The sequence below is a fragment of the Mauremys mutica genome, chromosome 17 (assembly GCF_020497125.1).
Source record: "Mauremys mutica isolate MM-2020 ecotype Southern chromosome 17, ASM2049712v1, whole genome shotgun sequence".
In the NCBI taxonomy this organism is placed as follows: domain Eukaryota; kingdom Metazoa; phylum Chordata; order Testudines; family Geoemydidae; genus Mauremys; species Mauremys mutica.
In genome coordinates this window covers 13,609,536-13,748,997 of record NC_059088.1, presented here as the reverse complement: position 1 = coordinate 13,748,997, position 139,462 = coordinate 13,609,536, and the positions used below count along the sequence as shown (strand labels likewise).

General features: G+C 57.9%; 3 protein-coding genes across 3 annotated transcripts; all 3 read right to left on the bottom strand.

Moving 5' to 3' along the window:
* Positions 1-52,617: 52,617 nt before the first annotated feature.
* Positions 52,618-59,826, bottom strand: LOC123351757 (B-cell receptor CD22-like). The gene is made up of 9 exons (XM_044991360.1): positions 59,094-59,826; positions 58,628-58,909; positions 57,676-57,939; positions 57,213-57,476; positions 55,631-55,727; positions 55,211-55,250; positions 54,687-54,793; positions 53,832-53,922; positions 52,618-53,438 (listed from the first exon to the last, which is right to left on the bottom strand). Exons 1-9 carry the CDS (start codon positions 59,323-59,325, stop codon positions 53,331-53,333), a joined length of 1,485 nt encoding a protein of 494 aa, XP_044847295.1. The 5' UTR covers positions 59,326-59,826; the 3' UTR covers positions 52,618-53,330.
* A 471-nt stretch (positions 59,827-60,297) lies between these two features.
* Positions 60,298-81,555, bottom strand: LOC123351758 (sialoadhesin-like). Its single transcript, XM_044991361.1, has 6 exons — positions 81,459-81,555; positions 66,926-66,994; positions 65,620-65,973; positions 63,915-64,178; positions 63,245-63,526; positions 60,298-61,505 (listed from the first exon to the last, which is right to left on the bottom strand). The coding sequence occupies exons 2-6, from the start codon at positions 66,963-66,965 to the stop codon at positions 61,099-61,101; spliced, it is 1,347 nt and encodes a 448-aa protein (XP_044847296.1). The 5' UTR covers positions 66,966-66,994; positions 81,459-81,555; the 3' UTR covers positions 60,298-61,098.
* Positions 81,556-87,204: 5,649 nt separating this feature from the next.
* Positions 87,205-138,301, bottom strand: LOC123352002. The gene is made up of 9 exons (XM_044991686.1): positions 138,274-138,301; positions 135,950-136,018; positions 132,973-133,236; positions 132,268-132,549; positions 123,851-123,959; positions 123,454-123,493; positions 90,271-90,301; positions 88,812-88,855; positions 87,205-88,534 (listed from the first exon to the last, which is right to left on the bottom strand). Exons 1-9 carry the CDS (start codon positions 138,299-138,301, stop codon positions 88,469-88,471), a joined length of 933 nt encoding a protein of 310 aa, XP_044847621.1. The 3' UTR covers positions 87,205-88,468.
* Between the last annotated feature and the right edge of the window lie 1,161 nt (positions 138,302-139,462).

The following is a 139,462-nucleotide window of genomic DNA, read 5'->3' as shown; positions in this document are numbered from 1 at the left end:
GCTTCCACCGCCCCGGCCCTGTAAATAGCCAAGGGAGCCCTGGGGAAGTGATGGGGCTTCGGTAGCTAGTTAAAGGACCGGGATGGCAGAGGCAGCTGGAGCCCCAGCCCTTTAAATAGCCCCCAGAGCCCCACAGCCCTACCCCAGGGCTCCAGCAGTGGGGCTCTGGTGGCAATTTGAAGAGCCTGGGGCTCCAGCCGCTGCTGGGAGACCCAGGCCCTTTAAATTGCCCCATGGGGAAGCCGGGCCACCCAGGTGCAGCGCACCGGCTCTTGCCCGTACGCCGTACCGGGGCTTGGGCGCGGGGCCCTCTTAGGGGCGCGGCCTGATTCAGGGGAATTAGTTGAATTGGCCTAAAGCCGGCCCTGGGGGTGGGGTGGGGAGGCAGCAGCTGTCCATGCGGGAACTCTGAGGTGGAGGCAGCGAGACCCAAGTGGGACGGGGCGGAGGGGAGGGGCTGGGGCCTGCTGCCTCCACTCCGGGGCAGCCCGCGGGATTGCACCAGCTGGGCACCTTCACCTACGGGGGGAGGTGGAGACGAGGCGAGCTGGTGTGGGGAGGGCACCCCCCCGCATCCTGATATTTCAGTTTTGTCATCTAGTCACCCTAGTTCATTTGGATGCAGATTCCTAGCAGAGATGCTGAGCTTTGTAGTTGCGAGGATTCTTTCAGAAACAGTTCATGGTTTAGAGTCCAACGTCCAAATCTCACATTCAGGCCGGTACCAGCAGAACTGGGATCTCAATCTTGTGACGCAAACTTCCCCTGAAGAGCTCTAAGCAGCTCTGAGATGACGGAATCAGGACCCAAGGATCTTTTATACAATCTCACGTCCTCTTGGACAAGGTGTCCAGCCCTGGTTGGGGCCGTATCCCCAGGGCTTCCTCCCTGGAGACACCATCTTCCTGGAGCCTCCCCAGGCTCAGTCCTTACTCAGCATCACAGTGTGAGAGGGAGCCCAGGCTGGTTAGCCAGAGGGCTCAGTGGTGCCCCAGTTCCAGGTTGTACCCCAGGGAACCCGTCACAGTGGCTGGGAGTCAGGACTCCTGGGTTCTATCCCCAGCTGGGGGAAGGGAGTGGGGTCTAGTGGGTTGGAGCAGTGGGGCTGGGAGTCAGGACTCCTGGGTTCTATTCTTGGTTCTGCCCCTTTGCCCTTGGGGGATGGGGACCCTCCTCTCGCTCTGAGGTCTGAGCGGCTCCTCAGATGCTTTGAGATCCCAGCTGGCCAGTGCTAGAACAGGACCAAGCCTCATCCCTTCACCAGGGTCTCTCAGAGCACGGGGGTCGTGGGCCTTCAAACTCTGACCCAGCAGCTGGTTTGGCCTGTGGCTGGGGAGTCTCTGGGGCTGGACGGGGTTAAAAGGAACTGGCACCACCACACACACACCCCATGTAACCAGCGCTGGGGCTGAGCTTTCTCAAATTCCAGAGAAAGGGGAAGTTTCTCTACCGCAGCCAGACAATAAAGTGAAGCGCATGGAGCCAGAACCCCCGAGTCCTGACTCTCAGCCCCCTGCTCTAACCACTAGACCCTGCACCCCAATCCCAGCTGGGGATAAAAACCAGACGTCCTGATTCTCAGTCACTGTAACCACTAGATCTTATTGCTACCAAAACAGCAAGCACGTTGCCTTTAAAGGCCAGGAACACACTATCAGGTTCCCTTTCCTCCCCTGAGCCACCAGCCACTCACAGCGCCTGGGGCTCTTGCCACAGATGTAGATAAATATGATTCCTCAATACCTGCCCCCAACCTCCCTGCTCTCCCGTTAGTGTTAGCGTTGGGATCAGACCGGAGTCCCAGCCATTAACCCAGGGCCCAGGTAAGAGCCGCTTCTCCTTGTTTTGGGGCAAAAAGCCAGATTTGGGGAGAATGATTCTTCTCATCTCTAAATCACTGAAAGGAGATTAAACGGTGAGAGTTTCTTATGGGAGGGGCCCCAGCTGAGATCAAGGACCCACTGTGTGAGTCGCTGCCCAGACACAGCCAGAAACAGTCCCTGCTCCAAAAAAATTACAATTAAAATAGACACTAGGTGGGAGAGGAAACTGAGGCAGACAGAAGAGCAGTGACTGACCTGCTATTGTATGCTGGGTCCATGACAGATCTAGGAGTAGAACCCAGGGCTCTGAGTCCCACTGCTCTGCTCTAGCCACTGGGCCACACTGTCACACCGTAACTAGGGGTAGCATTGAAAATACACTGGGGGCTTCCCAAACCTGGCGTGAGAGCCAGTCTCCGCCCAACGAGCTCACGGTGTAAGATATGGGGACTGAACACGGCAGGGCAACATTACCCTGCACTGTTAAACAGCTGCTGTGCCCCACCCCAGAGCAGGCTGCATTTCACTGCTGATTGAAAAGACAACAACTGGGCAGGCTGTGAAGGTGTGTGAGATCATATGCGGGAGACCACGCTAGACTGATCAACTGTTCAGAGTGGTTTCAGAGTAGCAGCCGTGTTAGTCTGTATCAGCAAAAAGAACAGGAATACTTGTGGCACCTTAGAGACTAACAAATTTATTTGGGCATAAGCTTTCGTGGGCTAAAACCCACTTCATTGGATGCGTGCAGTGGAAAATACAGTAGGAAGATAGATATACACAGAGAACATGAAACAATGGGTGTTGCCATTCCAACTCTAAGGAGAGTGATCAATTAAGGTGGGCTATTATCAACAGGAGACAAAAAACTTTTGTAGTAATAATCAGGATGGGGCATTTCCAACAGTTGACAAGAAGGTGTGAGTAACAGTAGGGGAACAATTAGCACAGGGAAATAGTTTTTACTTTGTGTAATGACCCATCCACTCCCAGTCTTTATTCAAGCCTAATTTAATGGTGTCCAGAGAGGGAGCCTGGTGTTTGGGGTAGAAGTGGGGGCTGGGAGCCAGGACTCCTGGGTTCAGTGTCAGCTCTGGGAGCAGGGTGGGGGCTAGTGGGTTAAAGGAGGGGAAGCTGGGAGCCAGGACTCCTGGGTTCTATCTCAGCTCTGCAAAGGGGAATTTATTTTCAGACACCCCCAGGCCCTCAGACCCTCGCTGGCCAGTTGCCCCATTACCCAGAGAGACGTTCTCAGAGCGGTCGGGTAACATCAGACACTGGCTCTGCCCAGGCTGTGGTCACAGATACGCACAGAGACGGGACCAGATAAACAATCCAGCTATCGGAGAGGAAGCAGCAGAGGAAGCGCTAGGGGGTGCAGAGCTGCAGGATGGCTGGGGGGCTCTGTAGGGGGCTCTCCCCTCGCAGTCAGGGCTGATCTCTGCTTCTGGGGCTTTGCTGTTTCCAGCTGAGACACTGAACCCCGACCCTGCCCCTTGGGCCTGTGATACCCTTCCCCCACTTGGCTCTATCCCAAGGGGTCAGGATGTCCCCCTGGGGTCCCTGCCACACCCCAAAGTGGTTTGTTCTGTTTCAGCTCCCTGACTCTCCCTGCACATCAGCTCCACCTAGGAACCCAAAACTGCCCTCTGCTTTGCTGTGAGCTGCCAAACAGCCATGGACCCCTCCCCAGAGGTGGGTGCATTTCACCCCTGAGGCCTTGAGCCCTGCACACATGGCCCGCATAGCACACGCAGATAGAAATGCAACCAGTCCTTGGTCTGTTGGGCCAATCTCTGGGCTTTACTCCCTTCTGGTTAGGAAATGCTTTTACGAAGGGCTCTAGGAGTAAAATCCCTGGTGACGCAGCCGATCTCACGGCCGGACACCATCGCCCGGCGCAGACGAGCTGTCCCCCAGAAATGCTGCAGGTGACTCATTCCCGGCCCCTGTCCCCCCCAGGCCGGCTGAGCGCTCTGTGCTGGACGGAGATGGCCTGGGTGCTGGTCGCTGCCTTTTGCCTTCTGAGCGGTGAGTAATTCACACAGACGCGCCGCGCTGCCGCCCAGGGGGCCAGTGGAGACCGTTTCCCAGCCCTGGGAGTGCGTCTACACTGCCAGGAGGGGGCTTGGAACCGGGTTCCAGAGCAGGGACGTCCCAGCCACACGCGCCAGCGGCTCCAGTTCAAGCCCAGGGGGCGTCTGGCCTTGACCCTGACCCCGAGCGGCCAGGTCCTCACTGCTGGTTTCACCCCGGTGTAGAACATGCCTGGTTCTCAGGGCAGAGTCAGCCTGGTCTAGCCCCGGCCACCCTGGTCTGAGCAGCGAGGGCCTCAGCCACTCTCGGCCCCCGGGCTGCCGTTTGCCCTGTGCCACGTCCTGCCTCCGGGCTTCTCGCTGCCCCGGCGAGTCGGGGCATCTCCTGGGCCGGCCTGGAGAGCTCTGCTCCCTGCCCTGCCTGTCCGCCCAGCTCCGGCCTGGCTGGCCCATGCCCGCGTCCGCACCTGGCTCCTTGTGCATGGGAAGCACCTGACCAAGGGTTGCCAACCCTCCAGGATTGTCCTGGAATGTCCAGGAATTAAAGATTCATCTGTAATTAAAGATTGTTGTGTGATGAAACCTCCAGGAATTTGTCCAACCAAAGTTGGTAACCATAACCTGACCCCTTGCCAGCTGGGCTTCTCCTGCAGTGAGGAGGGATATGTGGGGCTGAATTGAGGGGGGATGGGGAGGTGAACTGAGGGGGGCTGGACTGAAGGGGGAGGCCGGGGAGGGGAAATGAGTGGCGATTTAAGGGGACTGAATTGAGGGAGGGTGAACTAATGGGATGCAGAGGACAGACTAGATGGAAGGGGGGCTGGGCAGATGTGAGGGAGGGGGTCGGCCTGGACAGATGGGAGAACTTGTGGGGACAGGAGTGATTCGGGGACTGGGGTGATTAATTACTCGGCAGGGGATCAGCTGATGTTGCAGGGGAGCATCTCCAAACTCCCCTTCCCCAATTCCCAGGGGAGCGCTGCCCGGGCTCGCTGTCACCAACCCCCAGACAACCCCAGAACACAACATCCCTGATTGTGTTTCAAAGCCCCTGCTTTGAGGGGCTGAGCTGATGGTGGCCTATCCCGGCAGGATCTGTGCGGCAGCCCAGCCTGTGGGGCGGGTTCCCCAACTCGCTGGGGCCGGGCACCGGTCTGATCCCCGATTCCTGTCCCCAGCAGGTGCCTACGCTCAGAAGTGGGACGTGATACTCGAACCAGAGCCCCTGGCTGGATGGGTCGGCTCCTGCGTGACCATCCCCTGCTCCTTCATCTACCCTGCAGGGTGGACGGTCAATGTCGTGAGCTGGATACGGGACAAGGATCAAACCGTGTATCACTCGGACGAGGCTCGTGTCCACGCTGCCTTCAAGGGGCGCGTCCGCTATCTGGGGGACCTGCAGCACAACTGCTCCCTGCGGGTGGCGGGGCTGCGCCCCGAGGATCAGGGCTCCTACCGCTTCCGGTTCGAAGTAGTGGGTGATGGCAGTAGCCATAACGCATGGACGGGTCAGCCAGGACAGCAGCTCAGTGTCTCCGGTAACTTCATCCAGCAACCCCGGCAGGGCCGGCTTTAGGAAGTGTGGGTCCCGATTTGAATAGTTTTGACACGGCCCCGGCAGGGATGACTCACCCGGCGGCGCTCCGGGTCTTTGGCGGCACTTCGGCGGTGGGTCCTTCACTCACTCCGGGTGTTCAGCGGCACGGAAGGACCCGCCGCTGAAGTGCCGCCGAAGACCCAGAGAGCCACCAGGTGAGAAAAAATTAGAAAGGTGCCTAAGTTAGGCTCTCTTCCTTAGGGCGCGGGGTCTTAGGCGCGGGCGAGGGGCCCTCTTAGGTGCGGGGCCCGATCCGGGGGAATTGGCCTAAAGCCGACCCTGAACCCTGAGTCTCTTTCTCTCTCTCTCAAACACACACTCGCTGCCGTACTTGGCAGGAAAACACTAAATCTCATAAATGTACCAAGAGTCGCCTATTGGGGAAATTGCTAAATAGTTTGTTTGAACTTCTCTTTCCTCTCCATGTTTCTCTCCCTCACTCCAAATCTGGGGAAATGCACCGGCCCAAGGCAGGTCAGAGACACGTTCTGTGTGTTTGTACCTGGCTCAAGCAAGATTTGTTTTATTCTTTTAGTGGTAAAAATTGTGTCTGAATTCCGTTGGTATCGATTGTAACCCCTCTGCCAGGCTGAATTGATAGCAGCAAGGGCCGGGTTCAATACACAGGGGTCCCTTCCCCACAACGTAATGCAAACCAGCTCGAGCCCCCATCCAGTGACCTGGGAAAATCTTACACACACCGCTGGGCGCATCAAGGAGGCAATACTTCCCCTCTCACAAGCACAGAGTCTTGGTGTAACAGAAAAGGTTTAATTACATGAGATAAACAACAAGCATTAAATTGGGAAAATACCTCAACTAGAGTTCACAGGTCAAACTGTGAGCAAAGACCCACCCCAGCAAATTGGGCCGTGTCCTTCTCTCTGGGCCCTTGAGTCCAGCAACCCCCCAAATCACCCAAAGTCCCACAATCCAAAAGTCTCTGTCCCGGGTCAGTGCAGCCCCGGAGTTCAAGAGTCTCTCTGCAGAGGTCCCCCTCCCCAGCCTGGGTAGAAAGGGGCACCTTACGTGGTTCGGGGCCAACTGCCCTGCCTCTTTGTGGGGTTCTGCTTCCACTAGTCGTCCCCGCAAACAGCTCAGCTGGCTCTGTGGGCTGCTCCGCTCTGCCAGCTGCTCTGGTCCACCAGCTGTCCTGTGAGCCACTCCAGCCGTCCTCGCGAGCTGCTTGGCTCCACTCACCCAGGGCTGCACAAACTGCTCCACTCCACTCTGCCAGCTGCTCTGCTCCACGGTATTGCTTCAGGCTCCCCCACTCATTAGCACAGTGCTCTCAGCTCAGCAAGTCCAGCTCTTCAGTGATTTCAGCTCTTAGTGATTCCAGCTCATAGTAGGGGAGCCCCAGTGCCAGTGAATTCAGCTCAGTAACCTGTATCTAGATTCTTAAGGGAATCAAAAATTAAGTCTGACATTTCACAGTGGAGAGAGACATAGGTAGAACTGATACTTCTGGCTCACAAGGAGCTTATAGCACCAAGTACAAATATCTGTCCCCAGCCTGTCTCCCTTCAATGGGTTTTGGAACCCATGTCCCTTGTCTAGCAAGTGCTATTTAGTTGATAATGAAACCCTCTATCATAAGACAGTTTTGTAGTTCCTCATTTACTTAATCAGGGTGACAACATTTCATTCCTCCTGCCCCAATAACAACGAAATTGGGGGTCCCACAGCTGTGAAAATAACCATCCCATGCTGCTTTGCGGTATGCTAAGTGGGGTGGAGTGCGAATGCAAATAACCAAAATACCAATGGAAACACTGGAAACTTCTTTCCGCACTCCCCATAATTTACCACCAGATGTCAGGGTGGGATTCATCCTGACTCTGCTTACACGATCATATCTTCACCCACTGGTTTCTGTCTATTGGACGGTTGGTTTTTAGCAGCGTGGGGGAATCTGTCTCTCTTGTGGGATTTACAGGATTTAAGGTTTTTGTGGCTGGGAGGGGGATGAAAATGCCAAAACCAAAGCCGGGCACTTGAACAACAGGAACGGGACAGAATTCAAAACAGTCCCGCTCAGGGCTCTGGTCTGAGGCCCGATGTGTGGTGCCCCCCACTGGCGGCTGCCCCCCTCCGGGCAGACCCAGCGCTCCCCGTGTCTCAGGCCAACTTTTGCTGCTCTTCCCCCATTGCTACGAGCAATGTTGCCTCTAATTTTTGACAGGCCGCGTGCGCAAAAAACATCTGTGCAAATTGTTGTGCTTCTGTGCAAATGTTTCTGCGCACAGTGTTTCGCCGCGTGCGCGGGGTTTAGGATCTGTGCGCGCGCGCACACACACACACAGCTTAGAGGGAACAGTGGCCATGAGCCTTCATTACCCCGGGCAGCCGAGCTGCCAGGCTGGGCCGCGCCCACCCACTGGGGGCTGCTCCCTCCTCTGCAACCAGGCCGCGGCCCCTGCAAGCGCTACCAGCCCCAGGGCCCAGCAGGGTTCAATGGCTCCTCACCCCTCCTCTCCTCGCAGATCCGTGCCAACCCTCCCTGGGGCGCCGACTGGAACCGGGACCCTCCCTCACCTGCTCCGTGGGGGCCGCCTGCCCCCATCGCCCCTCCTGGTACGACCGAGATGGCGTGCGGCAGAGCCCAGAGCAAACCCCAGGCGGGGCTGGGGTGACCGAGCTGCGAATATCCCCGTCCCAGCTGGACCCCGGCGCGGCGCTGAGATGCCAGGTGGATGGATACTGGGATGCGTGTGACTCTGCCCAATCCCAGCCCCTGGGGACAGGTGAGCTCTGCTGCTAGACATGGCATGGGTAGAGCAGCGGGGGCTGGGAGCCAGGATGCCTGGGTTCTATCTCTGACACCGGGAGGGGCGACTATTAGTTAGAGCGGGGGAGCAGGGATTCAGCATTCCTGGCTTCTATCCCCAGTTCTGGGAGGGGTTGGTCTAGTGGGTTAAAATGAGGGAGGCTCCTGGGTTCTTTCCCCAGCTCTGGGAGGGGAGTGGGTCTGTGGGTGAGAGCAAGGAGGGGCTGGGAATCAGGACTCCTGGGTTCTGTTCCCTTAAAAACTGTCATCTGGCTCTAGCAAATATTCTTGCCCCATGGGATTGGACGGGGAGGGACCTGCCCCTTCGCTCAGTCTCAGGGCCCCACTGACTCTCACCCAACTTTCACCCTCAGTCGCCCCCAACGTGCCCAGGGTCGAGGTTCCGTGGCCGGCAGGGAAGGCAGCACTGAGGGAAGGCGACGGTTTTTTCCTGCGCTGCCAGGCTGCTGCCCTGCGGCCCATCGCCGGGTACGTCTGGTCCCGCGGGGACGTGTGGCTGCCAGAAACCGGGCAGGGTTTACGTGTTGACAAGGCAGCCGTCTCTGACGGAGGGAGCTACACGTGCGGGGTCTGGGTCTCCGGCCCCGGCTGGGGGTATCTGAGCCTCTCTGCGAGGGAATCGGTCGAAGTTCAGCGTAAGCAGCGAGGGCTGGCGAGAGCCTCCTCCCTCGCAGCCCCGATACACCCCACACGGCCTCCTGGAGCAGCCCCACATGCCCCCCATCTTGTCCCCCCTGCTTCGCCCCACCCACCTCATAAGCCCCAGCCTCATATTCCACCCCCACCCCGTAATCACCACGTTTGGTTAACCCCGGTGCTGCTGGCTCTGGGCCGGGCCCCCTGCTCCTCTGCATCGCTCCTGTGGCTGGGCCCAGCAGCAACAAATGTAATTTATGTCCCCCCTGCACCTGCCCTGAGCCCAAAGCCTCCTCCCAGCCAGGCCCTGCCCATCGAATCACCTGACCTGGGGCCTCATCCCCCAGTGGGCCAGGCCCTGCCCCTCCAGCTACCTTGTGCCCCCAGACCCTTGTGGGGCAGCCTCTGCCCCTCCCCTGCCCCAGACTCCCAGTCCCGTATGGGCCAGGTCCTTTCATCTCCTCACCTGTCCCAGGCCCCCAGCTCTCTCTGGGCCAGGCCTTGTCCCCCCCAACCAGCCTTGAGCCCCCATGGTCCTTCAGGGGGACCCCTGCCTGTTCTGGGCCCTGGGAGCCACATGGGCCAGGCCCTGCCCCTCACCCGCTGCCCTGGATCCCTTCCCCCCCTGGGCCAGGTGCCCCCCACTCTCTCTCTCTCCGTTCACGCCCCGTGTCTCCGTCTCGCTCTCCAGACGCCCCCACAGGTGTCCATGTTACGGCAGCACCAGGCACCAGCCCGCGGGAAGGGGAATCGGTGACACTAACGTGCAGTTACAACAGCAGCCTCCCCGCCCCCACCTCCTACGCCTGGTACCGGGGCGGCCGGCAACTGCGGGGATCCCAGCAGGAAATGGTGTTAAAGAACATCGCGGCGGAGCAGGCTGGGGAGTATCACTGCCAGGCCGACAATGGGATCGGCCAGTCCCCGTCCCCCCCCATCAACATCACTGTGGGGTGTAAGTGCCGGGGACGTGTGAAAAGAGACCTCCGGGGTGGGGGCGGGGTTGGGGTTGTGCCTTTGTGCCGCAGGCCCAGCGCGGGAGGGTCGTCGTGGCGATCACGGTGGATCACGAGCTCACCAGGAGCTCCCAGCACCGCGGTGGCCAGCAGGGCTAGCGCGATCCCGGGGTGCATGAACAGGGCAATCTGGAATCAAACAGAGGGGGGATTTTCCCTCTGGATCTGGCCCTGGTGCGACCACAGCCAGGGTCCTGTGCCCAGTTCTGGGGCCCGCACTCCCAGGAGGTGCTGATCAGCTGGGGAGGGGTCAGAGACGAGCCAGGAGACGGAGTCAGGGGCTGGAAAACCTGCCCTGGGGGGAGAGACTCCAGGACTCTGTGTGTTTAGCTGAACAAGGGGAAGGGGGGATGTGAGCCCCGTCTGGCAGATCCTACGCGGAGAAGAGAACGTTGATAATGGGCCCGGCGGCCGAGCAGACAGAGACCCAGGGGCTGGAAGCTGAAACTAGACAAATTCAGCCTGGCAATAAGGTGCAAATGTTGATCAGAGAGGAGAATTTGCCATGAAACAACGATCTCGGGACGTGGTGGATTCTCCATCCCAGGGGATGTTTAAATCACGCTGGGATGTTTTGCTAAAGGATCTGCTCTCGTTCCAACGGGAATGAATTCAGGGGAGTCCTGGGGCCTGTGTCACCCAGCTGGTCCTTCTGCCTTAGATTCTATGGCTCATCCTTCCCTGTGCCCATCACTGCCTTTGCCTGAGGTGTCGAGGAGCCTAGCTGTGATTCCTCCAGCCCTTTAATCAAACAGGCAGGGGCTGGACTACATCTCCCATGATGCACCACAGCCAAGGATTCCAATGAAGCGCCCCTCCTGCATGAAGAGCAGAGCAGGCGGTGGATTATAGGCGATGTAGTTCAGCCAGACAGCCCAGCCAAGAGAGGAGACTGATAACGTGAGGCACAGGAACTACAAGTCCCATGATGCACCACACCGAAGGACTCATGACACACCTGTAACCATGGGATTTTGTGAGATCTTGTTTTCATTTAAAAAACCCAAAGTTTCTAGTAGAGCTGGGCAGGAATTGGGGTAGGTTTTTTTTCCCAGTGTGAAAACTACACCTTTCATAGAAATGTCAAAATCCGAAATATTTCAATTGAAAAATGGCCTGATGGGAGTTGTAGTTTGGGTGCCTCATGCTCCCATTCTCTTCTGTGGGCCAGGATCTCTAGCCAGACTATATCTCCTATGATGCACTGTGGCCTAGCATTCCTATGATGCATGCCCTTTGCTCACCAAGCGGGGTGCTGGTGGTGAATCATGGGAGAGGCATCAGAGGGGTAGCCGTGTTAGTCTGGATCTGTAAAAGCAGCAAAGAGTCTTGTGGCACCTTATAGACTAACAGACGTTTTGGAGCATGAGCTTTTGTGCATGAATACCCACTTCGTCGGATGCATATGGGAGAGGTAGTCCAGACAGACATCTTGGCCTATAGTGGATAATGAGGATACTGGGTTATGGAACTACATCTCCCATGATGCACCCTCGCTATGGATTCCTATGAGGCACCTTTCCATCACCAAGAGAGGAGATAGTGGTGCATCATGGGAGATGTAATCCAGCCAGGCAGTACAGCCTATAGAGCAGGTTGAAAGTCCTGGGATGGGAGAGTTTTGCATCTGAGCAGCAGGTTTGCTGTCTCAAAAGGCAGGGATTCAAATCTTGCCAGATTAGCTTTGCTCTTGCAGCAGATCAGTCGTCTTTAAGGTGCCACGGACTCCTCATTGTCACTTTGTGGTTGTTACCCAGCTGCCATCCATCAGCAAAAGCGGTTCAAAAGTCTGCTGCAGGGTAGATCCAATAACCCTCCTTTCTCCTTTCCAGTCACCCCTGCTGTTTGGGCTTCCCCGTACATCATAGGACCCACAGTTGTGCTTGTTCTATTGCTGCTGGTGGGGCTGGTCGGCGTCACAGCTTGGAGGTATTTGCGCTTTGCAAACCAGTTATGTCCACGTCTCTGATCTTTGGCAATCCCAGCTCCTCCTGCCTGGCCTTTGCTGGAGAACCCCGCGCAATCCAGGACTGAGAATTGCAGAGCCAGTGCAGATGTGCGGAAACCCAGTTGTGGGGAGGTGATTGAATGGGGGTGGTTGGGTCCCACACAGATACCTGACACCCGCAAGGGGCCTGGGAAGGGCTGGGTGGCCTCCTGGTTAAACGGCTGGGCTGGTCGTCAGGAGAGCAGGGGTCGAGCCCTGGCAGGAGGTTCTATTTTGTGGGAGCCTTTGTCCTGTTCCTTCCCCCCTGAACCAAAGCAGATGATGTTTTGCCTCTGAGCTGTTGGTCTCCTTTCTTTGCAGTAAGATGCGGAGCAAACGCCAGAGAATGAGCAGCAATGCGGTAAGTGTGTCTATGGGGCTGGGAGCCAGGACACTTAGGTTCAATGCCTGGCTCAGGGAGGGGAGTGGGGTCTGGTGGGTTAGAGAAGGGGGGGCTGGAAGCCAGGACTCCTGAGTTCTGTTCCCAGCTCTGCTGCTGACTCACTGAGTGACTTTGGATGAGCTCTGTCCCTCAGTTTACCCCTCCCGCCATAGAACAGGATTACAAAATTCCCCTCCCCTGAAGCAGGGCAAAAGGTCTTTCCGATCCCCTGGGTACTTTATCGGGGGAGAGGGGGGGCTCTGTGCATTTCCCTTTGTTATTACACATCACCGAGCAGTCCCAGAGCAGTGGCTCGTGGCCTCACTTCTCCCTGTCTTGCAGCACCAGCCGGGCCCGGGGGAGACCCCGATGTCTGAACGCATCTACGAGAACGCCCAGCACTACGGCATGGGGCAGCCAGCCCGCCTGGCCCCACCCGGGCCCCCCAGGTAACAGCAGGGCCTGGCTGGGAGCCACTGTGCAGGGGCTGGGTGTGGGGCGGTGCCCACGCGTTAGGAGAATGTCGCCAAGGGTGAGCTTGCCTGGGGGGGGAGGTCAGCATGTGTGTGTGTATATGTATGTATGTATCCCTGGCGCCCCCTGCTAGAGGGATGAGCCTTGTTCAGGGCAGAGGCTGGATCAGAGCCAGCTCTCCAGAGACAGGGGTCCACAAACGTCAGTCGCCCCCTCCCTTACCCATAATGGAATCTGTCCATGCCCCACCCCCCTCCCCTGCTGGGGTCAAGATCGGGTCTGAGACTGGGGCTGGAGCTGTGGCTGGGGCAGAGCAGGGCTGGATGGGTCTCCCTCCCTGCACCCCATGGGAGCTGGCTCTGCCATGCTGCTCCAAAATTTCCTAAATGCCCTCCTAAGATGGTGTGCCCCACAGTTTGGGGAACACTTCCCCCCCACCCCTGAGCAACCCAGTGCCCCGCTCTGGGGCTGGATTGGAGCCAGTGCCCCCTAGAGAGGAAAGGCCCCATTCCCCAAATCCATGACTCATGTCTGGTCTGGGGAGCTTTAAACCAGGGGTTCCCCCGAGCCACTGACTCACAGGGGTTCTGCGCTGTTGATCGACGCAGCCTGTCCAATCCCCAGCTGACCCAGCGCTAGCAACCAAATGCCTCGCGCCATCCCCACCCCCCTAACGTTCTCTCTTTCCGTGGCAGCGCGACCACCGAGCTGTGCCCGGGGTCTCCGGCCGGCACTGGGCAATCCCACATCTACAGCCAGCCGATGGACATGGGCAAAGTACCGCAGGTGAGTGACTCATTCCTCTGTGTACACAGGGCCCAGGACTCCTGGGTTCTATCCCTGGCTCGAGAAGGGGAGTGGGATCTAGTGGGTTAGAACCGGGGGAGGGGGACAGAGGCTTGGAGCCAGGACTCCTGGGCTCTGTCCCAGCTCTGCCCCCTGTGAGATCAGCTCCCAGGGGCAGCGAGATCAGGCTGGGCTGGGTGCTCTGGGTCAGGGGGAGCACAGCTGCTGGGCAGGGGAGGGGCATCGCCCAGCATCTGGAGGGCACAGAGGTGGGCGGGAGGCTGAGTTACAGGGCTGGGGGGTGACCAGGGGCGGCTCTACGTTTTTGGCCGCCCCAAGCAGTCATGCGCGGGAGGCGCCCCGGAGCCGCGGGAGCAGCGGACCTCCTGCGGGCATGACTGCAGAGGGACCGCTGGTCCCGCGTGGCTCGGCTGGACCTCCCGCGGCTGCGGACGGTTCACGGGTCCAGCGGCTCCGCTTGAGCTGCCGCAGTCATGCCTGCGGGAGGTCCAGCCAAGCCGCGGGATGAGCGCCCCCTCTGCAGTCATGCCTGCGGCAGGTCCAGTCGTCCCGGGGCTCCGGTGGACCTCCCGCAGGCATGACTGCGGCAGGTCCGCCGGCCCAGCCTGCCGCCCCCCCCGGCCGCAGGGGACGCCCCCTAGATTTTGCCGCCCTAGGCACCAGCTTGTTTTGCTGGTGCCTAGAGCCGCCCCTGGGGGTGACATGCAGAGGAGAGCATCCTGGAGGGAGGGCTCTGTATCGCCTGGGGCAGCGGGACAAGCTGTGGGCAGCTGGCGTTTGCAGAAATATTTCATCCACTGGCTGGGACAGGGAATGGGGCCTGAGGCCTTTCCCCTGTAGGGGGCGCCAGCTCTGATCCAACTGCTGGTGACTCAGTAGCAGCATTGCCTTGAGCTGATGGAGCTGCTCCATTAGACGGCAGGAGTAGCAGAGCTGTTATCCCCAAGGGGGAGCTAAAGAAGTTGCTCCATTAGCCAGCAGCAGTGGTAGGGCTGTTATCCTCCATGTGCATCTCCCACTATGGAGGTGATGCCCTTAGCCAGGGTGTTTTGTGTCAGTATAAGGGGTTTCCAGAATGCCAGGCACTGTGTGATCATCGAGGCTAAAATTGTGGGGGGAGAAGTTGTTTTTAGGAGACAGTGTTGTCCAGTGGACACCTGGGTTCTCTTCCTGGGTCTTCCACCTGCCTGCTGGGTGACCCTGGCCAAGTCACTTCCCCATTTGGTGCCTCAGTTTCCCCAGCCGTGCCTTGAGCTCTGCTGACGTAAAGCTCCCGGTCAGAGCCAGGCATTGTCATTATTATTCTTCACTCTAGGGTGACCTGGACGAGGTCCAGTACTCGGCCATCCAGCTGCAGCCTCCCACCCAGAGAGCAGAGCCTGCCACCGACCTCACCTGCGAATACGCTGCTATTAAGCACTAGCATCCAGCTGCGGCTCACCTGGCGCCTCCCCCCATGGCCACCAGCCAGCTGCACACGCTTGCTGCTAGCGCCGGCTTCTCGGCCAGGGATCCCGCGAGGCAGCGGAGGGGCAAGGAGGAGACACGAGACAAACAGATTTCCACGGCCAGAAGGGGCCAGTTTGATCGGCTGGTCTGACCTGGGCCAGAGCCGACCCCCCACATTCAGGGGCGACCTCCGGTGGAATCCTGCGTCCGGCTGCGCGGCCCCCCAGTTCCAGACGCACAGAGATCACTTGGGAGGGGCCAGAGAAGAGCCAGGAGAACGACTCCAGGATGGAAAGCCAGGCCTGAGTCAGACGCCAGGCGCTCAGTCTATCCAGCGTCACACGGAGAAGGCTGAGGGGTGACTCAGTCCCCTCTAGAAATACCCCCGGGGACAGAGATCTGATGAGAGCGGCCGCTCCGTCTAGCAGGCCAAGATCCAGCGGGCGGGAAGGTGAAGCTCGACAAATTCAGACTGGAAACAAGGTGGGAATTTATACCAGGGAGGGGAATTAACCCTGGGAACGATTTACCCAGGGCTGGGGCAGGTTCTCTGTCAGGGAGGCCCCTCATCCGGTTTTCACCCGGACAGGCTGGGTTTCGGCTTGTGTGGCCGGGGGCCATGTGACAACCATGGGGTCCATCTTTTTTATCTGGGGGGGAAGAGGCAGAGCAGGGATGACACCTGGGGGCAGAGGCTGAGAAGGGGGTGGGGCTCTGAGGGAAGAGGCGGAGCAGGGGGTGGGGCTTTGGGGGTCAGTTACCAGCCATTACAAAGGTGGAAACCCTGTTCTCCACTGGTGGCAATTCTGCCGTCGAGATGGGATGTTTTGCTTAAGGGGCGACTCCAGTTCAGCCCGTGATGAATTCAGGGCAGCCCCACGGCCTGGGCGACACACGAGGCCGGGCTGGGTGATCTCCCCGCCCCCGGCTGAGCTGAGAATCTGGGAATTAGGCTCCAAATTCAGAGGTTTGCTGGATCTGGATTTTTAGCAGTGGCCCCGTAAATGGGGCATTCAAGGGGGTGGCGCAGGGATCGGAGGGTGGAGGGAGGCGCTAAGGCCCAGCTCCTGGAAGGGATTTCGGTGCCTAACTCCCCTGGGGTTCAGCCCCGCAGAAGGGCTGTTTCTGTCACTTCCCATTGACTCAATAGACATTCCAGGCTTCAGCGCGACGCAGACGCAGCGCAGCTCGGCTGGACTCACACTATAAAGCTTTAGAAATGAAACACAAAGTGTCGACTGTCCTGTTGTGGCCGCGTGGCCCCGGGCTGTGAGAGAGACAAGGTGGGTGACAGAATCTATTTGATCGGACCAGCTAGTGCTGGTGGAGGGACCCAGCTTTGGAGCGTCTCCGTCGGTCTGGAGAAGGGAACCAGGAGACTCCAGGCCCAGGTGGGACAGATTCTCACGGCTTGTTTCTCACATCGCTCAGGAAGTCGATGTGGCTGTTCTGTTCGCCTCCTTCCTTTGCCGCGTTGGGACGTTTCCATTTTCAATGGGAAAGTTCTGAGGCCAGGGTGAAGCGCGACACCTCGTGCCCTCCACCGACAGACGTGGGGCCAGGAAAAGATCTGACCTCCCCTGCCTCCTCTCGCTTAAACCCAACCGGCAACATCACGTGTTGAAATATACAAAGTAAATAGCCTTCAATCGAGCTGTAGCTGGAATTTTCCATGATTATTGATGGAAATGTTTTGTTCGGGGGGTGGGATACAGTGAAATCGACGTTTACCACCATTGACCGATGAAAAAAATCGAATTCTTCCAAGCCTACATGTATTTATGCCAGACCTAGTGTCAGTGAGAGACCAGCCTTCTAGCCAATAACCAATAACCGCCCTTATCCTAAGCGAATGCACCTATTTCTTTGTGACGGATTCTAAACCCAGTTGCCAAACCTCTTACTGAACAGTCGTTCGCTTCGTACGTCCACAGGCCTGGAGGATTTGGTTTTTAGTGGTAAACGTCAATTTCACCAACTCACACCGACTGCCAAAACATATTTCCCTTGGTAATAATTGACATTGGCAGATGGACCAAGTAAGAAAACTGAGGCTTGAGAACTTAGTGTTTGATTTAAGGATATTGAGCTGGTTATTCTGACGGGGGGAGTACACGTATGATTTTGTCCCAGTGGTTTTGCTCACTGGTTTTCATACACGATTGATTCTTATCGATGGAGTGCACTGGATATCTATAAAATCTGTGTAGGCTGCACCTATATATCCATGTAGCCACATAGGTGTTGCTCTGCAGTGGTGTTCGAGAAGGCAGGGCCCAGAAATGACCCGGCTCTAGGAGCAGGAGGTGGTGGGTAGAAACAGGTAAACATGTTCACATGAAACTTTTTGTGATCAGGAAACACAGGTCTGGCGCCACCAAAACATTGCGCGATTTCAGGTGGGTTTTGCCAGATGGTTTCAGTAGAAGATAATATTAGGATTAAGCCCGCGCTGAGCCTTGATGTTAGACCAGGGGTCTCAAACTCAAATGACCCCGAGGGCCGCATGAGGACTAGTGCATTGGCCCGAGGGCCGCATCACTGACACGCCCCCTTGCTGCCCCTGGCCCCACCCCCAATCCACCCCTTCCATGAGGCCCCGCCCCTGCCCTGTCTCTTCTCCACCTCCTCCCCTAAGCGCGCGCAGTTTTAATAAATATATACACTCAGTAATGCACCTCACTCAAAGGACAAAACACGCACTTAGATTTACTGCCTAAGGCTCTGGGAGGGAGTTTGGGTGGGGGAGGGGGTCTGGATGCAGGCTCTGTGCTCGATGCAGGCTCCAGGCTGCGGCAGGGGGTGGGGGTGCAGGCTTTGGGACAGAGTTTGGGGATAGGAGGGAGTGCAGGGGTGAGGGCTGTGGGGCTGAGGGCGAGGGGTACATGATGCAGGAGGGGGCTCAGGGCTAGGGAAGAGGGTTGGGCTGTGGGGTGAGGGCTGTGGATGAGGGGTTCATGATGCGAGGGGGCTCAGGGCTAGGGAAGAGGGTTGGGCTGTGGGGTGAGGGCTGTGGATGAGGGGTTCATGATGCGAGGGGGCTCAGGGCTAGGGAAGAGGGTTGGGCTGTGGGGTGAGGGCTGTGCATGAGGGGTTCATGATGCGAGGGGGCTCAGGGCTAGGGAAGAGGTTTGGAGTGTGGGGTGAGGGCTGTGGATGAGGGGTTCATGATGTGGGGGCGCTCAGGGCTGGGGCAGAGGATTAGGGTGCGGGGGATGAGGGGTTCATGATGTGGGGGCGCTCAGGGCTGGGACAGAGGATTAGGGTGTGGGGGGATGAGGGCTCTGGCTGGGGCTGAGGATTAGGGTGCAGGGGGATGAGGGGTTCATGATGTGGGGGTGCTCAGGGCTGGGGCTGAGGATTAGGGTGCGGGGGGAATGAGGGCTCTGGCTGGGGCTGAGGGTTTGGGGTTGGAGAGGCTCAGGGTAAGGGAAGCCTGCCTTGCCAGTACTGGCGGAGGGCAGGCACTAGGACCCTGCACCCTAATCCTCAGCCCCAGCCAGAGCCCTCATCCCCCCGCCCCCTCATCCTCTGCCCCAGCCCTGAGCGCCCCCACATCATGAACCCCTCATCCCCCCGCACCCTAATCCTCTGCCCCAGCCCTGAGCGCTTCCCTTCCCCCCCCCCCAGCCCGGCCCCGGCGGGTCCCGCTTCCCTCCCCCACGGCCCGGCCCCGGCGGGTCCCGCTTTCCCCCCCCCCTTACCCGAGCGCGTCTCCGGCGGTCCCGCTCAGAGCCGCGTGGTGAGGGGGCGGGGCTGGGAGCTCCACGCCGAGCGCAGCGCTCAGCCCAGAGCTCCCAGCCCCGCCCCCTCCCCACGCGGCTCGGAGCGGGGCGGGGCTCAGGCGCTCGGACGGAGACTCGGCGCTCTATGCGCCGAGGCTCCAGGAGAGGGGCGGAGGCGGGAGCCTCCGCTTTTCTCTTGGGGGCCCCTGCGGAGCTCCCCTGGGGAGCTCCGCGGGCCGCAGGGAAGAGCTCCGCGGGCCGCATGCGGCCCGCGGGCCGCATGTTTGAGACCCCTGTGTTAGACTGAGGCCTGGCTCCTGTATCAGGTCCTGCCACTGGGCGGTAACAGGGGCCCGATGGCAGGATCGGGGCCAAAGTGTCTCCTCCTGTCTCAGAGTTAAAGCGCTGAGCTGTGGAGCCTGAAGGCGGGTGAGGGATGACAATGCTGAGAGCCCTGGGGTGGGTAATACTGGGCAGCGTGTACTCGCCGGGCCGTGCAGTTTGCAGGGCTAGAGGGTTTGGTGAATCAATCCACACATCTCAAGGGACTGTTCTGCACGGCCAGTTTGTCCTCGTGCCTAGACCGGGCCGGAGAACCTCCCCCAGGGGTCCCTGCACCCAGCCCAGAGCTGGACAGGGGAGGGTAAAGCTAGAGAACCATTAACCCCGCCCCCTTGCATGTGTGCCCTTAACTCTGCCCCCTTCATAGATTTCAAGCCCACATCTGGGAGTCGAGCTAGAGCACCGTTAACTCCACCTCCTTGCATGTGTGCCCCTAACTCTGCCCCCTTTTCAGATTTCAAGCCCAGATCTGGGGGTCGAGCTAGAGCTGGGCTTTTAGTGAGACACCCGCTCGCCATGGAAGGACTCAAAGGTTTGGAGAATCTGCCCCCTCCCTGGGGTAGTTGTTGGGAGGGTTAAGTCCTCTCCTTGGGGAGAACCTGCCCCTTATTTCCAGTCTGGATTTGTTTGGCTTCATCCCCCAGCCAGGGGCGCTCGCTTTGCCTTTGTGGGGTGGGTTAAACAGCCTCTGCTCCCGAAATCCCCTCCCCAGAGAAGTGCTGAGAGCCCTCCCCAAGGCATCTCTCTGCCGCCTTCGAGGGAAACTGAACAGCTCCGGCGCCTTCTGTCTCTCACTGCCCTACAGGAGTGTAGCAACCGCAGGCGAATTATTCCTCAGTTCAGGGCGTGTCACTTTCGCTGGCTCCTAGAACGGGCAGAGCCGGGTTCTGCTGGCTCAGTGGGGCCATTGTCCGGGGGTAAGATTTCCACGCTAAGCAGTGTCCGGCTCACCCCGTCCTGCAGGAGGCTGGATCCCCCCAGGCCGTCATTCTTCTCGCTTCCGAACAAAGCAACACCCCTGTTCTCGGGGAGACACGGAGCCCGGCCCGAGTGTATTTCCTACCCCCGAGTGTTGTGTATTTGGTGTCTGGGGTAACACGTAGGCGCATTGCTCACGGGACAGCGTGCCAGGTGCTGTACAAACAGAGCAAAACCCCACTCCCCTGCCCGCCGAGCAGCCAAGCGAGCCGTGGGTGTCTGGGCAGGAGAAATTGCTCCAGGATTTTCTGCAATCCTGGGGGTGGTTTAATTTGTCGGGTGCTGAACTTCAGCTGCTGCCCAGGGGCTCGGTTTCAGCAGTTGGGGCGTTTGCTCCAAATCAGGCCTGGAGGTGGCATCTCGCGGGGCAGCACAAAAATAAGCAGTTCCCAGATCCCTGGGGGGAGGTGAGAATCCGGGGCTGGCAGCAGCTCAATGGCGCCCTCTGCTGGGGGTCCGAGGAGCGAAGGATCTCAGGGTGCGCACGGTGCGGGATGGGGAGGAAGCTGGGGAATGGGGTTGTGCTGAGATCTAGAGATCCATGGGGCAGCCTCATGTGGATCCCCTGTGCAGGGCTGGGGAAGGAGGGGGTGAGGGGTTCGGTGTTTGGTTTTGTTTTGTGACGGGGTGAAACCGAGACCAGAGGGACACAAACCCAAAGCAGCCAGTGCTGTGGGAGACCCAGATTCAAGCCCTTGCTCTGTTTGATTCACATTGGGGCAGCGGGGGCAGCCCTGACTGTTGGGGGAGAGCCCCCAGCCCACCCCCCCACATCACAGCGCCCCCTACTGCCCCCACCCCACCCCCTGCAGCACAGCACCCCAAAGTGAAATTGATGTTAGATCTGAGAACCAGCTGGGGATACCATTGATGCCTTCCAACCCACCCCCCAGCTCATCTCTGCTCAGTGTCCCAGAGACTGAACCCCTGGAATGGGGGGAACTGGTATGGGGGAGATGGGAATGGGGGTGCCCAGAGGATCCCTGGCCTAGGGGTTAGATGGAGGACCCTGGTGCAGAGGGGAAATGGGGGGCCACAGAGAGCCCCTGCTAAGGGGAAAGAGGTTTCAGGGAGTCCTAGAGTTCTCTGCCCCCGTGCACCCCAAGGGGCTGGGTTAGCCTGGGAGCACAGGAGCAGAGGAACCGTCTCTCACTGTGTCCAGGTGGCAATCTGCACAGTAGGGTTGCACGGAAGTGAGAAAAGAACCCAGGAGTCCTGGCTCCCAGCCTCCCCCCCGCCCAAACCACTATCCCCCACTCCCGCCGTCAGGAGAAGGTGCAATTACCTTATAGCGCGTCCTGCAGCCGCGGCTCAGGCAGCCAGTCTGGCCGGGGGGGAGCTGAGCAATCAGTCCGGCGGCTTTGGACGGCGAAAGGGGAAGTGGCACCGGGCGGGCTGGGGGTGAGATTTCTGTGGGTCCCCCTGGGGTGAGCTGGGGGGGGGGCCAGGACCCGGAGCACCTTGAAGGGCAGCTCCAAACTTCCCCCTTTCGCTGCAGGTGCAGGGGGCTGTTTAGCTGCATCTGAGTCCTTTCAACTTCCTCCCTCTGGCTCAGCAGGGCCGGGCACGATCCGGGCATGGAGGGGAGATGGGCAGGGAGCGGGGTGGGGGAGGGGCTCTCCCCTGGCAGGCAGGACCGGCCCCAATGCCCCAGCCCGGCACTAGGGGGCGCTGGGCCACAGGGGAAAAGGAAGGTCACTAATTGCTCAGGAGATCTCAGCCCAGACCTGCGCTCAGCCTGGGGCACAGACACTAGGGGGCGATGGTGCCCTGGGCACGGGGGTGGGTGGAACAGACAATCCTACCTGGAACCTCAGCCCCGTTCCATGCAGAGGGGCCTTCCCTGGCCCCGCGTCCACGTCCCCCCCGTGGGCCCAGACAGAATTACAGCGAGGGGCGGCCTGGCCTGGGCTGCGGGTTCCTTAGCACTGCGGGGCTGCGGGCTGGGCCCAGGCCAGCGCTGACCCCTAGGGGTTGGGTTTCACCCTGGCGGGGCCTGTGCCCCTTTCCCGCCCCTGGGGAATCGCTCGCTGCAAAGTGGCCAGAAAGAAAAACCCTTTGTTGTGAATGGAGCCCATGTGCTCAGGGGAGCGAGGGGTTGGAGCCAGAAATTGGGGGTGTGTGTGACAAAGTGGGGGGGTTTATTGGGTTTTCTGTGTTTTTCCAGGGGGTTGCATGCAGAGGGAGGGGGACTCAGTGTCCCCGGGTGTTACTGGTTTAACAAGGTGAGGGGAGAGGGAGTTTGTTGGTACAAAGGACCAGAGAGGGAACTTGGGACCCCGGCCGATGGCCTGGAGGATGGAGACTCCAGCGACTGGTGACCTGACAACCCGGAGACCCAGCTCAGGCGTCACAGCCAGTTCTGGCCAGTGGAAGGACAATGGGCTGTGGGGAGAGGACCCCGGTGACCTGACCAGCCGGTTCCAGCCAGAGGGGGGCTGAGAGGAGAGGAGGCCCAGGCCACCCTGTTTACGACCCTGTTTCCCTGGAGAGAAGACAATGGATAGAGGCGGGGTTGGGGCTGGGGATATCGGAGGCCCAGCTGGGAAGCAGGGGGGCTCAGGGCTGGAGTCTTGCAGTGCCCAGTTATGCCCACTGGATGCTGCCAGCTTCTATGAGTTTGTCAATTTAACAAAGCAATTGGTATGTCCCAGGCTTGTTACCCCAAGGGGAGTCTCTGACACGCTTCAAACCAAACACACGGCTCCAGGCAGAACAAACAGATTTATTAACTACAAACATAGATTTTAAGTGATTATAAGTCGAAGCAGAACAAGTCAGATTTGGTCAAATGAAATAAAAGCAAAACGCGCTCTAAGCTGCTCTTAACACTTTCGGTGCCCTTACAAACTGAGATGCTTCTCCCCACAGGCTGGCTGGGTGCTCTGCAGCCAGGCTCTCCCCTTTGATCAGCGCTTCAGTCGCTTGGTGCTGGTGTCTGTCGCTGTAGGTGGAAGAGAGAGGAAGAGCCTGGCAAATGTCTCCCCCTTTTATCGTGTCCTTTCTTCCCTCTTGGCTTTGCCCCTCCCCCCTTCAGAGTCAGGTGAGCATCACCTCATCGCCGGCCCAAACTGCCCCAAGGAAAGGGGGGTGACTCCTTGGAGGGTCTAACAGATTCTTTCGCTGCTGCCTAGGCCAGTGTCCTTTGTTCCTGTGAGGCTGGGCTGGGTTTGTCCCATCCATGCCCTGATGAGGTGTGAACTGCCCCTCTGCTCTTGGAGAGTTTTTGCCTGGGCTTGTTTTAAGCCATAAGGACACATTTTCATCCTCATAACTATATACATGAAATTACAACATTACTATAACAAGAATTCCTATAACATCATTATAACAACAATGCTCAGAGCATCATGAGCCTTCCAAAAACACGCAAAATGACACACTTTGCACTGGATCCCACATAATCATATTATAAGTATGAACATGCCGGGTGCAGGGTGTTCCCACGAGCTACAGAACGTCACAGGTACTTCCACTGTTTTTTATCAAGTTGATACAGGAAAAAAACTACCCAATCCCTGCATTTTGGAGCTATTTATTCCCAATCGAGTTCTCCAGTGGAGTGATGGCCACTGTCACCCCAGTTGGGGGTCTGGCCCCATTCATTGCAATGGAGCTACAGCTGTTCGACCCCAGCATAGGTGCTGACTCCATGGGTGCTCTGGGGCTGGAGCACCCACTGGGAAAAAAAGGTGGGTGCTGAGCAGCCACTGGCAACCCCCCCATCAGGGCTTCCCCCTCCCTCCCCGCGCCTCCTGTTGGCTGCAATCAGCTGTTTCGTGGTGCAGGAGGTGGGGAAAGCGACAATGGAAAGTCGGCGCTTGTGGACCCCCGCTGGGATCTGGCCCCATTGAGCGATGGCTTCTCTTTGTGTTTAAGGTCTCGGCCGTGCAGAGGGGTCCCCGGAGTCGGGATTTCGGCAGAACTCAGTGGGAACCAGTTTGTGGAGAGTCCAACGGGCCAGAAATATCTTGGGTCCGTCCTTGGAGTTCCTGTAGCCCAAACAGAGAGCCAGTGAGATCCCTGCTCGACGAGCCCAGGGCCAGCGGGGTGGGTGCTGCCAGGACTGGACACTCTGTGGCTGGGGGAATCTCCCCTGAGCCGGTAGCAGGACGGGGTCTGGCACAGACACTCGGGCAGCGCCGGTTCCACCCAGCAGGGGGCAGGGATTTGCACTGTAGGGGATGGGGAGGCTGCAGCTGCACACACACCCCAGCCAGCAGGGGGCAGCGGGGCCTGTGGGGAGGGTAACAGACCCTGCACTCACCTCATAGGGTGACTCCGTCTCTGGCCTGTGGGAAAACTGAGCACCTCATGGGAAAGGGAAAAGAGTTTCTGTCATTAGATCTGGGTCCCCCCAAACCACCAGCCCCCTGAATCCCCCAAGTGTCTCCCACCAGCCCCCCTGAACCACCAACCCCACCACCCCCTATAGCCTTTATCTAAAGTGAATGCAGTGAGGTGACATTGCAGCAGTGAGGGGCCGGCACTGGCGGCTGCCGTCTCTGCTCAGCAGAGTCACCTCGGCCTGGTTTAGATCCAGCGTCACCGGGACACAGGGAGGCCCAGGCCAGTAACACAGACAGTGGCAGGAACAAGGTCCCGTCTCTGCTCAATTGTACTAAAGTCACCAGCTGAGTGATGACTGTCACCGCGTGTCCAACTCCTAGATGGATCCATGCACCAGCGAGAGCTACACACGGACTCGCAGCCTCCCAGGCAGTGCCAGGGGCTGCTGGGTCTCCCGTGGATCGATCGTCAGCAGAGGGATGGTTCCCGCTGGAGTTTTCCTAGAGGAAGCTCAATTACCCCGTTCTGGGCACCAAGCCCTGTAATAACCCCCCTGCCCAGCGGGGTGGGCAACGGTTGCCCTGCGTTTAGCTGCCTCCCCTGTGTAAATGTGACGCCCTTTGCACCGCGCCAAACCCATCCGGCAACTAGTGAGTTAGAGCGGGGAGGGGGGGGGGGGCTGGCAGCCAGGACACCTGGGTTTTATGCCCAGCTGTGGGAGGGGAGTGGGGTCTAGTGGTTAAAGTGGGTGGGTGGGGGCTGGGAGCCAGGATACCCATGGGGCCGGGCAGCTGCAGGGACAGAAGCTTGGTGCTGCTGGCTCCTGGGGCTCCTGCTGCAGGCTCTGGGGGAGGAGGTGGGGACGGGGTCTTGGGGAAGGTGGTGGAATCGGGGTGGGCAGAGCAAAGGGCCCCTGCAATCCCCCTACACAGACCCTCTGCAGCCCCTGCCGTGAGCCGCTCAGGACAGGGGGCTGGGAGCACCCCCACGCCCCCAGCCCTCTGCCCTGACTCCTGCACCCCCCCACCTCCACCCAAAGCACCAAACAGGAGCTCCTGCACCCCCTCCCCCCATTCCCACCTGCACCCCTCTCACCAAAGGGAGCTGCCCCAGGTAAGCTCTCCACACCCCAACCTCCTGCCCCAACCCTGAGCCCCCTCCTGCCTCCTAACTCCTTTCCAGACCCCGCACCCCCAGCCCTGACTCCTGCAACCCTCTCACACACTGCCAGCCCCCTGCCCTCCCTGACTCCTGCACCCCCCATGCCCCCTCCCACAACCTAAGACCTGGCCAGACCCTGCACCCCAACGTTTTTTTACATTTTTTTTTATAAAGGGCTCTGATCCAAAGCACTTTGCACTAGTCAGCTAATGGTACAAACAATATTTGGAAAGACCATTAAGTGGTCTGCCGAGACCCTCCGCGATTTTCAAGTGGTCTGCGGGAAAATAAGTTAGACAAGAACAATCAAGGTACCAAACTTTATTTTCATTGACTTCCTATTAGAGGAGGAGGAAGACAAAAAGAATGAAAACCGGGGTCAGGGGGGCGATAAGAGAGAAGGGTCCTTTTCTTGGCTGGGTCCAAAGAGGAGCCCCAAAAATGAAGCTGAGCACAGGGCCCCACCATCTCTAAATCCACCACTGCCTGGGAGGGGAGAGGGCTCTAGTGATTAGAGTGGGTGGGGGCTGGGAGCCAGGATGCCTGGGTTCTCTCCCAGCCCTGGGAGGGGAGCGGGGTCTAGTGGTTAGCGCAGGTAATAGGTTCCCTGCAGTCTCCCCTCTAGCTGGTCTCTCTCCGCTCCGGGTGGCTGATGTTGCTCTGGGTCATCGCAGGAACCGACCAGCCCTTCGCTCTTTCCTCTGCTCCCTGGCACTGCAGCTGCCCCGGGGCACCAGGAGGCGTCTCGTCTGGCTGCTGTTCCTCTCAGATAAGGCCCCTTCCCCTCGCCCTAGAGGTCTGGCTGCTTCAGCCCCACAGAGCCCTGGGGGCAGGGAAGAAGGGAGGGGAGACCTGGCCGGGGGGGTCACAAGCTCAGAGGGAGATTTTCCTCGGTGAGATTTACTCCACTTGCATCAGACTAACAGGGCCGGCACCAGGCACCAGCGAAGGCAGCAGGTGTGTGGGGCGGCCAATAGAAAGGGGCGGCACGTCCGTCTGGTATTGGGGCAACACGTCCGGATCTGCGGCAGGTCCCTCAGTTCCTCTCTTCCTCTTCGGCGGCACCTCAATCGGGTTTTTCTTTTCTCTCTTTTTTGCTTTTCCGCCGCTTGGCGCAGCAAAAAAGCTGGAGCCGGCCCTGCACTCTAATGTGACCTAGTGATTGGCGGTGGGGGTTGGGCTGGGAATCAGGACTCCTGGGATCTATCCCCAGCTCTGGGAGGGGAGTGGGATCTAGTAGTTAGAGCAGGAGTGCTGGGAGCCAGGACTCCTGGGGTCTCCTCATTGTACAGATGGGAAAACTGAGGCACAGAGCCACACCATGAGCTGATCATCATCATCATGTTCCTATTATGCCTCGGCATGTAGGGCAGTGACCAAGCTCCTCCACTCCTGTCTGTGTCTGGCAAGTCTTTCAATGGTTCCCAGCTCTGCCCCAGGTTTTTCAGCTCGGCTTCCACAGCTCTTCGCCTTGTTGTTTTCGGGCGGCCTCATTTTCGCTTCCCTTCAGGTGTCCATCTTATTGCTAGTGTGGTGATGGAACCAATTTCCATCCGAAGCACTTGGCCGATCCATCTCCAGCGTCTCCTGGCAGTGATGGGGCTCAGATCCTCTTGGCTACACTGTGTGAATAGATCTTGGTTTGAGATTGTTCTGGGCCAAAAGATACGGAGGATTTTTCTGAGGCAGGTTGTATGGAATGAAGACAGTTTGGACATGTCAGACGTTCTCATTCCCCAGCATTCTGCACTGTAAAGTAATGTGGAAAATACGATAAATCTTGAGTTTGGGTTTGGTGTTGTATGTTGATGATTTCCAGACTGTATTTAAGCTCCTGAAGGTGTTCCTGGCTCTACTGATTCTGTTCCGGACGTCCTGGCTTGTTCCACCGTCCAGGCTGATGGTGCTTCCCAAGTGTGTGACTGTTTCCACATTGGTGAGAACATGATCCTCTAGCTGTACTGGTGATGGTGAGGCAATATTAAAGGTCATGAGATCTGTCTTATTGCTGTTGATTTTCAGTCCAATCTGCTGGCTGAATGCGTAGAGTTGAGTTGTTTTTTCTTGTATATGGTGTTGGGTGTGTGATAGGAGAGTGACATCATCTGCAAAGTCCAGGTCTTCGGGGGATGAGAAGAGTGTCCATTTAATGCCTCTTGGCATGTCTTCTGCTGTACGCGCATTACCCAGGCGATGGCCATGTTGCAGAGGATTGCAGACATGACATGCCCCTGGCGTACTCGTTTTGACTTCAAAGCTGAGCTCACTCTGATCAACACTGCATGTAAAGTTGAAACAGAAGCTTTTGATGATGTTGATTATACGGAGAGGGATTCCATATGCCCGCAGAATGCACCATAGGCTGGTCCTGTGGATGCCATCAAAAGCCTTCTCAATGTCTATGAAATGTATGTAGAGTTGCCGTTGCCATTCTCAGCACTGTTCTATGATGTTGCATAGAGTGAAGATCTGGTCTGTGCATCCACCCCCTTTCCGAAAACCAGCTTGCTCTTTTCTGAGAACACTATCAACGTCCTCTGATATACGCCGGACTAGGATCTTACACAACTACTTTGCTTGGCACAGATAAAAGTGTGAAACCGCGCCAGTTATTACTGTAGGAAGATGAGGCCCTGAAACATAAACCCTTATCAGAGGCCCGGTATGAGGCCTGAGGCCTGAACTAAAGTAATGGTCAGGCCTTTGCGAACATACAGCAAAGCGAAGCTGTGAGCCAGAGGCAGGCCCTGCTCGCAGAAGCTGGCAAGGAAAGGGCTGATGCTGCAGACAGAGACATACCTAAAAGGTACCGGACACCAGATATCAGAACATTCACATACTTGTTCACTCCCCACAGATAACAAGGAACAGGCCGACCCATCCCAATGACAGGGCCAAAAGGGGAATATGAGGGATAGGGTTGTTTTGTTGGAACCAACGTGTACAAGGTGAGAGGCGGCACCTTGCTGCGTAGAGGGGTTGCACCGCAGCACGTCAGGAGTGATGTGTCACTCGTTTGTGCCTGTGTAAGAAGGCCCCTGAGTGGACGTCTTTGTCCGGCCCAGGGGACAGTGGAAAGTCCCGCCAGTGACTGAGCTGAGTCCATTGCCAGGGGGCACATATTTGTAGTATGTCCTGTAGAGTAAAGTCTAGAGGGAACTATTACTGTGCTTTGTTTGACAATAAACCTGGCCGGGTGCCTTCGTACCTTGCTAGAGTCTGTGGTCATTGGGGGTTCTCTCGGGGTCTGCTGGGTCAGCGATCTGCAGAGCCGGGGCAGCACACAGAGGGAACACACGCACGCAGCCGATTGATATCAACATTGAACAGAGCAGAGCACCACACTGGTAGCATCTGACAACAATTACCATGAGCGGAACAGCGAGTTTAGTGCTGGGAATCAAACCCCGATCTCCTGAGTCCCAGTTCGGCACCGGAAGTGCCCGGCCAGCCTGCCCCTCGCTGCCATCTCTGTCACTCTGCTGCTTCCAGGCTTCCTGTGTTACTCTGACCAATCTGCCAAGGTGCCCGTGTCCCAGATCGCTTGGACGGGGGCCTGTCTGTCCATCCCGTGCCGCTATCAATCCTGCCTCCTGAACCCCAGAAGGCCAAATAACCCGACCATCAACTCCCTGGCCTGGTACCTGAACCCTGGGTATGACCCGGAGAAGAAAGATTTCAGTGGCACCGTCCTGTATAAACACAACGCCACCATCAGCCCGGCCTTTGCAGGGTGTGTGAGGTTCCTGGGGGACCTGGAGAGAGATTGCAGCCTGCAGCTGTCTGACCTGCGGGCCAGCGAGAACAGCTCGTATGGGCTGAGACCAATCGCCTCGAACCCCAGGCAGAAGCAGGAGGAGAAGAAGTGGATGACAAGGATCAGTGTGAACGTGATGGGTAAGAGGGAAATCTTCCCTGGGCTTCCTTCAAGGAATAGACTAAAGACTCATAGCCGCCCCCCTCTAACCACTAGACCCCACTCCCGTCACGGAGCCAGGGATAAAACCCAGGAGTCCTGACTCCCAGCCCCCCTGCAATAACCAGGAGTCCTGACTCCCAATCCCCTTCCCCTCCCAGAGCTGAGGAGGATAGAAATCAGGAGTCCAGGGCCCTGTATACACAGAGGAATGAGTCACTCACCTGCGGTACTTTGCCCATGTCCATCGGCTGGCTATACATGTGGGATTGCCTGGTGCCAGCCGGAGACCCCGGGCACAGCTCAGTGGTCATGCTGCTATGGAAGGAGAGAACGTTAGGGGGCTGGGGATGGCGCGAGGCCATTTGGTTGCTAGCGCTGGGTCGGCTGCAGCGCCGTGGCTGGGGATTGGACAGGCTGCGTCGGCCAAGACCTTAGAACCCCTGTGAGTCAGTGGCTCGGGGGGACCCCTGGTTTAAAGCTCCCCAGACCAGACATGAGTCATGGATTTGGGGAATGGGGAATGGGGCCTTTCCCCTCTAGGGGGCACTGGCTCCAATCCAGCCCCAGAGCGGGGAACTGGCTGGCTCGGGGGCGGGACAGGGAAGGGGGCACAGGGTAGAGCAGTGGTCCCCAAACTGTGGGGCGCAGCACCCTGGGAGGGCATGGAGGGACTTGGGGCCAGATCCCATGGGGGGTAGGGAGGGGGCACCACCCAGCCCCACTCTGCCCCAGCTCCAGCCTCAGTCCTGGCCACAACCCCAGATCCCGACTGCAGCTCTGGCCCCGCTCCTGGCGGGGGTGGGCATGGGGGGCGCGGACAGATTCCAGTATGGGTAAGGGGGGTGCGACAGAAAAGGTTTGTGGACCCCTGTCTAGGGAGTGTGGACTCCGATCCAGCCCCCGCCCCTAACAGGGCTCATCCCTCCAGCAGGGGGTGCCAGGGACACACACACACACACACACACACACACACAGAGATCTATCCCCCAGGCGGAGGCACGTATGGAGCTCACCCTAACGTGGGCTGGCTTCCCCAGGCCATAGTCCTGGGTGTTCTCATAGATGGGTTCAGACACCGGGGTCTCCCCCTGGTCCAGCTGGTGCTGCAAGACAGGCAGAAGTGAGGCCGCGAGCCACTGCTCTGGGACTGCTCGGTGATGTGTAATAACAAAGGGAAATGCACAGAGCCCCCCCTCCTCCCAGATAAACTACCCAGGGGATCGGAAAGACCTGTCCTGCTCCAGGGGAGGGATGTGAATTTTATGATTCTCTTTTATGGAGAAGTAAACTGAGGGACAGAGCTCATCTAAAGTCACACAGTGAGTCAGCAGCAGGGCTGAGGATAGAACCCAGGAGTCCTGGCTCCCAGTCCCCTCTTCTCTAACCCACTAGACCCCACACCCCTCCCTGAACCAGGCATTGAACCCAGGAGTCCTAGTTCCCACCCCTCTTCCTCTAACCCACTAGACCCCACTCCCCTCCCCAAGCTAGGAAGAGAACCCAGGTGTCCTGGCTCCCAGCCCCATAGATGCACTTACTGCATTGCTGCTCATTCCCTGGCGTTTGCGCCGCATCTTACTGCAAAGAAAGGAGACCAACAGCTCAGAGGCAAAACATCATCTGCTTCGGTTCAGGGGGGAAGGATCAGGACAAAGGCTCCCACAAAATAGAACCTCCTGCCTGGGCTCGACCCCTGCTCTCCTGACGACCAGCCCAGCCGTTTCACCAGGGGGCCACCCAGCCCTTCCCAGGCCCCTTGCGGGTGTCAGGTATCTGTGTGGGACCCAACCACCACCATTCAATCACCTCCCCCAGCTGGGTTTGGATGCATCTGAATGGGCTCTGCAATTCTCAGTCCTGGATTGTGCGGGGTTCTCTGGCGGGAGGAGCTGGGGATTGCCAGAGATCAGAGACAGGGATATTACCAGTTTGCCAAAGGAAGTGCAAGTACCTCCAAGCTGTGAAGCCAACCAGCCCCACCAGCAGCAATAGGACAACCGCAGCTGTAGGTACTATGAAGTACATGGATGCCCAAACAGGGGGGGTGACTGGAAAGGAGAAAGGAGGGTTACTGAATCAACCCTGCAGCAGATTTTTGAACCCCGTTTGCTGATGGATGGCAGGGAGGCTGCCTCGGGATGGATCATGACATGTGGTGCTAAGATGCAGCCACTTCTGGGGTGAGGCAGCTGGGAAACAGCCGCGCAGTAACGCTGCATGAGGATGGGTTGCTCAGCACTCAAGGCAGCAGGGTAATAGCCATACAGGGAAGGCTCAACCAGGGCTGAGGTGCAGCCACTTCTGGGGTGGGGCAGCTCCCCCAGCTGTAAGATGAGGACACATCTATGGTGGAGGAAGGATGTAGGACCTAACACAAGCTGGCAGAAAGGGAACTAAGAGAAAATCACTGGGTCAAAAACTCAGTCTTGGGAGCTGTAGCATGGGATTGTATCCTTCCCACGCCACAGCAACCTCAGCCAGTTCCACTGATCTGCTGCAGGAGCAAAGTGAATCCCCCCGGTACCAGGCGTAGGAGTCGGGGGCCGGGAGGCTGCTGGTGTAGCTGCACGTTAGTGTCACCGATTCCCCTTCCCGCAGGCTGGTGCCCGGCGCTGCCGTAACACGGACACCTGTGGGGGCATCTGGGGGGCGAGACGGAGACACGGGGCGTGAACGGAGAGAGACAGAGTGTGGGGGACCTGGCCCAGAGCGGGGAAGGATCCAGGGCAGGGGGCGAGGGGCAGGGCCTGGCCCATCTGGCTCCAGGGGCCAGAACAGGGAAGGCATCATGGGAATAAGGGGAAGGGATCCCCCAGAGGGATCTGGGGGCTCAAGACAGGTGGGTGGGTTGGGATAGGGCCTGGCCCAGAGAGAGCTGGGGGCCTGGGGCAGGTGAGGAGGTTACAGGCCTGGCCCATACGGGACTGGGAATCTGGGGCAGGGGAGGGGGCAGAGGCTGCCCCACAAGGATCTGGGGGCACAAGGTAGATGGAGGGGCAGGGCCTGGCCCAGTGGGGGATGAGACCCTGGGTCAGGTGGGGGGATGGGCAGGGCCTGGCCTGGTGGGGGTTGTGGGCCCAGGGCAGCTGTGGGGGGGGAAACAAACTGAATTTCTCGCTGCTGGGCCCAGCCACAGCAGTGATGCAGAGGAGCAGGGGGCCCACCCCAGAGCCAGCAGCACTGGGGTTGACGAAACGTGGTGAATACGGGGCGGGAGTGGAATATGAGGCTGGGGCTTATGAGGTGGGTGGGGCGAAGCAGCGGGACGAGATGGGGGGCATGTGGGGCTGCTCCAGGAGGCCGTGTGGGGCATATCAGGGGATGTGAGGAAGGAGGCTCTCGCCAGCCCTCGCTGCTTACACTGAACTTGGACCGATTCCCTCGCAGAGAGGCTCAGATACCCCCAGCCGGGGCCGGAGACCCAGACCCCGCACGCGTAGCTCCCTCCATCAGAGTCGGCTGCCTTGCGAACACGTAAATCCTGCCCGGCTTCTGGCAGCCACACGTCCCCGTGGGACCAGACATACCTGGTGATGGGCTGTAGGGCAGCAGCCTGGCAGCGCAGGGTAAAATTGTCATCTTCCCTTAGCGCTGCCTTCCCTGCCGGCCACGAAACCTCGACCCTCAGCACGTTGGGGGCGACTGAGGGTGAGAGTCGGGTGAGAGTACATCAGTGGGGCCCTGGGACAGAACGAAGGGGCAGGTCCCTCCCCATCCAGTCCCACGGGGTAAGAATATTTGCTAGAGCCAGATGACAGTTTTTGAGGGAACAGAAGCCAGGAGTCCTGATTCCCAGCCCCCCCTGCTCTCACCCACAGACCCTCTCCCCTCCCTGTGTCAGGGATAGAACCCAGGCATCCTGGCTCCCACCCCCCCTGCTCTACCCATGCCATGTCTAGCAGCAGAGCTCACCTGTCCCCAGGGGCTGGGATGGGGCAGAGTCACACTCATCCCTGTATCCATCCACCTGGCATCTCAGTGCCGCGCCGGGGGCCAGCTGGGACGGGGATATTCGCACCTCGGTCGCCCCAGCCCCACCCGGGGTTTGCTCTGGGCTCAGCCGTGCACCATCTCGGTCGTACCAGGAGGGGCGATGGGGGCAGGCGGCCCCCACGGAGCAGGTGAGGGAGGGTCCCGGTTCCAGTCGGCGCCGCAGGGAGGGCTGGCACCGATCATCTGTGAAGAGAGGAGGGGTGAGGAGCCATTGAACCCTGCTGGGCCCTGGGGCTGGCACCTCCCAGGGGCCGCGGCCTGGCTGCAGAGCGGGGAGCAGCCCCCAGGGGGCGGGCACGGCCCAGCCTGGGAGCTCGGCTGGCCAGGGCAATGAGGGCTCCTGGCAATGGGGGAGAGCAGCAAAAGTTGGCCTGAGACACGGGGAGCGCTGGGTCTGCCCGGGGGGGGGCAGCCGCCAGTGGGGGGCACCACACATCGGGCCTCAGACCAGAGCCCTAAGCGGGACTGTTTTGAATTCTGTCCCGTTCCTGTTATTCAAGTGCCCGGCTTTGGTTTTGCATTTTCATCCCCCTCCCAGCTACAAAAACCTTAAATCCCGTAAATCCCGCAAGAGAGACAGATTCCCCCACGCTGCTAAAAAAACAATCGTCCAGAAGAGATAAACCGGTGGGTGAAGATATGATCGATACCAACAGAATTCAGACACAATTTTTACCACCAAAAGAATCAAACAAATCTTGCTTGAGCCAGGTACAAACACACTGTAACTCCTGTTATCACAGAACGCGTCTCTGACCTGCCTTGGGCCGGTGCATTTCCCCAGGTTTGGAGCGAGGGAGAGAAACATGGAGAGGCAGGAGAAACTCAAACAAAATATTTTGCAATTTCCCCAATAGGAGACTCTTGGTACATTTATGAGATTTAGTGTTTTCCAGCCAATTCCCACAGCCTGGTTTTTTGCCCACCCGAACCCCCCCACAACAAAGCACATTTTACCCGCTCCCGCTGTCCTGCCGGGGGGTCCTGCTGGGTCCCAGTCGCACTATCGGGCTCCTCCCGAGATCCCCTCACGCCTGCTGCATTACACTGGCTGCAGGGTCAGTCTCAGCGGCTCTTCAGCACAGGCCAAGGGTTAGACAGAGTGACGGGGACGCGGGTCTGACAACACAGCCCAGGAGTCTGACCCACAAGTCCCCCCCTGCTCTAACCACTATCCCCGACTTCCCCTAGAGCTGGGGAGAGAACCCAGGAGTCCTGGCTCCCAGCTCTAACCACTTGGATTGCAGAGGAAGGCAGAAATGGGGCGTGTGTGTGTGTGAGAGAGAGAGTGACCCGCGGGTGCTGGATGGGAACCTGGTTACCAGAGACATTGATCCACTGTCCTGTCTGACCCGTCCATGCGTCACTCCTGCCATGGCCCACTACTTCGAACCGGAAGTGGTAGGTGCCCTGATCGCTGGGGCGCAGCCCCGCCACCCGCAGGGAGCAGTTGTGCTGCCGGTCCCCCAGGTAGCGGACGCGCCCCTTGAAGGCAGCATGGACTTGTGTCTCGTCCGAGTGATACACGGTTTGATCCCCGTCCCGTGTCCAGATCACGACACTGACTGTCCACCCTGCAGGGTAGGTGAAGGAGCAGGGGATGGTCACGCAAGAGCCGGCCCATCTTTCAATGGGCCCTGGTGCGAGTGTCACATTCCACTGCTGGGCGTAGGCACCTGCCGGGGACAGGAATCGGGGATCAGACCGGCGCCCGGTCCCAGCGAGTTGGGATTTTGGAGAGCTCCCCGCTCTGCCCAACATCAGCCCGTCCCCTGCCCAGCAATTAATCACCCCAGCCCCCGAATCACCCCTGTCCCTCCGAGTTCTCCCATCTGTCCAGGCCAATCCCCACCCCTGCATCTCCCCAGCCACCCTCATTTCAGTCCATCCTCTGCATCCCATTCGTTCACACCCCCCTCAGTTCAGCCCTCCAAATCCACTCAGCTCAGCTCCCCTGGCCACCCCCTTCAGCCCAGCCCCCCTCAATTCAGCCCCCAGTCCCCCAGCCCCTTCAGTTCAGCCTCCTCATCCCAACCCCTCTCAGTTCAGGCCCCCCATATCTCCCCTTAATGAAGCTGCCCATTGCCCCCACAGCTCACCTCCCATCCCCACCCCAAATCAGCCCCCCACCTGTCTCCCCACAGTTCACCCCCATCTCCCCTCAATTCAGCCCTTCATTTCCTGCCTCAGTGCAGCTCCCACCGCCCCATAGCCGGGTGTTTAGCCCTCAGCCCAGGGTGGCCGGGGCTAGACCAGACTGACTCTGCCCTGAGAACCAGGCGTGTTCTCCACCGGGTGAAACCAGCAGTGAGGATCCAGCCGCTCGGGGTCAGGGTCAAGGCCAGACGCCCCCTGGGCTTGAACTGGAGCCGCTGGATCGAGTGGCTGGGACTTCCCTGTGCTGGAACCCGGTTCCGAGCCCCCTCCTGGCAGTGTAGACGCACTCCCAGGGCTGGGAAACAGTCCCAACCGGCCCCCTGGGCGGCAGCGCGGCGCGTCTGTGTGAATTACTCACCGCTCAGAAGGCAAAAGGCAGCAACCAGCACCAAGGCCATCTCCGTCCAGCACAGAGCGCTCAGCCGGCCTGGGGGGGACAGGGGCCGGGAATGAGTCACCTGCAGCATTTCTGGGTGACAGCTCGTCTGCGCCGGGCGATGGCGTCCGGCCGCGGGATCGGCTGCGTGACCAGAGATTTCATTCCTAGAGCCCTTCATAAAATAATGTCCTAACCAGAAGGGAGTAAGGCTTGGAGACTGGCCCAATGGATCCATTTCATTTTCATCCCTGTGTGCTCTGCAGGCCATGTATGCAGGGCTCACCCCTCGGAGGTGCAGTGCAGCCACCTCTGGGGAGGGGTGCATGGTTTTTGGCAGCTCATGGCAATGGGGAGGATGGTTTCAGGGCAGGACCAAAGGAAGGTTCCTGTCTGGAGCTGACACATGCGGGGAGATTCAGGAAGGGGGAAGGGAACAAACCATTTTGAGGGGCGGCAGGGACCCCAGCGGGACATCCTGACCCCTTGGGATAGAGCCATGTGGGGGAAGGGTATCACAGGCCCAAGAGGCAGGGTCGGGGTTCAGTGTCTCAGCTGGGAACAGCAAAGCCCCAGAAGCAGAGATCAGCCCTGACTGCGAGGGGAGAGCCCCCTACAGAGCCCCCCGGCCCATCCTGCAGCTCCGCACCCCCTAGCGCTTCCTCTGCTGCTTCCTCTCCGATAGCTGGACTGTTTATCAGGTCCTGTCTCTGTATGTATCTGTGCCCACAGCCTGGGCAGAGTCAGTGTCTGATGTTACCCAACCGCTCTGAGAACGTCTCTCTGGGTAATGGGGCAACTGGCCAGCGAGGGTCTGAGGGCCTGGGTGTGTCTGAAAATAAATTTCCCTTTGCAGAGCTGGGACAGAACCCAGGAGTCCTGGTCCCAGCCCCCACCTCTAACTCAAATACCAGGCTTCCTCTCTGGATAGCTGCTTTCAACTACCTGAAAGGGGGTTCCAAAGAGGATGGATCTAGACTGTTCTCAGTGGTAGAAGATGACAGAACAAGGAGTAATGGTCTCAAGTTGCAAAGGGGGAGGTTTAGGTTGGACATTAGGAAAAACGTTTTCACTAGTAGGGTGGTGAAGAACTGGAATGGGTTACCTAGGGAGGTGGTGGTGGAATCTCCTTCCTTAGAGTTTTTTAAGGTCAGGCTTGACAAAGACCTGGCTGGGATGATTTAGTTGGGTTTGGTCCTACTTTGAGCAGGGGGTTGGACTAGATACCTCCTGAGGTCCCTTCCAACCCTGAGATTCTATGATTCTATGACACCATTAAATTAGGCTTGAATAAAGACTGGGAGTGGATGGGTCATTACACAAAGTAAGGGGAGAGCGCCCTACGGAGCCCCTGTCTTTGCAGCATGGCACCCCTGAGCGCCACCCTGGGGCATTGGGGCCAGAGCTGACTGTAACAGGAGAAAACCCCCTACTAGGGGGGGACATCCTGCAGCTCCGTATCCCCTAGCGTTTCCTCCCTGCTAACTGGATTGATTATCGGGGGCCCGTCTCTGTGTGTATCTGTGACAACAGCCTGGGCAGAGCCAGTGTCTGATGTTACCCAACCGCTCTGAGAACGTCTCTCTGGGTAATGGGGCAACTGCCCAGCGAGGGTCTGAGGGCCTGGGTGTGTCTGAAAATACATTTCCCTTTGCAGAGCTGGGACTAGAGCCCAGAAGTCCTGGCTCCCAATGCCCAGCTCTAACCCAAATACCAGGCTCCCTCTCTGAACAGTAGCTCCAGGTGATGTGTTCTCCCCACTAGGACCCCTGGACCCTTCACAATCTGCCCAGCTGTTGAGCATTTCAACAGCAGTGAAATGCAGCCTGCTCTGGGGTGGGGCAGGGCAGCCGTGTAACAGTGCAGGATGATGTTGCCCCGCCATGTTTGGTCCCAGTATCTTACACCGTGAGCTCGTCAGGCAGGAACTGGCTCTCACGCCGTGTTTGGGAAGCACCCTGTATATATACAGGGCTAGTACAAGCTGCTGTGGTCTAGTGGCGAGAACAGAGCGGTGGGACCCAGGCCCATGGCTTCTCCTCCTAGATGCGCCATGGCCCTGCTGTACAATTCAGTTCCCTGTTCTGTGCTTCAGTTTTATCTCCCACCTACCATCTATTTTTTTTCTTTGCCATTTCTTTGGGGGCAGGGACTGTCCCTGGCCGTGTGTCTGGGCAGCGCCTGGCACAACAGGGCCCTGATCCCAGCTGGGGCAGGGACTGTCTCTCGCTGTGTCCATGCAGCACTCTGGCCCCGATCTCAGCCTGGGCCCCGCCCATAAGAATCTCTCACCATTTATTCTTCTTTCACTACTTTAGAGATGTGAAGAATCATTCTCCCCAAATCTGGCTTTTTGCCCCCAAACAAGGAACAGCGGCTCTTACCTGGGGCTGGGTTAGCAGTCGGGACTCCGGTCTGACTGAACTGCTGACGCTAACGGGAGAGCAGGGAGGTTGGGGCAGACGACTAGTAATCGTGTTCATCTACGTCTGTGGCAATACCCCACGCGCAGCGAGTGGCTGGTGGCTCATGGGAGGAAAGGGGACCGTGATAGTGTCTTCATGGCCTTTAAAGGAAATGTATTTGCCATTGAGGTGGCAATAGAGTCTGAGGGTTAGAGTGGCGGTGGCACGTTGTACTGCAAAGCAGCCCCCGGCACCCCCATATTCACCACTGCCCTATAACAATGTGTTGTGCACAAAGCCTGCCGTGTGAGGTATCAGTTCACAAGGCTTGATCTGCTGAACATTAATACGCTGTTGGATTGGATGTGCTGTCCCTGCATGGGGAGCCGTGTCTGCCAGCTGAATCACAGTATCTGCACATTACACACACAAACCCCTTCCGGGGGTTACAGTCCATGGGGCCTATCTCAGTACCCCACGGGTGGTGCCTCTCTCTAGCCCTCCTTGGGCTGGAGTATTTAACTAGCCCAGCCCTGGTATGGGGCCGTATCCCCAGGGCTTCCTCCCTGGAGACACCATCTTCCTGCAGCCCTCCCCAGGCTCAGTCCTAACAGCCAGCCAGGAGCCTCTCACTCCCCCAGCCCCTGCCAGCAGACATAGTCCCGCTGTTCTTCCAGGGAGCCAGGCCTGCAGTCCATCCTTCTACTCCATGCAGCGACTAACTACTGCTCTGGGCTGCAGCTCCTTTTATATGGCCCTCCTAGGCCCTGATTGGCTGCATCCCTTGCAGCCACTCTAGCCTGCTTCTTGGAGGACCTCTCCACTGCTTCTTCCCTGGGGCAGAACCCTGAGGCCTCCAGCAGGGGCCTTTGGGTCTAGTCCACCCCATCACAATTGGGTAATAAACTTATACCGCTCAGGCTTCAGACCAGAGCAGGATGGTACAGCCCTGGGATCCTAGCTGGAGAGCCGGGGGAATTGGCTGGAGCCTCTGTTGTTGTGGGTTCATGTAGGGTTACCATATCTGAACATTCAAAAAAGAGGACACTCCCCGGGAGTGGTATTTGCACCAGTATCTATCAACTCACGTTGTATTAATGTGTTATTATACTGTTATATAGGCTGTGTGCTACATGTCTTCTATATTTATTGTACTTCTTGATATGTAGTGAGTCCTTTCCTTTCACCAGTTCTTCAGTTTTCTTTCTCCTCGTGTGCCCACACATACTTCCCTGTAGATTGCATTTTTCTCAGCAGTGGTCGATCGCTCTTTAAGAAGGCGTGAAAGTCTTTACAAGAAGTTTGTCTGAAGTTGCACTGTACAAGCAGAATTCCTTTCAGCGACTCAACATTCAAGTTGTTCCTTTCCTTTGTCCACTGCCTTTGCATCAGTGACAAAATCCGCTCTACATTTGCATTGCGAGAAGGAATAGCAAAGAAGAGCTGTGCAATCTTTAACAGTTCTGAATGACACTCAATGTTTTTGGATTTCTCAAACTATTTGGTCCATTTCTGGTGTGCTAGCAAATTACTGAACTCTTCAGCCTTGTTGCAACTTTCCGTAAACTTCTTCAGGTTGCTGACCTGATCAAAACACTTCCCGTCATCAATTCCCACCCCCCATCGATCAGGTACTTGATACAAGGTTCCACATCACTCCAATTCGGTGTCTCACTCAGGGTAATCCACCCGAAACAAGAGAAGTCTTCCAGGGGTCTAAGCCACTTCTCCCAATATTCTAAGCATCTGCTGTACATATCTGCTTCAGCACAGAATTTGTCACACTCTTCATCAATTCCTTCCATGTGCTTTTGTGCCAGTAGTCTCTTAACTTTCAGGGACATAAAGTTGTGAGTCTTGCGTTCAAGAAGGAGTCTTGCGTTCAAGTGTGAACCGAGTTCAAACTTTTCAGCACTTCCACGACAGAATTGCTTTCGCTTTCGATTCCTTGGATGTAAGTCTGGGATACACTTATGAGTGAATGCATGTGCCAGAGGTAAATCTCACTTAATTCATATTCAAAAAATGTCTTAAGCAGTGTGGGTGGTTTGTCCTATGACAGAAAAAATGACTTCAAAGCCGGAAATATCTGTATCAGCCTTGTATTTCCTGGAAATAATGACAGCCATCGTGTCTTGCTATGAGAAAGCAGCTTTCTGTATTCAACATCAACAAACTCACAGTGCTCCTTCAGCTGCTCAGTTTGGGCACTGTAGATATGAAAGCACTCGTAAATTTTAAAAATAATGTTCTCAATGTCAACGTTCATTCTTTCTGCTGCATAGTGAACACAGTTGTTCAAAATGTGTGCTGGGCAACCCACACCGATTAATGTTCTCTTCTGCAACAACTTCTTTCAGTTTGCAAACACGTTCTTTCCATCTTCATCACGCCGGAGTCCTCCAAACACTGTATTGCAGTTGTCACCTGTAAATGCAATACACGTCTCGAACAAACCATTTTTTCCAAGCGTTTCTTTTATGTAATGAGCAATCGTGTCGGCAGTCTCATTAGGTGTGTTCTGGACCTCAATCAATTTTGACTGCAAACCACCATTCTTCCAGTCGAAATACTGAATAATTACTGGAAATATTTTCACTGAACCGTGATTGCTTCCATCTGTAGCAACTCCTCAGTAAGCTATGTCATTTTCTTCAAACGTTTTCAGAACAACAGCAACAGAATGCGGTGCAAGCACAGAGATAACAATTGCTTCTGTCTTGGTTCTAGCACCTGAAAATTTCTTTGCTACTTCAGAATCAGGGAATGTCTTCTTCAAGACGACAGATGTGCAATCCATGACTTAAAGCTATCACGATGCTTAACGGTGTGAAATGCAAAAGCACCTTCTGCTGCAGTTACAGCATCCTCTGATTCGCTGCCTGGCTTTACAAAATAATCTGTCAATTTTGTTGATGAGCTCTCTCCTCGAACTGCTTTTTTGTGCTTGTCTGAGTCCACATGCGTTTGTAAATCATTAGCACCTTTATATTTCCACAGAGACATAAGTACCAGGTCTACATACCAAGCACTCAGCTTCCCATTCTTCTCTACCACTTTGAAAACATGGGAATTTCATCTTTAGTTCTGCAGTGAATTCACACTTCCGTTTTGGCACGGTGTTTGGGGGTAGTAAAATCAAATATCAAATAAAGAGCTCTTGAGGAAACACTACCGTGCACGGTACGAACTCAGAAAAGTCACTGAAATTGTCAACGTTGCACTATCACCACTATGGAAAAATGAGACATCTTAACAATGCTTAAATATGGGGCCCAATTCTGCAGTGTGTTCAGGCCACTTTGTGCTAGCGAAGCAGCCAGTTTACCTGGCGACTGAGGGATTCCTCTTCCTTGGCTGGCAGAGTCCTGGGAGTGGATCTTAAGTCACCCCACTCTGGGCTGCTGCCGCAGGTCCCTCTGGCTCCTAGGATCAGGCGCAGCCAAGGGGTCTCCATGTGCTGCTCCCGCCAGAAGCGCGAGTTCTGTGGCCCCCATTGGCCGGGAAAAGAGCCAATGGGAGGTGCCGGAGCCGCGGAGCGGGGCTTGCCAGTGCCGGCAGCGCGCAGAGAGCCCTCCGCGCCCCCCACCCAACTGACCCGTTCCCAGCCCGCCCCTAAAGAGCTTTTGGTTCATAGCTGTAAACAGCCATGGGGAGCCCTTCCAGGGCAGGCAAAGAAACGCTGCTCCTGCAGCCCCAAGCTACCCAGGGTCCCTCCCCAGCACCAGGCTCCTTCCTCCCGGGGAACAGAAGCGAGTCTAAGCTCCATGGTTGCCCCAGAGGAACAAGCAGCCTGTTCCCCACTGGACCACCCAGCCCCAAGGCAAGACAATTCCTCCTCTTTCCCCTTCCCGCTCTGGAGAAGGAGCCGGGCGTTGGGAGAGGATGGAGGCAGGGACGGAGGGATGCCCACGCTGCACCCGGAAATGACGGGGGTAACATGAAGGGAAGTGGCTGCACTTACAACTCCCGAGTGGCTGCAACTTACAACTCCCAGGTTCAGGTCATCGGCCGTAGGGGTCGGCGCCGCGACGGTTTCCTGCCAAGCCAGCCAGACAGGGATGCTCAGGAATATTTCCCGGGAAACCCCACTCTGCCTGGTGGCCACAGTCCACAGCAGCTTCCCTCCTAGTCCTGCGCCACGTCCCGCTGCTGCTCCCAGGGCAGGAGCCAACACCGGGCTCCGTCGATCTGTGGGGCACAGAGGCAGCGGGCAGCATCTGAGCACGCAGCCGCCTCCTTCCTGGGCTCCAACTTTTCCGGCTCCCACCGCTCTCCAGCCTGTGCGCCCCCAGCCATGCGCTGCACCCCACCACCACCACCACCATCCGAGGGCAGCTTCCACCTCCCTGACTCTCCTTGCACATGTCAGCTCCACATAGGAAACGTCCTCCTGTCCTACCCTGAAACTGCCCTCTGCGTTGCCGTGAGCTGCCAAATAGCTGCACACCCCTCCCCAGAGGTGGCTGCAGTTCACCCCTGAGGCTGTGAGCCTGCACACACGGACTGCTAGGCCCAAAGGGATAAAAATGCAACCAGTCCTTGCTCTGTCTGGCCAATCTCTGGGCTTTACTCCCTTCTGGTTAGGAAATGCTTTTAGGAAGGGCTCTAGGTATAAAATCCCTGGTCACGCAGCCGATCCCATGGCCGGACGCCATCGCCCGGCGCAGACGAGCTGTCACCCAGAAATGCTGCAGGTGACTCATTCCCGGCCCCTGTCCCCCCCAGGCTGGCTGAGCGCTCTGTGCTGGACGGAGATGGCCTGGGTGCTGGTCGCTGCCTTTTGCCTTCTGAGCGGTGAGTAATTCACACAGACGCGCCGCGCTGCCGCCCAGGGGGCCGGTGGGGACCGTTTCCCAGCCCTGGGAGTGCGTCTACACTGCCAGGAGGGGGCTCGGAACCGGGCTCCAGTGCAGGGATGTCCCAGCCACTCGCACCAGCAGCTCCAGTTCAAGCCTAGGGGGCATCCTGCAGCTGTGCTCCTCCAGACCCAGCACTCCCCATGTCTCAGGCCAAATTTTGCTGCTCTCCCCCATTGCCACGAGCCCTCATTGCCCCGGCCAGTCGAGCTCCCAGGCTGGGCCGCGCCCGCCCCCTGGGGGCTGCTCCCCGCTCTGCAGCCAGGCCGCGGCCCCTGGGAGGTGCCAGCCCCAGGGCCCAGCAGGGTTCAATGGCTCCTCACCCCTCCTCTCCTCACAGTCCATCCGTTCCAGCCCTCCCTGGGGCACTGACTGGAACCGGGACCCTCCCTCACCTGCTCCATGGGGGCCACCTGCCCCCATCGCCCCTCCTGGTACGACCGAGATGGCGAGCAGCAGAGGCAAGAGCAAACCCCAGATGGGGCTGGGACAACCGAGCTGCGAATATCCCCGTCCCAGCTGGACCCCGGCACGGCGCTGAGATGCCAGGTGGATGGATACAGGGATGAGTGTGACTCTGCCCCTGGGGACAGGTGAGCTCTGCTGCTAGACATGGCGTGGGTAGAGCGGCGGGCTGGGAGCCAGGACACCTGGGTTCTATCCTTGACAAGAGGAGCGGGGATCAGTGGTTAGAGCAACAGGGGTGGGAGTCAGGACTCCTGGGTTTTATTGCCTGAACTAGCAACTATTCTTGCCCTGTGGGACTGGACAGGGAGGGACCTGCACCTTTGTTCAGTGCAGGGCCCGGCTGATAAACTCCCACCCTCAGTCGCCCCCAACGTGCCCAGGGTCAAGGTTTCATGGCCGGCAGGGAAGGCAGCGCTAAGGGAAGGCGACGGTTTTAACCTGCGCTGCCAGGCTGCTGCCCTGCGGCCCGTCGCCGGATACGTCTGGTCCCTCGGGGACGTGTGGCTGCCAGAAGCCGGGCAGGATTTACGTGTTGACAAGGCAGCCGTCTCTGACGGAGGGAGCTACGCGTGCGGGGTCTGGGTCTCCCACCCCGGCTGGGGGTATCTGAGCCTCTCTGCGAAGGAACCCGTCAAAGTTCAATGTAAGCAGTGAGGGCTGGTCAGAGCCTCCTCCCTCGCAGCCCCCGATACTCCCCATACAGCCTCCTGGAGCAGCCCCACGTGCCCCCACCTCGTCCCCTCTGCTTCGCCTGTCCCCCAACCCTGGTGGCCCCCTACTCCTCTGTGTCACTCCTGTGGCTGGGCCCATCAGCAAGAAATTCAATTTGTATTCCCCCCACCACCACCACACACACACACCCCTACACTGGGCCTCTGCCCATCGCCCCACCTGACCTGGGGCCCCATTCCTGTCTAGACCAGGCCCAGGCCCTAAGCCCCAACCTCCACGATGGGAAACCCTTGGGCTGTGGGTTCTGATCCCACCCGGCTCTGTGCTGCCCGGGTCAGGCTGTGCTGGGCCGGGCTGTCAGCGTCCTTGTAGCAGGTTGCTGATTCACTACCGCAGCGCCTCCTGCTGGTCAGTCCAGGAATTAACTCGTGTCCAGCTCCAGAGCACGTCATGCTGGCCGGTGTCTCTCCCAGACCCCAGTGCCCCTTACCCTGGGGCTCTCCCCACAGCAGTCCCCTCGCTCTAGGTCTCCCATCCCAGGGGACCTCCCAACCCTTTAAGCCCACCTTGCCCCAGTGGCTACTGCCGGTCCTCATCTGGCCCCCGTTCCCTGGGGCAGACTGCAGTCCACAATGGCCACTCATCATTGGCAAGGGGCTTGGACCAGCTGCCTCTGCCTAACCCCAGGCTGCACCTCTGCAGCTCCAGTACCTGCTTAGGCCTTTACTTCAGCCCTGGAGTGAGACTGACCTACCACCTGCCTAAGTCCTTCTTATACTGGCCCAGCCCGGCCCTGATTGGCTGCCTCAAACCCAGTCCTGATTGGCTCCCTGGGGCAGAGCCTTCCCAGGGCTGTTTTTAACCCCTTCTTGACCCCGCTACAGTCCCACACCGGTGACACCAGCCCCTGTCTTACCTCAGGCTGTGGCAGGTGCCAATGTCTGAGCCCCGGCCTCGTGGGTGCCAACCTGCTCCTCATCGCGCTCGTTAATGTGGGGGCTCGTTACCTGCTCGGGAGAGGCCGGCAGCAGGCGGGAGCCGAGGGGGCTGCAGAGGGTAAGGGCCGGGCTGGGTGGGAGGGAACAGGGATGGGGCTGGTGTAGGGGTTGGTGATTTGGGGGGGCTGGTGGAAGACACATGGGGAGATGGGGGGATGATGGGAGACACTTGGGAGAATTGTGGGGGTTGAGACCAGTGGTTTGGGGGGAGACACTGGGTGATTCGGGAGGGCAGAGGCTGATGATTTGGGGGGCTGGTGGGAGACACTTCAGGGAACACAATGTGGATGTTGGTGGTTTGGGAGGCTGGTAGAAGATACTTGGGGAAACACAGGGCTGGGTAGATGTTGAGACATGGGGTGATTTGTGGGGGGCTGGTGGGAATCAAACAGAGCAAGGGCTTGAATCTGGGTCTCCCACAGTGCTGGGGAGGGGGGAAGGCCTGCCCCACCAGCCCGTTGGCTGCTTTGGGTCTGTGTCCCTCTGGGGTTTTTCATTTAAAAAAATTTGGTCTCGGTTTCACCCCGTCACAGAACAAAACTGAACACCGAACCCCCCGCCCCCTCCTCCCCCAGCCCTGCAAACGGGATCCACACGAGGCCGCCCCATGCAGGGGCGGCTCTAGAAAGTAGGCTGCCCCAAGCAGCGCGGAGCGCTGCGCCGCCCTTCCCCGGTCCCGCGGCGGGTCCCCTCTTCCCGCGGCTCCGGTTGAGCTCCCGCCGGCATGCCTGCGGCAGGTCCGCTCGTTCTGGGCTCCGGTGGACCTGCCGCAGGCATGCCGGCGGGAGCTCAACCGGAGCCAAATGCCGCCCCCCCGGGAAACGGCCGCCCCAAGCGCCTGCTTGGCGCGCTGGGGTCTAGAGCCGCCCCTGGCCCCATGGATCTCTAGATCTCAGCACGACCCCATTCGCCGGCTTCCTCTCCATCCCGCACCTTGCGCACCCTGAGATCTTTCGCTCCTCGGACCCGCCAACAGAGGGCGCCATTGAGCTGCTGCCAGCCCCGGATTCTCACCTCCCCCCAGGGATCTGGGAACTGATTATTTTTGTGCTGCCCTGCAAGGCGCCACCTCCAGGCCTGATTTGGAGCAAACCCCCCAACCACTGAAAACCGAGCCCCTGGGCAGCAGCTGAAGTTCAGCACCCGACAAATTAAACCACCCCCAGGATTGCGGACAATCCTGGGGCAATTTCCCCTGTCTAGACACCCCACGGCTCGCTTGGCTGCTCGGCGGGCAGGGAGTGGGGTTTTGCTCTGTTTGTACAGCACCTGGCACGCTGTCCCGTGAGCGGTGCTCCTACGTGTTACCCCCTACACCGAATACACAACACTCGGGGGTAGGAAACACACTGTGTGAGGAAGTGGTGGGGTTTTCTTGATTTATCCGTGTTTTCCAGTGGGTTGCATGCAGAGGGAGGGGGGCTCAGTGTGTTACTGGTGTTACCGGGTGTTACTGGTTTAACGAGGTGAGGGGAGAGGGAGTTTGTTGTTACAAAGGACCGGAGAGGAAACTTGGGACCCCAGCCGATAGCCTGGAGGATGGAGATCCCAGCGACTGGTGACCTGACAACCTGGAGACCCAGCTCAGGAGTCACAGGCGGTTCTGGCCAGTGGGAGGACAATGGGCTGTGGGGAGAGGACCCCGGTGACTCGACCAGCCAGTTCCAGCCAGAGGAGAGCTGAGAGGAGACAAGACCCAGGCCACCCTGTTTACGACCCTGTTTATCTGGAGAGAAGCCAATGGACAGAGGGGGGTTGGGGCCGGGGATATTGGAGGCCCAGCTGGGAAGCAGCGGGGCTCTGGGCTGGAGTGGGGGAGCAGGCAGAGCTCACCTGGATGCAGGGGGACTGGGATATGTTGTGCTAAGGGAGGCCAGGCCTGAGGCCCTGAGAGTTTCCTGTGCTGTGTTCAACTCTCAGTAAACCCTACTGTTTTACGCTGGCTGAGAGTCGCTCCGGGCTAGAGAACAGGGGGCATCAACCCCTTTGGGGGTGAGCAGGCCTGGGGGAGTCCAGAGCGAGTGGATTCCCTGAGGGGGCCCACAGCAAGAGACAGACGTGCTAAGGCTCAGAGAGGTGCGGCTCCAGGAGGTGGAGGGGCCTGACCCTGAGATAGAGTGGATCCCCGAGAAGGGCTGTCGCACTGGAAGGGGCACCACCCACGGACCACACGGGGCCATGAGTGGGCACGATCTGTGAATCTGTGACACACTGGGGCCGGGGGCCGTGTCTCCCCAAGAACAGGGGGCACTTTATTCAGAAGCGAGAAGAATAACAGCCTGGGGCGGAGACGGGAATCCAGCCTCCTGCAGGACGGGCTGAGCCGGACACTGCTTAGCGCGGAAATCTTAGCCCCGGACAATGGCCCCACTGAGCCAGCAGAACCCGGCTCTGCCCGTTCTATGAGCCAGCGAAAGTGACTAGCCCTGAACTGAGGAATAATTCGCCTGCGGTTGCTACACTCCTGTAGGGGAGTGAGAGGCAGAAGGCGCCGGAGCTGTTCAGTTTCTCTCGAAGGCGGCAGAGAGATGCCTTGGTCCGGGGCTCTCAGCACCTCCAGGGAGGGGATTTCGGGAGCAGAGGCTGGTTAACCCACCCCACAAAGGCAAAGCGAGCGCCGCTGGCTGGGGGATGAAGCCAAACAAATCCAGCCTGGAAATAAGGGGCAGGTTCTCCCCAAGGAGAGGCCTTGACCCTCCCAACAACTACCCCAGGGAGGGGGCAGATTCTCCAAATCTTTGAGTCCTTCCATGGCGATTGGGTGTCTCACTAAAAGCCCAGCTCTAGCTCGACCCCCAGATCTGGGCTTGAAATCTGCAAAGGGGGCAGAGTTAGGGGCACACGTTCAAGGGGGTGGAGTTAATGGTGCCCTAGCTCAAGCCCCCCAGCTTTGGCCTTGAATTCTATGTAGGGGGCAGAGTTAAGGGCACACATGCAAAGGGGCGGGGTTAATGGTTCTCTAGCTTGACCCTCCCCTGTCCAGCTCTGGGCTGGGTGCCGGGACCCCTGGGGGAGGTTCTCCGGCCCCCTAGGTACGAGGGCAAACTGGCCATGCAGAACAGTCCCTTGAGATGTGTGGATTGATTCACCAAACCCTCTAGCCCTGCAAAATCCACGGCCTGGAGAGAACACGCTGCCCAGTATTACCCACCCCAGGGCTCTTAGCATTGAGATCCCTCACTCGCCTTCAAGATCCCCAGCTCAGCGCTTTAACCCTGAGACAGGAGGAGACACTTTGGCCCCGATTCTGCCATTGGGCCCCTGTTACCCCCCAGTGGCAGGACCTGATACGGGATCCAGGTCTCAGTCTAAAGTCAAGGCTCAGCGCGGGCTTAATCCTAATTTTATCTTCTACTGAAACAATTTGGCAAAACCCTCCTGAAATCGCGCAATGTTTTGGTGGCGCCGAACCTGTGTTTCCTGATCACAAAAAGTTTCGTGTGAACACGTTCACTTGTTTCTACTCCCCACCTCCTGCTCCTAGAGCCGGGTCATTTCTGGGCCCTGCCTTCTCGAACACCACTGCAGAGCAACACGTATGTGGCTATATGGATATATAGGTGCAGCCTATACAGGTTTGATAGATATACAGTGCACTCCATTGATAAGAATCACTGTCATAAGAATCAATCGCATATCAAAAGCAGTGAGCAAAACCAATGGGACAAAATCATACCTATACTCCACTTGCAAGAAGCGACCTCTTATAAGAATAAAATAATCCGGGACAGACGTGATTGTTATAAAAGGAGGGCACGGTATATATAGAGACTTCTGTAGAGAAAGTGTGAGATTTTTACTGGTTTATAATTTCAACTAGGGCTGTCAAGTGCTTAAAAAATTAATTGTGATTAATCACATTGTTAAACAATAGTAGAATACCATTTATTTAAATATTTTTAGATGTTTTCTACATTTTCAAATATATTTATTTCAGTAACAACACAGAATACAAAGTGTACAGTGCTCACTTTATGTTTATTTTTGATTAAAATATTTGTACTGTAAAAAAACAAAAATAGTATTTTTCAATTCACCCAATACAAGTACAGTAGTGCAATCTCTTTATCATGAAAGTTGAACTTACAAATGTAGAATTATGTACATAAAAAACTGCATTCAAAAATAAAACAATGTAAAATTTTAGAGCCTGCAAGTCCACTCAGTCTTATTTGTTGTTCAGCCAATCTCTCAAACAAACAAGTTTGCTTACATTTGCAGGAGATAATGCTGCCCGCTTCTTGTTCACAATGTCACCTGAAAGTGAGAACAGGTGTTTGCATGACACTGTTGTAGCCGGCATCACAAGATATTTACGTGCCAGATGCGCTAAAGGCTCATATGTCCCTTAATGCTTCAACCACCATTCCAGGGGACGTGTCCATGCTGATGACAGGTTCTGCTCGATAACAATCCAAAGCAGTGCGGACCAAGGCATGTCATTTTCATCATCTGAGATCCCATCTGGTGGTTCAGGTTCTGTAGTTTCTGCATTGGAGTGTTGCTCTTTTAAGACTTCTGACAGCATGTTCCACACCTCGACCCTCTCAGATTTTGGAAGGCACTTCAGATTCTTAAACCTTGGGTCGAGTGCTGTTGCTATCTTTAAAAATCTCACCTTGGTACCTTCTTTGCGTTTTGTCAACTCTGCAGTGAAATTGTTCTTAAAACAAACAACATGTGCTGGGCTGTCATCCAAGACAGCTACAACATGAAATATATGGCAGAATGCGGGTAAAACAAAGCAGGGGAGATACAATTCTCTCCCAAGGAGTTCAGTCACAAACACATTATTTTTTTAACGAGAGTCATCAGCATGGAAGCATGTCTCTGGTGGCCGAAGCATGAAGGGGCATATGAATTTTTAGCATATCTGGCACATAAATACCTTGCAATGCCAGCTACAAAAGTGCCATGCAAATGTGTAAAAGCAGCAAAGAATCCTGTGGCACCTTATAGACTAACAGACGTTTTGCAGCATGAGCTTTTGTGGGTGAATACCCACTTCGTCGGATGCAAGTGGGTATTCACCCACGAAAGCTCATGCTGCAAAACATCTGTTAGTCTATAAGGTGCCACAGGATTCTTTGCTGCTTTTACAGATCCAGACTAACAGGGCTACCCCCCGATACATGCAAATGTGTGTTCTCACTTTCAGGTGACATTGTAAACAGGAAGCGGGCAGCATTATCTCCTGCAAATGTAAACAAACTTGTTTGTCTTAGCGATTCTTTTTGAGTGCAGGTATGTAACCAAAACAATCTACATTTGTAAGTTGCACTTTCATAACAAAGAGATTGCACTACAGTACTTGTAGAAGGTGAATTGAAACATACTATTTCTTTTGTCTCGCGTTTTTACACTGCAAATATTTATAATAAAAAATTATATAGACTTTGATGTCAATTACAACACAGAATACAATATGTATGAAAATGTAGAAAAACATCCAAAATATTTAATACATTTCAATAGGCATTCTATTGTTTAACAGTGCGATTAAAACTGCGATTAATCATGATTAATATTTTTAATCGCAATTAATTTTTTTTAGTTAATCGTGTGAGTTAAGTGCGATTAATCGACAGCCCTAAGTTCAACAGATAATATCGATATTTATTCTTAAGCATGTTTCAGATTTGGATTGATTTTAATTTTTTACAATTGTGCAAAATAATGGCCTTTAAACTACATTTATCCATTTAAATTGTCCTAATTGCAGGAAATTGTGGAGGGGGGGAGGTGTCAGCCAATATTTATTTCATGACTGGATGTGTCGAGGTTGAAAGAGTGAACACTTTAGAACACGAATAGTCAACATCCCCGGTCAAAATAGCCAACTCAATATCCTTAAATCAAACCACAAGCCTCAGTTTTCTTACTTGGCCATCTGCCAATGTCAATTATTACCAAGGGAAATATGTTTTGAAGGTCGGTGTGAGTCGGTGAAATTGACGTTTGCCACTAAAAACCAAATCCTCCAGGCCTGTGGACGTACGAAGCGAACGTACTAAGCGAACACCTGTTCAGTAAGAGGTTTGGCAACCGGGCCTAGAATCCGCCACAAAGAAATCGGTGCATTCGCTTAGGATAAGGGTGGTTATTGGTTATTGGCTAGAAGGCTGGTCTCTCACTGACACTAGGTCTGGCATAAATACATGTAGGCTTGGAAGAATTCAATTTTTTTCATCGGTTAATGGCGGTAAACGTCAATTTCACTGTATCCCACCCCCCGAACAAAACATTTCCATCAGTAATCACGGAAAATTACTACAGTTTGATTGAAGGCTATTTATTTTGTAGATTTCAACACGTGATGTTGCCGGTTGGGTTTAAGCGAGAGGAGGCGGGGGAGGTCAGATCTCTTACTGGCCCCATGTCTGTCGGTGGAGGGCACGAGGTGTCGCGCTTCACCCTGGCCTCAGAACTTTCCCATTGAAAATGGAAACGTCCCAATGCGGCAAAGGAAGGAGCCGAACAGAACAGTCACATCGACTTCCTGAGCAATGCGAGAAACAAGCTGCGAGTGTCTGTCCCACCTGGGCCTGGAGTCTCCTGGTTCCCGTCTCCAGATCGACGGAGACGCTCCAAAGCGGGGCCCTTCCACCAGCACTAGCTGGTCCGATCAAATAGATTCTGTCACCCACCTTGTCTCTCTCACAGCCCGGGGCCACGCGGCCACAACAGGACAGTCGAAACGTTGTGTTTTTGTTCTAAAGCTTTATAGTGTGAGTCCAGCAGAGCCGCGCTGTGTCTGCGTCGCGCTGAAGCCTGGAATGTCTATTGAGTCAATGGGAAGTAACAGAAACAGCCCTTCTGTGGGGCTGAACCCTAGGGGAGTTAGGCACCGAAATCCCTTCCAGGAGCTGGGCCTTAGCGCCTCCCTCCACCCTTCGATCCCTGCGCCACCCCCTTGAATGCCCCATTTACGGGGCCACCTCTAAGAATCTAGATCCACCAAACCTCTGAATTTGGAGCCTAATTCCCAGATTCTCAGCTCAGCTGGGGGGTGGGGAGATCACCCAGCCTGGCCTCGTGTGTCGCCCAGGCCGTGGGGCTGCCCTGAATCCATCACGGGCTGAACTGGAGTCGCCCCTTAAGCAAAACATCCCATCTCGACGGCAGAATTGCCACCAGTGGAGAACAGGGTTTCCACCTTTCTAATGGCTGGAACCTGGACCCCCAAAGCCCCACCCCCTGCTCCACTTCTGCCCTCAGAGCCCCACCCCCTGCCCCGCCTCTGCCCTCAGAGCCCCGCCCCCTTCTCAGCCTCTGTCCCCAGGCCTCATCCCTGCTCTACCTCTTCCCCCCAGATAAAAAAAATGGACACCAGGATTGTCACCTGGCACCCGGACACACAAGCCGAAACCCAGCCTGTCCGGGTGAAAACCGGATGAGTGGCCTCCCTGACGGAGAACCTGCCCCAGCCCTGGGTAAATCGTTCCCAGGGTTAATTCCCCTCCCTGGTATAAATTCCCACCTTGTTTCCAGTCTGAATTTGTCGAGCTTCACCTTCCCGCCCGCTGGATCTTGGCCTGCTAGACTGAGCGGCCGCTCTCACCAGAGCTCTGTCCCCGGGGGTATTTCTAGAGGGGACTGAGTCACCCCTCAGCCTTCTCCGTGTGACGCTGGATAGACTGAGCGCCTGGCGTCTGACTCAGGCCTGGCTTCCCATCCTGGAGTCGTTCTCCTGGCTCTTCTCTGGCCCCTCCCCAAGTGATCTCTGTGCGTCTGGAACTGGGGGGCCGCGCAGCCGACGCAGGATTCCACCGGAGGTCGCCCCTGAATGTGGGGGGTCGGCTCTGGCCCAGGTCAGACCAGCCGATCAAACTGGCCCCTTCTGGCCGTGGAAATCTGTTTGTCTCGTGTCTCCTCCTTGCCCCTCCGCTGCCTCGCGGGATCCCTGGCCGAGAAGCCGGCGCTAGCAGCAAGCGTGTGCAGCTGGCTGGCGGCCATGGGGGGAGGCGCCAGGGGAGCTGCAGCTGGATGCTAGCGCTTAATAGCAGCGTATTCGCAGGTGAGGTCGGCGGCAGGCTCCGCTCTCTGGGTGGGAGGCTGCAGCTGGATGGCCGAGTACTGGACCTCGTCCGGGTCACCCTGGGGTGAAGAAGAATAATGACAACGCCCGGCTCTGATGAGGAGCTTTATATCAGCAGAGCCCTTTCTCCAGTGCGCTCTCCTCTGCCTGTCACCCCCAGCCCTGTAACTCAGCCTCCCGCCCAGCTCTGTACCCTCCAGCTGCTGGGCGATGCCCCCTCCCCTGCCCAGCAGCTGTGCTCCCCCTGACCCAGAGCACCCAACCCAGCCTGATCTGCTGCCACCGGAGCTGATCTCACAGGGGCAGAGCTGGGATAGAACCCAGGAGTCCTGGCTCCCAGCCTCTGCCACCCTCCCCCGGCTCTAACCCACTAGACCCCACTCCTGTCCTGGAGCCGGGGATAGAACCCAGGAGTCCTGGGCCCCGTGTACACAGAGGAATGCGTTGCTCACCTGCGGTACTTTGCCCCTGTTCATCGGATGGCTGTAGATGTGGGATTGCCCGGTGCCGGCCTGAGATCCCGGGTGCAGCTCGGTGGTCGCGCTGCCACAGAAAGAGAGAATGTTAGGGGGGCTGGGGCTGGCGCGAGGCATTTGGTTGCTAGCGCTGGGTCGGCTGCAGCGCCGTGGCTGGGGATTGGACAGGCTGCGTCGGTCAACAGCGCAGAACTCCTGTGGGTCAGGGGCTGGGGGGGACCCCTGGGCTAAAGCTCCCCACACCAGACATGAGTCATGGATTTGGGGAATGGGGCCTTTCCTCTCTAGGGGGCACTGGCTCCAATCCAGCCCCAGAGCGGGGCACTCGCTGGCTCGGGGGTGGGGCAGGGAAGGGGGCACAGGGCCTTTCCCTTCTAGAGCAGTGGTCCCCAAACTGTGGGGCGCAGCACCCTGGGAGGGCCTGGGGGAACTCTCGGGGCAGCACAGCAGGGCCAGCTCCCATGGGGGGCAGGGAGGGAGCCCCACACAGCACAGCTCTGTCCCAGCTGCAGCTCCTGCCCCAGCCCCAGCCCAGGCCTTGACCCCAGCTCCTGACTGTGGATCTGGCCTCGCTCCCAGCAGGGGAGGGGGGTGGGGCGTGGACAGATTCCATTATGGGTCAGGGAGGGCGTGACTGACGTTTTTGGACCCCTGTCTAGACAGTGCTGGCTCCAATCCAACCCCTGCCTCGAACAGGGCTCATCCCTCCAGCAGGGACACACACACACACAGACACACACACCCCTACACCACCCCTCCCCTCCAGGTGGAAGTGTATCAAGCTCTAACCCAGCCCTTGTGCAGTAGCTCAGAGCCAGGCCCTGCTGTTACCTGGGGGGCCCGGGTGGGGCCAGGCGGGCTGGCTGCCCCAGGCCATAGTCCTGGGCGTTCTCGTAGATGCGTTCAGACATCGGGGTCTCCCCCGGGCCCGGCTGCTGCTGCAAGGCAGGGAGAAGTGAGGCCGCGAGCCACTGCTCTGGGACTGCTCGGTGATGTGTAATAACAACGGGGAATGCACAGAGCCCCCGATAAACTACCCAGGGGATTGGAAAGACCTTCTGTCCTGCTCCAGGGGAGGGGAATTTTATGATCCTGTTCTATGGAGGGGGAAACTGAGGGACAGAGCTCATCTAAAGTCAGGCAGTGACTCAGCAGCAGAGCTGGAGATAGAACCCGGGAGTCCTGGTTCCCAGTCCCCACTTCTCTAACCCACTAGATCCCACACCCCTTCCTGAGCAAAGCATTGAACCCAGGTGTCCTGGTTCGCAGCCCCTCTTGCTCTAGTCCACACTCCCCTCCCAGAGCTAGGGAGAGAACCCAGGTGTCCTGGCTCCCAGCCCCATAGACGCACTTACCGCATTGCTGCTCATTCCCTGGCGTTTGCGCCGCATCTTACTACAAAGAAAGGAGACCAACAGCTCAGAGGCAAAACATCATCTGCTTCGGTTCAGAGGGGAAGGAACAGGACAAAGGCTCCCACAAAATAGAACCTCCTGCCTGGGCTCGACCCCTGCTCTCCTGACGACCAGCCCAGCCGTTTCACCAGGAGGCCACCCAGCCCTTCCCAGGCCCCTTGCGGGTGTCAGGTATCTGTGTGGGACCCAACCACCACCATTCAATCACCTCCCCTCAGCTGGGTTTCGATGCATCTGAATTAGCTCAGCAATTCTCAGTCCTGGATTGCGCGGGGTTCTCGGGCAAAGGCCAGGGGGAGGGGATGGGGATTGCCAGAGATCAGAGACGTGGATATTACCGGTTTGCCAAAGCGTAAATACCTCCAAGCTATGACGCCGACCAGCCCCACCAGCAGCAATAGGACAAGTGCAACTGTAGGTCCTATGATGTACGCGGGTGCCCACACAGAGGGGGTGACTGGAAAGGAGAAAGGAGGGTTATTGGATCAACCCTGCAGCAGATTTTTGAACCCCTTTTGCTGATGGATGGCAGCTGGGTAACAACCACACAGTGAGGCTGCCTGGGGATGGATCATGACACGTGGTGCTAGGATGCAGCCACCTCTGGGGCAAGGCAGCTGGGTAACAGCCACACAGCAACACTGCACCGGGATTGCTTGCTCAGCACTGTCTCTGGGAAAAGGCAATAGGGTAATAGCCATACAGGGAAGGCTCAGCCAGGGGATGGATCAAGTGATGCTGAGATGCAGCCACTTCTGGGGTGGGGTAGCTCCCCTAGTGGTAAGGTGCAGCCACCTCTAGGTTGGAGGAAGGACATAGGACCTAACACAACAGCTGACGGAAAGGGAATTGAGAGCAAATTACTGGGGCAAAACTGTAGCATGAGATTGCATCCTCCTCATGTTGCATCAATCTCAACCAGTTCTACTGATCTGCTGCAGGAGCAACATGAAGCTGGTAGGATTTGAACCTGTGTCTTTAGAGGCAGCAGACCTGATGCTCAGATGCAGATGTGAAGCCCTCCCCTCCCAGCATCCCCATAGACTATGCTGCCCAGCTAGATTACATCTGCCATGATGCACCTCTATGTCCTCTGTTGGTGATGGGATCGGTGCCTTATAGGAATCCATAGCCAGGGTGCATCATGGGAGATGTAATTCTGGAGTCTTGTATCCTCATTCTCCACTATATGCCAAGGTGTTTGTCTGGACTACATCTCCCATGATGCACCACCAGCTACACTCTTGGTGAGGTAAGGGCATGCACCATAGCAATGCTAAGCCAAGGTGCATCATGGGAGATATAGTCCAGCTAGAGATCCTGGCCCACAGAAGAGAATGGGAGCACGAGGCACCCAAACTACAACTCCCATCAGGCCACATTCAACGGAAAGATTTCGTTTTTGACATTTCTATGAAAAGTGGAGCTTTCCCACTAGGGGAAAAAAGGCTTTCCTGGACAGCTCTGAAACACTGGGAAGAGAAAAACAAACACATTTCCAGGCCAACTCTGAAAACCAAGATCTCACAAAATCCCCTTATTCCAGGTGTGTCCTAGGAGTTCTTTGGTGTGGGAGATCATGGGACTTGCAGTTCCTGTGCCTCACGTTCTCAGTCTCCTCTGCACAGGACCTTCCAGATGGGGCTCACGTCACCCGTTCACCTTCCCTTGGTTCAGTGAAACAGACGGAGTCTTGGAGTCTCTCACCTTAGGTCACTTCAGGGCCAAATCCCGAGGGTAAATCACCTCTCTGCTCGATTCTGTTCACGCACCCCGGGATCGCGCTAGCCCTGCTGGCCACTGCGGTGCTGGAAGCTCCTGGTGAGCTCGTGATCCACCGCGATCGCCACGATGACCCTCCCATGCTGGGCCTACGGCACAAAGGCACAGCCCCAGCCCCACCCCACCCCGAGGTCTCTTTTCACACGTCCCCAGCACTTACACTGCACAGTGATGGTGATGCGGGGGGACCAGGACTGGCCGATCCCATTGGCGGCCTGGCAGTGATACTCCCCAGCCTGCTCCGCCGTGATGTTCTTCAACACCATTTCCTGCTGGGATCCCCCCAGCTGCCGGTCGCCCCGGTACCAGGCGTAGGAGGTGGGGGCGGGGAGGCTGCTGTTGTAACTGCACGTTAGTGTCACCGATTCCCCTTCCTGCAGGCTGGTGCCCGGCGCTGCCATAACACGGACACCTGTGGGGGCGTCTGGGGGGGGGCGAGACGGAGACACGGGGCGTGAATGGAGAGAGACAGCGCTGGCCACTGCGGTGCTGGGATCTCCTGGTGAGCTCATGATCACCGCGATCGCCACGACGACCCTCCCGCGCTGGGCCTACGGCACAAAGGCACAACCCCAGCCCCGCCCCCACCCCAAGGTCTCTTTTCACATGTCCCCGGCACTTACACCGCACACTGATGTTGATGGGGGGGGACGGGGACTGGCCGATCCCATTGGTGGCCTGGCAGTGATACTCCCCAGCCTGCTCCGCCGTGATGCTCTTCAACACCATTTCCTGCTGGGATCCCCCCAGCTGCCGGTCGCCCCGGTACCAGGCGTAGGAGGTGGGGGCGGGGAGGCTGCTGTTGTAACTGCACGTTAGTGTCACCGATTCCCCTTCCCGCGGGCTGGTGCCTGAGGCTGCCGTAACACGGACACCTGTGGGGGCGTCTGGGGGGGCGAGACGGAGACACGGGGCGTGAATGGAGAGAGACAGAGTGGGGGGGGGCTGGCCCAGAGTGGGGAAGGGATCCAGGGCACGGGGTGAGGGGCAGGGCCTGGCCCATGTGGCTACTGGTGGCATGGGGATAGGGGGCAGAGGTCCCTCAGAAGGGCCTGGGGGCACAAGGCACTTGGGGGGGGAGGGTCTGTCCCAGAGCAAGCTGGGGGCCTGGGGTAGATGCGGGGTGCTATGGGGTATGGCCCATATTTGCTCGAGGGCTGGGGGTGGGGCAGAGGTTGTCCCAGAGAGGTCTGGAGACACAAGGCAGAGGGAGGGGCAGGGCCTGGCACAGAGGCGGCTGGACACCCAGGAAGGTGGGAGGGGACAGGGCCCAGCTCAGTGTGGAATGGGGCTTCGGGGCAGGTGTGGGGGGGACACAAACTGTATTTGTTACATATGGGCCCAGCCATGGGAGCGATGCAGAAGAGGAGGGAGCCCAGCCTAGAGTCAGCAGCACAGGGGTTGACCGGACCCAGTTATTAGGAGGCAGGGGTGGAATATGAGGCTCGGGCTTATGAGGTGGGTGGGACGAAGCAGGGGGACGAGATGGGGGGCACGTGGGGCTGCTCCAGGAGGCCGTGTGGGGCATATCAGGGGATGTGAGGAAGGAGGCTCTCGCCAGCCCTCGCTGCTTACACTGAACTTCGACCGATTCCCTCGCAGAGAGGCTCAGATACCCCCAGCCGGGGCCGGAGACCCAGACCCCGCACGCGTAGCTCCCTCCATCAGAGACGGCTGCCTTGTCAACACGTAAATCCTGCCTGGCTCCTGTCAGCCACACGTCCCCGTGGGACCAGATGTACCCGGCGATGGGCCGCAGGGCAGCAGCCTGGCAGCGCAGGGTAAAACCGTCACCTTTCCTCAGCGCTGCCTTCCCTGCCGGCCACGAAACCTCGACCCTGGGCACGTTGCGGGTGACTGAGGGCGAGAGTCGGGTGAGGGGCCCTGGGACTGAACGAAGGGGCAGGTCCCTCCCCGTCCAGTCCCGCTGGGCAAGAATATTTGCTAGAGCCGGATGACAGTTTTTGAGGAAATAGAACCCAGGAGTCCTGATTCTCAGCCCCCCTGCTCTATCCATGCCGTGTCTAGCAGCAGAGCTCACCTGTCCCCAGGGGCTGGGATTGGGCAGAGTCACACTCATCCCTGTATCCATCCACCTGGCATCTCAGCACCGTGCCGGGGTCCAGCTGGGATGGGGATATTCGCAGCTTGGTCGCCCCAGCCCCGCCCAGGGTTTGCCCTGGGCTCCGCCGCGCGCCATCTCGGTCGTACCAGGAGGGGCGATGGGGGCAGGTGGCCCCCATGGAGCAAGAGAGGGAGGGTCCTGGTTCCATTCGATGCCCCAGGGAGGGCTCGCACCGATCATCTGTGAGGAGAGGAGGGGTGAGGAGCCATTGAACCCTGCTGGGCCCTGGGGCTGGCAGCGCTCCCAGGGGCCGTGGCCTGGCTGCAGAGCGGGGAGCAGCCCCCAGGGGGTGGGCGCAGCCCAGCCTGGGAGCTCGGCTGCCCGGGGCAATGAGGGCTCCTGGCAATGGGGGAGAGCAGCAAAAGTTGGCCTGAGACACGGGGAGCGCTGGGTCTGCCCGGGGGGGGGCAGCCGCCAGTGAGGGGCACCACACATCAGGCCTCAGACCAGAGCCGTGAGCGGGACTGTTTTGAATTCTGTCCCGTTCCTATTATTCAAGTGCCCGGCTTTGGTTTTTGCATTTTCATCCCCCTCCCAGCCACAAAAACCTTAAATCCCGTAAATCCCACGAGACAGGTTTCAGAGTGGTAGCCGTGTTAGTCTGTATCAGCAAACACAATGAGGAGTCCTTGTGGCACCTTGGAGACTAACAAATTTATTTGGGCATAAGCTTTCGTGGGCTAAAACCCACTTAATCGGATGCATGGAGTGGAAAATGCAGTAATAGGTATATCCACACAGTACATGAAAAGATGGGAGTTGCCCTACCAAGTGGGGGTCAGTGCTAACGAACCAATTCAATTAAGTTGGAAGTGGGCTATCCTCAACAGTAGAATACCGAGGGATGGGTCACTACAAAAACTAATTTACCTACTGGTACTCACACCTTCTTGTCAACTGTTTGAAATGGACGTCCCTGATTACATTGGCCTCATTACCACTACAAAAGTGATTTTTCCTCCCCTGGTATTCTACTGTTGAGAATAGCCCACTTCAACTGTAATTGAATTGTCTTTGTGTGTATTTATAGCTGCCTACTCTATTTTTCGCTCCAGGCATCTGATGAAGTGGATTTTAGCCCACGAAAGCTTATGCCCAAATAAATGTGTTAGTCTCCAAGGTGCCACAAGGACTCCTCGTTGTTTCTGCAAGAGAGACTGATTTCCGCATGCTGCTAAAAACCAACCAACTAACAGAAACCAGTGGGTGAAGATATGATCGATACCAACGGAATTCAGACACAATTTTTACCACTAAAAGAATAAAACAAATCTTGCTTGAGCCAGGTACAAACACACTGTAACTCCTGTTATCACAGAACGCGTCTCTGACCTGACTTGGGCTGGTGCATTTCCCAAGGTTTGGAGCGAGGGAGAGAAACATGGAGAGGAAAGAGAAGCTCACAGAAATATTTAGCAATTTCCCCAGTAGGCGACTGTTGATACATTGATGAGATTTAGTGTTTTCCAGCCAATTCCCGCAGCCTGTAATTTTTCACACCCGAACCCCCCCACAACAAAGCACATTTTACCTGATCCCACTGTTCTGCCGGGGGGTCCTGCAGGGCCCCAGTCCCACTATCGGGCTCCACCTGAGAGCCCCTCACGCCTGGTGCATTACGCTGGCTGCAGGGTCAGTCTCAGCAGCTCTTCAGCACAGGCCAAGGGTTAGACAGAGTGATGGGGACTGAGGCCTGACAACACAGCCCAGGAGTGTGACCCACAAGTCCCCCTTGCTCTAACCACTATCCCCAACTTCCCCTAGAGCTGGGGAGAGAACCCAGGAGTCCTGGATCCCAGCTCTAACCACTTGGATTTCAGAACGAGGCAGAGATGGGGTCTGTGTGTGTCCCTGCTGCCCCCTGCTGGAGGGGATGAGCCCTGCTCTCTGTGTGCGCACACACATGGTGCCCTCTCTGAGGTTAACCAACGTCCCTGCTTGAACAGGGGGTGCTGGACAGAACCTGGTTACCAGAGATACTGAGCCACTGTCCTGGCTGACCCATCCATACGTCGCTCCTGCCATTGCCTGCTGTGTAGAACCAAAAGCGGTAGGTGCCCCGATCGCTGGGGTGCAGCCTCGCCACCCGCAGGGAGCAGTTGTGCTGCAGGTCCCCCAGGTAGCGGACGCGCCCCTTGAAGTCAGCGTGGAAACGAGCTTTGTCCGAGCGATACACGGTTTGATCCCAGTCCCGTGTCCAGCTCACGGCCTTGATGTTCCACCCTGCGGGGTAGGTGAAGGAGCAGGGGATGGTCACGCAGGAGCCGACCCATCCAGCAAGGGGCCCTGGAGCGAGTGTCACTTTCCACTCCTGGGCGTAGGCACCTGCTGGGGACAGGAATTGGGGATCAGACTGGCGCCCGGCCCCAGCGAGTTGGGGAACCCGCCCCACAGGCTGGGCTGCCGCACAGATCCTGCCAGGAGAGGCCACCATCAGCTCAGCCCCCAAACACAATTTGGGACGTTGTGTTGAGGGGCTGTCTGAGCCCCCCGCCCTCTCCCGGCCTGGGGGTGACAATGAGCCTGGCCAGTGCTCCCCTGTGAAATGGGGAAGGGGAGTTTGGAGATGCCTCCCCCAACATCAGCCTGTCCCCTGTCCAGCAATTAATCACCCCAGCCCCCAAATCACTCCTGTTCCCCCGAGTTCCCCCATCAGTCCAGACCAACACCCTTGTTCCCCACATCTACTCAGACCCGCCTTCAGTCTAGTCCGTCCTCTGCATCCCATTAGTTCACTCCCCCAGAGTTCAGTCCCCCTAAATCTCACAATCAGCCTCCCCGAGACCTGTGACAAAGGCAGTGATGGGCACAGGGAAGGATGATCCCTAGAATCTAAGGCCAGAAGGACCAGTTGGGTGACACAGGCCCCAGGACTCCCCTGAATTCATTCCCATTTGAACGAGAGCAGATCCTTTAGCAAAACCTCCCAGGGTGATTTAAACATCCCCCAGGACGGAGAATCTACCACGTTCCCAGATCGTTGTTTCAATGGCAAATTCTCCTCCCTGATCAACATTTGCACCTTATTGCCAGGCTGAATTTGTCTAGCTTCAGCTTCCAGCCCCTGGGTCTCTGTCTGCTCGGCCGCCGGGCCCATTATCAACGTTCTCTTCTCCGCGTAGGATCTGCCAGACGGGGCTCACGTCCCCCCTTCCCCTTCCCCTGGTTCAGCTAAACACACGGAGTCCTGGAGTCTCTCACCCCAGGGCAGGTTTTCCTGCCTCTGACTCCATCTCCTGGCTCGTCTCTGACCCCTCCCCAGCTGATCAGCACCTCCTGGGAGTGCAGGCCCCACAACAGGGCACAGGACCCCGGCCGCGGTCGCACCAGGGCCAGATCCAGGGGGAAAATCCCCTCTCTGCTCGATTCCAGATTGCCCTGTTCATGCACCCCGGGATCGCACTAGCCCTGCTGGCCACCGCGGTGCTGGGAGCTCCTGGTGAGCTCGTGATCCACCGTGATCGCCACGACGACCCTCCCGCGCTGAGCCTACGGCACAAAGGCGCAACCCCAGCCCCTCCCCCACCCCGGAGGTCTCTTTTAACACGTCCCGGCACTTACACCCCACAGTGATGGTGAGTGGGGGAGGTGGGGGGGCAGAGATTGTCCCAGAGGGGCCTGGGAACACAAGGGAGAGGGAGGGGCAGGGCCTGGCACAGAGGCAGCTGGACACCCAGGAAGGTGGGAGGGGACAGGGCCAGCTCAGTGTGGAATGGGGCCCCAGGTCAGGTGGGGGGATGGGCAGTGGCCTGAAGGGGGCTGGGGGCCCAGGGCAGGTGTGGGGGGGACACAAACTGACTTTGTTGCTGCTGGGCCCAGCCATGGGAGCGATGGGGGGAGGCAGCCCCAGCCCAGAGGAGCAGCACTGGGGTTGACCAAACCTGTTTATTAAGAGGCAGGGGTGGAATATAAGGCTGGGACTCATGGGGGGGGGCAAAGCAGGTGGACGAGGTGGGTGGGACGAAGCAGGGGGGATGAGGTGGGGGCAGGTGGGGCTGCTCCAGGAGGCCGTGTGGGGCGTATCGGGGCTGCGAGGGAGGAGGCTCTCGCCAGCCCTCGCGGCTTACGCTGAACTTCGACCGATTCCCTCGCAGAGAGGCTCAGACACCCGCAGCCGGGGCCGGAGACCCAGACCCCGCACGCGTAGCTCCCTCCGTCAGAGACGGCTGCCTTGTCAACACGTAAATCCTGCCTGGCTTCTGGCATCCACACGTCCCCGCGGGACCAGACGTACCCGGCGACGGGCCACAGGGCAGCAGCCCGGCAGCGGAGAGTAAAACCGTCGCCTTCCCTCAGCGCTGCCTTCCCTGCCGGCCACGAAACCTCGACCCTGGGCACGTTGGGGACGACTGAGGGTGAAAGTCAGGTGAGAGTTCGTCAGCGAAGCCCTGGGACTGAACGAAGGGGCAGGACCCTCCCCATCCAGTCCCACGGGGCAAGAATAGTTGCTGGAGCCAGATGACAGAATAGAACCCAGGAATCCTGATTCCAGACCCCGCTGCTCTCACCCACAGACCCACTCTCCTCCCAGAGTTGCGAAAAAACCCAGGAGTCCTAGCACCGAGTCTCACCCACTTTAACCCCTAGACCACCCGCACCCAAGAACTGGGGATAGAATAGAATCCTGACTCCCTGCTCTAACCACTAGTCCCTGCTCCCCTGCTAGGGATAGAACCCAGGCGTCCTGGCTCCCAGCCCCCCTGCTCTACCCATGCCATGTCTAGCAGCAGAGCTCACCTGTCCCCAGGGGCTGGGAATGGGCACAGTCACACGCATCCCTGTATCCATCCACCTGGCATCTCAGCGCCATGCCGGGGTCCAGCTGGGATGGGGATATTCGCAGCTCGGTTGTCCCAGCCCTGTCCAGGGTTTGCTGTGGGCTTCGCCGCGCGCCATCTCGGTCATACCAGGAGGGGTGATAGCGGCAGGCGGCCCCGACGGAGCAGGTGAGGGAGGGTCCCGGTTCCGGTTGGCGCCCCAGGGAGGGCTGGCACGGATCATCTGTGAGGAGAGGAGGGGTCAGGAGCCACTGAACCCTGCTGGGCCCTGGGGCTGGCACCTCCCAGGGGCCGCGGCCTGGCTGCAAAGCGGGGAGCAGCCCCCAGGGGTGGGCGCGGCCCAGCCTGGGAGCACGGCTGCCCGGGGCAATGAGGGCTCGTGGCAATGGGGGAGAGCAGCAAAAGTTGGCCTGAGACACGGGGAGCGCTGGGTCTGCCCGGAGGGGGGCAGCCGCCAGTGGGGGGCACCACACATCGTGCCTCAGACCAGAGCCCTAAGTGGGACTGTTCTGAATTCTGTCCCGTTCCTGTTATTCAAGTGCCCGGCTTTGGTTTTTGCATTTTCATCCCCCTCCCAGCTACAAAAACCTTCGATCCCACAAATCCCGCAAGAGAGACAGATTCCCCCACGCTGCTAAAAACCAACCAACCAACAGACAGAAACCGGTGGGTGAAGATATGATCGATACCAACGGAATTCAGACCCATTTTTTACCACTAAAAGAAGAAAACAAATCTTGCTTGAGCCAGGTACAAACACACTGTAACTCCTGTTATCACAGAACGCGTCTCTGACCTGCCTTGGGCCGGTGCATTTCCCCAGGTTTGGAGCGAGGGAGATAAATATGGAGAGGAAAGAGAAGCTCACTCAAAATATTTAGCAATTTCCCCAGTAGGCGACTGTTGATACATTTATCAGAGGGGTAGCCGTGTTAGTCTGGATCTGTAAAAGCAACAAAGAATCCTGTGGCACCTTATAGACTAACAGACGTTTTGCAGCATGAGCTTTCGTGGGTGAATACCCACTTCTTCGGATGCTGCATCCGAAGAAGTGGGTATTCACCCACGAAAGCTCATGCTGCAAAATGTCTGTTAGTCTATAAGGTGCCACAGGATTCTTTGTTGCTTTTGTTGATACATTTATGAGATTTAGTGTTTTCCAGCCAATTACCGCAGCCTGGGTTTCGTTCACACCCGAACCCACCCCCAACAAAGCACATTTTACCCGCTCCCGCTGTTCTGCCGGGGGGTGCTGCAGGGTCCCAGTTCCACTATCGGACTCCCCCTGAGAGCCCCTCACGCCTGCTGCATTACGCTGGCTGCAGGGTCAGTCTCAGCGGCTCTTCAGCACAGGCCAAGGGTTAGACAGAGTGACGGGGACACGGGTCTGACAACACAGCCCAGGAGTCTGACCCACAGTCCCCCCCTGCTCTAACCACTATCCTCGACTTCCCCTAGAGCTGGGGAGAGAACCCAGGAGTCCTGACTCCCAGCTCTAACCACTTGGATTTCAGAGCAAGGTAGAAAGGGGGTGTGTGTCCCTGCTGCCCCCTGCTGGAGGGGACAAGTCCTGCTCTGTGTCTGCGCACTCGTGTGTAGTGTCCTATCTGAGGTAATCCAAGGTCCCTGTGTTGAACTGGGGCTGCTGGACGGAACCTGATTACCAAAGACACGGAGTCGCTGTCCTGGCTCACTCATCCATGCGTCATTCTTGCCATCGCCGACTGTCTCAAACCGGAAGCGGTAGGTGCCCTGATCCTTGGGGCGCAGCTCGTCCAGATGCAGGGAGCAGTTGTGCTGCAGGTCCCCCAGATAGCGGACACGCCCCTTGAAGGCAGTGTGGACACGAGCCTCGTCTGAGTGATACACGGTTTGAACCCTGTCCCGTGTCCAGCTCACGGCACTCACCGTCCACCCTGCGGGGTAGGTGAAGGAGCAGGGGATGGTCACGCAGGAGCCGGCCCATCCATCAAGGGGCCCTGGTGCGAGTGTCACACCCCAGTCCTGGGCGTAGGCACCTGCTGGGGACAGGAATCAGGGATCAGACCGGCGCCCGGCCCCAGCGAGTTGGGGAACCCGCCCCGCAGGCTGGGCTGCCGCACAGATCCCGCCGGGAGAGGCCACCATCAGCTCAGCCCCCAAACCAGGGGCTTTAAAATCCAAATCCACTCAGCTCAGCTCCCCTGGCCACCCCCTTCAGTCCAGCCCCTCAGTGCACCCCTCAACTCCCTCAATTCAGCCCCCCATATCACCCCGCAGTGCACCCCTCATCCCCTCCCAGTTCAGCCCCCCCTCCATAGCTGGGTCTCTGACCCTTGGGCCAGAGGCCCTGACTGCAGGAGGAGCCCCACTGGGAAGGGGTTAGGCTGGGTGGCCAACTTTGATTGGACAAAGTCCTAAAGGTTTGATCACATGACAGTCTTTAATTACAGATTAATCTTTAATTCCTGGACAATCCAGGACAATCCTGGAGGGTTGGCAATTGTAGGTCAGGTGCTTCCCATGCACAAGGAGCCGGGTGCGGATGCAGGCAGGGCCCAGCAAGGCCGGAGCTGGGCGGACGGGCAGGGCAGGGAGCAGAGCTCTCCAGGCCAGCCCAGGAGACGCCCCGACTCGCCGGGGCAGCGAGAAGCCCGGAGCCAGGACGTGGCACAAGGCAAACGGCAGCCCGGGGGCCGAGAGCGGCTGAGGCCCTCGCTGCTCAGCCCAGGGTGGCCAGGGCTAGACCAGGCTGACTCTGCCCTGAGAACCAGGCGTGTTCTCCACCGGGGTGAAACCAGCAGCGAGGACCCGGCCGCTCGGGGTCAGGGTCAAGGCCAGACGCCCCCTAGGCTTGAACTGGAGCCGCTGGCGCGAGTGGCTGGGACTTCCCTGCGTTGGGACCCGGTTCCAAGCCCCCTCCTGGCAGTGTAGACGCACTCCCAGGGCTGGGAAACGGTCCCCACCGGCCCTCTGGTGTGAATTACTCACCGCTCAGAAGGCAAAAGGCAGCAACCAGCACCCAGGCCATCTCCGTCCAGCACAGAGCGCTCAGCCGGCCTGGGGAGGACAGGGGCCGGGAATGAGTCACCTGCAGCATTTCTGGGTGACAGCTTGTCTGCGCCGGGCGATGGCGTCCGGCCGCGGGATCGGCTGCGTCACCAGATATTTTACTCCTAGAGCCCTTCGTAAAAGAATTTCCTACCCAGAAGGGAGTAAAGCCCAGAGACTGGCCCGACGGAGCAAGGATTGCTTGCATTTTTATCCCTGTGTGCTTTGTGGGCCATGTGTGCAGAGCTCATGGCCTCAGGGGTGAAATGCAGCCACCTCTAGAGAGGGGCATGTGGCTGTTTGGCAGCTCACAGCAATGCAGAGGGCAGATTCAGGGCAGGACCGAAGGACTGTTCCTATGTGGAGCTGACATGTGCAGGGAGAGTCAGGGAGGTGAAATGGAACAAATCAATTTGGGGTGTGACAGGGATCCCAAGGGGGCATCCTGACCCCTTGAGATAGAGCCATGTGGGGAAGGGTATCACAGGCCCAAGGGGCAGGGTCGGGGTTCAGCGTCTCAGCTGGGAACAGCAAAGCCCCAGAAGCAGAGATCAGCCCTGACTGCGAGGGGAGAGCGCCCTACAGAGCCCCCCGGCCCATCCTGCAGCTCCGCACCCCCAGCGCTTCCTCTGCTGCTTCCTCTCCGATAGCTGGATTGTTTATCAGGTCCCCTCTCTGTGCGTATCTGTGACCACAGCCTGGGCAGAGCCAGTGTCTGATGTTACCCAAGTGCTCTGAGAACGTTCTACTCCTAGATCTGTCATGGACCCACCATACAATAGCGGGTCAGTCACTGCTCCTCCCTGTGCCTCAGTTTTCTCTCCCACCTATTGTCTATTTTAATTGTAATTTCTATGGGGCAGGGACTGACTCTGGCTGTGTCTGGGCAGTGCCTGGCACGACATGGCCCAGATCTCAGCTGGGGCCCCTCCCATAAGAAACTCTCACCGTTTAATCTCCTTTCAGTGATGTAGAGATGCGAAGAATCATTCTCCCCAAATCTGGCTTTTTGCCCCAAAACAAGGAGAAGCGGCTCTTACCTGGGCCCTGGGCCTGGGTTAGCAGCTGGGACTCCGGTCTGATCCCACCGCTGACACTAACGGGAGAGCAGGGAGGTTGGGGGCAGGTATCGAGGAATCATATTTATCTACATGTGTGGCAGGAGCCCCAGGCGCTGTGAGTGGCTGGTGGCTCAGGGGAGGGAAGGGAACCGAGATCGTATGTTGCCTTTAAAGGCTACGAACACACTTCCTGGTTTGATAGCAATAGTATCTAGTGGTTACAATGACTGAGAATCAGGACTTCTGGTTTTTATCTGCAGCTGGGGGAGGGGTATAGGGTCTAGTGGTTAGAGCAGGGGGCTGAGTGTCAGGACTTGGGGGTTCTGGCTCCACGCACCATTTTTCCCCTGGGAGCCTTTCACCTTGTTGTCTGTCTGCAGCAGAGAAACTTCCCCTCTCTCTGGAAATTGCAAAAGTTCAGCCCCAGTGCTGGTTACAATGGGGTGTGTGTGTGGTGGTGCCTGTTCCTTTTAACCCCCCATCCAGCCCCAGAGACTCCCCAGCCACAGGCCAAGAAGCAATGGCCTTAAACTGCTGCAAGGGAGGTTTAGGTTGGACATTAGGAAAAAGTTCCTAACTGTCAGGGTCAGGGCCGGCTCTACATATTCGGCCGCCCCAAGCAGCGGACCTCCCGCGGGCTTGACTGGTGAGGGTTCTGTTGTGTATTTGGTTGTCATGGGTTTTGTTACTATGGCAACTGAGTTAGACTATTAAGGGATAGCTCAGCCGGTTTCAACCGGCTGAGTGAGCTCTCTGTCTCTGTAAATAAAATGGAGGTTTTGGTTAGCTGTCTGCTCTCTGGCTTCAAGTGATTTCTTCCTAAACCGGCTGCCCCAAGGATATAACACTGGCGACGAGGGTGGGATCCTGGTGCTGCTCCAGTAACAGAAGGAAGTAGAAGTCAAGGTAAAGACCAAACAAAGAAAAAAAGCTGCTTGTTTGCACTGACTGTGAAAGTAAAACTAAAAATCATGGCTACTCTGACCAGGCCCCTGGAGCCTTTTGATGAGAATACAGAGCAGTGGCATGTGTATACTGAGCGTTTTGAGCTTTTTGGTATTGCAAATGACATTACAGAAGCGAAGAAGGTGCCAATATTCTTAACTGTTGTAGGGGCTAAAACCTACTCTCTGCTACGCAGCTTACTACACCCTGTTAAGCCTGAGACTAAATCTTACAGTGACATTGTGGAAATCCTGGGGTCTCATTTCTCCCCAAAACCACTGGTAATTGCTGAAAGATATAGGTTCCACAAAAGAGACCAAAAGGAAGATGAAACAGTTGTACAATTTGTAGCCATTTTAAAAAAGCTAACAGAACACTGTGAATTTAAAGAGATGTTAAATGATGCCCTGCGTGACAGGTTAGTGTGTGGCCTCTGCAGTGAAGCTATACGGAAGCGCCTACTGACAGAGGCTCAGCTTACATTACAGAAGGCTGTTGATATTGCTGTCTCCATGGAACTGGCTACAAGGGAGGCACAATACATCGGTGCATCCCCTAGGGTGCAAAAAGTGTCACAAGAACTGACCCACAAAACGGTGCAGAGTCAAGAATGTTACCGCTGTGGTAAGCTGGGTCACCAGGCATCAGAATGCTGGTGTAAGGACCTGGTGTGTCGACACTGTGGCAAAAAGGGACACATTGAGTGTGCCTGTAAACAAAAGAAAAAGAGGCCTGTGGTCTGGCCGACAAAAAGAGGAACCTTGCATACCCTAGAGCAGACCCAGGATGATCAAGGTGACACCTCCTCACAAGAGGAAGTGCCACTGCATGTTTTGTCTTTGGCAGCGGGCTCACATGAATACTGGGTAACCCCCTTATTGGAGGGCAAACCTATACGCATGGAACTAGACACCGGTGCAGCTGTCTCGCTGGTTCCTGAGACTGTGTATAAGGAAAAGCTACAGCATCTTCCGCTTAAGGCAACAAAAACTGTTCTGAAGACGTATACAGGTGAAGCTGTGCCCATGTTGGGCACTATTGATGTTAAGGTGGAGCTCAATGGACAGGCGGCTAAATTGCCACTGTTTGTGGTGAGAGGTGACTACCCAGCCTTAATGGGTAGGTCTTGGCTTGGGAAGATTCAGCTGAACTGGGCAGAAGTGCACCGGATGACTAAAGAAGAAACCAGTCTAACCCCTATACTAAGGAAACATGCTGCTGTTGTTGGAGATGATTTGGGAAGTATGAAGGGAATCACTGTGACATTGAACATTAAACCTGGCAGTCCACCAAAATATCTGAAAGCCCGAACTGTGCCATATGCCATCAGGCCAAAAGTTGAAGCAGACCTGGAGCGCCTGGTCACCAATGGAGTCCTAATACCAGTTACCCATAGCTCATGGGCCACTCCTATCGTTCCAATAGTAAAGAAAGATGGCTCTCTCCGGATTTGCGGTGATTTTAAAGTCACTGTCAACCCAGTGTTGTGTGCAGAGCTTCCCTGCATCGATGACCTCTTCGCAGGCCTGGCTGGGGGACAAAAGTTCAGTAAGATTGATCTGAGTCAAGCATATTTACAGATGCACGTCGATGAAAAGTCCCAAGAGCTGTTGACTATTGTGACTCATAAGGGGCTTTATCGATACTGTCGCCTACCCTTCGGAATCACATCGGCTCCCGCCCTGTTCCAGAGGGCTATGGACCAGATCTTGTGTGGCTTGTCAGGAGTTCAGTGCTATCTGGATGATATCCTGGTCACTGGAAGAAATGAAGAGGATCACTTAAAGAATTTAGAGGCTACCCTACAAAGACTAGAAGAGTATGGCCTACGAGTTCGCAAAGACAAGTGTGAATTCTTCAAGCCCTCTGTTGAATATTTGGGACACATCATCGATTCTGCAGGTCTTCATAAGGCCCCTGCAAAAGTTAAAGCTATTGTGGAGGCTCCCCCACCTCGAAATGTAAGCCAGCTGCGCTCATTTCTAGGACTACTGAACTATTATGGGAAGTTCATCTCACAGTTAGCCACACTGCTAAAACCACTTCATGAGCTCCTTGGGCAGAACAAGGCCTGGAAGTGGACTGAAGCCTGTGATGTTGCATTTAACAAAGCTAAGGATGCATTGTTAAATTCTGAAGTTCTAACGCACTTTGATCCGTCCTTACCCTTGCAATTGGCCTGCCATGCTTCCCCTTATGGAGTGGGAGCGGTCGTGTCACACATTATGCCTTCGGGAGAAGAAAGACGTATTGCTTTTGCTTCACGCACTCTAAGCAAAGCAGAAACTAACTACGCCCAAATCGAACGTGAGGCATTAGGAATTGTTTTTGGAATTAGGAAGTTTCATCAGTACCTATTTGGGCGAAAGTTTACTCTTCTTACAGACCATCGACCTCTGACATCAATTTTTGGACCCTACACAGGCATTCCCCCATTAGCTGCTAGTCGTATGCAATGTTGGGCATTGATACTTTCTGCACACACATATGAAATCAAATATCGGAAATCCACTCTGCACGGCAATGCAGATGGCCTCTCAAGGTTGCCTTTACCGGTCAAACATCAAGATAGTGCCCAAAAGGAAATCTTCTACTTTGAACAGGTAGAGAATACACCCATCACTGCTACTCAGATAAAGAAGGCAACCCGCGTTGACCCAGTATTATCCCAAGTTATGGACCTGGTGATGCATGGAAAATCTCGACAAACCTCTTCGGTCTCACCCGACCTTGTTCCCTACATGTCCAGGCGGACGGAGTTATCGGTCCAATCTGGTTGTTTGTTGTGGGGGAGGCGTGTCATTATTCCACCACGCCTGAGATCACAGATGTTAGAACAGCTACATTCCGGTCACTGTGGAATAGTGCACATGAAGGAAATTGCACGAAGCTATTTTTGGTGGCCTAGATTGGACAGTGCTATTGAAGAGAAGGCAAAAGCTTGTATGTCATGTCAGGGTGTAAGAAATGCACCCCAGTGGGCACCCCTACACCCATGGGACTGGCCTGAAAACCCGTGGCAACGTATTCACGTTGACTTTGCTGGCCCCCTTGAAGGAAGCATGTTCTTGGTGGCAGTAGATGCCCATTCTAAATGGCCAGAAGTCTCTATAATGCAGTCCACTACTGCAGAGAGTACTATCCAAAAACTACGAGGACTCTTTAGTCGTTTTGGTCTGCCACAACAACTTGTGAGCGACAACGGACCGCAGTTCGTCTCTCAGGAGTTTCAAAATTTTATGAAGGCAAATGGGATACACCACATCACGTCAGCACCATATCATCCGTCCACCAACGGATTAGCTGAAAGATTTGTGCAGACAATGAAAAACGCTTTGAAATCAGCAAAGGGACAACACTCCATTCAAAAGCGTCTGGATACCTTCTTACTTTCCTATAGAAACACACCTCATGCTACGACCCAGGCTTCCCCAGCCTTTCTAATGATGGGACGACAGCTGCACACTTGCTTTGATCTGCTGAAACCTTCTGAACCCAGACAAACTGTGCAACATCAGCAGCAATATCAAGTCATCAGATGGGCACCCAGAGCAAAAGACCGAACCTTTAGCCCAGGACAGCCAGTTTTGGCTCGGAATTATACTTCCAGAGCTAAATGGGTCCCGGCCACAGTCATCACTCAAACAGGACCTGTTTCCTATACAGTCCAGACTGCAGAGAATCTTACCTGGCGGCGACATGTAGATCAGCTGTTGCCAGGTCATGCCAGTCTACAGGACCCATCTGCAGTTGAGGGGTCTGACTTCACCCCTCCTGGTGAGACACCGAATCATGAGTCACCTGTTCCTGACTGTTCTCCTCCATTACTGCCAGCAGCTGAGATACCCCTTTGCCCAGCACGAGCTGATACCACCTCCTCACCTATTCGTGCTGTGGACCCTGAGCCCCTAGTACTTTCGGGTGCAACAACACCAGAAGTTCGCCGTAATCCACCTAGAGACAGAAGGCCTCCTCATCGGCTGGATCTTTAGTTAGGGCGAACCCACGGTTATGGGGCAAAATAATCCCCAGGGTTTAGCCGGGAATGGAGGCAGTCTACCCTCCTTCTCTAGTACCAGGGCTGGACACCTTGTCCAAGAGGACGTGAGATTGTATAAAAGACCCTTGGGTCCTGATTCCATCATCTCAGAGCTGCTTAGAGTTCATCAGGGGAAGTTCGAATCACAAGATTGAGGTCCCAGTTATGCTGGTACACGCTGAATAGGGTGAGCAGATGTCCTGATTTTATAGGGACAGTCCTGATTTTGGGGGCTTTTTCTTATATAGGCTCCTATTGCCCCCCACCTCCTCTCCTGATTTTTCACATTTGCTGTCTGGTCACCCTAGCCCTGAGTGTGATATTTGGGTTTTAGATCGGAACCACGTGCTTGTTAAAATTTAATTTTGATATTGGAGAGTTTAAGGGTTAAAAATCAGTTATAGTGAGTGACCCCTGATCAAGATCCTCACAGAAAAGCCTGGAAGAATTGTGCTTACAGAGAGGGAAGTGAAAAATCTATTAATTGCCAGGGACAAGGAAGCAGACCCAGTGACAATGCCTGCAGTGAGAAACCAGCAGCTAGGACTTGAACAAAAGCAAAAAATAGCTGATATGGCAGGAGAAGCTGCTGAGAGAGAACGCCTGGGTTTGAACATAAACAGAGAATTGCAGATAGTCGATTGCAGGAACTAGAAGCTAAGGCAAAAGTGGACAGACTTAAGCTCCAACTCAAGAGAATAAAGGCACAACAGGAACTGTATCATCCTGTAAAACCAGCTCCTCTCGGCACCAAAGGTGGGGATCGAATGTCTCCAGTTTGTAACAATGTTGGTCTGTTGTTTGACTCTAAGCAGTTGTCTGTGTGTAACCAACTTTACCGTAACACGGCCACCTTTTACGTAAATGCTTTTACTGTGAGCTCAGGTGAAGGTAACTGATGGGTTTGGTCACAGAGACACCCTTGGGACTGTCACCTGAGGTGCTGAATTTACCTCTGAGCCTGCTTTCCCTGCCAGCCTGGGACTCCAGGACCCTGCCTTGCTGAGCCAGACACTCTAGCCTGCTGCAACACAAACCCAGGTCTGGTCCACACCGCCAAAGCTGTTGTCTTAACTCAAAATAGAGGGGAATAAACACTTCCCTCAATCTGCTGGCAACGGTCCTACTAATGCAGCCCATTAGTAGCCTTCTTGGCAACAAGGGCACATTGCTGACTCATATCCAGCTTCTCATCCACTGTAACCCCCAGGTCCTTTTCTGCAGAACTGCTGCTTAGCCAGTCAGTCCCCTGTAGCAGTGCCTGGGATTCTTCTGTCCTAAGGACTCTGCACTTCTCCTTGTTGAACCTCATCAGATTTCTTTTGGCCCAATCCTCCAATTTGTCTAGGTCACTATCCCTACCCTCCAGCGTATCTACCTCTCCCCCAGTGTAATCTGTGAACTTGCTGAGGGTGCAATCCATCCCATGGTCATTGATAAAGATGTTGAACAAAACCAGCCCCGGGACCGACCCTTGGGGCACTCTGCTTGATATCGGCTGCCAACTAGACATGGAGCCATTGATCACTACCTGCTGAGCCCAACAATCTAGCCAGCTTTCCATCCACATTTTCCCATATCCACAGAGCCAGTTATCCAATCAGGTATGACTTGTCCTTGATGAATCCATGTTGACTGTTCCTGATCACCTTCCTCTCTTCCAAATGCTTCAAAATGGTTTCCTTGAGGAACTGCTCCATGATTTTTCCAGGGACTGAGGTGAGGCTGTTCCCTGGGTTCTCCTTCTTCCCTTTTTTAAAGATAGGCACTAAATTTGCCTTTTTCCAATCATCTGGGACCTCTCGTGATCACCACGAGTTTTCAGAGATAATGGCGAATGACTCTGCAATCACATCAGCAAATTGCCTCAGCATCCTTGGATGCATTAGATCTGCACCCATTGACTTGTGCATGTCCAGCTCTTCTAAATAGTCTTTAACCTGTTCCTTCACCACTGAGGGCTCCTCCCCTCCTCCCCATACTGTGTTGCCCAGGACAGCAGGCTGGGAGCTGACCATGTCTGTGAAGACCGACAGTTGCCCCATTACCCAGAGAGACGTTCTCAGAGCAGTTGGGTAACATCAGACACTGGCTCTGCCCAGGCTGTGGTCACAGATACGCACAGAGAGGGGACCTGATAAACAATCCAGTTATCAGAGAGGAAGCAGCAGAGGAAGCGCTAGGGGGTGCGGAGCTGCAAGACGGGCCAGGGGGGCTAAGCAGGGGGCGTTCTCCCCTCTCAGTCAGGGCTGGCCCCGATGCCCCAGGGTGGCGCTAGTGGGGGCTGTGCTGAAAGGAGGGGGGCTCCGTAGGGGGCTCTCCCCTCGCCATCAGGGCTGATCTCTGCTTATGGGGCTTTGCTGTTCCCAGCTGAGACACTGAACCCTGCCCCTTCCCCTTGGGCCTGTGATACCCTTCCCCCACATGGCTCTCTCCCAAGGGGTCAGGACGTCCTGCTGGGGTCCCTGATGCACCCCAACAGTTTGTTCCCTTCCCCCTCCCTGAATCTCCCCACCTGTGTCAGCTGCACACAGGAACCTTCCTCCGATCCTGCCCTGAAACCATCGTCTGCGTTGCTGTGAGCTGTCAAACAGCCACGCACCCCTCCCCAGAGGTGGTTGCATTGCACCACCGAGGGATGAGCCTTGCATACATGGCCCCCATCGGGCCAGTATCCAAGCTATACTCCCTTCTGGCTAGGAAATTATTTTATGATAAGCCCTAGGTGTAAAATACCTGGTTATGCAGCCGATCCCATGGCCGGACGCCATCGCCCGGCGCAGACGAGCTGTCACCGTTGTGGTTGCCATCCTGCTCCTCGTCCTTGTTAACGTGGGGGTTTGTTAACTGCTCGTGAGAGGCCAGAGGCAGGCAGGAGCCGAGGAGGCTGCGGAGGGTATGAGCTGGGCTGTGTGGTTGGGAACAGGGATGGGGCTGGTGCAGGGGGTGGGTGATTTGGGGGTGGGCTGGGGAGACACATGGGGAAATAGGGGGATGACGGGAGACACTTGGGATAATTTGGGGGGTTGGGACCAGTGGTTTGGCAGGAGACCCTATGGGTTATTTGGGGGGGCAGAGGCTGATAGTTTGGGGGGCTGGTGGGAGACACTTGGGAGATCACAGGGCCGCGGGGCTGCTGAGACATGTGGGGTGATTTGTGGGGTGCTGGTGGGAGATGGGGGAAATGCAGGTGGTGACGGATGGTGGTTTGGGTTGGTTGAGGGGAGACACTGGGGGGAATGCAGGGGGCAGCCAATGATTTTAGTTGATGCGCTGGCCTGGGCCCAGCCCGCAGCCCCGCAGTGCTGAGGAACCCGCAGCCCAGGCCAGGCCGCCCCTCGCTGTAATTCTGTCTCTGCCCACGGGGGGGGGGGGGGACGTGGACGCGGGGCCAGGGAAGGCCCCTCTGCATGGAACGGGGCTGAGGTTGCAGGTAGGATTGTCTGTTCCACCCACCCCCGTGCTCAGGGCACCATCGCCCCCTAGTGTCTGTGCCCCAGGCTGAGCGCAGGTCTGGGCTGAGATCTCCTGAGCAATTAGTGACCTTCCTATTCCCCTGTGGCCCAGCGCCCCCTAGTGCCGGGCTGGGGCATTGGGGCCGGTCCTGCCTGCCAGGGGAGAGCCCCTCCCCCACCCTGCTCCCTGCCCATCTCCCCTCCATGCCCGGATCGTGCCCGGCCCTGCTGAGCCAGAGAGAGGAAAGTGAAGGACTCAGACGCTGCTGAACAACCCCCTGCACCTGCAGCGAAAGGGGGAAGTTTGGAGCCGCCCTTCAAGGTGCTCTGGGGCCCAGCCCCCCCTAGCTCACCCCAGGAGGACCCACAGAAATATCACCCCTCCTCACCCCACCCAGTGCCACTTCCCCTTTCGCCCTCCAAAGCCACCGCACTGATTGCTCAGTCCACCCCCACCCCACCCCGGCCAGATTGGCTGCCAGAGCCACGGATGCAGGACACGCTTTAAGGTAATTGCACCTTCTCCTGCCGGTGGGAGTGGGGGCTAGTGGTTAGAGCGGGGGGCTGGGAGCCAGGACTCCTGGGTTCTTTTCCCAGCTCTGTGCAGCCCTGTTGTGCCAAGTGCCATCCAGACACACTGAGAGACCGTCCCCGCCCTCCTGTGCTCCCAGGCTAACCCAGCCCCCTGGGGTGCACTGGGGCGGAGAACCGTGGAGCGCAGGAGAAACATTCTACCAGGGGGCAGCGCACTTCATAGCGAGTGTTGGCAGAGCTCCCCCCTCATCCCCCGCAGCTCCGTGTGTGCCACCCTCCCACTCCCCTGTAGGTCAGGGACTCCCTGAAACCTCTTTCCCCTTAGCAGGGGCTCTCTGTGCCCCCGTTTCCCCTCTGCACCAGGGTCCCCCAAACTAACCCGCAGGCCAGGGGTCCTCTGAGCCCCCCATTCCCGCCTCCCCCATACCAGCTCCTCCCATGCCAGGGACTCAGTCTGTGCCCCCTCCCCACTGGGACACTGGGCAGAGCTGAGCTGGGGGTGGGGTCTGGGCTGGAAGGCGTCAATGGTACCCCCAGCCGGTTCTCAGATCTACCGTCAATTCCAGAGCCAGCTGGAGCTGTGGCTGCTCTGACCAGATGAGGGGAGCTCTGTGTGTCTCCCATTTTCCCACATGTCATTGGTCGATTGTCCCCCACCCCCGATCAATAGGTCTCTGCTCCTGGGGGCTGCAAACTTTCCCTGGCACTTTGCGGCGCTGTGCTGCAGTGGAGGGGCCTAAGCGGGACTGTTTTGAATTCTGTCCCGTTCCTGTTATTCAAGTGCCCGGCTTTGGTTTTTGTATTTTCATCCCCCTCCCAGCCACAAAAACCTTCGATCCCACAAATCCCGCAAGAGAGACAGATTCCCCCACGCTGCTAAACCCAACCGACCGACAGAAAATGGTGGGGGAGGATATGATCGATACCAACAGAATTCAGACCTAATTTTTACCACCAAAAAAATAAAACAAATCTTGCTTGAGCCAGGTACAAACACACTGTAACTCCTGTTATCACAGAACTCGTCTCTGACTGAAGCACGGAACAGGGAAGTGAGTCGTTCATTATTGTACAGCAGGGCCATGGCACGTCTAGGGGAACCCACAGTGCTGGGTCCCAGGCTCTGTTCTAGCCACTAGACCACAGCAACTGGTGCTAGCACTGTAAATATACAGGGTGGTTCCCAAACACGGCGTGAGAGCCAGTTCCTGCCTGACGAGCTCCCGGTGTAAGATACAGGGACCAATCATGGGGGGGCAACATCATCCTGCACCGTTACACGGCTGCCCTGCCCCACCCCAGAGCAGGCTGCATTTCACTGCTGGGTTCCCTAGGGAGGTGGTGGAATCTCCTTCCTTAGAGGTTTTTAAGGTCAGGCTTGACAAAGCCCTGGCTGGGATGGTTTAGTTGGGTTTGGTCCTGCTTTGAGCAGGGGGTTGGACTAGATACCTCCTGAGGTCCCTTCCAACCCTGAGATTCTATGATTCTATGACAGATTGTGAAGGGACCTGACATCATGGGGGGAGAACACATCACATGGAGCTACTGTTCAGAGATGGCACATGGTGTTTGGGGTAGAGCTGGGGGGCTGGGAGTCAGGACTTCTCAGCTCTGGGGGCTAGTGGGTTAAAGGAAAAGTAGTTGGGAGTCAGGGCTCCTGGGTTCTATTCCCAGATCAGCAAAGGGAAATTTATTTTCAGACACACCTGGACCCCAGGGCCGCCTGGGGGGCTGGCAAGTGGGGCAATTTGCCCCAGGGCCCACAGGGGCCCCCACGAGAGTTTTTTGGAGCCCCTGGAGCAGGGTTCTTCACTCGGCCCTGGAGCTTCTTCCGCTCCAGGTCTTCGGTGGCAATTCAGCAGTCGGGGGTCCTTCCACCACGAGACCCACCGCCGAAGTGCCGGGTCTTCAGCAGGGGGGACCCCATGCCGCCGAAGACCCCAGGCCCCCTGAATCCTCTGGACGGCCCTGCCGGACCCTCAGACCCTTCCTGGCCAGTTAGAATCATAGAAGATTAGGGTTGGAAGACACCACAGGAGGTATCTAGTCCAAGCCCCTGCTCAAAGCAGGACCAGCACTAACTAAATCATCCCAGCCAGGGCTTTGTCAAGCCGGGCCTTAAAAACCTCTAAGGAAGGAGATTCCACCACCTCCCTAGGGAACCCATTCCAGTGCTTCACCACCCTCCTAGGGAAATAGTGTTTCCTAATATCCAACCTCCCCCACTGCAACTTGAGACCATTGCTCCTTGTTCTGTCATCTGCCACCACTGAGAACAGCCGAGCTCCATCCCATCATCCAGATCATTGATAAAGATGTTGAACACAACTGGCCCCAAGACAAACCCCTGGGGAACTCTGCTTGATACCGGCGATACCATCTTAAAGAGATACCAGCCATTTTCACTAATATGTTAGACTCAACGTTTTTTGTTCTTCCCTTACCAACCTCTGTTTCCACATGGAATCAGATGTCAAGTCCACTAAGAGATTACAGGACATATCCAGAATATCTAGAGATGAGAGTTTTCCTACCATCCCCTGTATTCTCAAGAGATTAACTGCACAAGTGTCCTCCTGCTCTGCAGATTCAGCTGTTGTCTTCCCTCTGAACCTGAGATACAGACGGTTTACTCAAAGAATCGACATGGACACAGTTCTGTCCCAACACCATTGTCTCCCTGACAAGCTGGTTAAGCTTATGGGGCTGTTTAAACTCCCGAACAATTTTTATTCCATCTGAAATCTCCACCATGGATTCTTTCAAAGCAAATTCAGTGGATTCATTTTCATTTGAAAGACTTGTCCACTAGGCATCAACACATTTTCCCCAGAAGAGAGACTGTTTATTATCAACAATGGCCCATTAAGGGTCAGTGGAAACAATTCCCTTTTCACAGACTTTAAAGGCTTCACTAAGAAATTCCTTTCCCTTTGCCACATCCTGCACTGCAACAGGTTCCTTCTGAGCTTTATTTATGTCCAGAACCAACTTTGGCACAACAGACAAATCCCCAAACTCTTTCTGAGTTTCACATACATCCAGAATCACCTCTGGCCCATCGGGAGGATTTTCACACAACCCCCTTTCAGGTAAACTGCTAGACTTCATAGTCAAATGATGAGAAGCTCTCTTCCCGGTTACGTTTCCACACTGTCAGTGGGTAACGCAGTCAAATCACCTTCATGCTTTCCTTGTGCCCTGGCTATGATATCACCCTGATCAGACAAGGTTGTCATATCTTTACCGAGCAACACACTAGCAACAGGCAAAATAGAAACACCTGAATCACTTGCTCTCTGGCAGCTATTTATGACATCAACTGGATGCAACTTAGCTACAATATCATCATCCCCAGCAGACACAAATTCACAACCACTTCCTTCCTGGGCTTTAGTTGTATCCAGAATCAGCTCTGGGTTAACTGATAAATCTTCAACCATCACAGGCTGACAGGCTTCTTCTGTCTGCTTTACAGACAGAAAAGAGCTGGAGAAACAAACATTCCCCTTTAACAGACACACAGCTTGGGATCTCATTTCCCTTGTCCCAGGACAATTGCTTGGAGATTGGGGTAGCTCCCTTCACAGGCAAGTCATTACCCCCAACAGCCACAGGGACATTTCCTCCACTGTCACAATTCTCCACACTGGTAACAGGTAAGGGGCAGGGATACTCATGTTCCACTGTCCTGGCCTTCCCTAGCTGCTGATTAGACAAAGCCATCAGCTCCCAAGGCTGCCTAGGCTCATCTGAACTTTCTTTGTCTTCCCCTCCCTTAATAGATAAACTGCTGTTTTCCACAAATAGTGTCTTATTACACCAGCTGCTTTAAGCACATCCCCTTTACCTGGGCCAGGCTGACTTCCCCAAACTTTACTAGCCAACAAACCTCTGACAAACCTTTGGAGAAACCCTCCATAGGCAAATCCTTGCCTCTAGCAGACACAGGCTCAGGATTATTTCTTTCCTGTGACTGGTTTCTGTCATCAACTTGACTGAACTAAGTTTTAATATCATCCCCAATCAAAAGATCCTTAGGCAATAACTTCCTTACACCAGCTATAATTTCATGTTTAACACCATTCCAGTCCAGGTGGAGTCTGGCTAACGGAACATGTACAGGAAACTCATAGAGGATCACAATATTCACACTTTGAATAATATTCACACTTTGATTATTGGTAAATAATCTTCCTCTTTGACAAAATCTGTTTTAACACGAGTGATGTTAGAAGCTGTAATTTGCCCTAAACAGCTTTTCCCATCGACGTTTACATTCTCTGCACAAGTTATAGGGTTACCTTCACCTGAGTTCTCAGTAAAAGCATTTACGTAAAAGGTGGCAGTATTGGGGTAAATTTGGTTACACGCAGACAACTGCTTAGAGTCAAACAACATCCCAACCTTGTTACAAGCTGGAGAGATTCGATCCCCACCTTTGCTGTTGAGAGGAGCTGGTTTTTCAGGATGAAACAGTTTCTGATGTTCCTTTACTCTGTTGAGTTGGAGCTTAAGTCTGTCCACTTTTGCCTTAGCTTCTCTTTCCTTCAATCAAATATCTGCCATTCTCTGTTCATGTTCAAACCCAGGCGTTCTCTCTCAGCAGCTTCTCCTTCCATATCAGCTATTTTTTGCTTTTGTTTAAGTCCTAGCCGCTGGTTTCTCACTGCAACATTTCGCTGAGTCTGCTTCCTTATCCCTGGCAATTAACAGATTTTTCACTTCCCTCTCTGTAAGCACAATTCTTCCAGGCTTTTCTGTCGGGATCTTGATCAGGGGTCACTCACTGTAACTGATTTTTAACCCTTAAACTCTCCAATAGCAACATTAAATTTTGACAATGTAAGCCCTTTGGGGTTAGAGCGCATGGCCCCTTTAAATCTTTTTTTTTTTAGGGGGGAGGGGGAGCAGTAAGAGAAAGGAGGGAAACTCACGGTGTGGCTCTGGAGCTTTTGGGGGGAGAAGGGCTGCAGCCCGCAGGCCTTCACAAAGGAAGCAGCAGAGAACTTGCCTGAAGCCGGGGAAGACCAGGGCAGCCGATCGGGGACACCCCAGGACAGGAGCCAGGAGGAGCACTGTCCAGGCCATCGGCCTGAGTCACAAGCTTCCTCTCTGGTCCTTTGTAACAACAAACTCCCTCACCTTGTTAAACCAATAACACCCGGGGACACTGAGCCCCCCTCCCTCTGCATGCAACCCCCTGGAAAACACAGATAAACCAAGAAACCCCCCCCCCCACTTCCTCACACAGTGTGTTTCCTACCCCCGAGTGTTGTGTATTCGGTGTCTGGGGTAACACGTAGGCGCACCCCTCACGGGACAGCGTGCCAGGTGCTGTACAAACAGAGCAAAACCCCACTCCCCTGCCCGCCGAGCAGCCAAGCGAGCCGTGGGGTGTCTGGACAGGAGAAATTGCCCCAGGATTGTCTGCAATCCTGGGGGTGGTTTAATTTGTCGGGTGCTGAACTTCAGCTGCTGCCCAGGGGCTCGGTTTTCAGCGGTTGGGGGGTTTGCTCCAAATCAGGCCTGGAGGTGGCGCCTCGCGGGGCAGCACAAAAATAATCAGTTCCCAGATCCCTGCGGGGAGGTGAGAATCCGGGGCTGGCAGCGGCTCAATGGCGCCCTCTGCTGGGGGGTCCGAGGAGCAAAGGATCTTAGGGTGCGCAAGGTGCGGGATGGGGAGGAAGCCGGGGAATGGGGTCGTGCTGAGATCTAGAGATCCATGGGGCGGCCTCGTGTGGATCCCGTGTGCAGGGCTGATGGAGGAGGGGGCAGGGGGTTCGGGGTTTGGTTTTGTGACGGGGTGAAACCGAGACCAAATTTTTTTTTAAATGAAAAACCCCGGAGAGACACAGACCCAAAGCAGCCAACGGGCCAGTGGGACAGACCCTCCCCCCTCCCCAGCGCTGTGGGAGACCCAGATTCAAGCCCTTGCTCTGTTTGATTCACACTGGGGCAGCGGGGCCAGCCCTGACTGCCAGGGGAGAGCCCCCACCCCACCCCTGCAGCACAGCGCCCCCTAGTGCCCCCGCCCTGCCCCCCACATCACAGCGCCCCCTAGTGCCCCCACCCCGCCCCCTGCAGCACAGCGCCCCCTAGCGCCCCCACCCCACCGCTGCAGCACAGCACCCCAAAGTGAAATTGACGGTAGATCTGAGAACTGGCTGGAGACACCATTGATGCCTTCCAGCCCCACCCGCCCCAGCTCATATCTGCTCAGTGTCCCACAGACTGAGCCCCTGGTATGGGGAGGGCTGGTAGAGGGGAAGTGGGATGTGGGGCCCAGAGGACCCCTGGCATAGGGGGTAGATTGGGGGACCCTGGTACAGAAGGGAAACTTGGGGGCACAGAGTCCCTGCTAGAGGAAAGAGGTTTCGGAGAGTCTCTGCCCCGGTGCACCCCAAGGGCCTGGGTTAGCCTGGGAACACGAGAGGGCGGGGACCATCTCTCACTGTGTCTGGGGGGCATTCGGCACAATGGGGCTGCATGGAGCTGGGAAAAGAACCCAGGAGTCCTGGCTCCCAGCCCCCCCCCCCCGCTCTGACCACTAGCCCCCACTCCCGCCGGCAGGAGAAGGTGCAAATACCTTATAGTGCGTCCTGCAGCCGCGGCTCCGGCAGCCGATCTGGCCGGGGGGAGCTGAGCAATCAGTGCGGCGGCTTTGGAGGGCAAAAAGGGAAGTGGCACCGGGCGTCTGGGGGTGAGATTTCTGTGGGTCCCTGTCATAAGTAGTTAGTTAAGGGTTAAGGTCTACCTGTAAAGGGTTAACACAGACCTGGTGAAACACCTGACCAAAGGACCAATCAGGGAAGAGAATTTGAAAATCCCAGAGAGCGGGAACTTGGGTCTCTGTGTTCTTTGTTCTGTGTTCTTAGCCGTCTGGACCTACACCAGACCAGACGCTTAATCAAGTCTGCTCATTTCTCTGAACTAATTTCTTCTATTCAAGCTAGTGAGTATTAGAAGAACTGGGTAATTGCATATAAGAATCCTGTGTCTGCAATTCTGTGTGTTTGTATTGATTATTCGTAATTTTGCCTGTATTGTTGTACTGAGGAAAAGGGAGAAATTTCTCCAGGGATTAATAAGATTAGACCCTATGAATGTCTATCTTGGATTCATAGAGATTGTGTATTTTTTCTCTTCTTTTTTTTTTATTCTTTTAATAAACTCTTTTAAGTTCAGGACTTGGTTAAGTTCCTTACCTGTGGATTCAGGGGAAGGAAGCTAGGCGCCACTCTGTGGAGACAAGGGTTGTCTCCAAGCAGAGAAAGCAGGGAAGGGAGAGGGAAGGAAAGAAATCTTTCCCCCTCTGTGATTTGATCTGTGCTTCCCCGGGAAAATCTCTGGAAGGAGGAGAGGGAGGGGGGAAGTGGGCTGCTTCCCTGTGTGTAGAGATTCAAGGAGTTTGAATCAAGCTATCTCTCTCCGGAGCAGGCTGGAGAGAGGGAAGAGAAGGGAGGGGGAAGGTTCCTCCTCTGTGGTTTGAATCTGGGTTCCCCAGGGGAAGCTTGGGGGACAGGCAGTGTGTCAGACACTTTAACCTGACTGGTGGCAGCGCAAAGGAGACCTACCCTAAGGGTTAGGGTGGGGGAAGAATACATGCGGGTCCCCATCTTTGAACCCAAAAGCTCAAAGTGGGGGTGAGATCCCATGACAGTCCCCCTGGGGTGGGGCCAGGACCCAGAGCGCCTTAAAGGGCGGCTCCAAACGTCCCCCTTTCACTGCAGGTGCAGGGGGTTGTTCAGCACCGTCTGAGTCCTTCACTTTCCTCTCTCTGGCTCAGCAGGGCCGGGCACGATCCGGGCATGGAGGGGAGATGGGCAGGGTGGGGGAGGGGCTCTCCCCTGGCAGGCAGGACCGGCCCCAATGCCCCAGCCCGGCACTAGGGGGCGCTGGGCCACAGGGGAATAGGAAGGTCACTAATTGCTCAGGAGATCTCAGCCCAGACCTGCGCTCAGCCTGGGGCACAGACACTAGGGGGCGATGGTGCCCGGGGCACGGGGGTGGGTGGAACAGACAATCCTGCCTGGAACCTCAGCCCCGTTCCATGCAGAGGGGCCTTCCCTGGACCCGCGTCCACGTTCCCCCCCCCCCCCGTGGGCAGAGACAGAATTACAGCGAGGGGCGGCCTGGCCTGGGCTGCGGGTTCCTTAGCACTGGGGGGCTGCGGGCTGGGCCCAGGCCAGCGCTGACCCCTAGGGGTTGGGTTTCACCCTGGCGGGGCCTGTGCCCCTTTCCCGCCCCTGGGGAATCGCTAGCTGCAAAGTGGCCAGAAAGAAAAAGGGTCGGACCAAGAATTTGGGGGCACATCGTTTCAACGGCAAAACTGAGCCCCACCCCCATCACTGTCCCTGGTTCTGTCCATCGGCCCCTCTCCTGGCCTGGTCTCCACCTCCCAGCTCAGCCCTTCCCACCCCCATCAGCAGCTGTTCTGGACCTGCCCCAGATCCCCTGGGCATGCTCAGGAGCGCAGGAAACCTGGATGAGGAGTGTTTCTAGCAGGACATGCCAGACAGCCCTGCCTACAGAGCGGGGAAGGAGAGCGACGCAATGGGGTCAGAACAACGTGCTCTGTGCTAACCACTAGACTCCTCCCAGCACTAGGAATAGAACCCAGGAGTCCTGGCTACTAGTCCCCTGCTCTAACCACTCCTCTCCCCACAGGGGCAGATACACACACACACCCCTCCAGCTGGGGGTGTGATCGCTGCTCTTCAGCCCCTCTTTCCCACCGTGGGTCGTTCTGTGTCCCCAGCAGGAATCCTGCGCTCCGGGGATATCGCCAGCCCCTCGGACAGTCATGGAGACGATTATAGCAGCCTGGGGGGCTATTCTAACTGAGCCCGGCCGAGGTCCCTGCGAGCCGTGGTCCCCTCTGCGCTGCCAGGACCCTGAACCTGAGGAGACTCCACCATCGACGCCCCAACCGGCCTGTGTTCACCCTCCTCTAGGAGCCGGGAAAACCCCTGAACCAAGCTCACGCCCACTGCTCGGCCCCAGCGGGTGCAGAGCCCGGCTGCAGTCCAGACCCGCTTAGGGCTGGGAATCGCTGCTGTCACATGCCGGGTTCTTCTATCTTTGATTTGAGCCGGGAATTTCCTGCCTGTCTCCAGTTTAGGATTTGAAATCTCCCTTGTCCCACTCTCCTTTGCCCCTGGGAATTGCTGATCACATCTCACCTTTAACTCCGAGTTAACCAAAGTTTTTTCTCTAGGTGTTGGGACCTTCCCCTGTGGTGTTATCTGGACTGGTGATCTGCTAGGTCACTCCAATCCTTGCCTGTGGGAGCCGGCCAGCCCTGCTCTGCTGTGAGACCCCCACTCCTGGGCTGTTCACACACAGCCTCTGCCATGTCAGCTGCTCCTTGGAGTGTGCGACCGAATGACACTAGCCAACATCTCCGGTCCCAGACACAAACCTAGGAACCTCCATCTTGCAGTGCCCAGTTATGGCCACTGGATGCTGCAAGCTTATATGAGTTTGTCAATTTATCAAATAAATTGATATGTGCCAGGCTCGTTATCCCAAGGGGAGTGTGACGGGGCAGCCCCGCCCCGCACTAGCCCCAGCGATGTCGGACCAGTAGCTCTGACAGAGGAAGTCCCGCCCTGTTTGTACTGGGCATGCTCCAAGTGCTCTGGCAGTAAGGAGGGAATTCAGTTCATTCTGGGCTGGCAGCTGCAGGGGAAGGATCTAATTGTGGAGCACCAGCCATCACTCTTGAAGCTGCTGGGAATGGTGGCTTCTACAGGCCAGCACAAACCCCTACTCTGGGAGGAACCAGGGGAGGTGATGGACCCGGAGAGCTGCGGAGAACCTTGGGATTTGTGGGAGACCTCAACTCCCAAGCCAGTAGGAAGTGAGCGGGGGGTGATGGACTGGAACCTGGCCCTGGTGAGCCTCAGTGTGTTTTGGTAGGATCCCCCCCCAGCTGAGGCAGTAGTAAGGTCCTACTGCCCTGTAAGAAGGGCTGCTTCTATAGACTCTGCCCTGCAACCCAGGCTGCCTCTATGGACTCTGGCCACTAGGCCATGCTGCCCTGCGACCCAGGCTGCCTTTATGGACTCTGGCCATTAGGCCGTGCTGCCTGGTAACAAGGGGCGTAAGCCCCCACATTGAGTATCTGACACACTTCAAACCAAACACACGGCTTCAGGTAGAACAAACAAATTTGTGATTATAAGTCGAAGCAGAACAAGTCAGATTTGGGGGTCAAATGAAATTAAAGCAAAACGCGCTCTAAGCTGATCTTGACACTTTCAATGTCCTTACAAACTGAGATGCTTCTCCCCACAGGCTGGCTGGGTGCTCTGCAGCCAGGCTCTCCCCTTTGATCAGCGCTTCAGTCCCTTGGTGCTGGTGTCTGTCGATGTAGGCGGAAGAGAGAGGAAGAGCCTGGCAAACGACTCCCCCTTTTATCATGTCCCTTCTTCCCTCTTGGCTTTGCCCCTCCCCCATTCAGAGTCAGGTGAGCATCACCTCATTGCCGTCCCAAACTGCCCCAAGGAAGGGGGGTGACTCCTTCGAGGGTCTGACAGATTCTTTTGCTGCTGCCTAGGCCAGTGTCCTTTGCTCCTGTGAGGCTGGGCTGGGTTTGTCCCATCCATGCCCTGATGAGGTGTGAACTGCCCCTCTGCTTTTTTTTCTTTTTCCCCTGGGGCTTATTTTAAGCCATAAAAACACATTCTCAGCCTCATAACTATATACATGAAATTATAACATTACTGTAACAGTTACTATAAAATCACTAGAACAACAATGCTCAGTTCGTCATGAGCCTTCCGAAGACACTCGACATGACAAACTTTGCATTAGACACCACATGATCATATTAAAAGGATGAACATGGGGGTGCAGGGTGTTCCCACGAGGTACAGAACGTCACAGGTATTTCCACTTTTTTCTATATCAACTTTATAAAAAACAAAATTACCCAATCCCTACATTTCGGAGCTATTTATTCCCAGTTGAGTTCTTCAGTGGAGTGACGGCCATGTCACCCCAGCTGGGGGTCTGGCCCATTCATTCCAATGGAGCTATGGCCAATTGACCCCAGCATAGGTGCCAAATCCATAGGTGGTCTGGGGCTGGAGCACCCATTGGGAAAAAATGATGGGTGCTGAGCACCCACCAGCAACCCCCCATCAGTGCTTCCTCCTCCCACCCGCCACAATCAGCTGTTCCGTGGTGCAGAAGGCTGGGGGAGGGGGAGAGGAGCGAGGATGCAGCACACTCAGGGGTGGGAAGAGGTGAGGCAAGGGCGAGGCAGGGGTGTGGCCTTGAGGAGGGGCAGAGCCAGGGGTCAAGCACCCCCCAACATAATGGAAAGTCGGCGCTTGTGGACCCCCACTGGGATCTGGCCCCGTTGAGCGATGGCTTCTCTGTGTGTTTAAGGTCCCGGCCGTGCAGAGGGGTCCCTGGCTGGTCGGGATTTCGGCAGAGCTCAGTAGGAACCAGCTCGGATACAGTCCAACTGGCTGTAAATATCCTGGGTCCGTCCTTGGAGTTCCTGTAGCCCAAACAGAGAGCCAGTGAGATCTCTGCTCAACGGGCCCAGGGTCGGCGGGGTGGGTGCTGCCAGGACCGGACACTCTGTGGCTGGGGGAATCTCCCCTGAGCCGGTAGCAGGACGGGGTCTCACACACACACACTCGGGCAGTGCTGGTTCCACCCAGCAGGGGGCAGGGATTTGCACTACGGGGGATGGGGAGGTTGCAGCCGCGCACACACCCCCACCAGCAGGGGGCAGCGGGGCCCCGGGGGAGGGTAACAGACCCTGCACTCACCTCATAGGGTGACTCCGTCTCTGGCCCGAGGGAAAACTCAGCACCTCGTGGAAAAGGGAAAATAGTTTCTGTTATTAGATTTGGGTCCCCTGAAATCACCAGCCCCCTGAATCCCCCCAAGTGTCTCCCACCAGCCCCCTCAAACCACCAGCCGCCCACCCCTTATAGCCTTTGGTTTTATCTAAAGTGAATGCCAGTGAGGTGACATTACAGCAGTGAGGGGCTGCGCAGGCGGCTGCCATCTCCCTTCAGCAGAGTCACCTCGGCCTGGTTTAGATCCAGCGTCACCGGGACACAGGGAGACCCAGGCCAGTAACACAGACAGTGGCAGGAACAAGGTCCCGCCTCTGCTCAATTGTATAAAGTCACCAGCTGAGTGATGACTGTCACCGCGTGTCCAACTCCTAGATCGATCCATGCACCAGCGAGAGCTACACACGGACTCGCAGCCTCCCACACAGTGGGCAACGGGTGCCCCACGTTTAGCTGCAAATGTGACACTGTTTGCCCTGCACCATTTGTGGCAAACCCATCCGGCAGCTACTGAGTTAGAGCAGGGGGGCTGGCAGCCAGGACTCCTGGGCTCTCTCCCAGCCCTGGGAGGGGAGTGGGCTCTAGTGATTAGAGGGGGGTGGGGGCTGGGAGCATTGTGCAGGAGGTCAGACTAGATGATCATAATGGTCCCTTCTGACCTTAAAGTCTATGAGCCAGGACTTCTGGGTTCTCCTCATTGTACAGATGGGGAAACTGAGGCACAGAGCCACATCATGAGCTGAGTAGGGAGTTTAGTGCTGGGAATCAAACCCCGATCTCCTGAGGCCCAATTCGGCACCGGAAGTGCCCGGCCAGCCTGCCCCTCGCTGCCATCTCTGTCACTCTGCTGCTTCCAGGCTTCCTGTGTTACTGTGACCAATCTGCCAAGGAGCCCGTGTCCTGGATCACTTGGACGGGGGCCTGTCTGTCCATCCCATGCCGCTATCAATCCTGCCTCCTGAACCCCAGAAGGCCAAATAACCCGACCATCAACTCCCTGGCCTGGTACCCAAACCCTGGGTACGACCCTGAGAAGAAAGATTTCAGTGGCATCGTCCTGTATAAACACAACGCTGCCATCAGCCCGGCCTTTGCAGGGCGCGTGAGGTTCCTGGGGGACCTGGAGGGAGATTGCAGCCTGCAGCTACCTGACCTGCAGGCCAGCGAGAACAGCTCGTATGGGCTGAGACCAATCGCCTTGAACCCCAGGCAGAAGCAGGAGGAGAGAAAGTGGATGACTAGGATCAGTGTGAATGTGACGGGTAAGAGGGAAAGTCCTGGGCTTCCTTGTAGGAACAGACTAAAGACTCATAGCCCCTCCCACCCTATCCCCCACTCTAACCACTAGACCCCGCTCTCCTCCCAGAGCCAGGGATAGGACCCAGGAATCCTGGGCCCCGTGTACACAGAGGAATGAGTCACTCACCTGTGGTACTTTTCCCATGTTCATCGGCTGGCTGTAGATGTGGGATTGCCCGGTGCCATGGAAAGAGAGAACATTAGGGGGGCTGGGGATGGCGTGAGACATTTGGTTGCTAGCGCTGGGTCGGCTGCAGCGCCGTGGCTGGGGATTGGACAGGCTGCGTCGGTCAACAGCGCAGAACCCCCGTGGGTCAGTGCCTGGGGGGACCCCTGGGCTAAAGCTCCCCTGACCAGACATGAGTCATGGATTTGGGGAATGGGGCCTTTCCCCTCTAGGGGGCACTGGCTCCAAGCCAGACCCAGAGCAAGGAACTAGCTGGCTCGGGGGTGGGACAGGGGAGGGGGCACAGGGCCTTTCCCTTGTAGAGCAGTGGTCCCCAAACTGTGGGGCGCAGCACCCTGGGAGGGCCTGGGGGAACTCTCGGGGTGGCATGGCAGGGCTAGAGCCAGCCCCCATGGGGGGTGGGGAGGGAGAGCCACCGAGCCCCGCTCTGCCCCAGCCCCAGCTCTGGCCTCAGTCCCAGCCTCGGCTCCAACCTCTGCTCTAGGGGTATTGGCTGCAATCCAGGCCCTGCCCTGCCGGCAGGGGCGGCTCTAGGTTTTTTGCCGCCCCAAGCAAAAAATTTTTTGGCTGCCCCCCCCCGGGCCCAAGACATGAGCCCCCCCGCCCACCAGTACCCCCCACTCACACCCCCTGTTGCCCCAGCACTGGCCTCCCCCCCAAATGTGGGATCCGCTACCAGCACACTGCAGCCGAGCCCTGGCCCAGCTGCGACTCTGTCCCCATGCGGGTGGAGCTGCTGGGCGGCGCGGAGCGGGAGTACTTCCAGGTGGCGGCGCGGCTACGGGGTGGCGCAAAGAACACGGCCCCCTCCATGGGCTTCACAGCACTGCTGGTGGCCAAGGTGGATCAGTTCGCGCTCACCGCCCTCACCCTCGATATGCTGGCTGCCGAGGACCTGGAGAGCCCCCTGGACCTGCTGCTCTTCAGCCTCACGGTGCCCTGGCCCAGCCCTGGCAGGAGGGAAGGCGAGGATCTCCGGCTGCGGGGCTACCTGCTCAGCACCGACGAACCCAGTCGGCCGCTCACCTCCTCACACACTCCAGGAGCCCCTCGCCACCATCGCAGCCCGGGCTCGGCTCCAGGGGACCCCGTTTCCCTCCCTCCCCGGCTCCTCACACACACTGGGTAGGGCCGCCCAGAGGATTCAGGGCAAAGCAATTTTGGGGGCCCCTTCCATAAAAAAAAGTTGCAATACTATAGTAACATGTATTTGGAAATGTAAAAAATAACTAGTGAAAATTAATTTGTAATAATTTGAAAATACACCAAATACATTATTTAAAAACATTAAATGCTTTACTGGTCTGTCTACATTTGCAATTACAAAATGGGCTGTTGCTGGGTGATGGTTGGTGCCAATGGGCTGTCACTGCCTGGAGGTGGTGCTGCTGTTGCCCAGGGCTGGGTGGGGAGCTGGGCTCTGGGGGGTGCCCGGCTCACAGGGGCTGGGCTCAGGACTGTGAGGAGATGGGGTTGGAGGTTGTCTGGCTCAGAGGGGCTCGCCTCAGAGCGGGGGGTCTGGGGTGGGGGGATGGAGCCGGAGGGTGCCCAGCTCAGAGCAGCTGGGCTCAGAGCTGGGGGTCAGGGCAGTGGGGGATGGGGTCAGGGGTGTCCGGATCAGAGGGGCTGGGCTCAGAGCTAGGGGTCAGGGCTGTGAGGGGAAGGGGGGCAGGGGGGGTCACTGGAAAAGAGGGGCTGGGCTCGGAGCTGGGGGTCAGGGCTGTGAGGGGAATGGGGTGAGGGGGGTGTCTGGATCAGAGGGGCTGGGCTCGGAGCTGGGGGTCAGGGCTGTGAGGGGAATGGGGTCAGGGGGGTACCCAGCTCAGAGGGGCGCCCAGCTCAGAGGGGCTGGGCTCAGAGCTGGGGGTCAGGGCAGTGGGGGATGGGGTCAGGGGTGCCCAGCTCAGAGGGGCTGGGCTCAGAGCTGGGGGTCAGTGCAGTGGGGGATGGGGTCAGGGGTGCCCAGCTCAGAGGGGCTGGGCTCAGAGCTGGGGGTCAGGGCAGTGGGGGGGAATGGGGTCAGGGGGGTGTCCGGATCAGAGGGGCTGGGCTCGGAGCTGGGAGTCAGGGCTGTGGGGGGAATGGGGTGAGGGGGGTGTCTGGATCAGAGGGGCTGGGCTCAGAGCTGGGGGTCAGGGCTGTGGGGGGAATGGGGTGAGGGGGGTGTCTGGATCAGAGGGGCTGGGCTCAGAGCTGGTGGGGGGAATGGGGTGAGGGGGGTGCCCAGCTCAGAGGGGCTGGGCTCAGAGCTGGGGGTCAGGGCAGTGGGGGATGGGGTCAGGGGTGCCCAGCTCAGAGGAGCTGGGCTCAGAGCAGGGAGTCAGGGCTGTGGGGGGAATGGGGTGAGGGGGGTGTTTGGATCAGAGGGGCTGGGCTCGGAGCTGGGGGTCAGGGCTGTGGGGGGAATGGGGTGAGGGGGGTGTCTGGATCAGAGGGGCTGGGCTCAGAGCTGGGGGTCAGGGCTGTGAGGGGGATGGGGCTGTGGGGGTGCCCAGGTCCTAGGGGCTGGGCTTGGAGCTGGGGGTCAGGGCTGTGAGGGGGATGGGGCTGTGGGGGTGCCCAGGTCCTAGGGGCTGGGCTTGGAGCTGGGGGTCAGGGCTGTGGGGGGAATGGGGTGAGGGGGGTGTCTGGATCAGAGGGGCTGGGCTCAGAGCTGGGGGTCAGGGCTGTGGGGGGAATGGGGTGAGGGGGGTGCCCAGCTCAGAGGGGCTGGGCTCAGAGCTGGGGGTCAGGGATGTGGGGGGAATGGGGTCGGGGGGTGTCCGGATCAGAGGGGCTGGGCTCGGAGCTGGGAGTCAGGGCTGTGGGGGGAATGGGGTGAGGGGGGTGTCTGGATCAGAGGGGCTGGGCTCGGAGCTGGGAGTCAGGGCTGTGGGTGGAATGGGGTGAGGGGGGTGTCTGGATCAGAGGGGCTGGGCTCAGAGCTGGGGGTCAGGGCTGTGAGGGGGATGGGGCTGTGGGGGTGCCCAGGTCCTAGGGGCTGGGCTTGGAGCTGGGGGTCAGGGCTGTGAGGGTGATGGGGCTGTGGGGGTGCCCAGGTCCTAGGGGCTGGGCTTGGAGCTGGGGGTCAGGGCTGTGGGGGGAACGGGGTGAGGGGGGTGTCTGGATCAGAGGGGCTGGGCTCAGAGCTGGGGGTCAGGGCTGTGGGGGGAATGGGGTGAGGGGGGTGCCCAGCTCAGAGGGGCTGGGCTCAGAGCTGGGAGTCAGGGCTGTGGGGGGAATGGGGTGAGGGGGGTGCCCAGCTCAGAGGAGCTGGGCTCGGAGCTGGGGGTCAGGGCTGTGGGGGGAATGGGTTGAGGGGGGTGCCCAGCTCAGAGGGGCTGGGCTCAGAGCTGGGGGTCAGGGCAGTGGGGGATGGGGTCAGGGGTGCCCAGCTCAGAGGAGCTGGGCTCAGAGCTGGGAGTCAGGGCTCTGGGGGGAATGGTGTGAGGGGGGTGCCCAGCTCAGAGGGGCTGGGCTCAGAGCTGGGGGTCAGGGCAGTGGGGGATGGGGTCAGGGGTGCCCAGCTCAGAGGAGCTGGGCTCAGAGCTGGGAGTCAGGGCTCTGGGGGGAATGGTGTGAGGGGGGTGTCTGGATCAGAGGGGCTGGGCTCAGAGCTGGGGGTCAGGGCTGTGGGGGGAATGGGGTCAGGGGGGTGTCCGGATCAGAGGTGCTGGGCTCGGAGCTGGGTGTCAGGGCTGTGGGGGGAATGGGGTGAGGGGGGTGTCTGGATCAGAGGGGCTGGGCTCAGAGCTGGGGGTCAGGGCTGTGGGGGGAATGGGGTCAGGGGGGTGTCCGGATCAGAGGGGCTGGGCTCGGAGCTGGGAGTCAGGGCTGTGGGGGGAATGGGGTGAGGGGGGTGCCCAGCTCAAAGGGGCTGGGCTCAGAGCTGGGGGTCAGGGCTGTGAGGGGGATGGGACTGTGGGGGTGCCCAGGTCCTAGGGGCTGGGCTTGGAGCTGGGGGTCAGGGCTAGGGGGGAATGGGGTGAGGGGGGTGTCTGGATCAGAGGGGCTGGGCTCAGAGCTGGGGGTCAGGGCTGTGGGGGGAATGGGGTCAGGGGGGTGTCCGGATCAGAGGGGCTGGGCTCGGAGCTGGGAGTCAGGGCTGTGGGGGGAATGGGGTGAGGGGGGTGTCTGGATCAGAGGGGCTGGGCTCAGAGCTGGGGGTCAGGGCTGTGAGGGGGATGGGACTGTGGGGGTGCCCAGGTCCTAGGGGCTGGGCTTGGAGCTGGGGGTCAGGGCTGGGGGGGGACCGGGGTGAGGGGGGTGTCAGGATCAGAGGGGCTGGGCTCAGAGCTGGGGGTCAGGGCTGTGGGGGGAATGGGGGGAGGGGGGTGCCCAGGTCAGAGGGGCTGGGCTCAGAGCTGGGGGTCAGGGCTGTGGGGGGAATGGGGTCAGAGGGGTGTCCGGATCAGAGGGGCTGGGCTCAGAGCTGGGAGTCAGGGCTGTGGGGTGAATGGGGTGAGGGGGGTGCCCAGCTCAGAGGAGCTGGGCTCGGAGCTGGGGGTCAGGGCTGTGGGGGGAATGGGTTGAGGGGGGTGTCTGGATCAGAGGGGCTGGGCTCATAGCTGGGGGTCAGGGCTGTGGGGGGAATGGGGTGAGGTTGGTGCCCAGCTCAGAGGGGCTGGGCTCAGAGCTGGGGGTCAGGGCAGTGGGGGATGGGGTCAGGGGTGCCCAGCTCAGAGGAGCTGGGCTCAGAGCTGGGAGTCAGGGCTCTGGGGGGAATGGGGTGAGGGGGGTGTCTGGATCAGAGGGGCTGGGCTCAGAGCTGGGGGTCAGGGCTCTGGAGAGAATGGGGTGAGGGGGGTGTCCGGATCAGAGGGGCTGGGCTCGGAGCTGGGCGTCAGGGCTGTGGGGGGAATGGGGTGAGGGGGGTGTCCGGATCAGAGGGGCTGGGCTCAGAGCTGGGGGTCAGGGCTGTGAGGGGGTTGGGGCTGTGGGGGTGCCCAGGTCCTAGGGGCTGGGCTTGGAGCTGGGGGTCAGGGCTGTGGGGGGAATGGGGAGAGGGGGGTGCCCAGCTCAAAGGGGCTGGGCTCAGAGCTGGGGGTCAGGGCGGTGGAGGGAATGGGGTCAGGGGGGTGTCTGGATCAGAGGGGCTGGGCTCAGAGCTGGGGGTCAGGGCTGTGAGGGGGATGGGGCTGTGGGGGTGCCCAGGTCCTAGGGGCTGGGCTTGGAGCTGGGGGTCTGGGCTGTGAGGGGGATGGGGCTGTGGGGGTGCCCAGGTCCTAGGGGCGGGGCTTGGAGCTGGGGGTCAGGGCTGTGGGGGGAACGGGGTGAGGGGGGTGTCTGGATCAGAGGGGCTGGGCTCAGAGCTGGGGGTCAGGGCTGTGGGGGGAATGGGGTCAGGGGGGTGTCCGGATCAGAGGGGCTGGGCTTGGAGCTGGGGGTCAGGGCTGTGGGGGCAACGGGGTGAGGGGGGTGTCTGGATCAAGGGGCGGGGCTCAGAGCTGGGGGTCAGGGCTGTGGGGGGAATGGGGTGAGGGGGGTGTCTGGATCAGAGGGGCTGGGCTCAGAGCTGGGGGTCAGGGCTGTGGGGGGAATGGGGTGAGGCAGGTGTCCGGATCAGAGGGGCTGGGCTCGGAGCTGGGAGTCAGGGCTGTGGGGGGAATGGGGTGAGGGGGGTGTCTGGATCAGAGGGGCTGGGCTCAGAGCTGGGGGTCAGGGCTCTGGGGGGAATAGGGTCAGGGGGGTGTCCGGATCAGAGGGGCTGGGCTCGGAGCTGGGAGTCAGGGCTGTGGGGGGAATGGGGTGAGGGGGGTGTGTGGATCAGAGAGGCTGGGCTCAGAGCTGGGGGTCAGGGCTGTGAGGGGGATGGGGCTGTGGGGGTGCCCAGGTCCTAGGGGCTGGGCTTGGAGCTGGGGGTCAGGGCTGTGAGGGGGATTGGGCTGTGGGGTGCCCAGGTCCTAGGGGCTGGGCTTGGAGCTGGGGGTCAGGGCGGTGGGGGGAATGGGGTGAGGGGGGTGTCTGGATCAGAGGGGCTAGGCTCAGAGCTGGGGGTTAGGGCTAGGGGGGAATGGGGTGAGGGGGGTGTCTGGATCAGAGGGGCTGGGCTCAGAGCTGGGGGTCAGGGCTGTGGGGGGAATGGGGTCAGGGCGGTGTCCGGATCAGAGGGGCTGGGCTCGGAGCTGGGAGTCAGGGCTGTGGGGGGAATGGGGTCAGGGGGGTTTCTGGATCAGAGGGGCTGGGCTCAGAGCTGGGGGTCAGGGCTGTGAGGGGGATGGGGCTGTGGGGGTGCCCAGGTCCTAGGGGCTGGGCTTGGAGCTGGGGGTCTGGGCTGTGAGGGGGATGGGGCTGTGGGGGTGCCCAGGTCCTAGGGGCGGGGCTTGGAGCTGGGGGTCAGGGCTGTGGGGGGAACGGGGTGAGTGGGGTGTCTGGATCAGAGGGGCTGGGCTCAGAGCTGGGGTCAGGGCTGTGGGGGGAATGGGGTGAGGGGGGTGCCCAGCTCAGAGGGGCTGGGCTCAGAGCTGGGGGTCAGGGCTGTGGGGGGAATGGGGTCAGGGGGGTGTCCGGATCAGAGGGGCTGGGCTCGGAGCTGGGTGTCAGGGCTGTGGGGGGAATGGGGTGAGGGGGGTGTCTGGATCAGAGGGGCTGGGCTCAGAGATGGGGGTCAGGGCTGTGAGGGGGATGGGGCTGTGGGGGTGCCCAGGTCCTAGGGGCTGGGCTTGGAGCTGGGGGTCAGGGCTGTGGGGGGAATGGGGTGAGGGGGGTGTCTGGATCAGAGGGTCTGGGCTCAGAGCTGGGGGTCAGGGCTGTGGGGGGAATGGGGTCAGGGGGGTGTCCGGATCAGAGGGGCTGGGCTTGGAGCTGGGGGTCAGGGCTGTGGGGGCAACGGGGTGAGGGGGGTGTCTGGATCAAGGGGCGGGGCTCAGAGCTGGGGGTCAGGGCTGTGGGGGGAATGGGGTGAGGGGGGTGTCTGGATCAGAGGGGCTGGGCTCAGAGCTGGGGGTCAGGGCTGTGGGGGGAATGGGGTGAGGCAGGTGTCCGGATCAGAGGGGCTGGGCTCGGAGCTGGGAGTCAGGGCTGTGGGGGGAATGGGGTGAGGGGGGTGTCTGGATCAGAGGGGCTGGGCTCAGAGCTGGGGGTCAGGGCTGTGGGGGGAATAGGGTCAGGGGGGCGTCCGGATCAGAGGGGCTGGGCTTGGAGCTGGGAGTCAGGGCTGTGGGGGGAATGGGGTGAGGGGGGTGTGTGGATCAGAGGGGCTGGGCTCAGAGCTGGGGGTCAGGGCTGTGAGGGGGATGGGGCTGTGGGGGTGCCCAGGTCCTAGGGGCTGGGCTTGGAGCTGGGGGTCAGGGCTGTGAGGGGGATTGGGCTGTGGGGTGCCCAGGTCCTAGGGGCTGGGCTTGGAGCTGGGGGTCAGGGCTGTGGGGGGAATGGGGTGAGGGGGGTGTCCGGATCAGAGGGGCTGGGCTCAGAGCTGGGGGTCAGGGCTATGTGGGAAATGGGTGAGGGGGGTGTCTGGATCAGAGGGGCTGGGCTCAGAGCTGGGGGTCAGGGCTGTGGGGGGAATGGGGTCAGGGGGGTGTCCGGATCAGAGGGGATGGGCTCGGAGCTGGGAGTCAGGGCTGTGGGGGGAATGGGGAGAGGGGGGTGTCTAGGTCCTAGGGGCTGGGCTTGGAGCTGGGGGTCAGGGCTGTGAGGGGGATGGGGCTGTGGGGGTGCCCAGGTCCTAGGGGCTGGGCTCAGAGCTGGGGGTCAGGGCTGTGGGGGGAATGGGGTGAGGGGGGTGTCTGGATCAGAGGGGCTGGGCTCAGAGCTGGGGGTCAGGGCTGTGAGGGGGATGGGGCTTTGGGGGTGCCCAGGTCCTAGGGGCTGGGCTTGGAGCTGGGGGTCAGGGCTGTGAGGGGGATGAGGCTGTGGGGGTGCCCAGGTCCTAGGGGCTGGGCTTGGAGCTGGGGGTCAGGGCTGTGGGGGGAATGGGGTGAGGGGGTGTCTGGATCAGAGGGGCTGGGCTCAGAGCTGGTGGTCAGGGCTGTGGGGGGAATGGGGTGAGGGGGGTGTCTGGATCAGAGGGGCTGGGCTCAGAGCTGGGGGTCAGGGCTGTGGGGGGAATGGGGTCAGGGGGGCGTCCGGATCAGAGGGGCTGGGCTCGGAGCTGGGAGTCAGGGCTGTGGGGGGAATGGGGTGAGGGGGGTGTCTGGATCTGAGGGGCTGGGCTCAGAGCTGGGGGTCAGGGCTGTGAGGGGGATGGGGCTGTGGGGCTGCCCAGGTCCTAGGGGCTGGGCTCGGAGCTGGGGGTCAGGGCTGTGGGGGGAATGGGGTGAGGGTGGTGTCTGGATCAAGGGGCTGGGCTCAGAGCTGGGGGTCAGGGGTGTGGGGGGAATGGGGTGAGGGGGGTGTCTGGATCAGAGGGGCTGGGCTCAGAGCTGGGGGTCAGGGCTGTGGGGGAAATGGGGTCAGGGGGGTGTCCGGATCAGAGGGGCTGGGCTCAGAGCTGGGAGTCAGGGCTGTGGGAGGAATGGGGTGAGGGGGGTGTCCGGATCAGAGGGGCTGGGCTCGGAGCTGGGAGTCAGGGCTGTGGGGGGAATGGGGTGAGGGGGGTGTCTGGATCAGAGGGGCTGGGCTCAGAGCTGGGGGTCAGGGCTGTGAGGGGGATGTGGCTGTGGGGGTGCCCAGGTCCTAGGGGCTGGGCTTGGAGCTGGGGGTCAGGGCTATGGGGGGGATGGGGCTGTGGGGGTGACTAGGTCCTAGGGGCTGGGCTTGGAGCTGGGGGTCAGGGCTGTGGGGGGAACGGGGTGAGGGGGGTGTCTGGATAAGAGGGGCTGGGCTCAGAGCTGGGGGTCAGGGCTGTGGGGGGAATGGGGTGAGGGGGGTGCCCAGCTCAGAGGAGCTGGGCTCAGAGCTGGGAGTCAGGGCTCTGGGGGGAATGGTGTGAGGGGGGTGTCTGGATCAGAGGGGCTGGGCTCAGAGCTGGGGGTCAGGGCTGTGAGGGGGATGGGGCTGTGGGGGTGCCCAGGTCCTAGGGGCTGGGCTTGGAGCTGGGGGTCAGGGCTGTGAGGGGGATGGGGCTGTGGGGGTGCCCAGGTCCTAGGGGCTGGGCTTGGAGCTGGGGGTCAGGGCTGTGGGGGGAATGGGGTGAGGGGGGTGTCTGGATCAGAGGGGCTGGGCTCAGAGCTGGGGGTCAGGGCTGTGGGGGGAATGGGGTGAGGGGGGTGCCCAGCTCAAAGGGGCTGGGCTCAGAGCTGGGGGTTAGGGCTGTGGAGGGAATGGGGTCAGGGGGGTGTCCGGATCAGAGGGGCTGGGCTCGGAGCTGGGCGTCAGGGCTGTGGGGGGAATGGGGTGAGGGGGGTGTCCAGATCAGAGGGGCTGGGCTCAGAGCTGGGGGTCAGGGCTGTGAAGGGGATGGGGCTGTGGGGGTGCCCAGGTCCTAGGGGCTGGGCTTGGAGCTGGGGGTCAGGGCTGTGAGGGGGATGGGGCTGTGGGGGTGTCTGGATCAGAGGGGCTGGGCTCAGAGCTGGGGGTCAGGGCTGTGGGGGGAATGGGGTCGGGGGTGTCTGTAACAGAGGGCCACGGCTCAGAGCTGGGGGTCAGGGCTGTGGGGGGAATGGGGTCAGGGGGGTGTCTGGATCAGAGGGGCTGGGCTCAGAGCTGGGGGTCAGGGCTGTGGGGGGAATGGGGTGAGGGGGGTGTCTGGATCAGAGGGGCTGGGCTCAGAGCTGGGGGTCAGGGCTGTGAGGGGGATGGGGCTGTGGGGTTGCCCAGGTCCTAGGGGCTGGGCTTGGAGCTGGGAGTCAGGGCTGTGGGGGGAATGGGTTCAGGGGGGTGTCCGGATCAGAGGGGCTGGGCTCAGAGCTGGGGGTCAGGGCTGTGAGGGGGATGGGGCGGGGGGTTGCCCAGGTCCTAGGGGCTGGGCTTGGAGCTGGGGGTCAGGGCTGTGAGGGGGATGGGGCTGTGGGGGTGCCCAGGTCCTAGAGGCTGGGCTTGGAGCTGGGGGTCAGGGCTGTGGGGGAATGGGGTGCGGGGGTGTCTGGATCAGAGGGGCTGGGCTCAGAGCTGGGGGTCAGGGCTGTGGGGGGAATGGGGTGAGGGGGGTGCCCAGCTCAAAGGGGCTGGGCTCAGAGCTGGGGGTTAGGGCTGTGGAGGGAATGGGGTCAGGGGGGTGTCCGGATCAGAGGGGCTGGGCTCGGAGCTGGGAGTCAGGGCTGTGAGGGGGATGGGGCTGTGGGGGTGCCCAGGTCCTAGGGGCTGGGCTAGGAGCTGGGGGTCAGGGCTGTGAGGGGGATGGGGCTGTGGGGGTGCCCAGGTCCTAGAGGCTGGGCTTGGAGCTGGGGGTCAGGGCTGTGGGGGGAATGGGGTGAGGGGGTGTCTGGATCAGAGGGGCTGGGCTCAGAGCTGGGGGTCAGGGCTGTGGGGGGAATGGGGTGAGGGGGGTGTCTGGATCAGAGGGGCTGGGCTCAGAGCTGGGGGTCAGGGCTGTGAGGGGGATGGGGCTGTGGGGTTGCCCAGGTCCTAGGGGCTGGGCTTGGAGCTGGGAGTCAGGGCTGTGGGGGGAATGGGGTCAGGGGGGTGACCGGATCAGAGGGGCTGGGCTCAGAGCTGGGGGTCATGGCGGAGAGGGGGATGGGGCCGGGGGTTGCCCAGGTCCTAGGGGCTGGGCTTGGAGCTGGGGGTCAGGGCTGTGAGGGGGATGGGGCTGTGGGGGTGCCCAGGTCCTAGAGGCTGGGCTTGGAGCTGGGGGTCAGGGCTGTGGGGGGAATGGGGTGAGGGGGTGTCTGGATCAGAGGGGCTGGGCTCAGAGCTGGGGGTCAGGGCTGTGGGGGGAATGGGGTGAGGGGGGTGCCCAGCTCAAAGGGGCTGGGCTCAGAGCTGGGGGTTAGGGCTGTGGAGGGAATGGGGTCAGGGGGGTGTCCGGATCAGAGGGGCTGGGCTCGGAGCTGGGCGTCAGGGCTGTGGGGGGAATGGGGTGAGGGGGGTGTCCGGATCAGAGGGGCTGGGCTCAGAGCTGGGGGTCAGGGCTGTGAGGGGGATGGGGCTGTGGGGGTGCCCAGGTCCTAGGGGCTGGGCTTGGAGCTGGGGGTCAGGGCTGTGAGGGGGATGGGGCTGTGGGGGTGCCCAGGTCCTAGAGGCTGGGCTTGGAGCTGGGGGTCAGGGCTGTGGGGGGAATGGGGTGAGGGGGTGTCTGGATCAGAGGGGCTGGGCTCAGAGCTGGGGGTCAGGGCTGTGGGGGGAATGGGGGGAGGGGGGTGCCCAGCTCAAAGGGGCTGGGCTCAGAGCTGGGGGAGAGGGCTGTGGGGGGAATAGGGTCAGGGGGGTGTCCGGATCAGAGGGGCTGGGCTCGGAGCTGGGCGTCAGGGCTGTGGGGGATGGGGCCAGGGGGGTGTCCGGATCAGAGGGGCTGGGCTCGGAGCTGGGCGTCAGGGCTGTGGGGGGAATGGGGTGAGGGGGGTGTCCGGATCAGAGGGGCTGGGCTCAGAGCTGGGGGTCAGGGCTGTGAGGGGGATGGGGCTGTGGGGGTGCCCAGGTCCTAGGGGCTGGGCTTGGAGCTGGGGGTCAGGGCTGTGAGGGGGATGGGGCTGTGGGGGTGTCTGGATCAGAGGGGCTGGGCTTGGAGCTGGGGGTCAGGGCTGTGAGGGGGATGGGGCTGTGGGGGTGCCCAGGTCCTAGAGGCTGGGCTCGGAGCTGGGCGTCAGGGCTGTGGGGGGAATGGGGTGAGGGGGGTGTCCGGATCAGAGGGGCTGGGCTTGGAGCTGGGGGTCAGGGCTGGGCCTGGGGGGTAATGGGGTCAGGGGGTGCCTGACAACCACCTCCCTGAGACCCCCCCCAATCAACCCCCCTTCCCTGGCCCCTGACCGCCCCCCCACAGAACCTGTGCCCCCTCCCTGCCCCCGGGACTCCCTGCCCCTTAGCCACCCCGGCTGCTCACCCCCGGGTCACCGCGCGGCAGCCGCATGGCTCCGGAGGGGGCTGAGCTCTTCCCCGCTCAGAGCCGCGTGCGGAGGGGGCGGAGCTGCGAGCTCCAGGCTGAGCTCAGCTCCCTCCGCGCGGCCCGGAGCTCCCAGCCCCGCCCCCTGACCACGCGGCTCTGAGCGGGGTGGGGCTCAGCCCCGCCCCCCCCAGCCAAGCTGCTGCCGGGCTGTTTAGGACCCGGGGAAGGAGCGGAGGAGGAGCGGCCCGTCCCCTGCAGCCAGGCGGGGCCGCGCTACTGGTAAGGGCCACCCCTCCCCCAAGCGGAGCCGGTAGCGCGGCCCTGCCCGGCTGCAGGGGACGGGCCGCTCCTCGGCTCGCAGCGGCCGGATTTTGCCGCCCTAGGCAGCAGCTTGTTTTGCTGGTGCCTAGAGCCGCCCCTGCCCTGAGGGACACACACACGGAGCAGGTCTCATGTCCTCCACCAGAGGGCACCAGGGACACAGACAAACACTCGCACATGGATCAAGCTCACCCTTGGGGACATTCTCCTAATCCTGTTCTATGGCGGGGGGGTAAACTGAGGGACAGAGCTCATCTAAAGTCACTCAGTGAGTCAGCAGCAGAGCTGGGACCAGAACTCAGGAGTCCTGGCTTCCAGCCCCCCCCTTCTCTAATCCACTAGACCCCACACCCCTCCCTGAGCCAGGCATTGAACCCAAGTGTCCTGGCTCCCAGCCCCATAGACGCACTTACCGCATTGCTGCTCATTCCCTGGCGTTTGCGCCGCATCTTACTGCAAATAAAGGAGACCAATAGCTCAGAGGCAAAACATCATCTGCTTTGGTTCAGGGGGAAGGAACAGGACAAAGGCTCCCACAAAATAGAACCTCCTGCCTGGGCTCGACCCCTGCTCTCCTGACGACCAGCCCAGCCGTTTAACCAGGAGGCCACCCAGCCCTTCCCAGGCCCCTTGCGGGTGTCAGGTATCTGTGTGGGACCCAACCACCACCATTCAATCGCCTCCCCCCAGCTGGGTTTCGATGCATCTGAATGGGCTCTGCAATTCTCAGTCCTGGATTGTGTGGGGTTCTCCGGCAAAGGCCAGGGGGAGGGGATGGGGATTGCCAGAGATCAGAGACGTGGATATTAACCCACAGTTAACTTGCTTGCACAGTTTGCAAAGCACAAATACCTCCAAGCTGTGACGATGACCAGCCCCAGCAGCAGCAATAGGACAAGTGAAACTGTAGGTCCTATGATGTACGTGGGTGCCCACACAGAGGGGGTGACTGAAAAGGAGAAAGGAGGGTTATTGGATCAATCCTGCAGCTGATTTTTGAACTCCTTTTGCTGATGGAGGGCAGCTGGGTAACAACCACACAGTGAGGCTGCCTGGGGATGGCTTCCTCAGCACTGCCTCTGGGAAAAGGCAAAAGGGTAATAGCCATACAGGGAAGGCTCAGCCAGGGGATGGATCACCCAGTGCTGAGATGCAGCCACTTTTGGGGTGGGGTAGCTCCCCTAGTGGTAAGGTGCAGCCACCTCTAGGGTGGAGGAAGGACATAAGATCTAACACAACAGCTGTCGGAAAGGGAATTGAGAGCAAATCACTGGGGCAAAACTGTAGCATGGAATTGCAGCCTCCTCATGCTGCATCAATCTCAACCAGTTCCACTGATCTGCTGCAGGAGCAACATGAAGCTGGTAGGATTTGAAACTGTGTCTTTAGAGGCAGCAGACCTGATGCTCAGATGCAGATGTGAAGCCCTCCCCTCCCAGCATCCCCATAGGCTGTGCTGCCCAGCTAGATTACATCTGCCATGATGCACCACTATCTCCTCTATTGGTGATGGGATCGGTGCCTCATAGGAATCCATAGCCAGGGTGAACCATGGGAGATGTAATTCTGGAGTCTTGTATCCTCATTCTCCACTATATGCCAAGGTGTCTGTCTGGACTACATCTCCCATGATGCACCACCAGCTACACTCTTGGTGAGGGAAGGGCGTGCATCATAGGAATGCTAAGCCAAGGTGCGTCATGGGAGCTATAGTCCAGCTAGAGATCCTGGCCCACAGAAGAGAATGGGAGCACGAGGCACCCAAACTACAACTCCCATCAGGCCATTTTCAATGGAACGATTTCATTTTTTGACATTTCTGTGAAAAGTGGAGCTTTCCCACTAGGGGAGAAAAAGATTTCCTGGACAGCTCTGAAACACTGGGGAGAGAAAAACAAACACATTTCCAGGGCAGCTCTGAAAACCAAGATCTCACAAAATCCCCTTATTCCAGGTGTGTCATAGGAGTTCTTTGGTGTGGGAGATCATGTGACTTGCAGTTCCTGTGCCTCAGGTTCTCAGTCTCCTCTGCACAGGACCTTCCAGATGGGGCTCACGTCACCCGTTCACCTTCCCTTGGTTCAGTGAAACAGACGTAGTCCTGGCGTCTCTCACCCTAGGTCACTTCAGGGCCAAATCCCGAGGGTAAATCACCTCTCTGCTCGATTCTGTTCACGCACCCCGGGATCGCGCTAGCCCTGCTGGCCACAGCGGTGCTGGGAGCTCCTGGTGAGCCCATGATCCACCACGATCGCCATGATGACCCTCCCACGCTGGGCCTACGGCACAAAGGCACAACCCCAGCCCCTCCCCCACCCCGGAGGTCGCTTTTCAGGCGTCCCCGCCACTTACACCCCACAGTGATGGTGATGGGGTGGGACAGAGACTGGCCGATCCCATTGTCAGCCTGGCAGTGATACTCCCCAGCCTGCTCCACCGTGATACTCTTCAGCACCATTTCCTGCTGGGATCCCCCCAGCTACCAGCCGCCCCGGTACCAGGCGTAGGAGGTGGGGGTGGGGAGGCTGCTGGTGTAACTGCACGTTAGTGTCACCGATTCCCCTTCCCGCGGGCTGGTGCCCGGCGCTGCCGTAACACGGACACCTGTGGGGGCGTCTGGGGGGCGAGACGGAGACACGGGGCGTGAACGGAGAGAGACAGAGTGGGGGGACCTGGCCCAGAGGGGGGAAGGGATCCAGGGCAGGGGGTGAGGGGCAGGGCCTGGCCCATGTGGCTACTGGTGGCATGGGGATAGGGGGCAGAGGTCCCTCAGAAGGGCCTGGGGGCACAAGGCACTTGTGGGGGAGAGAGCAAGCTGGGGGCCTGGGGTAGATGAGGGGTGCTATGGGGTATGGCCGATATTTGCTCGAGGGCTGGGGGGGTGGGGCAGAGGTTGTCCCAGAGGGGTCCGGAGACACAAGGCAGAGGGAGGGGCAGGGCCTGGCACAGAGGCGGCTGAACACCCAGGAAGGTGGGAGGGGACAGGGCCCAGCTCAGTGTGGAATGGGGCCCTGGGGCAGTTGTCGGGGGGGGGGACACAAACTGAATTTGTTACATATGGGCCCAGCCGTGGGAGCGATGCAGAAGAGGAGGGAGGCCCAGCCTAGAGTCAGCAGCACAGGGGTTGACCGGACCCAGTTATTAGGAGGCGCGGGTGGAATATGAGGCTGGGGCTTATGAGGTGGGCGGGACAAAGCAGGGGGGATGAGGTGGAGGGGCACACGGAGCTGCTCCAGGAGGCTGTGTGGAGCGTATCGGGGCTGCGAGGGAGGAGGCTCTCACCAGCCCTCACTGCTTACGCTGAACTTCGACCGATTCCCTCGCAGAGAGGCTCAGATACCCCCAGCCGGGGCCGGAGACCCAGACCCCGCACGCGTAGCTCCCTCTGTCAGAGACGGCTGCCTTGCGAAGACGTAAATCCTGCCCGGCTTCTGGCAGCCGCACGTCCCCGCGGGACCAGACGTACCTGGCGACGGGCCACAGGGCAGCAGCCTGGCAGTGCAGGGTAAAATTGTTGCCTTCCCTCAGCGCTGCCTTCCCTGCCGGCCACGAAACCTCGACCCTGGGTACGTTGGGGACGACTGAGGGCGAGAGTCGGGTGAGAGTTCGTCAGCGGGGCCCCGGGACTGAACGAAGGGGCAGGTCCCTCCCTGTCCAGTCCCACGGGGCAAGAATATAACAGTTTTTGAGGTCAGGGATGGAACCCAGGCATCCTGACTCCCAGCCCCCCTGCTCTACCCATGCCATGTCTAGCAGCAGAGCTCACCTGTCCCCAAGGGCTGGGATTGGGCAGAGTCACACTCATCCCTGTATCCATCCACCTGGCATCTCAGCGCCGCGCCGGGGTCCAGCTGGGACGGGGATATTCGCAGCTCGGTCACCCCAGACCTACCCAGGGTTTGCCCTGGGCTCTGCCGCGCGCCATCACGGCACTGACCATCCACCCTGCGGGGTAGGTGAAGGAGCAGGGGATGGTCACGCAGGAGCCGACCCATCTTTCAACGGGCCCTGGTGCGAGTGTCACACCCCACTGCTGGGCGTAGGCACCTGCTGGGGACAGGAATCGGGGATCAGACCGGCGCCCTGCCCCAGCGAGTTGGGGAACCCGCCCGCAGGCTGGGCTGCCGCACAGATCCCGCCGGGAGAGGCCAGCATCAGCTCAGCCCCCAAACCAGGGGCTTTAAAACACAATTGGGGATGTTGGGTTGTGGGGCTGTCTGAGCCCCCCGTCCCTCTCCTGGTCTGGGGGTGACAGTGACCCCGGCGAGGGCTCTCCTGTGAATTGGGGAAGGGGAGTTTGGAGATTCCCCCTCCCCAACGTCAGCCCATCCCCTGCCCAGCAATTAATCACCCCCAGTCATTGAATCACTCCAGGACCCCCAAGTTCTCCCATCAGTCCAGGGCAACCCCCTCCCCCGCATCTGCCCAGCCACCCTCAGTCTAGTCCATCCTCTGCTTCCCATTAGTTCACCCCCCCTCAGTTCAGTCCCCCTAAATCCCTGCTCAGTTCACCTCCCCTGGCCACCCCCTTCAGTCCAGCCCCCCTCGGTTCACCTCCCTACCCCCCTCAATTCAGCCCCCCATATCGCCCCTCAGTGCACCCCATATCCCCTCTCAGTTCATCCCCCCCATAGCTGGGTGTTTGACCCTTGGGGCAGAGGCCCTGAGAGCAGGAGGAACCCCCCTGGCGAGGGGTCAGGTTAGGGTTGCCAAGTTTGGTTGTAAAAATTCCTGGAGGTTTCATCACATGACAATCTTTAATTACAGATTAATCTTTAATTCCTGGACAATCCAGGATAATCCTGGAGGGTTGGCAACCCTAGGTCAGGTGCTTCCCATGCACAAGGAGCTGGGTCCGGACGCAGGCAGGGGCCAGCCAGGCCGGAGCAGGGCGGATGGGCAGGGCAGGGAGCAGAGCTCTCCAGGCCGGCCCAGGAGACGCCCCGACTCGCCGGGGCAGCGAGAAGCCCGGAGGCAGGACGTGGCACAGGGCAAACGGCAGCCCGGGGGCCGAGAGCGGCTGAGGCCCTCGCTGCTCAGCCCAGGGTGGCCGGGGCTAGACCAGGCTGACTCTGCCCTGAGAACCAGGCGTGTTCTCCACCGGGTGAAACCAGCAGGGAGGACCCGGCCGCTCGGGGTCAGGGTCAAGGCCAGACGCCCCCTGGGCTTGAACTGGAGCCGCTGGCGCGAGTGGCTGGGACTTCCCTGTGCTGGAACCTGGTTCCGAGCCCCCTCCTGGCAGTGTAGACGCACTCCCAGGGCTGGGAAACGGTCCCCACCGGCCCCCTGGGCGGCAGCGCGCGTCTGTGTGAATTACTCACCGCTCAGAAGGCAAAAGGCAGCAACCAGCACCAAGGCCATCTCCGTCCAGCACAGAGCGCTCAGCCGGCCTGGGGGGGACAGGGGCCGGGAATGAGTCACCTGCAGCATTTCTGGGTGACAGCTCATCTGCGCCAGGCGATGGCGTCCGGCCGCGGGATCGGCTGCGCGACCAGGTATTTTACACCTAGAGCCCTTTGTAAAAGAATTTCCTAACCAGAAGGGAGTAAAGCCCAGAGATTGGCCCGATGGAGCAATGATTGGTTGCATTTCTATCCCTGTGTACTTAGCAGGCCGTGTGTGCAGGACTCTCAGCCCCAGGTGTGAAATGCAGCCACCTCTGGGGAGGGGCATGTGGCTGTTTGGCAGCTCACAGCAACACAGAGGGCAAGTTCAGGGCAGGACCGAAGGACGGTTCCTATGTGGAGCTGACATGTGCAGGGAGAGTCAGGGAGGTGGAACGGAACAAACCATTTTGAGGGGCGGCAGGGACCCCAGGGGGGCATCCTGACCCCTTGGGAGAGAGCCATGTGGGGAAGGGTATCACAGGCCCAAGGGGCAGGGGCAGGGTTCAGTGTCTCAGCTGGGAACAGCAAAGCCCCAGAAGCAGAGATCAGCCCTGACTGCGAGGGGAGAGCGCCCTACAGAGCCCCCTACCCATCCTGCAGCTCCACACCCCCTAGCGCTTCCTCGGCTGCTTCCTCTCTGATAACTGGATTGTTTATCAGGTGCCATCTCTGTGTGAATCTGTGACCACAGCCTGGGCAGAGCCAGTGTCTGATGTTACCTGACCGCTCTGAGAACGTCTCTCTGGGTAATGGGGCAACTGGCCAGCAAGGGTCTGAGGGCCTGGGTGTGTCTGAAAATAAATTTCCCTTTGCAGAGCTGAGATAGAACCCAGGAGTCCTGGCTCCCAGCTTCCCTTCCTTTAACCCACTAGCCCCCACCCTGCTCCCAGAGCTGACACTGAACCCAGGAGTCCTGGCTCCCAGCCCCCAGTTCTACCCCAAACACCAGGCTCCCTCTCTATACAGTTGATCAGTCTAGCGTGGTCTCCCCCATATGATCTCAGACACTTCACAGCCTGCCCAGTTGTTGATCTGTTCAACCAGGAGTGAAATGCAGCCTGCTCTGGGGTGGGACACAGCAGCTGTTTAACAGCACAGGTAATGTTGTCCTGCCATGCTCAGTCCCCATATCTTACACCGTGAGCTCATCGGGCGGAGACTGGCTCTCACGCCGTGTTTAGAAGGCCCCAGTGTATTTACAATGCTACCCCCAATCACAGTGTGACAGTGTGGCCTAGTGGCTAGAGCAGAGCAGTGGGACAAAGAGCCCTGGGTTCTACTCCTAGATCTGTCATGGACCCACCATACAATAGCGGGTCACTCACTGCTCCTCAGTTTTCTTGCCCACCTAGTGTCTATTTTAATTGTAATTTCTGTGGGGCACGGACTGTCTCTCGCTGTGTCTGGGCAGCGACTCACACAATGGGGCTTTGATCTCATCTGGGGCCCCTCCCATAAGAATCTCTCACCGTTTAATCTCCTTTCAGTGATTTAGAGAGGTGAAGAATCATTCTCCCCAACTCTGGCTTTTTGCCCCAAAACAAGGAACAGCGGCTCTTACCTGGGCCCTGGGCCTGAGTTAGCGGCTGGGACTCCGGTCTGATCCCACCGCTAACACTAACGGGAGAGCAGGGAGGTTGGGGGCAGGTATCGAGGAATCATAGAATCATAGAATCTCAGGGTTGGAAGGGACCTCAGGAGGTATCTAGTCCAACCCCCTGCTCAAAGCAGGACAAACCCCAACTATAATATATTAATATATATATACTAAAATATAAATAATCATATTTGTCTACATCTGTGGCAATAGCCCCAGGTGCTGTGAGTGGCTGGTGGCTCAGGGGAGGGAAGGGAACCTGATAGTGTGTTCCTGGCCTTTAAAGGCAACGTACTTGCTGCTTTGGTAACAATAATGTCTAGAGGTTACAGTGACTGAGACTCAGGACTTCTGGTTTTTATCCCCAGCTGGGGGAGGAGCATAGAGTCTAGTGGTTAGAGCAGGGGGCTGAGAGTCAGGACTCGGGGGTTTTCCCGTGGGAGCCTTTCACTTTGTTGTCTTGCTGTGGCAGAGAAACTTCCCCTTTCTCTGGAAATTGTGAAGCGCAGCCCCAGAGCTGATTACAATGGGGTGTGTGTGTGGTGGTGCCAGTTCCTTTTAACCCCGTCCAGCCCCAGAATCTCCCCAGCCACAGGCCAAAGGGGCTGCTGGGTCAGAGTTCGAAGGCCCACGACCCCCGGGCTCTGAGAGACCCTGGGGAAGGGCTGAGGGTTGTTCCTGTTCTAGCGCCGGCCAGCTGGGATCTCAAAGCATCTGAGGAGCCGCTGAGCCCTCGGCGCGAGAGAAGGGCCCCCATCCCCCAGGCGTTAAGGGGCAGAACCAGGACTGGAATCCAGGATTCCTGAGTCCCAACCCCACTGCTCCAATCCACTAGGCCCCACTCCCCAGGGCCGGCTTTAGGAAGTGCGGGGCCCAATTCGAACAGTTTTGATGGGCCCCCAGCAGGGATGTCTAAAAAAAACCCCACACATGTAAAAAAACATGTGAGGCTTGTACTCACTGGACAGTGCTCTGAGTCTTCAGCGGCACTTCGGCAACGGGTCCTTCACTCACTCCAGGTCCCCGGCGGCACTGAAGGACCCGCCGCCGAAGACCCAGAGCGAGCGAAGAACCCGCCACCGAAGTGCCACCGAAGACCCAGAGCGCCGCCAGGTGAGTAAAAATTAAAACGGTGCCTCTAGCCAGGGAAGGGATTTTCACTGGGCACGGGGCCCGATTCAGGGGAATTGGTGGAATGGACCTAAAGCCGGCCCTGCCACTCCTCTCCCCTAGCTGGGGATAGAACCCAGGAGTCCTGACTCCCAGACACTGTGATGGGTTCCCTGGGGTGAAACCTGGAACTGGGGCACCACTGAGCCCTCTGGCTAACCAACCTGGGCTCCCTCTCACACTGTGACGCTGAGTAAGGACTGAGCCTGGGGAGGCTCCAGGAAGATGGTGTCTCCAGGGAGGAAGCCCTGGGGATACGGCCCCATACCAGGGCTGGACACCTTGTCCAAGAGGACGTGAGACTGTATAAAAGATCCTTGGGTCCTGATTCCGTCATCTCAGAGCTGCTTAGAGCTCTTCAGGGGAAGTTTGAGTCAGAAGACTGAGGTCCCAGTTACGCTGGTACCACCCTGAATGTGAGATTTGGACATTGGACTCTAAACTATGAACTATTTCTGAAAGAACTCAGTTTCCCCAGCCGTGCCTTGAGCTCAGCTGACGTAAAGCTCCCCGTCGGAGCTGGGCATTGTCATTATTATTCTTCACCCTAGGGTGACCCGGACGAGGTCCAGTACTCGGCCATCCAGCTGCAGCCTCCCACCCGGAGAGCGGAGCCTGCCGCCGACCTCACCTGCGAATACGCTGCTATTAAGCGCTAGCATCCAGCTGCGGCTCCCCTGGTGCCTCCCCCCACGTCCACTAGCCAACTGCACACGCTTGCTGCTAGCGCCGGCTTCTCGGCCAGGGATCCCGCGAGGCAGCAGAGGGGCAAGGAGGAGACACGAGACAAACAGATTTCCACGGCCAGAAGGGGCCAGTTTGGTCAGCTGGTCTGACCTGGGCCAGAGCCAGGGGCGGCTCTAGGCAGCAGCAAAGCAAGCACCTGCTTGGGGCAGCCCATTTGCAGGGGCGGCAGGGATCCAGCCTGGGAGCTGAGAACCAACTGTTCCTTGGGTAGCTCCCTGCCTATAGAGGCAGCCCTGGAGCAGGGAACGAACTACATTTCCCAGCATTCCCTTGGCCACTACCAACTGTAAACGAAGGGGGGGCACCTCATAACTTAAAAAAAACCGGACACTCCACGGGGAGGGAGGGTAGCCCCCCGTCACCACCATCCACTCCCTCCGACTGCCCCCCACAGAAACCCCAACCCATCCAACGCCCCCCCACCCGCTCCCTGTTCCCGGATCACCCTCTCCCGGAACAAAAAACCTAGAGCCAGCCCTGCCCAAGTGATCTCTGTGCATCTGGAACTGGGGGGCCGCACAGCCGGATGCAGGATTCCACCGGAGGTCGCCCCTGAATGTGGGGGGTTGGCTCTGGCCAGGGCTGGCTCTAGGTTTTTTGCCGCCCCAAACAAAAAAATTTTTGGCTGCCCCCCGTCCCAGCCCTGGGCTCCCCCTCACACCTCCCCTGCCACCCCAGCGCTGGGCTTCCCCATTCCCACCCCCACCAGTGCCCTCTCCCCACCCCCCTGCTGCCCCAGCTCTGGGCTTCCCCCTTCCCACCCCCACCAGTGCCCTCTCCCCACCCCCCTGCTGCCCCAGCTATGGGCTTCCCCCTCCCCCCCCACCAGTGCCCTCTCCTCACCCCCCTGCTGCCCCAGCTCTGGGCTTACCCCCCCCCCACCAGTGCCCCCCCACACCTCCTACCGCCCCAGCCCTGGCCTCTCCCTCCCCCAACCTGCACCCTCCTTCTGCTGCAGCCCTGGGTCACTGGTAACTCGCTCCCAGGGCAGGTCATTCAGCAGAAATTTTGGATGTGCACAAAACACAGACAGGTTTGGTTCCCACATGGTTACAGAGCTGCAGTAAAGTGGAACAATTTTCAGCTTGTGTGATTGGAGGAGATCTGGATGCATATTATAAGACTGTCCTACATAAATGAGGTAAAGTTGAGGTACCTTTATTATTCTTTTGTTCCACTCTCTTTCTATGGGGAATTTGCCAATGCAGTATCACTGTCTTCCTTTTAAACAAACAAACAAACAAACAAACAAACAAAAGGCAATGGCTGTTGAAAATAGCAATTCCAGTCCTAATAACCACTGGGAAGCATTTCTTGCTCAATTTTATCCTACTTTTTCTACAACAAGTTACAGTGGATCAGTATATTTGATTTGGGAGAAATGAAGTAACAGCTGCCCAAACTGAGCTTGAGCACTCCTGAATTTTGAGGTGTTCAAATCTGGAAGGCAGGTGCTGGGGGGGGAGGTTGTGGGCTTCGCGGGGGAGCACGGCAGCATGTATGCAGCAGCGTGTCTGGTGCTGCACGGAGCCAGACACGCTGGTCTGAGTGGCACGGTAAGGGGGCTGGGGGGTTGGAGAAGGGGTAGGGGGACAGTCAAGGGACAGGGAATGGGGGGGTTGGATGGGGCGGAGGTTTGGGGGGACAGTCAAGGGGCAGGGAGAAGGGGGTTAGATAGGTTGGGGGGGATGTCGGGGGAGAGGCAGCGGTTGGATAGGCATGGGAGTCCCAGGGGTTTGTCAGGGGACAGGTAGGGGGTGGAATCCTAGGGGGTAAGTTGGGGGAGGTCTCAGGAGGGGGCAGTTGGGGACAAGGAGAAGGGAGGCTTAGATAGGGGGTGGGGTCCCAAGAGGCAGTTAGGGGCAGAGGTCCCGGGAGGGGGCAATCAGGGGACAAGGACCAGCAGCACTTAGATAGGGGTCGGGGTCCTGGGGGCAGTGAGGGGCAGGGGTCCCGGGAGGGGGCACCCAGGGGACAAGGACCAGCGGCGCTTAGGGGGTGGGGTCCCAAGGGGCAGTGAGGGGCAGGGGTCTTGGGATGGGGTGATCAGAGGACAAGGACCAGCAGTGCTTTGATAGGGGGTGGGGTCCTGGGGGGCAGTTAGGGGCAAGGGTCCTGGGAGGGGGAAATCAGGGGACAAGGACCAGTGGTGCTTAGATAGGGCTGGGGTCCCGGGAGAGGGTGATCAGGGGACAGGGAGCGGGGGGGCAGTTGGATGGGTTGGGGTTTCTGTGGGGGGCAGTCGGAGAGAGTGGATGGTGGGGGGGGGGCTACCCTCCCTCCCCACGGAGTGTCCTGTTTTTTGAAAGTTATGAGGTCCCCCTCCTTCCTTTCCAGTTGGTAGTGGCCAAGGGAATGCTGGGAAATGTAGTTCGTTCCCTGTTCCAGGGCTGGCTCTATAGGCAGGGAGCTACCCAAGGAACTACAGCTCCCAGAGCCCCCTGTTGGTTCTCAGCTCCCAGGCTGGATCCCGGCCGCCCCTGCAAATGGGCTGCCCCAAGCAGGTGCTTGCTTGGCTGCTGCCTAGAGCCGCCCCTGCACTTGGGGAGGGGCCAGAGAAGAGCCAGGAGAACGACTCCAGGATGGGAAGCCAGGCCTGAGTCAGACGCCAGGCGCTCAGTCTATCCAGCGTCACACGGAGAAGGCTGAGGGGTGACTCAGTCCCCTCTAGAAATACCCCCGGGGACAGAGATCTGGTGAGAGCGGCCGCTCCGTCTAGCAGGCCAATATCCAGCAGGCGGGAAGGTGAAGCTCGACAAATTCAGACTGGAAACAAGGTGGGAATTTATACCAGGGAGGGGAATTAACCCTGGGAACAATTTACCCAGGGCTGGGGCAGGTTCTCCGTCAGGGAGGCCACTCATCCGGTTTTCACCCGGACAGGCTGGGTTTGGCTTGTGTGTCCGGGTGCCATGTGACAATCCCGGTGTCCATTTTTTTTTATCTGGGGGGGAGAGGAAGAGCAGGGGTGGGGCCTTGGGGGAAGACATGGGGCGTGGGCGGGGCCTTGGGGGGAAGAGACAGGACAGTGGTGGGGGGACCTTAGGCAGAAGAGATGGAGCAGGGATGAGGTCTGGGGGCAGAGGCTGAGAAGGGGGCGGGGCTCTGAGGGAAGAGGCGGAGCACAGGGTGGGGCTCTGAGGGAAGAGGCGGAGCAGGGGGTGCGGCTTTGGGGGTCCAGTTACCAGCCATTACAAAGGTGGAAACCCTGTTCTCCACTGGTGGCAATTCTGCCATCGAGATGGGAGGTTTTTCTTAAGGGGCCACTCCAGTTCAGCCCGTGATGGATTCAGGGCAGCCCCACGGCCTGGGCGACACACGAGGCCGGACTGGGTGATCTCCCCACCCCCGGCTGAGCTGAGAATCTGGGAATTAGGCTCCAAATTCAGGCTATTTTCATTGGGGGTGTTGACAATGCATTTTTTAAGAGTTATAAAGTGTTCACTCTTGACACATGCAGTCATGAAATAAATATTGGCTGACACCCCCCCCCACACACACACAAGTTCCTGCAATTAGGACAATTTAAATTGATAAAATTAGATTAAGGCCATAATTTTGCACAATTGTGAAAATGTAAAATCAATCAAAATCCGAAACACGCTTAAGAATAAATATTGATATTATTGAAATTAGGGCTGTCGATTAATCACAGTTAACTCACACCATTAACGCAAAAAAGTTAATCACAGTTTTAATTGCACTGTTAAACAATAGAATACCAAGTGAAACGTTTTACATATTTTGGATGTTTTTCTACATTTTCATATATATTGTATTCTGTGTTGTAATTGCAATCAAACTGTGTGTTACTTTTTATTATAAATATCTGCACTGTAAAAATGATAAACAAAATAAATAGTATTTTTCAATTCAACTCACACAAGTACTATAGTGCAATCTCTGTCCTGAAAGTGCAACTTACAGATGTAGATTTTTTTTTACATAACTGCACTCAAAAACCAAACGATGTAAAACTTTGGAGCCTACAAGTCCACTCAGTCCTACTTCTTGTTCAGCCAATTGCTAAGAGAAACAAGTTTCTTTACATTGATGGGAGATACCTCTGCCTGATTCTTTACAACGTCACCAGAAAGTGAGCAGAGGTGATCGCAAGGCACTTTTGTAGCCGGCATTGCAATGTGTTTAAGTGGCAGATGCGCTAAACATTCATATGCCCCTTCATGCTTCGGCCACATTCCAGAGGACATGCCTCCATGCTCGTGACACTCGTTAAAAAAATAATGCATTAATTAAATTTGTGCCTGAACTCTTTCGGAGAGAATTGCATGTCCCCTGCTCTGTGTTACCTTCATTCTGCCATATATTTCATGTTATAGCAGTCTCGGATGATGACCCATCACTTTCACTGCAGATTTGACAAAACGCAAAGAAGGTACCAATGTGAGATTTCTAAAGATAGCAACAGCACTCGACCCAAGGTTTAAGAATCTGAAGTGCCTTCCAAAATCTGAGAGGAACGAGGAGTGGAACATGCTTTCAGAAGTCTTAAAAGAGCAACACTTGGATGCAGAAACTACAGAGCCCGAACCACCAGAAAAGAAAATCAACCTTCTGCTGGTGGCATCTGACTCAGATAATGAAAATGAACATGTGTCGGTCTGCAGTGCTTTGGATTGTTATCGAGCGGAGCCCATCATCAGCATGGACGCATGGCCCCTGGAATGGTGGTTGAAACATGAAGGAAGATATGAAATTTAGCGCATCTGGCACGTAAATATCTTGTGATGCTGGCTACAACAGTGCCATGCAAACACCTGTTCTCACTTTCAGGTGACATTGTAAACAAGTGGGCAGCATTATCTCCTGCAAATGTAAACAAACTTGTTTGTCTGAGCAAATGGCTGAACAACAAGTAGGACTGAGTGGACTTGCAGGCTCTATAATTTGACCCTTTTATTTTTGAATGCAGTTTTTTATGTACACAAATCTACATTTGTAAGTTCAATTTTCATGATAAAGAGATTACACTACTGTACTTGTATGAGGTGAATTGAAAAATACTATTTTTGTTTTTTTAAAGTGCAAATACTTTTAATAACAATAAATATAAATAGAGCACTGTACACGTTGTATTCTGTGTTGTAATTGAAATCAATATATTCGAAAATGGAAAAACATCCAAAAATGTTTAAATAAATGGTATTCTGGTATTGTTTAAGACTACAATTAGTTGCATGATTAATTTTTGTAGTCACTTGCCAGCCCTAGTTGAAATTATAAACCAGTAAAAATCTCACACTCTCTATAACGAGGTTTCTCTACATACTGTGCCCTGCTTTTGTAACAATCACATCTGCCCCGGATTATTTGATTCTCATAAGTGGTCGCTTCTTGCAAGCACAGTACGGGTATGATTTTGTCCCAGTTGTTTTGCTCACTGCTTTTGATATGCAATTGATTCTTATAACAGTGATTCTTATAACTGGAGTGCTCTGTATATCTATCAAATCTGTATAGGCTGCACCTATATATCCATATAGCCATATATATGTCGCTCTGCATTGTTGTTCGAGAAGGTAGGGACCAGAAATGACCCGGCTCTAGGAGCAGGAGATGGGGACTAGAAACAAGTGAACATGTTCACACGAAACTTTTTGTGATCAGAAAACACATGTTTGGCGCCACCAAAACATCCCGCGATTTCAGGTGGGTTTTGCCAAACTGTTTCAGTAGAAGCTAAAACCCCCAGACCCTCAAATTGGTTCAGTCCAAAATGATTTTTTTTTTCAAAAATTCCTTTTAATGTGTTGTTTTTAAATCAAAACCATTGAAAATCAGTCAGAGGTGACAGGAATTTTGTTTCCGATTTTTCGGCGTTGCTGGCAGGCCACTCCCTGCCCGCCGAGCAGCCAAGCGAGCCGTGGGGTGTCTGGACAGGAGAAATTGCCCCAGGATTGTCCGCAATCCTGGGGGTGGTTTAATTTGTCGGGTGCTGAACTTCAGCTGCTGCCCAGGGGCTCGGTTTTCAGCGGTTGGGGGGTTTGCTCCAAATCAGGCCTGGAGGTGGCGCCTCACGGGGCAGCACAAAAATAATCAGTTCCCAGATCTCTGGGGGGAGGTGAGAATCCGGGGCTGGCAGCAGCTCAACGGTGCCCTCTGCTGGGGGGTCCGAGGAGCGAAGGATCTCAGGGTGCACAAGGTGCGGGATGGGGAGGAAGCTGGGGAATGGGGGTCGTGCTGGGATCTAGAGATCCATGGGGCGGCCTCGTGTGGATCCCCTGTGCAGGGCTGAGGGAGGAGGGGGCGGGGGGTTCGGTGTTTGGTTTTGTTCTGTGATGCGGTGAAACTGGGACTGATTTTTTTTTATGGAAAAGCCACAGAGAGAGGCAGAGCCAAAGCAGCCAGCGGGCCGGTGGGTCAGGCCCTTCCCCCTCCCCAGCGCTGTGGGAGACCCAGATCCAAGCCCTTGCTCTGTTTGATTCACACTGGGGCATCGGGGCCAGCCCTAACTGCCAGGGGAGAGCCCCCACCCCGCCCCTGCAGCACAGCGCTCCCTAGTGCCCCACCCCACCCCACCCCCTGCAGCACAGCACCCCCTAGTGCCTCCACCCCCCCCGCAGCACAGCGCCCCCTAGTGCCCCCGCCCCACCCCTGCAGCACAGCGCCCCCTAGTGCCCCCACCCCGCCCCCTGCAGCACAGCACCCCCTAGTGCCCCACCCCACCCCCTGCAGCACAGCGCCCCCTAGCACCTCCACCCCGCCCCCTGCAGCACAGCGCCCCAAAGTGAAATTGACAGTACATCTGAGGACTGGCTGGGGGCACCATTGATGCCTTCCAGCCCCACCCCCGCAGCTCATCTCTGCCCCGTGTCTCACAGACTGAGCCCCTGGTATGGGGGGAGCTGGTCTGGGGGAGGAGGAAGTGGGGGCTCCAGAGGCTCCCTGGCCTAGGGGGTAGATTGGGGTACCCTGGTGCAGAGGAGAAATGGGGGGTACAGAGAGCCCCTGCTAAGGGGAAGGAGGTTTCAGGGAGCCCCACAGTTCTCCGCCCCGGTGCACCCCATGGGTCTGGGTTAGCCTGGGAGCAGAAGAGGGCGGGGACCTTGGCTCCGTGTGTCTAGGTAGCACATAGCACAACGGGTCTGCACAGAGCTGGGAAAAGAACCCAGGAGTCCTGGCTCCCAGCCCACTGCTCTAACCACTAGCCCCCACTCCCATGGGCACGAGAAGGTGCAATTACCTTATAGCGCGTCCTGCAGCTGCGGCTCCGGCAGCCGATCTGGCAGGGAGGAACAGAGCAATCAGTCCGGCGGCTTTGAAGGGCAAAAGGGGAAGTGGCACCGGGCGGGCTGGGGGTGAGATTTCTGAGAAATTGATATGTCCCAGGCTTGTTATCTCAAGGGGAGTCTCTGACATGCTTCAAACCAAACACGGCTTCGGGCAGAACAAACAAACAGATTTATTAACGATAAAAATAGATTTTAAGTGATTATAAGTCAAAGCAGAACAAGTCAGATTTGGCGGTCAAATAAAAAAGAAGGAAAACCCATTCTAAGCTGATCTTAACACTTTCATCAGACGAAGTGGGGATTCTCCCACGAAAGCTCATGCTCCAATACGTCTGTTAGTCTATAAGGTGCCACAGGACTCTGTGCTGCTTTTACAGATCCAGACTAACACGACCACCCCTCTGATACTTAACACTTCCAGTGACCTCACAAACTGAGATGCTTCTCCCCACAGGCTGGCTGGGTGCTCTGCAGCCAGGCTCTCCCCTTTGATCAGCGCTTCAGTCGCTTGGTGCTGGTGTCTGTAGCTGTAGGCGGAAGAGAGAGGAAGAGCCTGGCAAACGTCTCCCCCTTTTATCATGTCCTTTCTTCCCTCTTGGCTTTGCCCCTCCCCCCTTCAGAGTCAGGTGAGCATCACCTCATCGCCGTCCCAAACTGCCCCAAGGAAGGGGGGTGACTCACGCCAGAGTCCAACAGATTCTTTTGTTGCTGCCTAGGCCAGCGTCCTTTGCTCCTGTGAGGCTGGGCTGGGTTTGTCCCATCCATGCCCTGATGAGGTGTGAACTGCCCCTCTGCTCTTGGAGAGTTTTTGCTTGGGCTTATCTTAAGCCATGAAAACACATTTTCAGCATCATAACTATATACATGAAATTATAACCTATAACACGCCTATAACATTGCTGTAACAACAACAACAACTACTATAACATCACTATAACAACAGGTTTCAGAGTAGCAGCCGTGTTAGTCTGTATCCGCAAAAAGAACAGGAGTACCTGTTGCACCTTAAAGACTAACAAATTTATTGTAGCATGAGCTTTCGTGAGCTACAGCTCAAGAAGTGACCTGTAGCTCACGAAAGCTCATGCTACAATAAATTTGTTAGTCTTTAAGGTACTATAACAACAGTTAATCATGAGCCTACCGAAGGCACCTGATTGCATGATTGCAGGAGCAGCGCCAGGCTTTCTGGCGCTCAGGCAGAATTCGGGGAGCGGCATTTTGTGCGCTCCCCACGGGGCGCACGGGAGCTTCCGGTTCCACTCCCATCGTGCCACCGAAGAAGGACCCTCCCCTGAAATGCCGCAGGCGACAGCGGCAGTCATTGAGCTGCTCAATTGCCTGCTGCTGTTTTCCGTGGCACGTCAGCAGAAGGTCCTTCTTCGGCGGCGCGACGGGAGCGGAACCGGAAGCTCCCGTGCGCCCCATGGGGAGCGCACAAAATGCCACCCCCTGAATCCTGGCGCCCTAGGCGACCGCCTAGGGTCGCCTAATGGAAGCGCCGGCCCTGCATGATTGCACAGAACGTGGGGGTGCAGGGTGTTCCCACGAGCTACAGAACATCACAGGTATTTCCACTGTTTTTTATAAAGATGATACAGAAAAATAAATGACCCAATCCCTGCATTTCGGAGCTATTTATTCCCAGTTGAGTTCTCCAGTGAAGTGACGGCCACGTCACCCCAACTAGGGGTCTGGCCCCATTCATTCCAATGGAGCTATGGCTGCTTGACCCCAGCATAGATGCCGACTCCATGGGTGTGCTGGGGCTGGAGCACCCACTGGGGAAAATGGGTGTGGCCTTGAGGGAAGGGGTGGAGCCTGGGGCTGAGCCAGGGGTCAAGCCCCCCCCAGCACAATGGAAAGTCGGCACTTGTGGACCCCTGCTGGGATCTGGCCCCACTGAGTGATGGCTTTAAGGTCCCGGCCGTGCAGAGGGGTCCCCGGCTGGTCGGGATTTCAGCAGAGCTTAGCGGGAACCGGCTTGGGGTAAGACCAACTCGTTGTAAATATCCTGGGTCCGTCCTTGGAGTTCCTGTAGCCCAAACAGAGAGCCAGTGAGATCCCTGCTCCACGGGCCCAGGGCCAGCGGGGTGGGTGCTGCCAGGACCAGACACTCTGTGGCTGGGGGAATCTCCCCTGAGCCGGTAGCAGGACGGGGTCTGACACACACACTCGGGCAGTGCTGGTTCCACCCAGCAGGGGGCAGGGATTTGCACTGTGGGGGATGGGGAGGCTGCAGCCGCTCACACACCCCAGCCAGCAGGGGGCAGCGGGGCCCGGGGGAGGGTAACAGACCCTGCACTCACCTCATAGGGTGACTCCATCTCTGGCTTGTGGGAAAACTCAGCACCTCGTGGGAAAGGGAAAATAGTTTCTGTTATTAGATCTGGGGGCCCCCAAACCACCAGCCCCTGAATCCCCCAAGTGTCTCCCACCAGCCCCCTCAAACCACCAGCCGCCCACCCCCTGTAGCCTTTGGTTTTATCTAAAGTGAATGCCAGTGAGGTGACATTGCAGCAGAGAGGGGCCGGCGCTGGCGGCTGCCATCTCCGCTCAGCAGAGTCACCTCGGCCTGGTTTAGATCCAGCGTCACCGGGACACAGGGGGGCCCAGGCCAGTAACACAGACAGTGGCAGGAACAAGGTCCCGTCTCTGCTCAATTGTACTAAAGTCACCAGCTGAGTGATGACTGTCACCGCGTGTCCAACTCCTAGAGCGATCCATGCACCAGCGAGAGCTACACACGGACTCGCAGCCTCCCAGGCAGTGGGCAACGGGTGCCCCATGTTTAGCTGAAATGCGACACTGTTTGCACTGTGGCAAACCCAACCGGCAGCTACTGAGTTAGAGCAGGAGGCTGGTAGCCAGGACTCCTGGGCTCTCTCCCAGTCCTGGGAGGGGAATGGGGTCTAGTGATTAGAGCGGGGGGGCTGGGAGCCAGGACTTCTGGATTCTCCTCATTGTACAGATGGGGAAACTGAGGCACAGAGCCACATCATGAGCTGAACAGCGAGTTTAGTGCTGGGAATCAAACCCCGATCTCCTGAGCCCCAGTTTGGCACCGGAAGTGCCCGGCCAGCGTGCCCCTCGCTGCCATCTCGGTCACTTTGCTGCTTCCAGGCTTCCTGTGTTACTCTGACCAATCTGCCAAGGTGCCCGTGTCCCAGATCGCTTGGACAGGGGCCTGTCTGTCCATCCCGTGCCACTATCAGTCCTGCCTCCTGAACCCCAGAAGGACAAATAACCCGACCATCAATTCCCTGGCCTGGTACCTGAACCCTGGGTATGACCCGGAGAAGAAAGATTTCAGTGGCACCGTCCTGTATAAACACAACGCTGCCATCAGCCCAGCCTTCGCAGGGCGCGTGAGGTTCCTGGACAGAGATTGCATGGGCTGAGACTGGTCGCCTCGAACCCCAGGCAGAAGCAGGAGGAGAGAAAGTGGATGACGAGGATCACTGTGAACGTGATGGGTAAGAAGGAAAGTCCTGGGCTTCCTTGTAGGAACAGACTAAAGACTCATAGCCCACCCCTCCCCCCTGCTCTAACCACTAGACCCCACTCCCCTCCCAGAGCCAGGGATAGAACCCAGGAGTCTTGGGCCTTGTATACACAGAGGAATGAGTCACTCACCTGCGGTACTTTGCCCATGTTCATTGGCTGGCTGTAGATGTGGGATTGCCCGGTGCCATGGAAAGAGAGAACATTAGGGGGGCTGGGGATGGAGTGAGGCATTTGGTTGCTAGCGCTGGGTCGGCTGCAGCGCCGTGGCTGGGAATTGGACAGGCTGCGTCGGTCGACAGCGCAGAACCCCTGTGGGTCAGTGGCTGGGAGGGACCCCTGGGCTAAAGCTCCCCAGAGCAGACATGAGTCATGGATTTGGGGAATGGGGCCTTTCCCCACTAGGGGGCACTGGCTCCAAGCCAGACCCAGAGCAGGGGACTGGCTGGCTCGGGGGCAGGACAGGGGAGGGGGCACAGGGCCTTTCCCTTCTAGGGCAGTGGTCCCCAAACTGTGGGGCGCAGCACCCTGGGAGGGCCTGGGGGAACTCTCGGGGTGGCATGGCAGGGCTAGAGCCAGCCCCCATGGGGGGTGGGGAGGGAGAGTCACCGAGCCCCGCTCTGCCCCAGCCCCAGCTCTGGTCTCAGTCCCAGCCTCGGCCCCAACCCCAGCTCCCAACAGCAACTCTGGCTTCGCTCCCAGCCTGGGGCTGGGGGACATGGACAGATCCCGTTATAGGTAAGGGAGGGCGCCAGAAAAAAATTTGGGGACCTCTGCTGTAGGGGTATTGGCTGCAATCCAGGCCCTGTCCTGAAGAGGGCTCCTGCCTCCAGCAGGGACACCCACACGGAGCAGGTCTCATGGCCTCCAGCACAGGGCACCAGGGACACACACAGACACAGACACAGACACACGGATCAAGCTCACCCTTGGGGACATTCTCCTAATGTGCAGGCTCCACCCCAAACCCATCCCCTGTAGAGTACACCAGAGCCAGGCCCTGCTGTTACCTGGGGGGCTGGTGCTGCAAGGCAGGCAGAAGTGAGGCCACGAGTCACTGCTCTGGGACTGCTCGGTGATGTGTAATAACAAAGGGGAATGCACGGAGGCCCCCCTCCTCCCAGATAAACTACCCAGGTGATCGGAAAGACCTTCTGTTCTGCTCCAGGAGCGGAATTTTATGATCCTGTTCTATGGAGGGGGAAACTGAGGGACAGAGCTCATCTAAAGTCAGACAGTGAGTCAGCAGCAGAGCTGGGGATAGAACCCAGGGATAGCTCCCAGACCCATAGACGCACTTACCGCATTGCTGCTCATTCCCTGGCGTTTGCGCCGCATCTTACTACAAAGAAAGGAGACCAACAGCTCAGAGGCAAAACATCATCTGCTTCGGTTCAGGGGGGAAGGAACAGGACAAAGGCTCCCACAAAAGAGAACCTCCTGCCTGGGCTCGACCCCTGCTCTCCTGACGACCAGCCCAGCTGTTTAACCAGGAGGCCACCCAGCCCTTCCCAGGCCCCTTGCGGGTGTCAGGTATCTGTGTGGGACCCGACCACCACCATTCAATCACCTCCCACAGCTGGGTTTCGGTGCATCTGCACTGGCTCTGCAATTCTCAGTCCTGGATTGCGCGGGGTTCTCCGGCAAAGGCCAGGGGGAGGGGATGGGGATTGCCAGAGATCAGAGACGTGGATATTACCGGTTTGCAAAGCACAAATACCTCCAAGCTGTGACGCCGACCAGCCCCACCAGCAGTAACAGGACAAGCACAACAGTAAGTCCTATGATGTATGTGGGTGTCCTGGGGACTGGAAAGGAGAAAGGAGGGTTATTGGATCAACCCTGCAGCAGAGTTTTGAACCCCTTTTGCTGATGGGTGGCAGCTGGGTAACAACCATACAGTGAGGCTGCCTGGGGATGGAGCATGACACATGGTGCTAAGATGCAGCCACCTCTGGGGTGGGGCAGCTGCGAAACAGCCGCACGCTGCCACTGCAGAGGGATGGGTAACTTGGTGCTTAGATGCAGCCATATCTGGGGCAGAGCAGCTGGGTAACAGCCGCACAGCAACGCCGCACGGGCATGGGAATGTGTCTAGTTTTACTGGGACTGTCTTCATGGGGGATGGGAGAGCAGGGGGTGACTTTATTTGAGGGACGATACCTGAGCCTGTAACCTGAGCCGGGAGGGGGATGGGGCCAGGTGACACCTTTGCCCGGGGCACTGGACAAAGGCTGCAGGAGGAGCTGCGGGGAGGGTGGCAGGAGACAGCTGCAGGGGAGTTTCAGTTTGAAACTGGCTGGGGAAATGAAGGGAAACCCCAGGACTGGGGTCTAAGATCCCTGTCCCCCAGAGGGACCTGGCTGAGGGGTCCTGGTTGTACCTACAAGCCCTGCTTGGAGCTGTGTTCCTGTCATCTAATAAACCTGTTTTACTGGCTGGCTGAGAGTCAGGGTGAATTGCAGGAAGTGGGGGGTGCAGGACCCTGACTTCCCCCCACTCCATGACACCATGACCAGGCATTTCTTTGTGATGGCCGCATAGTTTTGCTCCCAGGGTAGGAACTTTCTGCTTATGTAACCCTTCTGCCCCTCTGAGTTGGCAGCAACAAGGGCCGGGTTCAGTATCCAGGGGTTCTGTTTCAATAACACAATGCAAAACCAGCTCGAGCCCCCACCCAGTGACCTGGGACAATTACACCCCACCCCCCGGGCGCCTCTAGGATGCAACACTTCCCCTCTCGCAAGCACAGAGTCTGAGTGTAACAAAATCCTTTTAATAAAGGAGGGAAACAATGTGGCATTACATTGGGGAAACACCACAAACAGGATTATAACACAAACCATGAGCAAAAGACCCACCAAGTAAGTTTGGCCGTGTCCTTTTCCCCTCAGGGTCTTAAGTCCAATCACCCTTAAGTCCAACAACCCAAAAGTCTCTGTTCCTGGTCAGTGCAGTCCCAGAGTTCAAAAGTTTATCTGCAGAGTTTTACCCCCACCGCCTGGGTGGAAATGTGGGGGGCACACGGGGAGTTAAGGGGCACCTTACATGGGTCTGGGCCAACTGCCCCGCCTCTCCATGGAGTTCTGCTGCAGCCTTCACCACGACCGGCTCCACTCCACCAGCTGTGCTGCTCCTCCAGCTGACCTGTGAGCCACTCAGCTCCGCTCCACAGGCTGCTCCAACTGTGCTGCAAACTGCCCCGCTCTGCTAGCTACTTAGCAGTAGATCTTCAGGCACCCCCACTAGTTAACACAGCACTCAGCTCAGTAAACTTAGCTCTTTTAGTGATTTCAGCTTAGAGTAGGGGAGCCCCAGTGCTGGTGCACTATTAGCCCAAAGTGGATTCAGCTCAGCTCTAGTTAGATTCCTAATGGAATCAAAATTAGCTCTGCTCTTCAACAGTGGAGACAAGAAGAGGTGCAATTGGTGTTCCTGGCCCTCAAAGAGGAACCCAGACTCATACATACACATACCAGTCCCCAACCTCTCTCAATTCACTGGGGTTTGGAACCCATGTCCCTCATCTAGTGAGTGCTACTTAGTTGATGGTGAGTCTCTCTGTCATAAAACAGGTTCATAGTCTCTCGTTCACATAATCAGGGTGACAACACTTTATCCCTTCTGCCCCAATAACAGAGAAATCGAGGATCCCACAGCTGTCAAAGTGACCATTTTAGGCTGCCGTGGGCTATGCTAGGCTGGGTGGATGTGCCTATGCAAACAAGATCAGCCCCTGAAATTCTTTTCCACGCTCACCATAAATCACCACCAGATGTCAGGGTAGAGCTCATCCTGTCTCTGCTTACACTTAGGTACACGATGGGGTGTTTCTTCCCCTTTTTGTTATGCTGCATTAGCACTGCCCCCAGCCCTGTGTCTGAGGCATCGGTGAACATCATTAAGAGCTTGTTAAAGTCTGGGTTTGCCAGAGCTGGGCCACTGACCAGAGCTTTCTTCAGTGCCCGGAGAGCTCTCTGGCCTTGCTTGGTCCAGACCACCTTGTCTGGCTTCCCCTTCTTGCATAGCTCAGTGATAGGGGTGGCTATGGAGTTAAAGTGGGGCACACACCTTCGACAGTACCCCGCCAGCCCAATAAAGGCCTGGACCTGGTTTTTGGTTTGTGGAGCGGGTCAGTCTCTGATCACCTCCACCTTGGCAGGTTCCGACTTTAGGCAGTCGCGTCCCACCCGATGGCCCAGGTGAAATACTTCAGCCATCCCCACCTTGCACTTCTCAGCCTTTATGGTCAGCCCAGCCTCCTGGAGTCGGTTTAGCACTTGTTTAACCTGGGACACGTGGTCCTCCCAGGTCTGGCTAAAGACGCAGACGTTGTCAATACACGCCACTGCAAAACTCTCACCCGGTGGACAGTCAGATTAGTGCATCTAGGCTAGTTGGAAAACAGCTGTTGGTACAGATGCAGCACCTCTCTGATCTCAGCTTGCTGGGCAGGGGTTAGCCGATCAGAGAGGGGAATTGCTTCCAGGGAAGAAGCAGCTCTTGTCCCAGGGAATAGATCTACTAAAGGGTTATCTCCCTGCTCCTCCCAATGTCCACACACGGCCAACACCACATTCCCCCTGTCATAAAATGGCTTCATCATATTGACATGGTACGCCCGGCGGTGGTGTGCCCGGTTCAACAGCTCCACCACATAGTTTACCTCATTTAGTTGCTTGACAACCTTGAAAGGCCCTTCCCAGGCAGCCTGGAGTTTGTTTTTCCTCACGGGGATGAGAACCATCACCTGATTCCTGACCTTTTGCTTCCTCTGGGCTCTGGCCAGATTTTTCCTGACCAGGCCCATGAACTTAGCAAGTTTTTTCTGGAAGGTCAGGACATACTTCACCACTGACTTTTCATCGGGAGTGGTCTTCCCCTCCCATTTGTCTCTCATCAGGTCTAGGGGTCCCCTTACCCTTCTGCCGTATAACAGTTCAAAAGGCGAAAACCCGGTAGACTCCTGGGTACTTCCCTGTACGCGAACAGCAGGTGAGGTAAATACGTGTTCCAATCCTGCGGGTGCTGGTTCATGTATCTTTTTAGCATCATCTTTAGCGTTCCATTGAACCTCTCCACCAGCCCATTGGACTGGGGCTGATACGCTGAGGCCCAGGTGTGCTGGATCCCACATTTCTCCCACAAGCACCGGAGCAGGGCCAACATGAAGTTGGACCCTTGGTCTGTCAAGACTTCCTTGGGGCACCCCACTGGGCTGAAAATGATTAGCAGGGCATCTGCCACGGTGTCTGCTTTAATGGACGATAAGGGCACTGCCTGGGGTAGCGGGTGGCGAAATCCACCACCACCAGAATGTATTTCTTACCCGACCGGGTTGTTTTGCTGAGAGGTCCCACTATGTTCATAGCCACCTTCTGGAAAGGCTCCTTTCTGATGGGCAAGGGTTTCAAAGCCGCTTTCCCTTGTCCCGGGCCTTCCCCATCCCCTGACAGGGGTCACAGGATTTGCAATACTGTTGGACAGTAGTAAAGACCCCAGGCCAGTAAAAGTTCTGCAGCAGCCTCTGCCTGGTGCACCAGATCCCCTGGTGCCCTGCGAGAGGGATGTCATGGGCCAGGTACACGAGCTTGCTGCAATATTTCTGGGGTCCAATAGCTGCCTCCTGATCCCCCATGACTCCATCTCCCCTGGGGGAGCCCACTCTCGGTATAGGAACCTCTCCTTGCAACCTCTTCCCATGGTTTGTACCGCACTGAGGTCAGCCAGGTCCCTTAGCTTCCGCAAGGAGGGATTTTTCTGCAACTCGGCCTGGACCTCAGCGGCTGGGGAAGGGATGGGGATCGGCTCCCTCTCGCTGGCTGGGTCGGAAGCCGCAGCCCCTCTGAGCCTTGTTCCTGGTCACCTCCTCCCCACCAGGGTAGGGTTCTGTGCATCCGGTGTGCATCCCGAGGTCAGGGTGTCGTGCCTCTTGCCGGCTCTGGCTATGGGTCACGACCAGGGCACCCTGGGGGTTGCTTGGCCAGTTCTCTAGGTCGCCCCCCATTAACACCTCAGTGGGCAAATGGTGGTGTACCCCCATGTCCTTGAGGCCCTTCTTGGCCCCCCATTTCAGATGTACCTTCACCACGGGCATCTTGAATGGGTGCCATGTCCCACCCACCCCCGTCAGGGTCAGATAGGTGTTGGACATCACCCGATCTGGAGCTAACTCCTCAGACCAGGCCAGCATCATCTCAGCGCCTGTGTCCCAGTATCCATTGACCTTCCTCCATTCCACCTTCAGGGGAACAAGGCACTTGCTCTGCAGGGACAGACCTGCGCCCACCTTGTAAAACGATAACCTTGTGTCTGGAGCATCCAGCCCCCCAGAGAAGCTGGTCTGGGACACTCCTCCCTCCTGAGCAGGTGGGAAGCTGTCAGCCCCCCTTGCCTGGGAAGCCGGCCCCTCATCCAGCTGGGTCGCTACCCAGTTAACCCTGTGTGGGTTCAGTCTGCTCAGTCTGTCCCTGAGCTTGGGGCACTGGGTCCGTATGTGTCCTCTCTGGCCACAGTAATAGCAGCTCATGTCCCGTTGGTCCCCTTGAGCTGGTCGGTTGGCCCTGACACTGGATGTTCCCCTTGGGAGGGGGTTCTCCAGGGTTCCCCTTTGGGAGGTCCCAGGGTGACTTTCTTTCTGCATCATGGTGGATCTGTTCCTATGGGACTTCTCCCTGCCACCCCCTGACCAGCTGTCCACAGACTCGTCAGCCAGCCGCCCTGCGCGTCGCAGGTCCTCTGGCTTTTTGTCCACCAACCACAGCCTCAGGTTGGATGGACACTGTTCATACAATTGCTCCAGTACCATTAGGTTAAGCACGTCCTCCCTAGCTGGGGCCCCATCTGCCCACGTGTGGGCATATCCCTGCATCCGGAGGGCCAGTTCTAGATATGTGACCTCAGGGGTTTTACCCTCACTCCGGTACATCTCGGGAGTCAGCCCAAACTCGCGGAGCAGGGCCTTTTTCAACAGGTCATAGTTCCCTGCCTCCGCCCCTTTCATTCGGCTGTACGTCGCCACGGCTTTGGGGTCCCGTAAGGGGGTGAGAAACTGGAGCCTCTGCCGGGTCAACCCTGTGCAGCTCGCAGGCCGTCTCACAGGCATTCAGGAAGTCATCTCTGTCCTCCCCTTCCTTACGCCGGGCCAGGACGCACTTATCAAATCTCCATGCAGTCCTGGGTCCCCCTCACTCACCGCAGCCGGCGGGTCGCTGCTCCTCAGCTTGGCCAGCTCCAGCTCATGCTGTCTCTGTCACTCTTTATGCTGCTTCCGTTTTTTTTCATGCTGTCTTTGTTTCTCCCGTTCTGCTCCCTCCTTCATCAGTTCCTGCTGCCTCAGCTCCAGCTCTTTTAGCCTTATTTCCTTCTCCCATTTCAGCCGCCTCAGCTCCAGTGATGGGGAGCTCCGCCGGGAGGATCCCCTGCTGGCCAGGGGGTCACGGTGCCCGTGGTATTCACTGGGCTCCTCCCAGCCCTTCCCCTAGGATAGGTAGGAGGGGTCTCGGGAAGCCCGCAGCAGCCGGCTGACCACTCCCAGCTGGAACAGACAGCGGTGCCTGTGCTGCATCTGCCGGGCTGCTTCCCTCAGAGATAGAGATCGGTTCATTCGAGCGATCTCCCTCCTCCAGCTGGGCAATCAGCTGTTCTTTGGTGAGCCTCCCACTGCGCAGCCCCCTCTGCCTGCACAGCGCCACCAGGTCGCTCTTAAGGCGCTTGCTGTACACCTGCTTGCTGGCCCCTCGCAGGCCTGGGTGCTCGCCGCTCCCCATGGTTTCCCGGGGGAACCCCTTGTGTTCCAGCCCTTCTCAGGTCCCCACCTCTCAGGGGTTAAGCGTAGCTCCTCCATCCCCTGCTCCTCGCTGTGTCTTCAGTACAGCACGCCTGGTCCCTGTCAATCCCCCTTCGTTTTACTGCTTCCCAGTCACTTACTGCAGGACGCGCCATCCATGGGGTGCAGTAGATCCCACCCCTGCCACCAGTTGTCATGGAGTGGGGGGAAGTCAGGGTCCTGCACCCCCCTCTTCCGGTGATTCACCGTGACTCTCAGCCAGCCAGTAAAACAGAAGGTTTATTAGATGACAGGAACACAGTCCCAAGCAGAGCTTGTAGGTACAACCTGGACCCCTCAGCCAGGTCCCTCTCGGGGGCAGGGAGCTTAGACTCCAACCCTGGGGTTTCCCTTCGTTTCCCCAGCCAGCTTCAAACTGAAACTCCCCTGCAGCCGTCTCCTGCCATCCTCCCCGCAGCTCCTCCTGCAGCCTTTGTCCAGTGTCCCGGGCAAAGGTGTCACCTGGCCCCATCCCCCTCCCGGCTCAGGTTACAGGCTCAGGTATCGTCCCTCAAAAAAGTCACCCCCTGCTCTCCCATCACCCATGCACACAGTCCCAGTAAAACTCAACACATTCCCAGGTCAGTCCACCCCGCTCCCTACTGTGTCACAAACCCCATTTCCCACTGGGATCCCCCCAGCTGCCGGCCGCCCCGGTACCAGGCGTAGGAGTCGGTGGCGGGGAGGCTGCTGGTGTAACTGCACGTTAGTGTCACCGATTCCCCTTCCCGCGGGCTGGTGCCTGGCGCTGCCGTAACACGGACACCTGTGGGGGCATCTGGGGGGCGAGACGGAGACACGGGACGTGAACAGAGAGTGGGGGGACCTGGCCCAGAGGGGGGAAGGGATCCAGGGCACAGGGCGAGGGGCAGGGCCTGGCCCATGTGGCTCCTGGGGGTGAGAACAGGCAGGGGGATAAGGGGGAGGGGTCCCCCAGAAGGGTCTGGGGGCTCAAGGCAAATGGGGAGGGGAGTGTGTCTGGCCCAGAACAAGCTGGGGGGCTGGGGCAGGTGAGGGGTGGGACGGGGACTAGCCCATATGGGTCTGGGGGTCTGTGGCAGTTGGGGCGGCAGAGGTTGTCCCAGAGCGGTCCGGGGACACAAGGCAGAGGGAGGGGCAGGGCCTGGCACAGAGGCGGCTGGATACCCAGGAAGGTGGGAGGGGACAGGGCCCAGCTCAGCATGGAATGGGGGCCCGGGTCAGGTAGGGGGATGGGCAGTGTCCCGGAGGGGGCTGGGGGCCCAGGGCAGGTGTGGGGGGGACACGAACTGAATGTGTCACTGATGGGCCCAGCCATGGGAGTTGTAGTAAGTGCAGGCCCTAATAAAGGCCCAGTATGAGGCCTGAGGCCTGAACTAAAGTAATGGTCAAGACTTTGCTAACATAAAGCAAAGTTAAGCTGTGAGCCAGAGGCAGGCCCTGCTCACAGAAGCAAGGAAAGGGCTGATGCTGCAAAAAGATACGTACCTAAAAGGTACTGAACACTAGATATCAGAACATTCACATACTTGCACATTCCACACAGATAACAAAGAACAGGCTGGCCCATCCCAATGACAGGGGCAAAAGGGTAAAATATGATAGATAGAGTTGTTTTGATCGAACCAACATGTACAAGGTGAGAGGCGGCACCTTAATACGTAGAGGGGTTGTACCTTGCTACGTAGAGGGGTTGCACCTCAATACGTCAGGTGTGATGTGTAACTTGTTTGTATCTGTGTATAAGAATGCATCCCTGGGGAGGTGCCTTTTGTCCAGTCTAGGGGGCAGTGGAAAATCCCGCCACTGACTAAGCTGAGTCCATGCCAAGAGGCACTTTCTCGTAGAATGCCCGATAGACTAAGTAATCTACGGGGAACTGCCATTGTGTCCGAGGTCGCAATAAACCCAGTCGACGTGACTTTGCATCTTACTGGACTCTGTGGTTATTGGGGGTTCTCGTCGGGTCTGCTGTGTCAGCTATCTGCACAGAGCTGGGGCAGCACACAGAGGGAACTCACGCACGCAGCCAAGTGATATCAACAAGGAGAGAGCAGAGCACCACACCGGTACCACTCTGACAACAGGAGTCATGCAGAGGAGCGGGGGGGGCAGCCTAGAGGAGCAGCACAGGGGTTGACCAAACCCGGGTATTAGGAGGTGGGGGTGGAATATGAGTCTGGGGCTCATGAGGTGGGTGGGGTGAAGCAGGGGGATGAGGTGGGGGCACGCGGGGCTGCTCCAGGAGGCCGTGTGGGGAGGATCGGGGGCTGCGAGGGAGGAGGCTCTCTCCAGCCTTCGACACTTACGCTGAACTTTGACCGATTCCCTCGCAGAGAGGCTCAGATACCCCCAGCCGGGGCCGGAGACCCAGACCCCGCACACGTAGCTCCCTCCGTCAGAGACGGCTGCCTTGTCAACACGTAAATCCTGCCCAGCTCCTGTCAGCCACACGTCCCCGCGGGACCAGACGTACCCGGCGACGGGCCGCAGGGCAGCAGCCTGGCAGCGCAGGGTAAAACCGTCGCCTTCCCTCAGCGCTGCCTTCCCTGCCGGCCACGAAACCTCGACCCTGGGCACGTTGGGGGCGACTGAGGGCGAGAGTCGGGAGAAAGTTCATCAGCGGGGCCCCGGGACTGAACGAAGGAGCAGGTCCCTCCCCATCCAGTCCCACGGGGCAGGAATATTTGCTAAAGCCAGATGACAGTTTTTGAGGGAATGGAACCCAGGAATCCTGATTCTCAGCACCCCCTGCTCTCACCAACAGACCCACTCCCCTCCCAGAGCTGGGGAAAGAACCCAGGAGTCCTGACACTGAGTTTCCCCAACCTTAACCCACTAGACCGCCCCCCTCCCCAAAATGGGGATACAAGCCAAGAATCCTGACTCCCTGCTCCCAAGCTCTAGCCTCAAGTCCTCCCTCTTCTCCCCTCCCTGTGTCAGGGATAGAACCCAGGCGTCCTGGCTCCCAGCCCCCCTGCTCTACCCATGCCATGTCTAGCAGCAGAGCTCACCTGTCCCCAGGGGCTGGGATTGGGCAGAGCCACACTCATCCCTGTATCCATCCACCTGGCATCTCAGCGCCGCGCCGGGGCCCAGCTCGGACGGGGATATTCGCAGCTCGGTCACCCCAGCCCTGCCTGGGGTTTGCTCTGGGCTCGGCCGCGCACCATCTCGGTCGTACCAGGAGGGGCGATGGGGGCAGGTGTCCCCCACGGAGCAGGTGAGGGAGGGTCCCGGTTCCAGTCGGTGCCCCAGGGAGGGCTGGCACGGATGGGCTGTGAGGAGAGGAGGGGTGAGGAGCCATTGAACCCTGCTGGGCCCTGGGGCTGGCACCTCCCAGGGGCCGTGGCCTGGCTGCAGAGCGGGGAGCAGCCCCCAGGGGGCGGGCACGGCCCAGCCTGGGAGCTCGGCTGGCCGGGGCAATGAGGGCTCCTGGCAATGGGGGAGAGCAGCAAAAGTTGGCCTGAGACACGGGGAGCGCTGGGTCTGCCCGGTGGGGGGCAGCTGCCTGTGGGGGGCACCACACATCGGGCCTCAGACCAGAGCCCTAAGCGGGACTGTTTTGAATTCTGTCCTGTTCCTGTTATTCAAGTGCCCGGCTTTGGCTTTTGGATTTTCATCCCCCTCCCAGCCACAAAAACCTTCTATCCCACAAATCCCGCAAGAGAGACAGATTCCCCCACGCTGCTAAAAACCGACCGACCGACAGACAGAAACGGGTGGGTGAAGATATGATCGATACCAACGGAATTCAGACCCAATTTTTACCACTAAAAGAATCAAACAAATCTTGCTTGAGCCAGGTACAAACACACTGTAACTCCTGTTATCACCGAACGTGTCTCTGACCTGCCTTGGGCCGGTGCATTTCCCCAGGTTTGGAGCGAGGGAGAGAAACATGGAGAGGAAAGAGAAGCTCAAAGAAAATATTTAGCAATTTCCCCAGTAGGCGACTCTTGGTACATTTATGAGATTTAGTGTTTTCCCGCCAATTCCCACAGCCTGTTTTTTTGCCCACCTGAACCCCCCCCCACCTAAGCACATTTTACCCGCTCCCGCTCTTCTGCCGGGGGGTCCTGCAGGGCCCCAGTCCCACTATCGGGCTCCCCCCGAGAGCCCATCACACCTGCTGCATTACGCTGGCTGCAGGGTCAGTCTCAGCGGCTCTTCAGCACAGGCCAAGGGTTAGACAGAGTGACGGGGACGCGGGTCTGACAACACAGCCCAGGAGTCTGACCCACAAGTCCCCCATGGTGTAAGCACCCCCCACCCGCTTCCCTAGAGCTGGGGAGAGAAACCAGGACTCCTGGTCGCTCCTCTAATCACTCCCCCATCTCTAAGCACTTGGATTTCAGAGCAAGGCAGAAATGGAGCATGTGTGTGTGTGTGAGAGAGAGAGACCTGGAGGGGTGGGGGTGGTGGGTCCTGGTTACCAGAGACATTGAGCTGCCGTCCTGGCTGACCCAGCCATGCGTTACTTCTGCTGCCATTGGTCACTACTTCGAACCGGAAGCGGTAGGTGCCCTGATCGCTGGGGCGCAGCCCCGCCACCCGCAGGGAGCAGTTGTGCTGCAGGTCCCCCAGGTAGCGGACGTGCCCCTTGAAGGCAGCGTGGACACGAGCCTCGTCCGAGTGATACACGATTTGATCCCTGTCCCGTGTCCAGCTCACGGCGCTGACCGTCCACCCTGCGGGGTAGGTGAAGGAGCAGGGGATGGTCACGCAGGAGCCGACCCATCCAGCCAGGGGCCCTGGAGCGATTGTCACATCCCAGGTACCTGCTGGGGACAGGAATCGGGGATCAGACCGGCGCCCGGCCAAAGCGAGTTGGGGAACCGGCCCCGCAGGCTGGGCTGCCGCACAGATCCCACCAGGAGAGGCCACCATCAGCTCAGTCCCCAAACCAGGGGCTTTAACACACAATTGGGGATGTTGTGTGGTGGGGCTGCCTGAACCCCCCACCCTCTCCCGGTGTGGGGGTGACAGTGAGCCCAGCCAGCACCCCCCTGTGAATTGGGGAAGGGGAATTTCAGATGCCTCCCCCACACATCAGCCCATCCCGTGCCCAGCAATTAATCACCTCAGCCCCCAAATCACTCCTGTCCCCCCGAGTTCTCCCATTAGCCCAGGCTGACCTCCTCCCCCGCATCTGCGCAGCGCCCCCATCTAATCTAATCTGTCCTCTGCATCCCATTAGTTCACCCCCCCAGTTCAGTCCCCCTAAATCCCTCCTCAGTTCACCTCCCAGTATCGCCCCTCAGTGCACCATTCATCCCCTCTCAGTTCAGCCCCCGTATAGCTGGGTGTTTGGTCCTTGGGCCAGAGGCCCTGACGGCAGGAGGAGCTGCACTGGCGAGGGGTCAGGTTAGAGTTGCCAACTTTGGTTGGACAAATTCCTGGAGGTTTCATCACATGACAATCTTTAATTAAAGATTAATCTTTAAGTCCTGGATACTCAGGAAAATCCTGGAGGGTTGGCAGCCCTTGGTCAGGTGCTTCCCTTGATCAAGGAGCCGGGTGCAGACGTGGAGAGGGGTCAGCCGGGCCGGAGCTGGGTGGAGGGGCAGGGCAGGGAGCAGAGCGGTCCAGGCCGGCCCAGGAGACGCCCCGACTCGCCGGGGCAGCGAGAAGCCCGGAGGCAGGACGTGGCACAGGGCAAACGGCAGCCCAGGGGCCGAGAGCGGCTGAGGCCCTCGCTGCTCAGCCCAGGGTGGCCGGGCCTAGACCAGGCTGACTCTGCCCTGAGAACCAGGCGTGTTCTCCACCGGGTGAAACCAGCAGTGAGGACCCGGCCGCTCGGGGTCAGGTTCAAGGCCAGACACCCCCTGGGCTTGAACTGGAGCCGCTGGCGCGAGTGGCTGGGACTTCCCTGCGCTGGAACCCGGTTCTGAGCCCCCTCCTGGCAGTGTAGACGCACTCCCAGGGCTGGGAAACGGTCCCCACCGGCCCTCTGGGCGGCAGCGCGGCGCGTCTGTGTGAATTACTCACCGCTCAGAAGGCAAAAGGCAGCGACCAGCACCAAGGCCATCTCCGTCCAGCACAGAGCGCTCAGCCGGCCTGGGGGGGACAGGGGCCGGGAATGAGTCACCTGCAGCATTTCTGGGTGACAGCTCGTCTGCGCCGGGCGATGGCGTCTGGCCCCAGGATCGGCTGCATCACCAGGGATTTTACACCTAGAGCCCTTAGTAAAAGAATTTCCTAACCAGAAGGGAGTAAAGCCCAGAGATTGGCCAGATGGAGCAATGATTGGATGCATTTCTATCCCTGTGTGCCTAGCAGGCCATGTGTGCAGGACTCATAGCCCCAGGTGTGAAATGCAGCCACCTCTGGGGAGGGGCATGTGGCTGTTTGGCAGCTCACAGCAACGCAGAAGGCAGGTTCAGGGCAGGACCGAAGGACGGTTCCTATGTGGAGCTGACATGTGCAGGGACAGTCAGTGAGGTGGAACGGAACAAACCATTTTGATGGGCGGCAGGGACCCCAGGAAGACGTCCTGACCCCTTGGGATAGAGCCATGTGGGGGAAGGGTATCACAGGCCCAAGGGGCAGGGTCGGGGTTCAGTGTCTCAGCTGGGAACAGCAAAGCCCCAGAAGCAGAGATCAGCCCTGACTGCCAGGAGAGAGCCCCCTGCTGAGCCACCCGGCCCATCCTGCAGCTCCGCACCCCCAGCGCTTCCTCGGCTGCTTCCTCTCCGATAGCTGGATTGTTTATTGGGTCCCATCCGTGTGTATCTGTGAGCACAGCCTGGGCAGAGCCAGTGTCTGATGTTACCCGACCGCTCTGAGAACGTTCTACTCCTAGATCTGTCATGGACCCACCATACAATAGCGGGTCAGTCACTGCTCCTCCCTGTGCCTCAGTTTCCTCTCCCACCTATTGTCTATTTTAATCATAATTTCTATGGCGCAGGGACTGTCTCTGTCTGTGACTGGGCAGTGGCTGGCAGGACAAGGCCCGGATCTCAGCTGGGGCCCCTCCCATAAGAAACTCTCACCGTTTAATCTCCTTTCAGTGATGTAGAGATGTGAAGAATCATTCTCCCCAACTCTGGCTTTTTGCCCCAAAACAAGGAACAGCGGCTCTTACCTGGGCCCTGGGCCTGAGTTAACAGCTGGGACTCTGGTCTGATCCCACCGCTGACACTAACGGGAGAGCAGGGAGGTTGGGGCAGGTATCGAGGAATCATATTTATCTACATCTGTGGCAGGAGCCCCAGGCGCTGTGAGTGGCTGGTGGCTCGGGAGGAAAGGGAACCGTGACAGTGTGTTCCTGGCCTTTAAAGGCAACGTACTTGCTGGTTTGGTAGCAATAAGGTCTAGTGGTTACAGTGACTGAGACTCAGGACGTCTGGTTTTTATCCCCAGCTGGGGGAGGGGCGTGGTGTCTAGTGGTTAGAGCTGGGGGCTGAGTGTCAGGACTCGGGGGTTCTGGCTCCACACACCATTTTCCCCGTGGGAGCCTTTCACTTTGTTGTCTGGCTGTGGCAGAGAAACTTCCCCTTTCTCTGGAAATTGCGAAAGCTCAGCCCCAGTGCTGGTTACATGGGGTGTGTGTGTGATGGTGCCTGTTCCTTTTAACCCCCCGTCCAGCCCCAGAGACTCCCCAGCCACAGGCCAAATGGGGCTGCTGGGTCAGAGTTTGAAGGCCCACGACCCCCGTGCTCTGAGAGACCCTGGGGAAGGGATGAGGGTTGGTCCTGTTCTAGCACTGGCCAGCTGGGATCTCAAAGCATCTGAGGAGCCGTTCAGCCCTCGGAGCGAGAGAAGGGTCCCCATCCCCCAGGCGTTAAGGGGCAGAACCAAGACTGGAATCCAGGAGTCCTGAGTCCCAACCCCACTGCTCCAACCCACTAGACCCCACTCCCCAGGGCCGGCTTTAGGAAGTGCGGGGCCCAATTCGAACAGTTTTGACGGGCCCTGTAACAGGCCTGTGTGGCTCCCCTCCTCCCCTGGAAGTGTTGAGCCCCGGACACCGGAAGGGGCGGGGCTACAGAGCAGTGAGTCCGCCCCTCAAAGGGTCAGGCGGCGACCCGGAAGCATAAAAGCCAGCCATCAGAGCTCAGTCGGAGCCCAGCCACCGCCGGGAGCAGACCTGCCCGAGAGAGCTCGAGACTGGGAAGCCGCTGGGGCCCAGAGCAGTTGCCCGGACTGGCCAGAGCTTCCCCTCGCTCGCTACTGGGAGAAGCCGCCGGAGCTTCCCCGTGCCAGCTACGAGGAGGAGCCGCCTGAGACTTCCCCGCTCCCGTGTTGTTACCCCGAGGAACCCCCGGAGCAGAGTTGGCCGGACTTCCCCGAGGAACTGCCGGACCTACCCTCCAGCCCGGGCTGCGAGGAGCCCATGGTGTTAGACTTCCCAGGAGCAGATGCCGCGGACCAGGTAGGCCCCGAGGGGGAAAGTGGAAGTAGCCCGGGGGTAGCCGACCCCTGTCCGGCTGCAGACGCAGAGGTCCCGATGTCAGTGTGTTGCGGTCAGGACCCCACTGACCAGCAGCGGTGATAGCTGCTGCTAGGGCCCTGGGCTAGGACACAGTGGAGTGGGTGGGCCTGTGTCCCCCCTGCCACCCCACTCACGGGTGGCAGTTTTCCCCCTCACCCAATGCTCCGGTCTAGGGACCTGGGCCTATATAACTACAGCTTGTTGCTGCTCAGCCCCTGCACCAAAGGGCCTGGGACTTCCTGAGCCCTAATTGACTCTTATATTGTTGCTCAGCCTAGCAGCAGAAGGCCTGAGCCCTAACTAACTCTGAGAGTGTTGTTCAGCCTTAAAGGAACAGGGCAGAACCCACGTAAGAACCACAGGCTGGTGTGGCTCCCCTCCTCCCCGTGGAGGGTTGAGCCCCGGACCCTCACGTTTACAGGCCCCCAGCAGGGATGTCTTAAAAAAAAAAAAACCACACATGTAAAAAAAACACATGAGGCTTGTACTCACTGGACAGTGCTCTGAGTCTTCAGCGGCACTTCAGCAACGGGTCCTTCACTCGCTCCAGGTCCCCGGCGGCACTGAAGGACCCGCCGCCGAAGACCCAGAGCGAGCGAAGAACCCGCCACCGAAGTGCCACCAAAGACCCAGAGCGCCGCCAGGTGAGTAAAAATTAAAAAGGCGCCTCTAGCCAGGGAAGGGATTCTCACTGGGCACGGGGCCCAATTCAGGGGAATTGGTGGAATAGATCTAAAGCCGGCCCTGCCACTCCCCTCCCCAGGGACAGAACCCAGGAGTCCTGACTCCCAGACACTGTGACGGGTTCCCTGGGGTGCAACCTGGAACTGGGGCACTACTGAGCCCTCTGGCTAACCAACCTGGGCTCCCTCTCACACTGTGATGCTGAGTAAGGACTGAGCCTGGGGAGGCTCCAGGAAGATGGTGTCTCCAGGGAGGAAGCCCTGGGGATACGGCCCCATACCAGGGCTGGACAACTTGTCCAAGAGGACTTGAGCTTGTATAAAAGATCCTTGGGTCCTGATTCTGTCATCTCAGAGCTGCTTAGAGTTCTTCAGGGGAAG

What these genes read in the sequence shown, in the direction of transcription:
- LOC123351757 (XM_044991360.1), bottom strand. Translation starts at nt 59,325, where the DNA reads ATGGAACCAGGACCCTCCCTCTCTTGCTCCATGGGGGCCACCTGCCCC. An exon ending in CATCACCATCACTGTGCAGT is followed by an intron (nt 55,728 to 57,212) that starts GTAAGTGCTGGG and finishes TCTCCTTTCCAG; the next exon opens with TCACCCCCTCTGTGTGGGCA. An exon ending in ACAGGGGCAAAGTACCGCAG is followed by an intron (nt 53,439 to 53,831) that starts GTGAGCAACGCA and finishes TCTTCACCCCAG; the next exon opens with GGTGACCCGGACGAGGTCCA.
- LOC123351758 (XM_044991361.1), bottom strand. Translation starts at nt 66,965, where the DNA reads ATGGCCTGGGTGCTGGTTGCTGCCTTTTGCCTTCTGAGCG. An exon ending in TGCCTTTTGCCTTCTGAGCG is followed by an intron (nt 65,974 to 66,925) that starts GTGAGTAATTCA and finishes TGTCCCCAGCAG; the next exon opens with GTGCCTACGCCCAGGACTGG. An exon ending in ACAGCGACTCCGTGTCTTTG is followed by an intron (nt 64,179 to 65,619) that starts GTAATCAGGTTC and finishes CTCTCCTCACAG; the next exon opens with ATGATCCGTGCCAGCCCTCC.
- LOC123352002 (XM_044991686.1), bottom strand. Translation starts at nt 138,301, where the DNA reads ATGGGCTCCTCGCAGCCCGGGCTGGAGG. An exon ending in ATCCCAGCCCCTGGGGACAG is followed by an intron (nt 132,550 to 132,972) that starts GTGAGCTCTGCT and finishes TCTCGCCCTCAG; the next exon opens with TCGCCCCCAACGTGCCCAGG. An exon ending in AGACGGAGTCACCCTATGAG is followed by an intron (nt 88,535 to 88,811) that starts GTGAGTGCAGGG and finishes TTTGGGCTACAG; the next exon opens with GAACTCCAAGGACGGACCCA.